The sequence below is a fragment of the Centruroides vittatus genome, unplaced genomic scaffold (genome assembly GCF_030686945.1).
Source record: "Centruroides vittatus isolate TY-2023 unplaced genomic scaffold, ASM3068694v2 contig_954, whole genome shotgun sequence".
In the NCBI taxonomy this organism is placed as follows: domain Eukaryota; kingdom Metazoa; phylum Arthropoda; class Arachnida; order Scorpiones; family Buthidae; genus Centruroides; species Centruroides vittatus.
In genome coordinates this window covers 73,177-217,355 of record NW_027122633.1, presented here as the reverse complement: position 1 = coordinate 217,355, position 144,179 = coordinate 73,177, and the positions used below count along the sequence as shown (strand labels likewise).

Below are 144,179 nucleotides of genomic sequence, written 5' to 3'. Positions count from 1 at the left end.
GATAAAATAAATAAATACAGATACATGAGCTCGTAATTGCAATAAATGAAATCTTTATGAAAATTTTTTTTATATTTTAAAATCTATTTTACCCAATTAAAAAATTAATATACTACTTTTTTGCTTTTTTAATTTTTTACAGTGTCTTTATATACTATATAATGCTGAATCACTTTCAGACTATTTAATTTCTATATCTAATTTGATGGATTTAATATGAATCGTTTATCAATTTAAAAAAAAGTAATTTTAAATTCTTTATGAAAATCTTGTAATATATTTAACCAGAATTTCGAAGAAATATTTTCTGATTTAGAAATTACATAACAGATAATTACACAATTTACTGAGGTTTGCTTTTTAAAATAAACATCTTACAATTTCGTGATTACGAAAATGAAATTACGCGAGATAATTGAAAATTGGAATATTTCTACTTCGTGTAAGAAACCATTAATATAAAAATGTATATTTCTTGATTTAAGCCGATTACCTTTATTGGAAATTTCATTTGCTTATGACAATTTGTTATTGCATGATAAAAGGCAGGGAGGGAGATAGAAAGACGGAAAATTTATGCTAAATTTAGCATTGTAATTATCAGAAAGTTTATTAGCAAGTAAGCAAATCTTTCTACACTTAAGTTAAATGAATATGTGCCTATTTATTGTGCATACAATAGAAGACAGCTGGGAATTCTTTCATTTTACAAAAGGCCAAGAGACATTGTTTCGTAATTTTCTCTATTTCACTAACAAAATTAATTATCTTCTAACTGATAATTGCTTTTCTAATTTGAGATTTTTCGTAGGTTCTTTCAATATTTAAACGAATTGCAAAAGATCAAACTATAATTTAGTCAATTAATAGAAATGAATTTCATCTCTGTTAGACATGACAATAAATGAATGAAAGACAGCAGACTTAGTATTTTCATTAAACTAATTACTTGTCTTAGAATATAAAATAATGGTTGGGAAAAGAGTAAGATGTCTTGTTCTATAAATTGGTAATTTCTGAGAACCAAAGCGCCAAATACTGTTAAGATGGTGTGGTAATCACTATAATGAAGATGAGGGAGTGTGTCGTAAATGCTGTAGATGTAAGACGTAGTCGTCTTCTAATTTCCATTTAAGGAATACCCTCTGTCTATCACTACGATAGCTGTAATTAAAATCAATTAGTAAACCAATTTCGTTCGGTTAATGCTGTCTTCCCATCTTTTAGGCAAGTAAATCGTAAATGAACTCCGCCCATCACATTTGTTCCGAACAATTAACACCCAACTAGAAGAGTGAGAACAAAATAAAACTCTGACTTACAATCGAAAATAAAATTAAATTCGACACGATCGTTTAATATAGTCTAATCTATAATAAATGATCTTCTCATTAACTTATCCCACATCTTTACTTCACTTCCAACTCATACTTTATACAGAAGTTGTCACACACGAAGAGGATCTTATTCTACTTTAAACAAAATTTTCTAAGAGAATATTCTTCCTTTTACACATTTCAATGAATCAATAATGGAATGAAAATACAAATTTCTATTAATGTTATATTGTATAATAAATATTAAATTTACTTTAAGTAATATAATATTTACAAAAAATAAGGCTAATAAATATTATTATTTTTAAATATTTGTAAAGAAAATACTCATTTAAGATAATATATTATTAAATAAAATAATAAGAAGAAGAAAGAAAGAAGTAAATGTGTATTTTAATTTTTTTTAATTTTATATTTTTTTTAGAAGGATAATTATATTCATTTTTATGATTTCCAAAATAAAAAACCAAGATATTTTTTTATAAGACGTTCGGTGATATAACTTTTAATAACATTTATATTACTTTACGTTTAATAAAAGTAGTTTAGGTTAATTTTTTATTATGTTTTACACTGTATAATTATTAATTTTCTTATTAAAAAAAGATTTTAATTAACGTAAAAATTTTTAAAAATTATTAAAAATGTCATTTCGAATTTCACTCAAAATCTTTCGTTTTTTCTCTTCTTGTTTATATTTTTCTTTAATATTTTCGAAATTACAAATGAAAAAACAATTTCATTTTTGCAAATTTTACTTTGTTGGAAAATCGATCACGGGAATTGCGGAAAAAATGGAAATTGATAAATAAAAACTTTGGAATATAGTGAATAGTTTTTTTTCTACTGTTTTTTGTTCCTTCATTTTTCGTTCTTACTTCTCTTACCTCGGGCTAACAGCAAATGCCGGACGTTCTGCTGTTTACTAGCAGTTTTCGACCAAATCGCCTTGATCAATCACTGTTTCCTGTCTGAAGACTGGACTCCCTAATGGACTGTGCCTTGTCCCTAACCGACATTTTTAGGATGCCTTTCATTCAACTGGGTGGGTAAACAATTTATATGCTTCTCTCTTTGGCAACTGGCTATTAGGCGAGAGTTCCTTTCTTTAACTCAAATCACTTTTCTGAAATTGCTTCCTCTCCAACGAAATGATAAAGGTATAATGCTGTCAAAGAGCGTTATCCCTTCTTATAATAGATATTACGTTGTATATAAAACATTATCGAGCCAATATTTGATGCCGAAAGAGTTAATTCATACAAAAAATCTCAAATATATTTGTGTATTTTCAAACGTCTTGAACTGGAAATGCATCAACTTCAGCAAAATCCTCGATTCTTTGAATGTTCGCATTCATAATTAAGTTTTATTTCGAAACAAAAGCAAAATAGTTTTATGAAAAGTATCGTAGAGATTACACAATAGATTAAAAGAGCCACTAAATATCGATCGAAGTTGGGGAACTTTTTAAGAAACTTTAGAAAACAGGAGAAATTTTTAAAAAATAACTGACTCTACTAGCTCCGATTTTGTTTCTAATTTTCTCGATAACGAGATAAAATATAAAATATGATAATTGATAATAGAAAAAAGTTCTCAAAAGCGATATTCTGTGCAACGAAAGCAATTTTTTGGTTAAAAAAATTTCTCAATACGTCCGCAGCACGATATCTCTTCTTTTCTCTAAGCCATTAAAAAGAATTAAACTATTATTGCTGGGGGCGTATTGTAAATGGGATTTTGACTTAGATGAAATCTTACCGTTAAAAACACATTAGGAATATTTTTATGACATGCAGCGAAATTATTAGGAACCGGACATTTTTCAGTCCAACCTTTTCTTAATGGAATCCACCAATAAATTATCCAATCAAAGGAAGCCATTAAAACCGATAAGTATTTTTATTCGGCATTTTTAAGAAGGACGTAATGTGGACAGCAATCATACTAGATATATATTTTCATAAAAATAGCATTAAGAAAGGGGGAAAGAGCAATGACGTCTCATAAACGAATGAAAGATGTGATCAATAAAGATTACTTATCTCTTGTCCATGGTCTAATTAATCACGGTTGCAAAATACATCAAATTATAGAAAAGCAGTTGTTACGAACAAAGTAATAATTCCAGCTTTCAATTTTCTATTTAATTTTCTTGGAAACTAAAGAAAATGCGAAATAAATTAAACACTATTACACTCCCTTGTAAATAGTCAAAGTCGTTGATTAAGGAATTTAATGAAAGTATTTTAATTTTCGAAAGGGTGTTAAGAAAACAATAATTTAATTAATATATCAACTACATTAAAAAGTCATTTTTTTACTCTTTTTTTCCAGTTCTCACTTCTTTTTCGTTATTTTATATTTGAAATTTTAATAAGCACACGTACAGACTATAATACAAATATGTAACAATTAAATTACTTTTCTTTTCCCTTATTTATAAGATTTAATTAAGAAATTTACTAAATTGTTTGAATAATGTTTACTTATTTATTTTAATAAACAAGTAATAGTTTCATTTATCAAGAATTTAATTCGAGGCTCTTAAAATTAATTTTAAGATAAACATCTAAAAAACAATATTAATTTTAAAATAATATATTTAATAGTTGCAGACACTAGAATGTTTCATAAAATAAAAGATTAAATAGTTAAATAAATAAAAATAAAAGATATATTTTTAATATTTTTTAAAAGATATTCAAAGATCAATCAGAAAAAGAGAATAAAATGATGGCTGGCAGTTTTCTTATTGTCAACTTATTTAAAGTCGGCGTTACTCACACACAAAACGCATTTTTATATAATGTATCACAAAAAATCCTCAGGTTTAAGTTGTCGGGAGTAAAAGATTACTATTTCTTTCTATTGTGTTACACCTTTCTTTCTTTTGCACATAAACGTCGACATGAGTCAGATTGACATTCATTTCTGGTGGAAGCAAATGGAAACGCATAGCGTCATCAGTTTTCTAACCACATATTTGAACACGTGTATATCTCGCTACCTCGGGAACAAATATTCGTTAATGTACGTGAATTGCATCCTTCCATACTTAATATTGTTTATCCTATATAAACCTTCTTTTGAGGAAAGCCATTTGATGCCCGATTTCTTTGGTAAATAAAGCGCGTTGTCGTAATTTGCTACGGTGATAGACACGTGTTGTTTCTCAAGCTCAGCCAAGATAATAGAAGAAAAAGGAAAATAGGACAATAAGCATGAAGATGTATAGGGATACTTAACTTCTGGTATTTTGGATCCTAATTGAAACAGTCCTCATTCTGTACACGATTGTCGAAGCATTATAAATTATTCCTTAATGTTCTAATCGTATCAGATAGTTTAGAAATTAGCTTTGTTCGCTGGATAAACAACGTAAACCTTGTATATATCGCTACTATATTTGAATATTGTCAACATTTATATCTCTGTTTTACAAAATAATGATACAAATAACCCAAGCGTATCGATTGCGAGCGTTTTAAAGATTGTTTGAATAATTTAAAACGTGTAATCTCGCACATTTTAAAGCATATTTTATTTTATCTTCTTTTACAAATAAAACGAAACAATTTTATTTTATTTTTTAAATTTATAAATAATATAATTACTTCAAATAATGGAATTCAAACACTTTTCGATATTTAAACATTATACGTTTGTAAAGATTACAGTTTTAACATTTATTCGATTTTTATTGCTAATTAAGAATTAAAAATTTCAAATAATTTAATTTTATTTCATTAGATAAAAAAAGACACTTTTAGTAAGCGCTTTATCAGGAATCTAATTAAAAGAAGGAAACGAGTATCTTAAGAAGAAATCAACTGGAAACAGCATCTAGAAAAAACAAAACCATCGAGATAATCTAGAGTAAAAGAGAAGAATGTTCTTCTGTTTTTTTCTTAATGCTTTCTTTTTACAGAAAGCATTAAGAACAACAAAAATATAAGGAATGCGTTTGTTTAGTAAAATATAACAAAATAATAAAAAAACGCAGTTAGACTCAAATGGTATTTATTACAGACGAGCAATTTTTAATATTCAGAAGGGAAAAATATTGCTATGCAAATTTAATAAACTATATGCGCATTAAGCACAGTCTTATTGAAAAGACATCGTCAGTGTGTTGTGAATAAACAGAAAACATATGCAGTCTCTCCATCTCATTTAAATAAATATCTACTCTTTCGGAACTTTATTCACTCGGTAGAGATGTTGTTAAGGTTTTTTTCTATATCCTTTCAGCTCAAAAACTCGGCTTTGTATATCAAGTTTGTAAGTCTAAATTTTATCCAGTACTACAATGATGCATTTGGGATTTTTTGGATTTTTAAAACTATATACTGTAGAATAATACAAGTGACCCGGAGCGAGTTGTAAATGTTGAGATATGACTTACCTCAGATATCACTCCAAACTTTCCAGATATATATATATAGCTCATCTAGTCGTTACTACTTTTTTTATATTTCCCTCTTGGCCTCCTTTTTTTTCTGTTGAATCTTGTATTAGTTGAATTTGATTTTATTTTATTTATTATTTTATATATATTTATACAGGATGTATATTAAAACTCTCCAAAAAAAACTTGAATAAATAAATGTATATTGATTTGGAAGGAATGATTTGATTAAACTGATAATAATACGTTTTTGAAAATATTAAGTAAATTGAAATATATATTGAATTTTTCTATTCGGAATAAGTTGGGCTGCATTTTTAAATTAATATAAGTAAAAGATATTTTTAATATATAATAATATTTAATTATTTAATCAAATTCTTTATACTACAGCTGTAATATTAGTAATTAGTATAGTCTTCGGTCGGATTGGATGATCCGGGATCGAATTCCGACGAGTGACTTTTTATGATCTGCTTCTAGGGCCCGACCCTCATCACTCAGTCACTCCATTGTGAGCTTGGATAAACCATGATTGGTCTAGAAAAAGGCCCTCTTAATGTCTACATGGCGAAAAGAGTAAAAACAAAACCTTACACATTAATAAGTAATTAATAATATATATAAACAAAAAAGGTAATAATCTTCAGTTTATGGCTGCTATACTGTATATAAATAATATAATTCGAGAAGGTTTGTTCTAGTAGATTATACATGTAATTTTATTTAAATAATCTGAAGAGATTTACTGTTTTTAAATTGAATAACCTAAAACATTTTTAACATTTTAAAAAAATATCCGAAGTATCTATTTATCTGGATCTTTCCCTTCTGTACTTCATTTTAATTCGATTTTTTAACCAAATTATATTAATAGTTATAATTTTTTATTTCTACATAATACAGATATGCGCCGTTTAAAGACGAACCGCATAAACAACTAAAATCCAATGAGATTATAATAGAACTGAAAAGTTCTTTATCACCTGTACGATTTTTATGTTTAGATGTATTCAGTAGATACAACTTATCATTCTACTACTGTATATATAGCCTATACGAGTTGTAGAATATACTATACACATTTGTCTAAGTACACTCTAAGATATTCGCTTGATAATGTATTTCTCAGAACGTATACCTTTCATTAAGCGATGCATACCTGTAATAAATATTTTAAACCATTCTGTTTTTTTCTTTAGGTTTTATAAATTAATGTTTATATATAAATATATATAACTTTTAAATTTATATTTATAATAATATATAGTTAAGAAATACTTTTCTTTTCTATTTTTAATTAATTTTGTATATGCAGACATTAATTTGTAATTAATGTTTGCATATGTGCTTCTACTGCATTACTCTCTTACCAGAGGGAATGTCTTAGCATAATAATTATTATAAAATTAAAAAAATAAAAATATCTATTTTCCAGTTCATATATATATATGTATATATATTTATTTATTTATTTTTAAATATTATGATTTTATCACAGTTTATTTACTTTATATATTCGAGAAAGAGTTGTTGTTTTTTATTTTTGCATTCAATACATGCAAACAAACAGAAAATTGAATTCCGACTTTTCATATTTTTTTTAATAATATCCAGGGACTATTTTTGTTTTTTTTAATTTCGAAAATCGTAAGATAAATATAAAAAAATTATAACTCAAACATCTGTTTAAACTTTATTATTAATTTTATTTTATTTTTGTTATTATTTATTTATTTTTTTGCACTTTAAAAGTGGTGTAAGGTTATAACGGTATCGTTCTACCAAAAGTAATAAAGATGCTTGTTTGATATTTTTTTATCATTACTGTATACTTTATAAGTACTTCATGCAGTAAATAAATACATTTTATTTGATTTACTTCACTCTATTTTAATTTAAAAGTTTGTGGAATGCATTAAATATAAGGCAAAGCCACATATCGATATTCGCTTAATATATTTTAGCTTTAGTAAAGTTTGTAAAGTTTGCAATAAATTCAATCACACGATGCAGGATGTCAAAACAATATGAACTAGGCATAAATGCCAGGTCAAGTAATTAATTTAGTACTTGATTAATGTCCGTTTGAGATGTATATCAATTTATATTAAATTATTATCGAAACAGTTTATCGTACTTATTGCTCGATTATTTTTGCTCATTACTAACCAAGAAGGGAGAGAAATAGTAAATTTCTACAAGTATACAGTCGAAATACTTAATGAATTTTTGTTACCATTTTTGTATTTATTTTTAATAAAAAGTAATATAATTCGCACGATAATATTCAATGTATTTTACAGGGGACAATAGTAAAAAACAAAAAACAGAAAAATACGCTTTTAAGTGCAGCATGGAGAAGTGACATTGATAAATGGAATAGAGATCGCAAATAATGTCATTAGTTCAACCAATGGATGGACCTCTTGTTTAGTATCTACAGTAAAACTAAAGAAAAAAAAAAAAGATTCTAGGCTAAATGTTACTGAGTTTCGAGATTTTATCTAAACGAAAGTTGACAGTGACTAATAGGAAAAGAATTTCCATAAGATTGTTTCGAAGTCATTAATGATTTCCTTTAAAAGAAAATCGTTCGTTTCGATTTGCTATCAAATTGACGAAATTAATTGTTGGCCAGTAGTAAAAAAAAGAAACACGAATTATCTTCTTATTTTAAAAGCGATTAAGATTGAAAAGTAAATGTAACGGTAACTCTTCTTTCATCGATTAACCGGTTAATAACCTTCTCTATTGAAATTAATAGAAAAATAAAAAGAATATATGGCATAAAAATATTAAAATTTAACCTATTTTATAATATTCTTGACATTTTCATCACTATGTTAACATATTTACCATATATATATATATATATATATATATAGTATACTTTTAATATTTTAATATATATGTAAAATATAATCTTTATATATATAATATATTATGATACAATAAATTATTTTTAGAAACTCTTGTAAATTATAGCTTCCATTACATTACCTTTTACACATGACTTTTTTATTATAAGAAAAATTGATATACTAAGCATTACAAAAAGTTACAGTGATTATTAAAACACTCACGAAGCAAAAGTGATTATTATGATGGTGACTAGGTGAAGTCAAAAGCATGATCATTGTTATGGAAATGTAATGATGTAAATCGAAATGCTAGTATTCTCCCCAATTGTCCTTCGAGTAAAACTAATGAAAACAACGATCCGTCTGAAAAGACATTAGAAATAAAGATCACTTCTTCTGGTGAATCTTGCTTTCCAGACTGCTTTTGTCTCCTGAGTGAGCTCTCTCGTTTTCCTTCATTAAATCACCATTTTTGATGTTCTACGTGTGGAAGAAACCCTCGTTAATTTTACCACACAGCAGATCGTTTATCACGTAAGATGGTTAATGTGAGAAGAGGTCATTACAAATGCCGTCACCTTTTCACTATCCTTAATTACACTTGCAAGGACTAATACTCTGTCCGCTGATGAGAATCCTTACAAAGGTAAAGTTGCGTAAGGTGATGGATATCCTACAAGTTACAAATTTCTTTATAAAAATAAATGAATTCAACAACATAAACATCATTAAGCTCTCGCTTGCTAATTTCTTATTACAAAAATTTTAAATGTAATAAAGTCAATAAAGGATATTTTTAGATTCTCTTCTTATAATGATGGTTATTTTTGATTAAACTTATTCCCTGGCACGAATATTTAATGGAATTTTCCCGTGTTTTGCAAGCATATTCACGCAATTAATTGTCCTTTTAACAGTTTACACTCTCAAGAGAATTATAATTTAGAATAACTCGTTATTAAGGTAAACTATATTGTTACTTTCACGTAATTGTTGATAATTAATTATTTCCGTCCCATAGTCCATATATTCCGTTTCATTTATCATGCGTGTATAGTATATGACCGGTTTACCTAGTTTGGAATCAAAATAACAATAGCTTTCCATTAGTAACTTGAGATACAATATAAAAGAGAAAGTCTTTACATCAAGAAATCAGATAATAAAGAAGTTTCTGAGAATAAACTATTCTTCAAATACTTCTCCAGAATGACGTGTTTTGTCGTTTTATCTTTTTCTTCTTTCATTTTTTAGTTATTCTTCCGTGTGCATCATCTTGAAATTGTACACATGGTTGCCTTTATTCGTTATGGAATTTCAGCGGATGAAACGTGTTTTTTTTCTCTATCTTGTTAAACCTTGTCAGTTTTCTTGCTTTGACTATTTGTAACAAGTGCTTCTTTCTCGGAAACTGCCTTTGTGGATTACCAATGGATTTTGAAGGCATTCCTTTCTTCAAACTGCCGTTTTCTATAGAGTATGTTTTTAACGCCTTTTGAATTTCACGCTTTAAGTACGATGATGATGTTAACAGTTATATATGGTTTTCCTATACAGAATTTCACACCAAATTTAATGTGAACGTAATGCCTTATTCGACGAGATTTAACAGAAAGAAATATTTGAAGACGACGATAAAATGAATTAGTGTAATAAAAATTAAATTAGACATTTATTCTTAGATTATAAATTATCAAATTTGAGTAATAACTCCATTAATTTTTGCATCATTTTACTTTTTAAAGATTTATTAGCTTTTTAAAATATATGTTAAAGTAGTAAATTAAAAAATAAATAACAAATAACGTCTCTTGAATGCCTCAATTCATCTATTCTAACTATAATAATTTATACAGCATGAGTTTGAATTATTCATTTTAGAGTAAATATTTAACAATTTTAATGTACAAATATTGATGCCTACCAATTTAAACCTCAATAAAATGATTTTTATCTACTTACCATAATATTAATACGGTTAACTTTACGTAGGCTTTAGATATTACGAATAAGTTTTATTGAAATTGAATTATGTTTCTTGTATCATTAGAAAAATATCCTGGGAGTATAATAGGAAAACTATAGTTATTTAGGAGAAGTTTCACAGATGGCAACATAGAAAGAGACTTAGTAGTTCTTCTAAATAAATATATTTGAGTGGTAAGTGCCGGTAGCACAATAACGATAGTCAAGTAGAGCGCTTTGCTGGCACATGTTGTCGAATCATCTCCCGCAGTCAAAGGGTATTTTATTGCAACTGTGCCACTATTGTCATCGACTTGATATCTCGGTATGCCAGCTGTTTCATTCGTATTGGAAACGGAGCCCTGGGAACAGAACCAAAGTCTCCGGAAACCCATATGTAGCCACAGGACACTCGGCTACTCTTGCAGAGGAAATGTTTGGTGTTTTGTCAGTGGAAGATTGCACATCTGTCTGTCTCCTTTATCTGATCGATATAATACCCTTTATAAATGTTATTAAGATATAAATCGTGTATCATCATCTACACATTATCGAGAAGATGTTCTTCCGTTATCTTGAATAGGTATTATAAACTGTAAGCACTTTAATTAACACACGAAAAGTATCTCTTTTTTAAAAAACTTAACCTTTCATTCTCAATGTAAAATTAACAAATGATCAGAAAATTGATTAAATTACATTAAATTACAGTAATTTTCTGTTAAAAAATACTTCTAATAGCTAAATAAATTGAATCTTGAATATAACAAGTAACTATTAACTATGTAATTCGCATTAAACAAAATTAATTTAATAATTTAGAAACTAATATAATTATTATGATTATTATAAATAAGTACAAGAATTTACCGTATTCAAATATTATCTTAAATCTAACAAATTATCGTAAATCCATAATTATCTAAAATTTATTTATAACATTAATCTAATCTATATTCGTAAATATGAGTAGGTAAATACAACCTAAAAATAAATATATAAATGGCATTTAAAATTTTATAAATTCTATAATATATTATATATAAATTCTTTTAAGAATTTTAAAGAAATTTATGTTTCACAGTTAAATTTTCTGAGATGTTTTCTTCCTTTGTTCCCAAAGGTTGTTTTTCAGTTATAATTTTTGCGAGGACTTGGGAAAATGCCCTCAAGAGAAAAGTTTGAAGATCTAAATGTTTGTTTTTCGCTCAGTTCTCCAAGCTAGAATAGACAGATATTGTTAGAATGGGTGATAAAAATAGGAAAACGGATCGTCAAAGTTAGTTACTGGCCTTATAGAGAATAGTTATCCATGACAGTAAAGATAAAAGATTCGTCAGCCATTATGAACTGTTCATACTAAATGTTAATTTATTATCATACGCTCCTTTACAACAGTCTGAACTATTTATCATTTATTATATAACAGATATTGGAAAAATTCTTACGTTACAACTTCAAATTTATTAATTATCTTTTAACCTAAAAATGTTTGAATAAATGCTATAACATCGTTGAAACTAATAAATTTAGTTCGAAATTTATATTATAAAGAATATAAATTTAAATTTTTTTTTTTTATATTATATTAGCATTTTCTAGTTTGGTATGAAAAAATAAAAATAAAAAAAAGTTATTAACTTTAACATTGACTTAAAATAGAAAATAATGAAACCAATGAAAAGGGTAATCAATTCACAAACATATAATCAAGCCAAAAACTTGTGAAAAAACAAAATGTTACTAAAATGAATCAAATTACTTTTTTTTTCTTTCAGATTCCAATTCAGCATCGATGAGGGTGAAATTACGTGCTAGCCTTTTACTTGCAAGTCTAAATTGTTTCACCATTTTACCGTTTTAAAGAAAAACGAGTGTTGCAGTTGACCCGCATTACAATTGTTCTTTCCAATTCTTCGTAATCCCCGAGTATAAAAATTAATGATTCTTCTTGAAAAGATGTTGATTTACATATTTGATTTAACTTTTAACTAAGGATCGAATAGTAGTGCGCTTTATTAACTTGATTTGTTAACTTTATTTACTAGATTTTTTTCCTGATGATACAAAGAACTTTCTGAGAAGTTTCCTTACTCATCTGCATTGTTTAGCATTCACAAATTTCGTTTACAAGACTCAGTAATCACAAGAATATAAACCAAATTATCAATTCAAATTTTATTCAATTACTAATAACTTTGCAAATCAATTTTAATTACGGTTACTTCAGAAACTAAGTCAACAATATCATTAAAAAGAAATACTTTAAAATGCTATAAAATTAATTTAAAACTTTATTTAATAAGTTTAATTTGATAAAAATGTATAAATTTTTCTTAAGAAATTTAAAATAAATAACTTATATAATTGTAAATGATTTTTTTTTCAGAATTTATTAATAATTCGTTGACACTTTATAGAAAGATATAATGAATTTAATCAATATTATTAAGTTTAAAATACAAAAAAGATTCACGTAACTTTATATTATTCGAATTACTTTTATAAGCTTTTAAATCATCGAATTAATTTTGTATAGTTTTATTTATTTTTATTTTTTAGATGGAAAGTATTTATTGTTATAGATAGCTCACGATATCTCGATGTTAAAGTTCATTTAGGTGACTGAAGAATCCAAAAATAGAAGTTTCACTTACTACAAAAGATAGACGACGAAGGCCTGTCTCCAGGGTTCCTTCTCAGATATTGAAAGCCTCAATTCGGGAATAGTGCACTGTCGACATTTCGTATCTTGAAAGCAGCATCAAAAAAGAAGGTATATTTTGGTACTATTATTTGCACGAACTGTCCGTTTGACGGATTACCGTCTTCATACTCAAAACGGTTTTTCTCTTTTACAATCATCGAGGTTGTTCATATGGAACTAAGCTCTCAAATGCAAACTTTTCTTTTCTAATATGTAAAAATTATTATATAATGCATTCTATATAAAAAAATGTAATTCCTACTTAGTCTATATATTTTCAGATATATGTACTTTTAATGCGATATAATTCTCTTTAATGTTTTATTAAAATTATTTCTAGCGTGAATTTCAAAAAAAAAAAAAAAAATTAAAATCTTATTTGCATTTGAGTTTGTATGATTTACATAATTTGAATTTTTATTTATGAATAAACATTTTTTTTTTTGTTTTAAAAACTTTATGAAGCAATTTCTCATTTAAATCAGCACACTTACACTTGCTGTTAGAGTGATCCCCAGTCTAAACGTATTTTAATGTATTTATTAACTTTTTTTTTGGAAATTAAAAATTTCTAAAAAGATAAATCGAAAATATAATTCTATCCAGATTTCTGGAAATATATTATTAATAATATTCTAATCATTTTAATTGGAGGTAATCTAAACTTTTGTTGTAATTAAGCAGAAAGTTATAACGCGTGAGACTTGCATAAAATCAACTAAGGGATGGTGTAAACTCTAATTTGCTTGCAATTATAACAATTAAGCTAATGGTTCCTGTAACAAAGATTTCATCTGTGTTAATTTTCATCCGTTGCTGAATATTTAAACGATATTATTTACTTTTTAGGTAATTATTTCTCATAATGACACCTCGGTGATAAATAAATGCGGAAAATATTTTTACCTCCAATGACTTAACGCTTTTACTTCGATCCCCATTTCGAAAGCCGTAATAAATTTGTCCGTTATTATAGCTGATCCATTAAGAATACATTATAGGAAAAACGAGGAGTATTTCCATTTTGGCAGGAAACATAGTGGACGTTTAATGCAAAGGATTCCTTCAAAAATGGGAATTTCAAATTCCCGTAGCTTTTGCCATAGATGCACTCGAGTAGTTCTCGGAAACTGTCAAACCATCTATACAGATCTAAATATTAGAATTGCAAATAACTATTTCTTCCAGCGTATAGAGCGACAGTCGAGCGACTTCACATATTCGACCTGTCTGTTCACTCCAGTGAATTCGCTTGCAAATTCCGGATATGAAATGGGCTATCACGCATAATGTGCAATTGCTACACGGCGAATTCATAGTTTGTTTACAAAATATTACAATGAAAGGCGAAAGTTTGATATTTCCTCCTATATCATTTCTGCAATACTTTAATCTATTGCAGATTTATATGAATCGCTTCAGGATAATATCGTTTGCTGTATCATCACAATTAAATTCCTTATTTTTGTATTCAAATTAATTATTTTGTTTATAAAAATTATAAAATATAAGTAAAAAGATTTTTAAATAAATAGAAAAAAAACTTTTAAATGTACAATCGTTTTTATGTATGTGTGATTCAAGAGGGTAATTATTTATATATTTGATAATGTAAGAAAATTACTTATATAAGCATGAATCAATTATTGCACATTGCCACATCATTTCTAACGTGTAGCCTTTTCTAAAATCATTAATCACCGGCTCACAACTGCGTTCATCATCAATCTTCTTATCAATTTTCTCACTCAACTTCCCATAGAAAAAACCCCGAATAAAAACTTTCTTCTATTCAAATATTTCCTATTCATACAGAATAAACATTAAATTCCTTTTATTAATTAATCTACGAATATATAATAACTTTATTTACGTTAATACATCTTATAATTCATATTTATATCTTAATTAAGAATGAATTTACTTTACAAAAATTAAAATCTTTAATTGCATCATTTACTTTAAAATAACTTTTACTTTAACTTTTTAATCATCGTCTTTTCCGGACGAAGTGAATGTATATAAGCCATATTAAAAAAAAAAATTCAGAATTTTTACTAAGATTTTCTTCTAAGATTTGAATTAATGGATAGACGGCCAAGCGCGACTAATAACACCCAACAGATCTGCATATCGCGGGTTATATTTTATCATAAATCCTTCAGATCGGATAGAAATGTATAAAGCCAACTAAGAAAAAAACTCGGTACTAATCTAGAAACCTTCAGATATTTACGTGCTCTTATTATAAGCATTCATCCTGCCTTTATTGCACCCATCTTCGGGTTTAGGTCAAGCATTCCAGATTTTTTAACACGAAGATTCCCATGATCAAGAAAATTTACTATTTGTCTCGTGTCGTAAAATTAATACCCCTTGGCCTCTCGCTATGTTATGCTTTTTTTCTAGTTCCTATATTTTTATCTTTTTAATTCTCTTCGACTTTCTCTACATAATGATCTCATAAAGTGATAGTTTGAAAGCATTCACTATTAACTACACCCAATGGAAAAATGCTTATAGAAATAACGGGAGTTTGGCTCTTAACGTCGATGATTTATGGAATATTCAAGAACTATTAACCGAAAAAATTCTGTCATCTTCATCTGAAGTTTTTGGACAGTCGAGAAACTTTTGTCATGCGATAAAGTATTTTTGAATGGATGATAGGGCGTTGACTATATCTTACACCTTTTCTCCCTTAGGTACTTAAAATATTTTAAATCGCAAAAATAAACTTATTGAGATGCAAAATGCTTTAAAATATTCCTCCTTCATAAGAAAAAAAAAATCACTATATTGTCTGATTACTAAAACATTTTTAAAGATATTTAGGGCAGCTTTGAATATGAAAATCCTCTTTCTTTTTATTAGACTTACACGCAGAATGTAAACATTTCTTGTCGGTTAAGCCGTTTTATAACCTAAAAATATACGTTTATACAGAGAGAAAAACTGTGTAGAAATATATAAAAATTACATAACTGATACTACTAACTTCAAATATTCAAATCTTTACATTATTTAGATATCTAAAAAATGATTTTATATATCCGTAACGCACTTTAGCGATACTTTAATAGCATAGAAAAACGAACAAATATTTTAGAAAAAAATGATATATTATCTATGACATATATTAGAAAATTTTTTTATGATTTTATATATATATATATATATATATATATAATGTTGGAAGAAAAATAATCCTTTGTAAGAGAATTTCGTCGGAACCATAATATCAGGAAATGTTGAAAGATGTCATTGTCAATAAAACGAATGGCGAAAAACAAATAGAGAAAAATTGTTTAACATGAAATCGAATTGACACTAGAAAACCTAAAATGTTGTGATGAATGATTTATTAAAAAGAATCTTCTACTTTACGTTTTTCAGGTTAAAGTAATAGCACAGTGCACAAGTTCCTTTCGTTTTCAAGATGCATAACTCGTGTTTTAAAACTTAGAAAAAACAATTTTAAGAAATATTTATATCATCAACCCAACAGCCTGGCGAATATCATAAGAATATCTTTTATATTTTGAAAGAAACGGTAATTCTTACAGTTTTATGTATTCCATCTTATGTAAATGTTTGATTTGCATGCATAGATCTGTTTAGTTCGAACTTGATTTGCATGACAGTCTTAGTAAACATCATTTCTTCGAATACTGTTTAAAGTTATTTTTATTTTATACTGAAAATTTTATATTACGTAATATTAAATATTATTTTAAATATTAAGAAAAATTGCAATTAATTCTAAAAGTATTTTTGTGTGTGTGTGTGTGTGTGTGTGTGTGTGTGAAAAAATATATTTTGAATTTGTTTGTCTTTGAATAAAATGTAAAAATATGCATAAAACGGAATTATTTTGAATATTTTTTATCTTTAAAATACTTCTATTTACATTATTTATCTTCTTTTAATAATATAGTTTATATATTTTTATATTTTCTCTTATAAACGTTCATAAAAATTTCAAAACTTTAAAATTATTTACAACTTTTCTTTTTAAGAAGTAAAATTTAATTACAAAAATAGCTTAGATTAACTTTAATCTTAGCTTTTAACATTAAAAGTAGAGCCAAAATATGAGAAAATATCAATTTTTTTAAAGTAAAAATTATATTTAATGATTTAAACAATGATCCGTTTGATACATTTATAAAGAATAAAATTAATCATTTTATATATTAGAATTATTATCGATTAAAAAGAATAAAGTTTTATCGTTGTTTATTGTATTATTATTATTTTTTCCTTAGGATAATTTTTACATTTTGCTTCAGTTTTAACGATACTCACATCTTTAAAATCGAGTTAAGAGGTGATATTTCTTTCCCTGTTATGCAGATAAGTTTTGAATTCAGTCATTATGAGAAAATAAATGATGCAATTAAATAGAATACAATCATTTTCTTTAATCTCAGAACAAATAAGCGAGTTACTGACTATAATTCTTTTGTGCGGTGAGAAGAAAGTAATTGGAATATTAATTAATGACTAACATTTCCCTGGCATCAACCGGAAAACACTAATGAAGCGCAAACGAAAGGCAATAATTATTATTCTCTTACGACACAATGACATTAAATTTATAAAGAATAAAAATTTCTCCCTCTTTTCTCTCTTTCTCTGCTTCACAAAATGAATTTCTCTTCAAAGGAAAGATGCATCTTGGGTTCTCTATGATTATAAACTGGCATTAAAATAATTTATTATATATATTTAAACAGAGCATCGAATTAGAGAAGAAATACTTTAAAAAAATCTTTCAAGTTTCTTTAAGAAGAGGCATAAGGAATTATTAATTAAAAAAAAAATAAGGTTCCAAGCTATTTTAGATGTTACCTATTGATAAATTTATCCATTCGGTTAGTAAGCAAATTAGATTATTGTTTTAAAAATTTTATTAAATTATTAATTAAATTTACTAGATTAATCTTGTACAGAACTGTATTCAATTAATTATTTTTTTATCTTAAATAAAAATTTTTTAAATTTTCTATAAACGAATGAAGAAAAATAAACTTACATGCACTCTTTTTTTTTGGATCTTCGTCGCTATTTTCTAAAAATAAAATTCTAAAGAAGACTTTAAAAAATAAAAGAAAAAAATTCCGAGATTTTAGAGATGTAAGCATCAACTCTCAATTTTAAAATGAAAAAAATAAGGATTGTAAAAAGTACTATCAACACTTTTTTTTTATTATACTTTGTATTAAAGAAACTACAAAATTAAACTTGAGTAAAACTTTGGTTTAAGTTCAATACTTTGATTTCATTCAAAATAAAATTCTTTTATAAACATTTTCCTTTTTTGTATAAACAAATTTCCTTTTTTTAAAAATAGAAATGAATTATTTAAGTAAGAAATGCATATTTATATAATTACTTAATTGTTAAGTAATGGTAGGAGTCATTAATATATTCGTCAATAAATAAAAATATTAACACAAAATAAAACATTAATTTAAATTTAAAAAGCGAATAAATTTCCTATATTTTATTATAATTATTAAACATTGTCAAACATTTTTGGCAGAATTACCGAAGAAACGTGTGTTATGCATTTTAATTAATAGAAGATAATACGATTGGTATCGATGATTTATTAAAAATTTTCATTTTAACACTCTTTATTTTCAGTTTTAAATTACTTCGATAATAAATTAGAATTCAGGAACTTATAATTATTTTCTTTATTAGTCGAGGAATACAATCAAAATATTCTTTATTAATTTTATATATATATATTTTTTTTTATTGTGAAGATTTTCGATAAATAGTAAAGGAAAACTTGCGCTTGCTGTCGTAATAAATTAAATTCTAAATTGAGTTTGACAAATAGGTTACATACAATTAGATAAGTGCATTTTAACTGGAAAATTGCGTGATTGTTTCTTGCGTGACGAAGTTTCTGAAGGGGGACTCGAATTAATTAAATAAAAGAGAAAATCTTGTTAATTTCTTAAATAATTGTTTCTGATGCCTTATCCAGTTATTTACGAATTTTCTTCCAACATCTCTCTACTTCTTTCTATCCCGAATGACGCACTTATTTTCTCGCTTATGAAAGTTATTTTCCAAAATTAAACAATTATTTTGCACCTGAGAGGACTTGGGATAAATTTCTGCTTAATTAATAATTTAATTGAAGTAGAGAAAAATTTTTATTGCAGCATTGTTAATGCTTTTTTCCAACGAAATCCGGTAAATTCTTCTAGATAAAAATATTTTCCTAAATTAATTTCATTTTTATCTATTAAAGTTTTAAATTATTATAATTAAACTTTATTATTATTATTATTTTTATTTAATAAAATTATAGTTAAACAAACGTAATAAATCGCTGATAATCTTTATTAAATTGCATTCTATCGTTATTTAAAAATTATATTTTTTTAAAAACAAACAAAAAAAAAGAATGTTAATAATAAATTACTCGTTAAAAAAATTAAAGAATTAATTCTAATAAAATTATACTATAATATTTATTTATTAATATGAACTGTTTAATAAATTAATAACCCTGTAAATAATTAAATAAAACAATAATTTTTTCTCAACTTTAAAATTTTATAATTAGTAAGGAGAATTTTTCCATTTCTTTATGGGGGGGGGAAAAGAAATCTTTAAAGTACACAATCTATAAAAGGATAATGAGTAAAACTATATTTTTTACACATAATTACTAGCCAATCAACAAAACTACTATAGTAAGTAAGTTGAAAGTTAATCATTAGCGAGTACCAACTACTAATTAGCATTTGTTCTAACCTTACACAAGAAAAATACAGAAATCAAGAAAATATCCCTAAACTTACTTTTTAGTTACGTTCTATCTTATAGCATTTAATTAAGCGATTTGTCTAGGGGAGGAATCGCTTTAGGCACTTGAAGCAAGGAAAATTATTGAATCAAATCCAACGAGTTTCGAAAATAGAGAAGTGCGAAGTACACAAAATGAAGCGGGCACGTACTGTGGACACTCGTGTGTCTCTTTTTTTTTTTTTTCCTCCTATACGTGAAGCACCGGCGGCAATGTAAAGTGGTTGCAAGATGGGAGTTATTATCGAATGTACGAGAACAAATAATTATTAAAATATGTAGCTGTAGCTGTATTTCTCGTAGAATTAAAGTAAAGGGGGAGGAAAAAATGCTATAAAAAAGTGGTTGTCGGGCTCTAATGAAGGTGCTTGTAGCTCTTCATGCACTTTGAAGGCGCTGGATCAGTTGTCGACTAATTTCTTTAGAAAGATTTTAGAAATTATGACTAAATAATACCATCAGTAATCATTAATGCGTTGGGAAAAGAACCGAGAGCGAAGAAAAAAATAAAAAAAATGAAAGAAAAAATTGAAAGTGGATGCTGTTGAAGTTATTAGAAACTGTAAAAAACGAACTGTGATGGATTTAAGATTGGACAGATGTCTTTGATATTGCACCTTTCATAAAAAAAATGGAAATTTAAAAAATTCTTCAAATGAATAAATATATGCTTAATAGAGATAATTGAGAGTGAATTCTTATTAAAAATTATATTTGAAACAATTTTATTAATCAAATTTTTATTAGTTACATTTCGTACGATAAATTGGTAATTTTTTACAAGCTTAACACCTGCTCGAAGAGGTTTAAAGAAGAAAAAAAAATTAATTTACGTATCTGATTCTGTTATCAACGTTAACGTTTAAATTACCAATTTTTAATAAATTAAAAATAAAAAAATGTATTTAGAGAGTTCGCTACACGTTTTCTTTTTTAATCTTTAGAAATGTTTTAAATGAAGAAGGATTGACAATTTAAAAATAAATATAAAAGTGTAATTATATTTTAGGAATTTATTAATAATACATCAACACAGTTTAGTATTTAAATCCCATTTTAATTATCTTATTTGAGGAAAGCCAAATAAAATAATTTATAATTAATCTTTTATTTATGAAGATTTATTTATATAATTTAAAATTTTTATACACAATGCAATTTTTAAGAACAGAACATTAAATATTCATATACAGTAAATCTATTTGTATATTTGAATTTATTGTATATGAATGTTTAACGTTTCGTCCTTAAAAATAATTGAACTGTGTATAAAAATTTTAAATTATATAAATAAATCTTCATAAATAAAAGATTAATTATAAATTATTTTATTTGGCTTTCCTCAAATAAGATAATTAAAATGGGATTTAAAATTCTAAAATGTGTTGATATATTATTAATATATATATATATTTATAAAAGTAGGATCTACTTTATGTTAAATACTATATGATTTATTATCAAAATATTCCTTAAATTATCTTAGAATAACATGTAGTTTAAAATTTTGAAAATTATCTACTACATTGATGATTTTATTACTTCTTTATATTATCATAACAACTATTTTAATGTTTGCCAAAAAGAAAAATCTATTAAATATATCCTCTGCGGTTAAGTAAGGATAACATAAAATGTTGAAGTATAACTTATTTTTACTTTAAAACAAGGTTTAAAATATTCAACGAATATTAATATTTATAGTAGAATTATTATTAAAAGTAAATTCTTTGAATTATAATTTACATATTTAATTTCTCATCTAATTCCTTCTCTTCTCTGTATCTTTCTAAACTTTGTTTTAAATTAAAATTAATGTTTCAGGGATGAAAATTAATAAAAAATAATAATTTATTTGATTCAAATAATTCATTTCTAATAAGAAAATAATGTAATTTTTGTACAAGTTATCGATCCATTGATATAAACTTAATCGTAGCAGCAAACAAAGACTAGTTGTCACTGTTCTGTATTAAATTCATACATCTACTTGACATAAATAATGATAAAATATCGTAAGTTATGTTTGTATTTCAAATAAATTCTAAGAAACAAAAAATCATATTTGTTATTAAATATCAAATTTATAACTTCGAATTTACCGTTAAAGGTGATTTACTTCTCCGCAATGTAGCGAGCCATTTTGCTTATGGAAAAGATAAAAATCTGCATTTTACTATCCATAATAACTTTATTTCGTGTAACTTGTTGATTAAAATGTCAATAAGAATGGACAGTTGAATTTTCTATAAATAAATAAATCTATTATTATTTTCATTTTCTGATTTAATTTGATTTTCTTACTCTTTTGTGTTTGTGTGTGAATTTCAATAGAGTTTTTTTTTTTACTGCATTTCAAAGTTATTATTAATAAATAAAACTAATTATAAAATATTAAATTTGATTATATTTAAAATTTTGAATAATTTATTTACTTTTTGTATATATATATAGCCTATATGTTTTACTAACGCACGACCACGTGATTGTATTTCAAATAACGTATAAATTTATAAACAATTAGTTTTTGCTTAAAATTAAATTAAAAAATTATTCACTAATTAACGTTAATTCCAATTAAGAAATTAAAGAACATTTTAAGATTTCCCATTTATCTGAATTTGCATTCCTTTTACACTAAGTTTATTTGAATTCCTAATTGCACTTCGATGTATTCCTGTATTTGGGTATTATTAACAATTCGTTATATCAGATCTAACTTATAATATAGGAAGTATTATAATGATTTCACATTCCTTACACATGACGTGATTATCACGTTGTTTGGTTACTTGATTAGCTGTTACACGTTCGCTCTTCAGACAGATAATACCTACGAATACAACATGCATTACAGATTGTATGTTGTGACTGAATCCGATTTATCCAGGTATAAATAGACTCTAAATATAAGATTATATATAAAATAAATGCAGTCAGATAAGCCATGTTCAGTTAAAATTTATATTAGACACGTTATAATCGAAGAGTATTTTGAAAGCAGAATTTAATTACAAGAGATTTCAATAATTGAAAGCGATTTTAGAATATGTTTAATTGCAATTGTCATATATGTTTAAGTAAATTTATTTATAAACGGGGATAAGAAAATCAAATTAAGCAAAATAAACTTTAAATATTCGAAGTTTCTTACGATAGACTTGTTCGTAAATAATAAAAATTCATTTATTGTTTGGAGGAGTAGATAATCAGAAAAGGTGCTTTTGAAAACGTCCCGGAAAGTTGGTCAAAAGTGATTAGATCTGACAAAACATTGTGCAGTATTTATGTAGTGAGACGGTGAGAAACTCGACAGGATACTTTATCGTCCATCGGGATGGCGAAAAGCCTCATTGAATCGAATACAATATAAGGTACAGTCAGATTTCTGTCCAAATGGCCGTTTCTAACTTGATTACAATCGTCTTATCCCCGGATCTTCCGTTCGGGTACAACTTTCAGTAGAGGATCGTTTCGCTTCACGTAGAACTCAACAGTCGTGGAAGACTCGCTCGAATATCAATGTCAGGAACATGCGGGTCAACAAGATTTCTGTCTTCTCCAGAAGTCTCTGCTGTAAACATTTCTTGCGCCGTAAAGCCCAAAAGGATTAACTATGCTCTCTTCTGTAAGTGACTTGTCAAATGGATATGTTAAAAGTTTAAAATTTCCAAAGGTTCTCTTACCTGCATGCTTTTGTCATTGTACCCGATACTTTGAAAGAAAATTTTCTTTTTTTTTTATATATTAAAAAAATTCACTTTACTATCTAAATCGATCATTTATTTTCCTTGCTGTGCAAAGAATACAAATGCAAACTTACAAATAAAACAGCGCACAACTTTTATAATAGCAGCTAATAAAAAAAGAGTTCGTTTATATCAAAATTTTAACCTTTATTACAGCTATAAAATTATATTTTTCTTAAGAATTTTAGAAATTATTTATAATGCTTTCTATTAGCCACCATTATAAAAGAATTCTTTATATATTTTTAATACTCGAATGATAATTTTGCTCTTCTTTCAAAATTTTAATAAAATTAACCTTTCGCATTTTAATCAACTAATTGTTCTAAATTTATAAAACACGGAAGAAAGAAGCAACATTATCGATTTCTTTTGCTATAAATTAAACTTATCGTAAATATTCAATGGGGAGGTAACAAACAGGCCGTTCTACTTATTAAAAATTTAAACATAACGTGATTTAATCTTCATTTAATTAATTAAAAACCATTTTTATTTAATTAAAATACACGATATCTTGGTAGAGATATCATAGAAAGTATTGAAAATATTTTTCCTTCTACGAAAGTCATCGGTTTAATTTAATTTTCATAGAATGCACTATTCTGTTTACTTAGAAAATAAATGTGTATTTTGTGGATACAATTGTCAGTATTTTGCGTGCTTGTACTTTAATGCAATTCGAAACGTACTGCGTTTTATCACGGTCGGTGACAGACAGCAGAAAATAATGGGGTGACACATTGTAATATGAAACAACTCACGTATTCCCCACTCAGAACTTTTCTTCTTCGTGACTATACTTCAGACAATCTAGTTGCGTGTCTTTTCTTAGGTTTTTTTCTGGACATTCGTTCGCTATGACCCATAATACTGAATTTTCTCTTAATACTAGATTTATTTCGGGGTTATACAATTATAAATCCCATTTCTTCTAAAACTTTTATTATTTGTATGAAAAAAAAATACAGTTCGAAAAATGATATTTTTATAGTTCTCGGTATTTCTACTTTTAGAAAAATTATTCAAAGATGCAATAAGATATTTAAGAAAAAAATTCAAATGATTAATTATTGAAGTATTTTTAAAGTCATTTCTCATTTATTTTAATTTTAATAATTTAAACTCATTACATGGAGTATTGTATATATATATTTCTTTTTCTGGCAAATCACAGTATTTTAAAATGTGAAATTATGAGGTGGAGAAAAGAATAAAGATGTTGATAAATATCGTTAAAAAGAACATTTGGTATGTCGCTATACTTACAGTTGATGCGCAATACGGATCTACAGCTTACAATAACAATAAAAAAAAGCACACACCATCCATCCTACAAACGATTACTAAAAGAAAAAAAGAAACACAGCAACAAGGTGTGCACATTGCAAGCAGTGACGTCTGAGAGTCACCGTAATGGCCGACAACTACACGAAAGAGACAGAGCGGAAAGCCGTTATCTACAGTTTACGTCCCCGTTACCTTTCAGATCTCTATATCCTACCTGTCTACACAAGTCCCACTGCTGACTATCCTGGTCGTCAATTCGATGCGAAATTGTTAAGGATTCCTCATGCGAACAATACATTTTACGCCTTGTCAAACAAACAGCCTTGTGAAAGTATCGCTTCGTACTTACGTAAATCTTGTCACTTTTTGTTAATATTATAGGAATAACTTTTATCGTAGTTTTATTATGAAATTTTTTAAGAGAAAATAAAGATAGGAAGCGATGTTGTTGGCTCTCCTGTATTCTACTAAAGTACGGAAAAAAACACACATTTCGACGTAAGACAGACCCCTTCTTACACGGAAATTAATTAGGTGATTTATAAGGCATTCCCTTATAAGAAAAAAGTTTTAGCTTTTGTTTCTTTGATGTTTATGAATGTAAGAAGACATCAAGTAGCTTCGATAAGAAAATATATAAATGGAAATAAATGGCCTGTATGAGTAAGCTAGATGAACAAATGTTGCTTTTCCATTTATTTTCTATGATGAACTTGGTTGTCGTTTCATCGCTAAGATCTCTCTTTCATCTTCTTCGTCACGACAAGAAAAAGAGACACACAGTCTAGAAGAAAATTGATAAAATATTATTAAAGCTGATTTATGGACAATTTTAAAATAGGCTACTTGTAGATGTTCTTATTTTTCCTTCCATAGCATTTATATATACTGTTAACTAATTTCAAATATCGAAAAGATTAGCAAATAACAATTTAAAAACTAGAAAATATACTTTTTAAAATAAATTTTTATTTAATTTTATGCAAATTTTAATTCAATTTCATACAGTTTTTTTTACGCGAACAAATTAATAATGCAAATTTACGTAATTGTTTATAATTTTTTATGTTATTTTTACGTTTTTTACATTAAAAAATAAAAACGTTAACTAAGTTTTAAAAAAATATTTACTTTTTAAATAATTTTGCAGTAAATTCCAAAAGAGAGAGAGAGAAGAGAAAGGAATAATCATCGATGTTTTCTCATAAAATATGAATTTTAAATAGTTGTAAAGAAAAATCAAAATAAACCAAAAATTCATTAACTGTTCTAGAAAAGCTAATTATTACTTCTGATAAATTTTAATGTTAATTTACGTTATTTAATGAAAAGCTAATATTAAATTCTTTTAATTATGCTAAACGGCAAACTAAGATTCGGTAAGATTTAATTAAAAAAAATGCTTTTTCGGTAAGCAAACATGGAACGATTCCATTGGGATAAGTTTTTGTGAATTTAGTATCATTAGATTGGATACTTTATTCCGGTCATTATAACTCTCCGAGTCAAAATAACAGTAGAAATAAAAGAAGAGATGTAATAATTGACATAGACGATGCACAGAGTGCAGATTCTTTCCTGCTGTACGTTGTGGAATATTAGTCTCTAAGGTATACCGTGCACTCCATAAGTCTATTCATTTGTCCGTAAGTTCTTCACAACACTGCAACTTACTTGTACTTTACTCGGTTCTCTTTCTCTAACCATGCAAAGGTCAGGAGGAAATAATTACCTTTGTCGGCATAAATCAAAGACAGGAGTGGATATACATGTATTCTGTCTCTGATACAGTAAGAAATAAACAGCTTTCACAAATGAATGTCTTCTTACAGATACAAATAATAAATAGTAAAGAATATAATAGTCTGCTTTAATTACTATATTAGAAAAACTGTAAATATTTTGAACTGTATCGAAGTTTATTCTCCTTAAAAAACTCTGATTAATGATTGAAATTATTGTTTAACTTGATTATTTATGGAAATTAAGTTTTCGATTTTATTCTTCGTTAAAGTATTTCCGGATACTGAATTTACCTGTTAATCGTCTTAGGTTAATAAGTAAATCGAGAACGATTCGAGGTACTGAAAGAGGATTAGAGTTGGTAATCATGCTATCGATATTTTTAGAATGAAATTCATTAAAAGTTAAATGTAAGAAAACTTGTTGAAAATAACTGCAAATGGAATTTTAAGTACTTAAGTATTGAATAGAATTATCTTTTGTTCAGTTACACTTGGTTTGAAATCTTGTTTAAAGAAAATAACAGTTTCTCTAACTTTATTTCAGGTTACCTTTAAGAATGTGAAAGAAAACTGCTCGTTCAGGATAAAGCAAAGAAATGACTTCGTGCAGATTTAGCACGTGCGAACAAAAGATTGGTCATTAAGCATCATTAGTACTGGAAAAGGAGACAGCTGCGTCCAGAGTGTTTTTAAGATACTCCGAGAATATCGATAATACTTGAAACTTTGGAAGAAGGTGAGATTTGAAACTGTAACGAGAATGAATAATATGTTTCAATATCCCATCCTTTTATTCACGCCAGTGATTAAAATAACCGCGCTAATCATAGGCAATGTAGAAGAAAATCTTAATTTTCTCTTCTTACTCCCTCTTGTTAAGTCCTATCTTTGATGATGATAAATTGTAAAATAATAATAAAAGTATTAAACGAGATGTTTGTTTCCTGTATACTTCAATAATAAGGCCCGGAATAATTTTATTTTCGTGATAATAATCATAAAATATTGACGAATATGAAATCCGATTTTCTTATTTTTGTAAAAATAACGAATTTCCGCGTTTACATTCGGCTTGAATTGTCACTCTAAATCCAATTATGTGTAGAATGAAGTGAAATAACAAGGTAGACCTGATTATAAATGTTCTTCGGTTGAATTTATGACCAAAATATTTCATCTGTTAACTGCATAACAAATGCAAATTTTCGTATAAAATTCAGATTTATTGATAACTTTAATCAAATTTTGTCTACCTAAAATTTATTTTATAATTTTAATATTTTATAAACCCTTAAGAGAATAATGTTTACGTTTAAATTAAGGAAATCTTTTACAAATTAATTAATTTTTGTATTACTGTTTTAATTCTTTATATATAAAGAAACCGATAGTGAATAATAAACAGATTGGAATTTTTTTAAAAGAAAATAATATAACATTTAATTTAATTTTTCTAGTTCAATAATCTTCTTCCAAATATAATTATTTGGATGTTGTCAAAGCGTTTCAAGTTAAAAAAAAAAAAAAAAAAAAGGAATTTTTCTTACGGATTGTACTTCAATAAATAATGTACACAGTACATTCCGAGACAGAAAAGTAAATTAGATTTTTGTATTAATGCATAGAAGTGACACATCTATCTTTCTTGTTTCTGTAATTGCAAACTTCACTAATTTTGCGGCGATGAAGAGTATTGACTTTACGTCACCATTATGGCCGACATTAGTTGATTCTTTCGCTTCATTTGGTTTTTTCGAAATAATTTGCTCGTCGACTATAGATATAATGTTTTTATTTTCATTATTACAACATCAGCATTGCACAAAGAAACATTTTAAAAATGTTTCCGATAACACAAAAGAGTGGAGAAAACTTTTAAAGGAGTAAAAAAATCAATAAGAACGTAATTTATTGTCAAAGTTCCGTGACAGGAAATGTGAATTTTCTAACATTAGTTTGCAATTTATTTTTAATCAATAGTCTTTCTCAAAAACGACTGGAGTGAATATATAACTATACATGTGTTTACTTAGAATTGCTTTGGTCTAGAAAGATTATACAGAACGATAAGATCGTTTTATACGGTTGTTTCCAATGATAAAAAAAATAATAACAAATTCATTTAAAATCAATATTTGTTTAACACTGTATTAGAATATTTTATTTCCCCTTTTTTAAGAGGTTAAGGCATTGATATATGACAATAACTTTTGTGATTTAAATAGGTAATATCTCTTGATTAAATATTCTAAGAAACTATTTGACTAAAGTGTCTTAGTTTCATTCTCGCTCAACTCTTGGGATTTCTTCGTTTGAACCTCTAATCCTTCTTCTTTGCTGGACTAATACTGATCGAGACTTGTAACATGACTTCCTCAATCAATCTTCGCAAATTAAAGCTTCTGATCTCTCTCTTTCTCTTGATGCAACGGACTCTTTCTTAATTCCTTTCTTTTCTCTAAACAGTAAAAACGATAAATACAATAACTTTTATTCCTTTTTACTTTCTAATGATTAAGAATAATAGAAAAAACTGTCACCTTTCTAATCGTTTAAAATATTATTTTAAATTTTTAAAAGTTTAAAATTATTCTTCAACGTACGAAATTTCTCAATAGACGTTTGATAAATGATTAAATATTAAATTTATTCCCTGTTTTTTACACTAAAAATTAATAAAAAGAATTGTAGTATCGAGTATTTGTTTATAACATTTATCATTAAAGTAAATAGGTTAAAATAATTTTATGAAATGTTTCCCCGGGCATTTTAATAGGTCCGTTTCTTTCTATCAGCTTTTCTATCAAATTACATTTAACAGGAATCAACGGCCGTCATAAATATACTTTATTTGTTTATGACAAATTGAATTTTTAAAAACAATAAAGATTTAATAGCAGATGAAAAATTTTATTGTTATTTTCTTTTTCTTTTTTTTAAAAGTAATTCGAATAAAATCTGTCACGAATTAATAACGTTGAGAAAATTTTCCAATTTTAAAATAAAATATTTATCAACCGATTGTATTTCGTGAGGTAAATTCTTTAAGTGCGATGACAGTTTGATCTGCTTCGCGTGATTGTATAATCCTATAATTTCACGAATAAAATTAAAGAACAAGTTTAGCTAAAAATGCAGACTTAATATTTCAAATGTTCTCTTTTCTCTCTCTCTATTCGTGATTAGTGGGATTTTCTATGAATAAAACCTGTCATCGCCAAAATGTCGTGACGATCAAAGGGCTATTTTCTCAGCAAAATTGGAAGGTTGTCACGAATGTTAGGAAGAAACCACGCGATAGAATGATGATTATATTAATGAGGAAGTTTTACAACAAACAACCGCAGATAACCATAGTACAGTATAGTAAAACTTTTTGTTTTCTGAACAAATAAATTACTATATTTGATCCATACAAGCAATTTATATTCTCACCAATCTTCGTAATGCTTCACATAACAATCCAATATAATTCTTGCTATAACCTAATAATGTGTTGTTGAATTTTCAGACCTATAATACAAAGCTCGAACTAAACTTCAAATTATTTATATAAAGTATGTACATATAAAACTACTTTACGTCAATAAAATCAATTTTTTTAGCTGTTAATATAATTTTAAGGAAAAAAATGATTTGAATTTTAATATATTTAATTAAATTTCATTTTTGTCAAGTGAGAATTTTTTAAAAAAATAATTTAAAATATTCGATAATTTTTTTTATATGTAATTACTTTAATTTTACCTCATAATTACATATTACAATTGTTATAATTATTACTTTACTATAACGGGAGATAACGCGCATTTTACTACATAATTACTGTTTAGTCACATTACCCCTTAATTCATTCTATAATTACTCTATGGATCATCACAGTTTAGTATTTTACTCTGCAATTATTCTATAATGCGCACTAATTTAGCATTTTACTTTAGAATATTCAAAATGAATTTATATTTGTTACATTATTCGTAGTAAACAAGTGGAAAGCATTACCTCGCAACGAAAATGGACTTTAATTATCTGAACAACTGTTAAATTTCAAGAAAGTTTAGACTAAAATTCAACTGAACATTAACTATGCAATTACAATAATTATTATATAGAGTTATAATTATATTTTTCTAAATTTTTATGTATTTAAAATGTGTTTATTTTCATTCTTTACAATATTTTTGTAATTATTATTTATTCTAAAATATTCTTTATATACTTTAAGTACTTCGTTTCATGGAATCAAATTTGCATTAATATATATAATTACATTTAGAATATTTTATACGTTATACAGTAAATACATTAAAAAAAATTACATGAATTTCACTAATACGAAATAAATATCACAGTTTGCAGTAATGCATTTTAATAAATACGTTGTTAATATTCTGCAATATATTAAAGTGAAATCAATATTTTATAATACAGCAGAAATTTCTAATTCCGAACGGATATTAAATATTAAAGGATATAAAACTATAACAATATCAATGTCTTGTGATATACGTTTTTAACATCTGAGTATATAAAACTATTCAATAAATAAATAAATAATAAATAATAATAAAAAAATATATAGATAGATAAAGTTTTAGTCTAAAAAAATTTAAGAATTTATATTTTTAGTCTTTGATATAGTCTCTATAAAATTTATTTTTATGCTTGAGAATTTTTTAGTATACTACACATACAATACTTAAAAATGAACAGGTTAAATTTAAAAATTTTTGTAAAGAAAATAAATCTATGTGATAATTTAATATATTTATGCACGTGCTTTTTCTGCGAAATTTTTCCATAAACTTATCTCTAGTTTTAACATATTTTTATTATTTTTTTTCTTTCTATATTTGTCTAGCTTTGAAAGATACAAGAGAACTAATGCATCTCGAATACTTATTATTTATTAAATCTGAGGGCTACTTCCATAAAATTCGAAATAATATTTTTAACTTTGATATATGTAAAATATTTAACTATTTTTCAAAATATATTGAACATATATATCGAAGTTTAACCGGTTAGTATAGTATTATTTCATTGTTTAACCTTTCTAGTTATTTAAGTTTTGTGATATATTGGAGAGAAATTCATGCCTTTTGTAACAGGATTTATATCCTTATTATAATATGAATTTAAAATTAATTTGATTTAATTTTAAATATTGTAAAAGAGATTGAAAACTCTAAATTAATATAAGACAATATACAGTATCTAAGTTAAGATATACAAATTTAATGAGCACCAGAGAAGAGAAAGAAACAGACCATAACTCTAATTCTAGTGATATTAAATCACAAGGAGACACTCCATTTCCTGTTCTCTGAGAAAATATAAATGATTTTAACTACGTCATTATAAAACTATTCATTGAAGTTTTATTCTCTTTTTTTTCCATTATGCAAATTTATTTGAAATTTATAGCGATTGTTAAATTTCTACGACTTGGTATTTAATGAAACACATATATTGTATTTAGTGAGAAGTTTCTAATTAACATTACAGAGAAAATTATTGGCAATTGAAATTCGAAACAAAACAATTACGGTTAGCCCTATATATATATAAATTTATTCTGAATTAAATTTAATATTATTTTATCATTACACAATTTAAAATAAATAAAAAGAACTGCCTAATTTGAAAAGAAGAAAAACTCATATTAAAAGGGTTAGAAGATTTTATATTTCTAATGGAAAGACTATTCTTAGAATAACGAATAAAAAATACTACGCTACTTTAAATATACAATATGTAATTGTTAGAAAGTTAACTCTCTAACTTCCAAAGGCAGATAAATTAATAAAAGTATGCCAATTTAACAGATGAAAATTTACATTAAAATGGGATTAAAATTAACTTTATCTTCAAAATATTATAATTTTTATATTAAATTTAATGGAAATTTTTCCAATATATACTATACAAAAGCTCTGCCCTGTATAAAACATATAAGAAGCATAAATCCGTGCTTGTAAGCAGGACAAAGAAGGATTGTGAATGCACTCATCTGTTCACATTCTTCTTTGTTTCTTCTTACAGTCACTGGATAAAAACTGGAATAAGAACTGGTTTTTATATTTAATGGTTTTTGAGATGGAAGCAGGTACATCTGCTATTAAAAGTCGCAAGGATCAAGACCAAGTGGAAAAGATCTACAGAAGCAGATTATAGAGACATATTTTTAGTAAAAGTTTTTTATATCTAATAGGATCCATTTAAATACTCATTTAACGAAAATATAAAAATAGTTTTAAATTATTCTGTAATAAATAAAAGAATGATTTAAGGAATCAGAATCAAGAAAACCAGCAAAAATATTAGAAAATTTAGCTTTTTCTACTCTCTCCTCTAGCATCCACAACTTCAAATTACATTAATTATTAGGATAATTTTATGACATTTCATTTCTTAATATTTACTTCTTTTTAAATAATGCAAATTAATTTCAAGTATATTTTGGTTTATTAAGATTTTAATGCAATTAAAAATATATGTTAAAGAAATGTATCTTTCTTAATGAAGAAATATAAATGCATTGAAGTTAAAGCATCCACAATGAAATTATAGAATATCAATACGCGCAAATTAACTTCTCAAGAATAGATGAAGACTTTATATCAGCATTGAAAGAGTCTTCTGGATAAAAAAAGGAATCAAGAAACAAAAATAGCAGCCATCGAAAGTGATTGAATGCATAAAATAATCCAACTTGTGGAAATCGAATGCCTTTGCCAGGGAATTACTAGCAAAGTTCTGTATCCGTGCAGCACAGGCGTTGTGTTCGATTCTGAAAAACACTGATGGGTTGGAACTTGACGTCCTCTAAATTATCGATTTTCGAAGAGATTTTTCTTTAAAAATTACAAGAAATTTTTCTTATATAAAAATCTTAAATTATTGGTAGCTAATTAAACTTTTGCAGCTGAATCATACATCATAATGGCTCTATTATTTTCTAAAAATATCCGGCAATAATGATAAACTTTAATTATTCTTTTTATGATTTGTGTGGATAATTTATGATTTAAATGTAGATATTTCTCTGTAACATAATAATGATGTAATATTGTTCGGCGAAAAACTATTGAATGATATTTTTTTCCAGTAGACTATTTATAATACAGATGATTGATGACTAAAACCTGATATAGTTGTATTCCTACTTGTTTTAAGCTGTAACAAATGATATACATAAAAAATACATTAAGGTAATAAATATTTCTGTACTTTCAAGTGTATATATAATATGATCAATTTTATTAAGTAATTTTGATCTAATTAAAACATGATTATCAATCAAATTTTATAATAATAATAATAATAGTAATAATTTTAATAACGATTTTTTGTAATCTTTGATAAATTTTGTATTAGTTCTTTAATAAGTTATCAATAATGTCTGATATTTTAAAGCAATTCAAATATACATGTCAAGAAAGATTTTTAATGCAAATCAATATTTATATTTGTTTTAAATATATTTTAAAAATTTATTATTGTATAAAGATAGAATTACGTGAAACAAAGTAAGTAATTTGGATTCTTCTGAAATAATAAATCCTTTCTCACGTTTAATGAAGCAATATATTTGTTTTATATTGCACCTTTGGGATGTTATCATATGTTATGTAAGAAGAGAAAATCAAAAACATCTGTAGATTGTGATACGTAATAGAGTGAAGGGAAAGATTGCAGCGTGTGCAACAGAAAAGAACCACTTAAGAAATACGTACTTAATAAGTACATACAAGTACTGTACATGTACAGATATTATATGTATTTAATAATTTCGTAGAATAAGCTGTAACATATAATTTAAATAAATATTTTGATGCAAACATTTATAATTTCATCAAGATTATTTTTATGTTCTAGTTAGGTACTGTACCTAAGATACCATTATATTAATATTTATGGGAATAAAGAACTGGAATCATATTCGTATGAATCTAGAGTTTCTAAATGAAGATATTAGTAATAGTTTTGCTCTTTATCGTTACTCTGAAGAGGCAATAATGTAGAGAGAAATATGAACGATATCTGGTAAGAGCATAACAAAGGCTCATTGGAGACTCACTAGCCTATGGCACAGTGTGAAACTGCACGAAATCCTTTAGGGTATCATCTAAAGAGGAATATTATATAATATCAGGTCGTAGAGGCAATGATATTACTCCTGCATCTCTTGACTATTGAGACATGCGATGGAATGTGCTTGATACCTATATCCTCTAGGGTTGTGTATAACTACATTGGAATATTATACGATTCACCTAAATCTTTGATATTCATTTGGATGATTTAATATCAGAAAGTAATATGAAAAATTACTTCATAAATTTGTTCGGTTTATAACTTAATGGTGTGAAATAAATTTAAAGTAAACATACTCGAAATTAAATTTCTAATCATAATTATTTGAATTTTATCACTTAACATTTTTATATTAAATAGCACAATAATCGTTTTATAGAATTTAATATCAAATATATATTTTTAATTTCCATTTAAAAGTTTCAAAATATTATTTTATTATTAAAATGAAATATTGCATTTGAATAGTCAAATTTATTTTAAAAATATTCTTTCAAATAGTTAAGATGATTTTGGAAAAAAGAAAAGTGCATTTTACATAAATCCCGCGATGAAAAGATTAACCTCTCTTTAAAGTAAAATACAATAGATGTCAAGATTGTCAAGTAGATGTCATGAGACCAATAGAAAGTAAGCCTATAGAGAGTTGAAGAAGGAGATTGCACTTGAAAGAAAAACTAACAAAGAATCATCAGCAACGCTGCAGATAAGATTACATGTAAGTGAAAGAACTTTCATTGATATAAAGAAGATATAAAACAGGAAAAACGAGCTTTGGACAAAGAATTCCAAAGAAAGTAACAACTTCTAAAGTTCTATGAAAGAATAACTGTCGGTGCATATTTCGGAAAAATAGAGACTGTCGAACTGATTCTACTTCGTTGGTCTCTATTTTTATACGCCAGTCTCTATATTGAAACTTTATGAAAAGCTGTTTTGTATTTGAGAAGATGCATTGAAAACAATATAGAATATAAGATAATGTGTCTCGCGAATTCGCTTTTATGTCGAAATGAAAATATAAATAAATTCGAAAAACTACTATTAAAAAAAGTACTTTAATTATATATTTATGTTTATATAGAAATTTTCATTTTTGTGATTTTAGTAAAGATTTTTTTTCTTTTATATTAATGCATTAGAACATTTGAATCATAATAGAATATTGAAAAAAGAATAAACACAACTCAGAAGATAGAAAATATCTTCATTTGCATGAATTCTAAAAAATTATTCGAAATGATAGAAGGTGAGAAATGTAATGGTTTGACCACTTACAAAACTTTGAAATCTTTGCCAGCAGTTGCGGAGATTATAAATCTCAATTGAAAGCTATTATAGTGTGGGGTTTCTTTTCTATGAAAGAGCCTCCTCTTTATGGAAAGATAAAGAATAAAATAAAAAATGATATAATGTCACTTAAAATTTTCTTTACGGTATTTTGAATGCGATCAATGGTAATGAATAGATGGTTCTGGCGCCCGTTTATCCAACTGGAAAAATGATTCTAGAGTATCATTGGATAAGCGGTTAGAAAAGAAGCTTCGGAGCAGCTCAATTTGCTAAAACGATAATAACTTCACAGAACGTTAATGATCTGTATCTTAATAACCGACTCACCCGTAATAAATTGATATAAAAGAGGATGAACAATTTTCTTTTATTACCATTTTCCACATCTTTTCGTCAGTTTTCTTCGGGGTTCTATATCATACTCCTGAGGGTAGAGGAAAAATGAATAAAAACATTCTTTCTTAATTGAATACTTTCTGCGTAGAGTCCGGCAGAACCGCCAACAGCCAACGCCAACCCAATTTGCTAATCAGTGTCATCCCAGGGCAACCTTCGTCATTAAAGTGAGGAATGTACAGTACATCCAAGAAATTGTTACGTCACACTTAAAAAAACAAACACTCAAAAAAAGTTTACTCTTATTCTATCCATCATGCTTAAACTTAAAGATGAAAAACAATTAGAGTCTCGGTTAATAAAATTATGCAAATATATTCTCCCAAGGTGCTTAAAGTCATTCGGTAACATGGTGCATTTAAAAGTTTCGCTCGGCTCGTATGTTCTACAAAAATAACAAAGTAAAATATAACTACGAATGGTAAAGAAGCTTAAAGTGGTTAAAATATTATACTATTCCCATTTTGTCTATCTTTTTATTTGATATTCTGTATTTGAATTTTAATGAGATAAAAGTACTACAATTCCCAAACATACTTATTCCTTGTAACAGCTTAGTTGTTACTGATGAATTTTTACTACTTATTTTCTTTACATGTTTTATAAACTGAAGCTTTTGCGTAAAATATTAAATTCGAAAGCTTAGCTCGTAAAATAATAGAAAGTCAATAAAAACTAAAAGTACTTATCTTCTTATTCAAAAATTTTATTGAAATCCATTTATATGCCAGTTTTGTATTCATTAACAAAATTGTAAGTATTTTCTGTAAAAGAAAAACAGCAAATCGAAATTGTATTTTTACAGTTCAGAATTTATTTTACAAGTTTTACATATTCCAATATTAATATTTTCACCGCAACAAATTACATGGCTCGAAGCGATTTTAGAATTTAATATCAGAATTTAAAATTTTTATGAAGATTGCTCATCTTCTTGAAATATAAACTAAATTGAATACTCCAAACAGGTAAACAATATGTTAAAAAAAGTATTAACGTGGGCAAGTAGAAGTGTCGAATTTCTCTCTGTAAGAATGCAATCTTCTTGAACTCTAGTTCAAATATGTCTTGGAAAAGGATGCCTATGACCTGTTATAAGCTGGAAAGTAAAGATTATATGCACCATTATTGGCAATATCATTCTATATAATAGGGTTGGATCCTCGAGGTATTGAATTGCACTTGTTCGTTTTTAAGAGGTAGATAAATTCACACGCGATATTGCTACCTTACTATTGTTACTACTGGAAATAGTTGGAGATTCGAAAAGAGGACGATGGGAACAAACCAATAAATCGTGACATCTGGAAAATGTTTTCCCTCAGAAACAAGAACTATCTCACTCAGCCGCTGTATATTGACTCATGATGTCCAATATTTTACCGTTTCAGTGTTGGTCTTGACAACGAGGGTGCGAGGGAAATAATCGAAAGTCTATCCCTGTCAATTTTGTAGTAACCCCCTGAGGTTACCAATATGCTACATTCTACGGATATTTTGTCATCTTCGATACACAAGACCAGTTGGCCACCCGAGGTACTTTGTAATAATCAGAAGGAGATATTACCACGACAAGTTGGCAAGTTCTTTAAATTCGACCACCTCTAGATACCATTTTTACCCTCTGGCAAACAGAAAATTTATCATCTGTAGTAATATTTCTTTTAGTAGTTATCTTCGGTTGGTATTTAGAAAGATATTTTCTAAACGTTAAGATATCAAGTGATGAATTAAGAAGCCACGCTCATTTATTACTCCTTTAGAGCAGCCAATTATTTATTAAGTACACAATGTTTGTAAATCTTTTATAGTATTTAATTAGTAAATGTTATAAAACTCAGATATCTATTTTAAGTAAAAAATAGTAAAAAACGGAAGCGAAGTATTTACTTTTGTTAAACGTTGTATTTTTATATTTATTTCTACAATGAGATATTTATGTTTGATTGTTTTTTAAACCTTTTAATTGGTAAAAAAATTAATAAAATTAAAATTTTTTATGATGGTTTCAAGCTAGTCTACAGAGAAAATCCATTAATAAAACTGCAATAGTTTTTAGACATCATTTTTAACGACGATGCGCTGTCATGGAGACAACAATCAAAAAGGATAAATATCTTCTCGGTATTTCCTATATTTCACATAAAATTGCTTTAAATCCAACGATCAAGCCGAAAATAATTCCGCAATGAAAGTGAAATACCCATCGACATAAATTCTGGGATATTAATCGAAGTAAAACTCACCGAAAACTCGAATAAACAGGATTTTCATTTTCAAAAAAAACAAGAATAAAATCAGAATTTTTAATTTTGGTAAAATAATTGCTGTCTAATAAATTTTACGAACGGTTCGTTTATTATAAATTTATAGTCTATGATCAGCGATACGTTATTGCTCTCCAGTGTTGCGTATATGAGGAATGAGAAAAAAAGAAAATAAAGTTTAAATAGGCGCAAGGGAAACAAAACAAAAATTTTTAGATATAGAGAGTGTCGAAGTTGTTTCTGATGATAATAAATTAGAGAGATCAGTATGTAGAAAGCACGCACACTTCGCGCCAACGTCCCCATAGTTGTAATTTCCAACACTTTAATGAGGTATTTTGTCAATTAGAAAAAGAAAATTTTTCCATCAGCGCTCGCCAGTTCCTTAATCCAATGTAATTGACGGGTATTTGTTCTGACTGATTCGGTCCAGTTACGATCTTCTCTAACATTCATCCCTTCTTTTCGCTGCATTCATCAGTCGAGACTGCTTCTTGTATCGATAGTCCGCTTCTCAATAAAGCAGATCATCGTGTAATTACTGAAGGGAGAGAGAAAATTTCCCTGGGAGCCATTTATAAACTTCGTTTAAAGTCCTGTAATGCCTTTAAATAGAAAATTGCCAACTCATAACAAGTGTTACAGACCGTTAAAAAGTGACAGATAATTTAAATAGCACGAAGAATTTCAATCACGGATTACGAGTGGTTGTCTGGACGTTGGAAGTTCTTTCTATAGCAATTAACTAGTCTCCAGAGAATATAAAATTAAAGATGAACAATTTTATTCGTTGAAGAAAACGACGTTAATATCGATGAAGTTTTTTTCCCATTACTTCATATTAATAATTTAATGATGTCATAATTTTGTAACGTTAAATACTTAAAGTCATTAAGAGTTAAATATTTTGCAAGGAGTTCATTATCTCGAAAGAAAGAAATCCAAATTAACTAAATTACGCACGAAAAGATAGAATAATTCCAATTATTTTATTGAAATGTGTTTGTTTTTTTCTTTTATTCGCGAACAAATTTTTACAATTATTTATAAATTGTATTCATTCTATAGAGCTTTAATCGGCGTTTAATCAAAATTTTTAATTCGATTTTCTTGGGGATTTACGGCGTTTATCGGTTTGCAAATTAATATCGTCCGATTTCACCTTCCCTAAAGAATTGTAAAGTGAAAAGGAAAATATTTAATTTATTCTACAATTTAAATGTAAAATATGGTCGTCTCCCTATCCCTCGCTTCTTATACTTTAAGAACGATGGAGATGCTTTACTAATGGTATATTCAGTAAAGAAGTGAAGCTGAATATGTTGGAACGTCTGCAATAGTAGAAAACCGAATGCAGAATGATTTCCGTAAATCAACTGTTCAGAGCAAATACCGTTTTGTAATTATGGAGGGATTTCCGAAAGATGAATGTGATTTCAATAGTTTCCTGTCTTTCCTTTAAAAAAAGAAATTGCTAAACAACATTTGATACTAATGCATGTTATTAAAGAATAAATAGAAAAGAAGATTTTGTTTCCTACCTTGAAACATATTTCTCATTACTCAGTAATAGAATGTTAGAGAATAAAATCACTAAATACAATAAATCGCTTAATCTTTGCAATAAAAGCACAAAATAATTTTACCATATAAATAAAATTTCTACCAAAGTCCAAGAGGAATTTTAATTTACGGATATATAAATATATAAATTCATTCTTAAAATATTCAGTTAGCGAATTTCGTATTTGTTGTTGGCAGTAGGATTCTGTAGAGAATTATTATTACTATTATTTGTTTGCTACTACAACGCTGAAAAATTATTATTAATAAACTAGTATATGTGTTGAAATAGCATTTAGATTAGTTTATGTTTTTTTCGTTTTTTTTTTAGATTAAAATTTTCAGCTGGTGGAATAGTAGAATGTAATGTGTTTGTGTTACACGATCAATCATACAATGCAGAAGTTTCGTGCTTGGTTTCAGCATTATATGCATAAAACAAACGGAACACAATCGCCAACATTGTCATTTCTACGAAAACACGAATGTTGCGCTCTAATGTTTGTTAAATATAAATATTATTCTTCCGTTCAATCTTATAAATTACAAATAACTTATTCATTAAAAATCATATTTATATTCGGTTCTAATAAAATTCTCTCTCATTATGAGATAAACAATAAAAATGAAAATTTTATAGAAGATTAAAAGTAATTACTATCATTTTTCTTTATTGATTGACATTAGTTTTCTATTATCTAAAATTCAATTCTTCCGAACGGAAAATTTTTAAATTAAGTATTAAATTCTTGTTTTATTTCACTTAATTAATATCAAATTTATTGTTTAGTACAGATATTTTCTGTATGGGCCTATTTAAATAAATAAAATCGCTTTTAGATTTGAATTTATTTAATAATATTTTCTACTTTATTTATTTATTATGAATTTCTTCAAACAAAATATTAAACATTAAATTATACATTTTTCATTGTTGTAAACAAAGTTGTAAATTTTAAGAAAAATAAAATTTTTATATAAGGTGCTGTGACATTCTGTAACACGATTTACTATTTGATATAATTTTCCTTTAATCTTAACCTATTTTATTACGAATAAACATGAAAATAAGCGGTTGAAAGCATTCTTTAATAATGTATATTTATTCTTCTGTCTGAAGTAAAATAATTCAATATAAATTTATTATTGTGATTGTTTAATGTATTGTTAAGTCATAATTAAATTAAAACATTTATTCTTGTTATCAACAAAAAACATTTAATTAACTTACAGAAACAATACATTTAAACAATTAATTTCTCGTTATTTAAAGTTTATTATTATTTCTAAAATTATAAATAATAAATAATGTTATATAAACAGTAACTTTTATTTTTATTGTTTTTTAATGGAAATTAATTATAAGCAAAAGAATCAGAAATATTTTGATATTTTCCTCATTATTTAATGAATTACTTGTAAATTTATAAACACTATTTTTCAATAATTATTTATTGTTTTTACTTCTTCGATCTACAAATCCATCCGTTATCTGTCTGTTTTTTCTTTTTTATTTTTATTTACAAACTTATTTCCAAATTCGTTGAAACTGGATGTTTAAGAATTTCAGCAAATGTTTTAATTTGTCAGATTTTATATTAAAAACGAATAATTATTTATTGTGACATAGTCAAAATGCCGTGCTGCGTTTTTGAATCATATTTTTAATTTATTTAATTTAAAATATATGCTCTCCACCTCAAATTACTAGTAGTGGTTTGCCCCTGTACATCATACTTTTCCTTTAACAGTACAGTAATGCCGGTCATCTATCTAACTCTTTTCAAGGAAAAATGTTTGAATTGAGCTAACGTGACTTCCGGTTTGTATTTAAAGTTCTACTATAGTTAATCCGGGCCTCCTACACCTAAACGTTTTATATATAGTCTTATATTTCATTTATCTAACATTGTTCTGAGAAATGACAGACGGACGACAATAGGAATTAATAGAACTACAATTTTTTTTAATTGCAGCCCAATAAACTCTGATAAATTAAAACATTTGACAAAATCTGATAAAATAAAATATAAAATTTATCTTAAAATTGAAGTCATTTTAATTTTTTATTTTCTTTTGAAATTAAAGTTAGAAACTAAACTAAATGGAAAATTTTAAATTCGTATTTTGATTGTCAAAATTTATGTAACTCGTTTTAGAATATTTCAATTTTATTGTATTGAAATGAAATGTCAACAAATTATTTTTAAAATCTGTATTGACATAAATATGAAATTAGAATTGAATTTCATAAAAAGTAATAAAAATGAGTGGTTTAGATTTTATAATTTTGATAGAATTAGAGCAAAATAAAAAGAAAATACCTTTATTGATGTTGCTATATTAATTTCAGTAATTGTATGAAATAAACAAATAAAATAATTTTTAAAATTTTAAAAGATTTATAATTTTTCACTTTAATAAAACAATTATAAAGTATGAATTTTTCTTATTCTTTCCTCCCTGTGGACACTTCTTTTAATCCTACTCATTATGGATCCATCGAGGCTCACAATAGAGACGTATTGGGGTTCGAGATATCAGAAACAAGAGACAGACCTCCCCAAAAATTCTTGTGGGTTTTTCGACTGTCAAGATTCGATCTTGGATCCCTCAGAGCGCTAAGCTAACGCCTTAATCGCCTCTAGCATCCAGCAAGCGAGAAAAAGTAATATTTTATATAAACTTTATTATTACTGTTAAACTCATTACAAATTTAAAAATTATAAAAGTTAAACTGCAGATTTGTATACAATTTATTATTATAGATGACATTTTTGGGTAAGAGTGATACATGACATTGAAAATTTTTAATCTGCTCCATTTATTTATACTCAGACTTAAATATATATAGGCAGAAAAATCAACTTATAAAGTAACATATTTAAACAAAATAGCAATAAGAAGCAACTTTAATTTTATTGTATGTATTTTAACGTAATAATTGTACACATTAATACTTTTCATTAATTATCAGTAGCGTAATTACAACCGATATTATTGGGGGGGCTAAACTAGGATTAATGTTTAAATAAAATTATTTTTTTAAATTTTTGATTATTATTCAGTAAAAAGTGAATTTCTTATTAGCAAATTTTGAAACAGTTACTATCATTATGAGTAAATAAATTTATATAAAGATACTTTACTGTTTATTTTTGCAAGATCGTTTATTATTAAAACATAACTAAACTTTCTAATAAATGTTCTCCCCCCTCACAAGATACATTCTAACATTTAAAGCATAATAACGGCCTTCTTAAATATGTGTATAGTAAATTATAAATTCGAAAAATGTAATGAAATGCGAAAAATGGAAATATAAATTCAGTATTCATTTTAATTTGTTTTAAAATGAGATTATAAAATTCATTTTGAAAACAGCAAATATTTTCCTTTAAATGTAATGAAACTTCGCAGGATGTTTGTGAATCAAATATTCACAAACATCCTGTGAAGGGGCGATAATAATTATTGTTGTAATACTTCCTGAGCATTGAAAATGTCAAAAGAGGAAGTTTAGAGTTGACAATTATTTACTTAAGCTGTTTTAAATGTTTTCTGTTAAATTTAAGAGTAGATAATATATGTAAGCTTTAAATAATAAGGAATAATTGATTTTCTGAAAGTTTATTAACATATTTTTGATTTTCTATGTTTAGGATAATCTCATCAATCTGTATTATTGATCATTTTTATTCATTAAATTGATGTTGTATCGAAACTATACATTTTTCTAATTGGTCTCAAATTGATTCTGTTTTTCTATATTGCCTGAAGGTAGTAAAAATTCCTATTTTTATAAAAAAAAATAGAGAAAAATTTCCTAAATCCACAGAAGATTTTTCCTCGTGGGCCTTTCTAAAGCTGGATAACTTTTAAATAAATTTATTGATGTATTCTACATCTTCCTAATGATGAAAATACACATTTTTTATATGATTTTTAATCGCATTATGTACAATTAAGTTGCAAATAAATATAATTTTATTGGGGATGTTACTATACTTTTAATTATATTAATAAAAAAATAACAATACGTAATAAATATTAAGCAAAATTTAATTATTAAAATTTAATTTAGTAATAAATTTAATGAAATAAATTAATTTTTGTACTTAAAATTATTATATAATATTGAAAAACATAATTGTGACGTGAAAATTTTATTAAAATAAATTAAACGAATAAATATATCGTAAACTATAATTAAAGTGAATAAATATAAGTATATTAAATATAATTAAAGTTAAATGAAAACATTTTATATAGTTTTAAAAACAATTTCAAATTATAACGTTAAATTACATAAAACTTTATCCAGATTTATTATATATATATATATATATCGTTAATTATTAAGTTACAAAAAAAAATTAACTTTATACTTTTTAATACTATATGTGTCATATATATAAACCAGATAAAATTTGTGAATAACTCGAAATTATTTTTTCAAAAAAACCTGATATTTATTGCATTTATTGCAAATTGAAAACTATTTTTTAAAACAATTTTTAAAATAAAAATTTAAAAACACAATTGAAAAATGTGTTTTCATGATTGAATCGAACGTTTTTATATATCATTTTCTATTTAAATACTTACAATATAAAAAAAAGAGAGAGAGAGGAAATAAGATTATTTTATTGCATGTAATTTTTACACAAAAAGAAACAACTGATTTTCAGCATTTTGTAACAACTGAACAAATTTCATGGTTCCGTTTATTGAAGATTCGAAGACCAAAAATGAAAAAAAAAACTTTCATATTTCTTACATTTTTAAAATTATTTTTACTATAAAATATAACTAATAAACGAAAATTAATTATTCAGATTTTTGTTTGCAAAAACTTAAGTTTAATTTAAATAAATTTAAGAATGAAATCTGTGACATAGGCAAGTGATAAATATTTTTAAATGGAAAGTTCACATCCCATTTCATAGCAATTTTATAACGCCTTGTGTTGTTTATGTTTATAATTCAGCATAGAAGAAAATATTCATGTATATCTTTATTTAAAGATAAAAGAAAATAAAATAGTTTTTAGTTTCTTCATTTCAAACGGGAAGAACAACCTGATCCAACGTTGTACCATTTTATTTTATCAGGCCACCACTATAAGCACAAAGGTTACAGGTTATTCACTTCTCCTGAATCTGTCAGAGGAAATAATACTTATTATACAAGGCATAGAACATAATTTATTTATAAAAATGATCTAATAATCGCAATGCTAGTTTAACTAAATTATACTTTTTCTTTATATACTGTAATATAAGTTTAATAATAATATATTATCATAATGTCAGATTGTTAGTTAGGCTATACAGTAAGTACGCATTGAGTAAAAACAAACAAGATGCAAGTCTCTTTATTAATTAATAATTATTAATTTATTCGCACAACATGGCTATTATTAAAAATAATTATAAAAAGTTGTAGGTCTATATGAAGAGAATCTGGCTATTTCAGATCATTGTAATAAATATTATTTTAAATGTAACCTATTGCTAATATTTTATTTTGTTATATATTTACCAACAAACAAGTTGCCTTATTTTCTTAAAAGTTAAAAGATTTATTTAGAAAAGCTTTCTAAATGTTTTTAAATCCAATGTTTCGTCTTCAGAATAGAGTACACTAAAAATATAAAACTTTATGAGAAATGATTGTTAATGTATTGTTAATAATTGCCAATAAAAACTAAAAAATAAATAGTTAATCTTTATAAATAAATTAATAAATAGTTAAATTAAATCAATTTTTAACAAAATTTCCTATTCAGAATTGTATCCACTTGTATTTTTCACATAATTTTTCTCACATCTATATATAAGTTAAATTTCATTTTTATTTTTATTTATTGTACTTTTCTCTTTCATTAATTTTATTTTTGTAAAAAATTTTTATTTTAAAATGTGAATAATTTTACTTCGATAATGAATTAACATGATTTTTGGCACAAAAGCTACAAAGATCGTACTGTACCAAGTCAGAAGATAGAACAAACAAGAAAAGTCTTGTATACAACAAATTAACTTCTACAATAGAATAATGATACTAAATTTCATTTTAAAAGCAAAAAATAATATTTGTATTCTGTACGAAAAACCTGAATTTAATCATGTATTAAAATACACAGCTTATGTTTGCGTGTTACAGAAAAAGTTCAAGTAGAAGTAATCAATTAACAACAGGAATGAACTAAAGTATAAAAATTATGTATTTATTTATCCTTTGTTACTCTGTTATTGTAATGATAAATACTCTATCCATTAATATAGTTATGATACACTATCTGTTATTAGATTTTGATATTATTTTTTTTCTTTTTAATAATGTATTATAAGAGAAAATGAATTTTTATCTAATAAAAATTTATTATTCATGAATGGACGATTCTATGAAGGATAATGTACAATGTAATTAACTTAAGAAATGTTTAAAAATTGATCATGTAGAACTTATTAATTTCACTTCAAACAAAATAATTATATATATATTTAAATACTGAATTTGTTATTATTTTAATTTTTAGAATTTTATTGTTTTAGTTAATTAATAATGATTAATAAATTTTCCATATAAATTTTTTAAAGAACATTATTCAAATGCTTAATTTAGTTGCTCGTTATAATATATAGCGGTGGTATAAGAATTGGTGTTATAATTATGTTTATGTGAGACTGCTTCCTGTGTTGTTACCATGTTACAAGCCACAGTCATGCACATACAAAATTCGTGACACGGGTAACATGAATAATTAGATCACGTTTTAGGGCAAGATCAAAGGTTGATGGTAATGTATGAGTGAAGCCCTCGTATACTTAACTCTTTCATTCATCATTTTGATGGTATCCTTCCAAAATTTTGATTCTATTATCCATAGCGATCAATCTGCACAATTTGGTGAAGACAAAATATCTTTAAAGTTGATTGATAATTACGTGATGATTATAAATAACCTAAAATCATCCTTACATTTTGTATGAAAAGCATTTTCTTGCTAAGTACGTTACTGCATCAATCAAACATTTCATTTTGGAGATTTATATATAGTCTAGTGTAATAATTCGGTTATAATGTGATAATATTGTGTAAGTAAGCAAGCAAATGAGCTTATTAAGATTCTTCGTTTTATCATTGTCTAAGAATAGGTTTAATACTTGACATAATTTTGTTAACTTAATGGGAATATGATGTATGAACAAACTAACTTTAAGAATTGTAATGTCACCCTATTAAGATTCATTTTCCTACCTTACTCTGACTTTACCTACTTCATTTGTGAAGAGTAATAAATGTATCTCTTACTTTACAGAAAATGTTCACCAAACTTCTAATTATCCTACTTAATTTGCTCTTAACTTAAATTGAATTAAATGCAGAAAGATAAAGTAGGCCTACTTTAAAAATAATTAAGACTTTATTACGAAGAGGAATGATTTCTCATTTATGATCCCTTTTGAGCATATCTGATAAACATCCCAAAAGGGACATTTATTTTACAATTAAAGAATCTTCTAGGCAAATTATTTCGTAGAATTTATTAGTTTTAAAGAATTTAAAATGTGATAATGATGAAGAGTAGCTTTATATTTGTTACGGAATTAATTACACTTCCGCGAAAGAATTTTTAAATTCTCATCGTCCTAAAACTTACTTGTTGATCTTTAATTAGTTGAAATTAAAGTACCTGTCTAGCGTTAAAAAGTTCTTTAGTCCCTTTAAGACTAAGTAACTTATAAGCCCATTCGAAATTTTACTTCGGTCACTTTCTCGCGCCTTGAAGCAGCAAAACTCGTTGACAGTTGGGGCACAACACTGTAATATCCTTACGTGATTGGTTGTATGCCGCTATCATCAATCAAGAACTCTCCACCCCTCATACGGTAAACCACAATTCCTATGTGTTGTACTTTCGTGTCAGACTGTGTGGAAACTAAAGTAATTACTTCAGCCACTCCGGAAGAAAGAGTAACTGTTGTAAGTGACAGTTAGCAGACAGCAAATCAGTCTTTTAGTTCCGACTATGTGAGTCAGTTTAATGATTAAATCTCTTTGATGAGCGTGCCGATACAATTGTTAAGTGTCTTTTTAAAGATTTTCTTGAGCAGCATAGAATTTCAGTCAGGAGGAGACAAGCACTTGCTTCAATCTCAGAAACTTTACGACGATCTCCGAAGTACTTAGTTTGTGTAAATAAGTATAATATAGTATTAAGTAAATCCAATTTGTTACCGAAACTCAAGAGATTAGGAATTGTAGAAGCGCTATCAATGCCAACGATAAAAATGAAAATCATAGTTATGTTGCTATGAGATAATGGAATGAGACTATCCAATAGAGAATAACATTTCATTTATAATTACTTCAGATAATTACACAAGTTATTTGGTCATTTCTTGAAAGGGAAATTTTACATTTGTCATTCCAATACATTTTATTGTTAATTTTAAGTTTAAATCGATTCGTGTGAAGAAATTTAAGCACATCTTTCTCTTGTAAACCACAATTACATTTAATTTCGCCAATGTCACGATTATTTTATTATTTTCAATGCTAAAAAAGTCTTTAAAAATACGACTTTATTGAAGAAAATCGTTTTAAAAATAAGCACTTACTTTTTTAAATGTACATTTATATATATATATATATATATAAACACAATGCTTAATAAAACATTCACAATCTGAATTCGTTTAATACATAGAAATTTTTATCTTTTTAACATTTAAAAATTTTTTAAAAAAATGCATTTTTCTCTTTTTCAAACGCAATCAAACAGTGCTTAGTATATTTCTTTTAATGATAATACTCACTTTAAACGTGAATCAAAGCACTGTACAGCTTGAAAGTGTTTTATAATATTATTGTCGTTTCAGACAATAATTATGTCGTTAACATATATTCAGATATTTGGACGAAAACAAAGAAGCGCTACAAATTACAGAAACAGTGTCTCTGTCGGATCCCAACTAAGACATTAGCATTTACGGAGACAAACGGAAGAGAAAAAATGCGACACGTCGCACAATACAGTCCAATTCCATTAGGCAACTCATTTATCATCCAAATGCCAATAAAATATGTTGATATGCATATTCTTTTCAATAGTTTGCCGGAGAAAGTGAACCGATCACTCTCTTCCACTTTCCAGATATTGAATTAAACTTATAGACAATAAGATTATGTTCATTTCGATAATTGGTTGATCTTTTCATAGATTAGCGTTACATTTCTCATTTACACTCCAACGAATTTATGATTTACAAAAGTATTGCTTACGACAGCTTCTGAACACAAAAGTTATAATTTCTAGTCGTATAATTCCGTCGAAACGTGTAATTTTGATGTGTTTATTTAGTTTTGCTAGCGCGTATGTCGTGACATTATATTTACTTTATTGAGAGACGTGCTGATGAAAAAACATTTTCAATTTCGATTAGAATAATCTACAACGTTGTTTTTAATACGTGAATGATTGTTTTACATTCTCACTTTAACCGAAAAAATTATTTTTAACTGTTGAAATTTTGCTAATTTAATTAATAATTAAATTAGCAAAATTTTCAAGAATTTCATCGTTTATTATTAAAACTATTGAATTAAACTTTCTCTGGTTTTAAATTTACACGTATAATATATTAATTAACTAATTAATTAGTTACGTGTATCCATATACAAGAATTTTTTAAATCAGTACTACAGTTTATTTATTCCGTAATTTTAAAATTATGTATAAAAAATATGTGTTAAAAAAAGATTAAAATTAAATTTGAATTCTACTTTATATATATTTTTTATTATTTTTTTTGCGGTGTATCAGAAGAAACATTCTGATAACCATTAAAGTTAACATACGAAGCGATTGAACGAGAAGTGAATTCTTTCATATTTAATTAGGTTCTATCGTTAAACATATAACGATGTTTTATTGCTTGAAATAAAAAATGAAGTAAAAAACATGAAAACGAAATATGTAAACAGAAATATTTCACTCGGGAAATAAATGTCGCTGTTTTTATGTAAATGTCATTTGACTATTGCGTGTGTTGTTTCAAACAATATTACATACCTAGTCCGTACTCTTTGACATTCTTTTGTAAAACGAATGTATTTTATAATAAAAACAGAAACATAGTTTACTTTTAAAGCAAAATTTAAATCCTAGAGGCAAGTTAAGTCTGTTGAAATAAATTGTGTAGCAAAACTGTTCAGTATAGGAAACATGCAGAGTTTATAGTTTTTCTATTTTCTCGAAAAAAATTATATTCTTTTTAAAAAAACAATGTTTGTCATTCATCCTATTATATTTTATCTCGTAAATAAAAAAAATGTTTTTATGCTAGGAAAATGCTAGGAAAATTGAAAAATAAAATGATAAAGTTACTTTAATTATTATTCAAATCCAATTTTTACGAGGATATTTATTATGTAAAGAATATTAAAGTTAGTAAAATTGAAAATAATAATTAACATAAATTTATCGTAAGTCATAAACTATTTTTCAAGTATAAAAGTAAAATATGAACCCTATTCTCATTAACCGAAGATATTCTATGTATCGTCTCCGTTAGGGTATTATTGGAAATAATTGTAAGAGGAAGAAGTTCATCAATCAAGTGATTAGAAAAGAGTCTGGATGGCCTCATGATAATAGCAGCACATTTGTCAGAAATTCATTTCTCCCACCTCTGCTGTTATTCGTCGCTGCAGGAGACAAGCACATCAAAGAACAGCAACCTAGTTGTCCTGCAAACCAATCGTTACTCCAGTTATTACACAGGCATGTGCCCTTGGTCACCTATGACGCTCCGTCTATCATTTATCGTCTAAGTGATCTTGGATGGGAAATAGTACCGCGATACTAAAAGGTGTCTTTCTTTTTTTTTCTTCTTGTCTAAACTACTCTTTCTATCATGGCGATATGAGTTTCTTTCTTTTACGTTTCCATGCCGTGAAAGGACTGATATATCAAGATACAAGCGAGTGATAGCTCTCGCTCTGTGTGTGTGGTCGACAAAAACTGTCCGGTCTGTTCACATCAGTTCTTTTTTTAGTCTTTAGGGATTATTCTCTACTCTCTTGGATGGATCTTAGCGTGAAAGGATACAAACGATCTGTTATCGTGAAATCTTTCTATACCGTTCAATTTTTGCCTTTTTTTTCTCCCTCTTACACAGTGAGGAAGTTGAAATAGTGTCATCTCCGATATAACTTTCTACGAAGAATTATTGCGATATGCCTCTCGCTCTAATTATTATTTCCTGTATGACGTATAAAACTTGAAAGCTTTATTTATTTCTTTTGAAAGTCGTAATTACACTGATACATCATAAGAAGGAAAAAAAGTACTTGATAGAAAAAACTTGCAAACATTGCATACCTAAATTATTCATTACTGCATTATTTACTAATTATTTTTTCATTATTATATTAATATTGATACATTAATCGATCTTATATAAAGGAAAATAATAAATTTATACTAGCCTAGCTAACATACATATTATATTTACGTAAGGTTGATTGGATATTTTAATGTTTTAGCTTATCACCCGCAGTTAAATATACACTAAGAAATCTACTCTATTTTTTTTAGGAAGAAACAATGTGCAAAATGACTTTCTTTTATAAATTTTTACCCGAAAGTTAGTGGTACAGCAATTGTTTAACACCTTACTTAAAATTACCCTTCAACCGAACAAGAATTTTTAAGTTAGACGTTGGTTTTCCACTTTGCATACTAAAAGCGCATTATCGAGAATACTTGCATGAGTTTAATTATGCATCAGAATAAAATAATCGAAAAAAGTGGGAATTAAAACGCTTTTATTCGTTAACTACTCGGCCTACACGTTTGAGAATCTTATTAAAGAGAATTGAATATCAAATTTAAAAAAAAACATGAAAATATCGAAGAATTTCCTTACAAAGAAAAATTTCTATTTGAATGGCTTATGAAAATCTGAAGGGTTCTTAAATATCAATTCATACTTTTTAATTAATATAATATAAAAACATAGTAGGATTAAGAAAACTAATTTAGTTTTTAATTACTGGCGCGGAGAAAAAGTTTTAAAATTTGAAAAGCATATTAGTTTTTTTTTTTCCTCCTACTCGGAAGAAAATAAAATTATTCTGAATATATAGTAAAGCTCCTCATTAAACTTTAAAAATAGTTTACAATTAAATTTAACACTGGCTTGCTCATTTCAGCAAAGGTACTGTACACTCTCTTGCAACTTTAGAGGTAAGGAAAGGAGAAAAAATCAAATACGTGTCTGATTAACTGAAACTTTCCTATGGAATGAATAGTCTTCTTAACTGTATCATTTTTAGAAAAGTTATTCTTAGAGAAAAACTCTTAACAGGGCATAGATGCATACTTCTTCTTCTTCTTCTTCTTTTTTATTTTGAACTATCCACAGTCCAACTGAAGAAATGACAAATAGTTTCCCGAAGCAAGTAGAATATAAATCACAGAAAGTTAGAAGTGAGACACAATAACAAATAAAGAAAAATCTGAATTAAACATGAAACCAAAGAGAACTAGTGTAGTTGCTGAAGAAAAAAGTGGTGACTGAAATCGTGACTTGACCAGTAAAGAACATTCGCCTCGCTATAGATCTTAATTTTGAAATTAAATTTTTCTTTGGATTTAAATCCAATCATTTTGTTTATTTTAAAACATAAAAATAAATTAAGTTATATAAAGAAATAATTAAATTTATGTTTAATTATTCGTAATCATATAGGTTAAATATTTTGACTATTGTAAATTTAAAGCATTTGTAATTGATACAGTTTATTTATTTTGTGGATTATTTAAAATTGACGTTAATTAAACTGCTTGAAACGGTTATAAATAATTATTGGTTGAATGAGGAATTAATAAATCGAGTTGCTTGAAAATTAAATTGATTAATTTGGTTGACAGACATACATAGAAAATTCAAATTAAGCATGCTTTCGAGAAGAAAATTGTAGTAATGGGTGTGAATGTATGCATGTGTAGGTGTATACGTGTGTGTGCGCGCGCGCTTCTGTATTTGAACTCACTTCTATTTTGAATATTTCTTATACTTAAATGTAAATATCTGATTTGAATAATAGAAATTCGATAAAATACAAAATTGTTTAATTCAATATCCTGTTAAGTGAAGTTAATTATTATATATATAGGCCTATATTAAAACAACCGTTAGAACATTTCCTTCTCTTGTGTTTTGCGATACTTTTCCTTAAACAAGAGTACAAAGTCATGCAAACTTAAGGGATAATTCATTTTACAAACTCACACTAACAAATATAAAAATAGAATTTTAGACTTTGAATTGGTTCAGAATTCGAGAGATGGACGATGTGTTATTTTTGATGACGTGTCTCGAACATTTGAAAAATGGTAGCGTGTAGCCGCGTGTTGTCCGGAGCACCAGAAAATTGGTTTTAGAATAGATCAATGTTCATAATCTTTTTTTCCTTCTCGCCTCACTCAGCATACTCAGAACTGAAGTGAGGAAAAAGGACAGCATGTACAATTTTTTCCACGTAGTTTAAAGGGGGTAGGGAGTTACATTTTAGATGGGGAAGTGATTAATGATGACCTGGGTGCTGACATTAATGTACAGTCGTTGAAACGATTGAAAAGGACCGGGACGTTGAGAACGATGGAATTGACGAAACTCATTCTTCTTTGTAAGTAACAGTATTGTCGAATGATGTATAGAGGCGTCAAAATGTGATTATTATACTACCAGAAAATGTCTTGGCTTAGGAAATGTCCCTAATGGAAATGAAAATTAACTTTTATGCACAAATGAATATAATACAAATCTGACAAACAGAATTCTACAGGACTGTAAATCATCTCATTATTTGCAAATAAAATTTAGAACGTCACAAATCCGTAGTTAAAGCTATTCAATCGGATAATACACTCCATAATATTAACATTAATCTTGACTCCTATTGAAGGCTAAACAAATTAAGGCTCTTAAATTTAAATATTATTTGTATTTTTAACAACGGTATCGTACTATTGAATTAGTAAACAAAGCTTAAAAATATGCCCACAACAATAATATTTTTACTTTAAAAGCAAAAAGAACACTGCACGCATCTTATTGAAAAATTGTGTTATAATAGATTTTGAATCACGTTTATAAAAGATTGCATTGTAACAAAATAAGAGATTTCGCGTTCCGGTCGAATAGATAAGTAGAATAAAACAGATGTTTTCAGATGGGGGATGAGCATTATAGCAACATCTGCTTTAAGTACAACCTGCGTTGTGGCTGGAATTCACACAAAGCACACAATGCCATCTGCCAAAGCGAAAGAGTAAAGTGAGTAGGTTGGGAGTCACTCGGAGAAATAGGGCTGCCAACCACTCCCAGTCGAACCGAGAAACTTGAAAGCCGTAATCAAATAAATGACATTTCTTTTTTATCCGGGTCTAGGCGTGAAGTGACGGATGACATGCACAGCCGCCAATGGCCCGTATTCGTGTCTACTTCTATTGACTTCCATGGCTTCTTACCAGTCTGACTAAACATGGCTCTTCATTTGGACTCCTTGATGGCTGACTGACGTTGATGGTGATCACATCTTTTTTTACTTCTCCTAGTCTATAGTAATGGTTTTAAGTGAATCCTACCTTATTGACTCTCTCTATTGAAAAATGCTCTCCTATATAGCTTATCTGATTCCCTCGACAATATTTAAGCGAATTCAATTTTCATATATGATTAATTCTCGTCGATGAATGCCGGGAGATAATATAAACGTTAAAGTAGGAATTGTCAAATTATTCTCCGAAAGGATAGTTTAAATATATTTCAGCTATAATTGATAAATAATCAACAAAATATCAAATCTATAAATTAATCTTAAAATAAAGTTACGAATTTCTGTTTGTATATTAGGAAAATAATTTATTTTTAATTCAAATAACAAAATTTTATCAGCACAATAAGAATATTTATTATATAAATTATTTCTTATTTTATTTTAATATTTCATTTATTTTTTCCTCTTTAATGAGAAAGAAAATGCTTTCAAATTGAATTTTTAATGTAAAAGTTTTGTTTATTATTATTATAATTATTATTTTAGTGTTTTATCAATAAAATTTTCTTTTAATTATTTATATTATTACATTTAATACAGTGAAGTGAATATTAGATGTTCAAATATAATTAATGTTACACATTACAAATAAGGATTTCTGCTTCATAAATTTTTGATTATAACTTTAAATGGGTTTTTTTTCCCTTAAATGTAAATTAGTTTATAATTTCTCAACATAAAGATGAGTTTAATTTATGTAAATATATAAATTTTACACGAATAAAATCGATAACCTTGTAAGTCTCTATGCTAGTTCAATTTTTTTTATTATTATTAAAGTCTGGTTACAGTTAATTTTGTTTGTAAATCTATCATTTATATAAATCAATTTTTTGGTACGGTTTCTAAATAATAAAAATGCTCAAATGATTACTCGTGTGTAATAAATTTCTTTTCAAATATTCTTAAGTTTGCCGACTGAAATTTCAGTTTTTACTTTGATGAAGCGCATTAAAATTCGAAAAGAGAACAAAGGATAGATTCCGTTATCACTGTCAGCATTTTTATTTAAATTATACCCCATTAAATATACTTTTAGAGTTTTTATATATATATTTTTCTTTTCTACACATACATCTAGATCACCTTTTCTATATCATCAGCGAGTAAATTGTTGGAAGAAGCTTCGAAGCGTATCTTGTTTGATGTAATCCACTTTAAAGGTTTTTCCCAATTTCAAAGTCAATATATTATGGTTTCCTTGGCGGATTTTTTTTTAGTTTTTATTTTTTTTTAAATTCCCTGGCGCAATTACTTGTTTGCTTTTATAAAGATGTTTCTTTCTTTTATACAAAGTAATATTCATCATCGGAATATCTCCAGCAACAGCTTTTCTTTGATCTTTTTTAAACAAATTACTCTCAAACCACAGGCGTATTTACTACCAAAGCTGTTTAGCGAAGAAAACTTACATTTAGGAAAATACCCATTAAAAGCTTTACTAAATGTTCTAATCGAAAAAAATAAAATAAAATAAATAAAATTTATAAATTGACTATTGTAGTTAACGTTAAACATATTTTCATTCGTATCATTCATTTCTCAAAATGCCCCCCTCTTCAGAATTTTACACAAATATCAATGAGTGTCCAAGAAACTATAAGCAATAAAATAATATTAAAATTATCTAAAATGTAAATACATAGTAAATACAAATTAATGAAAACGGAACAAAGCAGTTAATTCGATTTCATTAATTCGTGTAACAATGAATGCCGAAATATTATTTATTTAATGTGTTAAATAAATAATAGCAGCAATTATATTAATTAAAGTTGGAATCGACTTTAATGAACTTGTAAAATATAATTAATATAATATATAAAATTGGAATGAAATATTTGATAAAGTCATTTTAGTAAATGTTTTCAATTTGTTTTAATTTATTGATTAATTTCTATTCTATAATTCATAGGAAATGTGTTTAATAAGTGGATATAATACGACGACTTCGTCTTCTACAAAACAAGAATGGCTTACAATAAAGTAGAAGTCTTCATTAAACATTGAAGGAATTCGATATAGAGAAGATTAAAAATAAATTGTCGACAGTTCAATAACATGGAAAGAGTTCAATATCCGGAACGAACTGCATTAAAGTTCAATACGCATTGAACTAAGTCGTATTTTCTATATTTAATTTACCTATACGTAGATATTAAAGATCTTATTTATATTCTAATTTAAAATTCATACGTTTTAATTTAATTATTTATTTAATTTATAATCAAATTTTAAACTAAGTAATAATACTTTTTATATACTGTATTTAATTTTAAGAACTTTATTTTTTAATTTTGAATGTTGTATAGTTCCAAATTTGTTCGTTGGAACGAGAAATAATTTAATTCTTTTAAAGCAATTTATTCTTAACTTAAAAAAAAAGAAAAAAAATTATCGATTCAATTGATTTTATAAGTTTGAACTTTAACTCTCATGAATTTGCAATTTGCTATAAGTAGCTGAGAAAAAATTCCGATTATGAATTAAATATAGAAATGCTCATCCTCAAAAACTTAAATCTATATTGCAAGAAAAAAAAACCATAAAAAGATATAAAAAATTTGAGAAAATATTTTTACTTTTTGACAGAATAATGTATATTTTTGAATGTATTATAACTATTTAAATAATAAAGAAAACTATTTTTAATTTTAACCTTTTGAAAATTTATTATACAAGTAGTAATAATTTAAATTATTTTATTTTCTATTATTGTTAGAAAATTATATAATATTGCATAAATATATTCAAAGAAGAACTTGCCAAAAATTATACGAAATAAACCAAAATATGTGTAATTTTATATAAAAATATATTAATAATTTATATCTACTTTTACACGTTACTAGATACAGTAATATCACATTTCTACATCATTGTCATTTTTTTTATTATTATTTCTTCCATCAATACACGGTTTCTTTTTCTGTATCCAGACAAATATTGAATGTTTTGCACTATCTGCAGAAAAATCGTAAACCTTTGTAATCGTAATGTTTACAACCGACCCGCAGCCAAGTACCCGCATTTCCGGTGAATAATTTTTTAATCAAAATTATTCTCTCTTCGGCATTTGTAGAGAAAAGAATAATCTCTAATGTAAATATTCAGAAATTTCTCATTGGTATAAATTCAATCCGGGATAATTACTTTGACGTAAGAGTGAAACGTGTTGTTTTGGAGAATGAACAACGACGATTTAATCACAACAGAACTTCTACGAAACCAATTCATGCACTTAACTGTGATTTACAATTTGATTAGCTGCATGTTAGGCGCAAGACTATCTGACAGGTACAAGCTATTTGCTAATGATGTCTTCTGATCAAATCTGACCTAACTTATTAAGGTCGACACGCTAACTACTAACCGTATCTTAATGCAACTTTACTATTATCACTCTAACTAGGTTACTATGTGACTTGTATTAAAACAAGAGATACGTGACCTCTACTAATCTCTTTACTCGTCTCTAAGTAGTGTTGATACATTACAAAAAAAAGTATGATAATTACATAAAGTATTATCTGATGTTAAACATAAAAAATGAATAATTAAAAGTTTATTTTTATAAATTACTTTGTAAAACGATTATTGATTAACGAGGAATTATTAGCTTGTTAGTGCTAGTTTTTATTATTTATAATAATTTTAAATTATTAAATGATAAAATGTCAACTTTAACAAGTAAAATTGTTTGTAATTATTCTTTATTTATGCATTAAGTTATTTTAAATATTTAAACAAATTTTGAATAATTTTATATTAAATAAATCGAGTAGAAAGTAAATGTCACAAAAATTCTGTTAAATAAAGATTAAATTTCTTTATTTAACATTCAATAATTTTAGATTAAAAGAATACCTAAATTTTAGATTAAAAGTTTTAATTGTAAATTAAAGGGAAAACCTATTTGATAAGACATAACGGATTGCTGAATATAAGATTTACTTTTTTAAATGATGAATCATCGATGTCTCTAAGGATGATTGGAGATGTTTGCAATTAACCATCAAATAAAATGTTCAATTCAGACATTTTATAATTAAAGTTCATATAAACATCATTTGACTATATGAAAAGTGTTTTCTCATATACACTTTGTAAATATTCATTAGTTGTACTCTCTATAAACTCAAACCGAATAAAATAAATATTTGAGCTACATCTTTCCCATCAGTTTATTTAAAGTACTAAAAGCCACTTAACATTCGCTTTCTGACAATGATTAACCTTAAAGTAACTTTCTTTAAAGGAAAACGATGTAATCGTTAAATTACAAATCTTCTAGTAAAGACTCAATAACGATTGTTTAACTACAAATTATACTATTGATTTCAGTAGCTAAATTCTTGATTTTGGCATAAAAATCGAGACAAACGGGAGTAATTAGCCTATTTTAAAACTTATCAAAAAGTAAATCTAAGAAGACTTTAGAATAAATTTGTATCGTGACTTAATTGTAACTCAATAACATTACTAGAGCCAATGACTCAGTTTGGGTGCCACTAAAAGGGTAATGAAGCACTTACCATATAAAGAGCTGTAATATTCATGATAAGTAAAGATCCGTTGCTTATAGCTAGAGAGAAAGCAAATAACTTAGGAATTTTTGTTTCCTTCTACAAGGCTAGTAAGTTAGAAACCCAGATAACAATCTTGTTAAAATTCTACGATGGTAAAGATATTAGTGTTTTAAATGCCTGACAAAAAACAGCAGTAAAGAAAGAGTCAAATTACGCGATTTTCTGATACAGTTTCTGCATTTATAAACAGGTATACTGTTTTATTTCAGAATTCATGAGTTTTAAAGCTTCAAATTTTATAAGTTTTTATTGTTCTTTCTTTTATAAAGTTCAATATTATTTTTACTCTATAAATTTATTCAGAATCTTCATAAATTACATTACCATAAATATCAACTCAGTTCTTTAACGTGTTGTATATTAAATTATAAGATAGTATAGAATTTATATTAAAAATTCTTAAAATTGTATTGAAAATGTATATGTTTAGAATACGTCAGTTTTATTTTATTTACTTGTAAATTTTCTATTTACAAATTCTTGAATATGTTAATAAATTTTTTAAGATTCTAACGTTGCTACGTTTAACAGTTTTTTTACGTCAAATCAAGTTTAATATAAGAATTTCGACTTAAAATATATAGCTGTTAGATATAGATATAACTTTAAAACATTAGCTGAACTACGTTATTTATCAAAATGTCTCTTCGGGAACACCCGCAAGCATTTTTATTAGAACAATATCTCCTAAATGATTTTTAAGGCCAGCTATGTTGACGTGTTTAAATCAGCCAGAAAAATTATAGAGTAAGCCAATCTATCTTACTTGCAGCCAGGCAAAGAAAAATGATCAAACGTCAATGTTAAAGTCAAAACTAAACTTTTAACTGGTTAAAAGTGAAAAATATTCTTTGCCTATTTAAGTTTTGATTGTAAAAAAAATTGATAAATATGCAGAAATCTTTATTTTATTATATAAAAATCTCCATATTTACGTTAATACTATTACGTTATGATTTACATCTTTTATTTCTTTTAGTAGAGAAAGTAAATTTTGTGACCCGAAACAAACTATTTTCAAATCCTCCAATAATATTTACAGTTTTCTGGAAGAAGGAAATCAAAGAATAGAGGAATGAAATCGTAATATCTTTGTTTTTTTTTATTTATTTATAAAGCTATCGAATGTGGAATAACATTAAAAATTATTGTAGGTTTTACAACTTAAAACGACTTTAAAACTGTAAGGATGAATTGTTGTAAGAAATTTATTTAGTTCTCGATGCACATAAACAATTCGACAGAGCCATTATGCCTTTGCTTTATTATAAAATTTAAACAATAAGATAATATAGAAGAAGATATCGGTGTTTGAAAATTGGTGTGCAATATTCTTTCTTTCCTTTCTCCTCTTTTGTAATTTGATACCTTCTTACCTTAGCCATACGTGATAATGACTGAGAATAGAAACACAAATAACCTAGGGATTCGTAGCAGTTGAGACCGAGCCCTTTTTACCACTTTTATGGATGACAAGCTTGATGGTAATACGATAAGGATAACAACCACTTTCAACCCTCTGTCGTTAAAGTAGCTTTGCTATCTCAGAATTGACATAAACAGTGTTAAAATAAAAAAATACAGTTCATTTTGTCCAGCACTTCTGTCTATTCACTGGAGATAATTCGAATATCTAAGAAATTCACCAACACTACATTGATTTCCGATCGTAGCCTCATATTAAAATAATCCCACAGTGAGCAACTTTTTGTCATTATTGTTATACTTTACAACATTCTATAAATTCTATATTACTTATAGGAAATTATTTAATAAATTATAATTACGGCAAATTAATTATAATTATGAAGAAATAAAATTGAATTAAATATTTTTAACTAATATAATTTTATGTATATGTTTCCATTTTAGATACGCGAAAATACGCTAAAGATTTTTAAAATGCTTTAAGAGTACTTAAGAAATAATAAAATTTATATTAATTTGGCTGATATTTAAAAAATTGTAGACCTATAAATTCTCACTGTCATCTGTCTTTTTTTTAACCTCGAAAACGAAGTTATAGAGGTGGAGAGCGTATATTTAAACTTAAATAAATTTTAAAATATGATTAAAAATTGCAGCCCGGTATTCTGACGATATCACAATAAATAATTGCTCATTTTTCATAATATATTTTTCTAAATTAAAAAAAAAAAGAGAGAGAGATAATTTTAACTAAAATAAAATTTAAATTTTATAATTAATAATAAAAATTTCGTAATTGAATAATTGTAACAGCTCCAAAATGCTCAAAAATATAGGCCTATATACGAGAAGAAAAAAAAAGAAAAAACCTTTCAATTTAAAAATAAATTCGTATAAAATAAAAGAAAACTTATGACATAAAATAAGTAGTTTTTCTGATATCGTCATTTATTCTATCATCAATATTCGGCCTCGATTTAAGGTTAAGTGATATTTTTGACATTGTTTATCCGGAAGATTGGAAAGTGGTGTGTGGAGACTTGTCGTAAAGCAAAGAATGTAAGAAGCAGAGCCACAACTCCGCCCACTTCTGTCTTCGATCAAAGATGGCAAAAGGTTAACAGGCTGATGGCAGTTACTGGGGTGAATGAAAGGATAGTTTCAGATAGCATTGTAAAGGTAAGAGAATGAAACAACAGACAGACTTCTCGACAGGATGAATGACGGCATATCTCTAATTTATGGCAAATCTTCTTTAGTTGTATAAGATTTTTTTTTTTCTTTTTATTCTTACAAATCACAACTGACTTCAACTTTGTCTTCTTGTTAAGCCATTTAGAATTAGCTTCAATTATTTAGTGAGTGGATTAATTATATTTTTCTACTACAACGGAAAAAAATAATAATAATAAAAAGTCTTAAAATTTAATAAAATATTTCTAAGTAATATTTTAATTTTAATTAATATTTATTTTAACAATATTTCAGATGAAAATTTGTTTAAAAAATAGAAGAAAAATTATACGTATAAAAGTTAATCTATAATTTTAACTCTCTTTCTGTTCATATGGCATGAGTTAGTTTAATACATATAAAAAAAAATTATTAAATTTTTCTTTAAAAAAAATTAAAACGTACAAACTTATATTTTCTTTCGTTATTTTACAAAAATCTTGTTTTGATATTTTCTTTTACAAATTCTTAATATGTAATTTTTCGGTTTCAGGAGCCAGTTAATTAGTCTATGTATATTTCTTCCCCCTTCTAATTTTTACTTTTTCTAGCATAAGCAAATGGTTGAAATTTTTAATCATATTTTTGATGTTAATAATAAAGTAACAAAAAAAAACACTTCTTTTTTTAATATTTAAAAATATAAAATTTTTTATCATATAATAAATTTTAATAAAATATAAATTTTTAAAATATTTTATTATATTAAATATTAAAATTGTATACTAAATAAGTTTTTATTTAAACAATATACAAGTAAATCTAACGTAATAAAGGGGGAAAAAAGTAAGTATATTTTATTCTTCTTATCGATTTAGATGATGCCATAAATTAATATTTACTTAGGTTTTTAATATTTAAAGTATTTTTGAAAGAAGTTAAAAGTTTTCTTTAATTGGCAAATGTTAAAATTTATTTTTATTTTTTATTTATTTTTTATTTTTTGTCTTTTTTTTTGTAAGAAAAGAAATATTCTTTCAAATGTCTAAAACGAAGTGTAAATTATATTCGCATTAAGAAGACTGTTAGCCAGAATTCAAGGAATAGCAAGCGGGGAAACACGATTTCTTTTTAATGTTCAGTGATAAATGGCGAATAGCATAAAAATGTAAAAATAATTAGTAGCAGGGAGCGTGCTAATTTGATAAGCATTTCCAGAAAGCGGAAACTAGATATTTTCAAAAGAAAATTCTTTTTAATTAATATATTTTACAATTTTTCATCAACTCTTCCGACCTAGAAAAAACTTAAAAACATAGAAAACATAAATTCACTTTTCGTTCTACTTACTATCGAAGAGAGAAAGTATATTTATTATTTAAAAAAATAATAATAAAAAACTAAAATAAAAAGATTTTGTTTGATATCAGTCTTGTGTGGCATACCACACGTTATTTTAGACATAATCAAACATAAGCTGGCTATTAAATTAAGCGGAGTGTTTAAGTGAGCCAACAGCTGTCCCTTCACACCTTTAATAGTTCGTCTTCACTCTAACCCCTTTCACACTTTACAATCATTCGGGGAATTAACATACAGAACAGACTGTGTAATAAAATTTCAGATTTATAAATCAGGCATTGGCTTAAGAGAAAATTTAAGATATAAAATTTTCTTCTTTATTATTTTTTTAATCAATCTTCCTTTACTCCTATATTTATTGCTTAGGTCTTACTTCCGGAACGACAAAAACCTGATAAGAATATCTGAATGTGATGCACGAATAACTAACTACATGTTGCTGCATTAGGGAGTAATACCTTATTTAGTTTTATAGCGGGTATACTAATTAAAATCCGTTAACAGTACGCATTTATTAATTAATCTATTTAAAAATTAAACTTTGCAGTAAATTCTAACTATTTCTAATTGATTAAATTAATATGCAAAGTTTTAAAGTTTATTAATTAGATATATACTTTTCCTACTTATTACTTCATTCTTTCATGTTATAAATAGGGTTAAACTAAATTATTATTTATTTTAAATCTCTTTAACGAGTTTTACACCATCTCTTCGCTTGTAAAATTAACTGATTTAGATAAATATTGCTAATATATGTTATAATTAAGTTGAATTGATTCATATAATTGAATGTCTAACTGTATATTATAAGCTCTCATAATTGGTGGAGGTTGATACGTTTCCACGTATAAACTCTACCTTATCAATTTATGATTACTATAAGGCAGTTTTACAAATGTTAATTTTGCTGGTATCATATTTATTAGCTTTAAAATTATTAGTCAGTTGCGTGATGCTATTCCTCTCTACGTTAATTCATAATTTATCTTCAGCTTGAAGTGTTTTGCGTGAATTTTAACATTCAAAAGGTAATTTTTCACAAAATTCTGCTTTATAAATTTTCATAAAGTTTTAGTTTTTTTTAAAATATTTTCAAAACTACGTTTAAAAAGATAATTTTGTAAGAATATGTTGGTTTTTGAATATTTTATACGAATAATTTATTAAGTTTTATTTTATAGAAAGCAATCTATGTGAAGCCGAGAAATAAAGTACACTTTTTCGAATAGATCTTAACGTTAATGACAATTGTAATGTCATTTAACAGAATTATGACATCATTATAATTATATTGTCCGCGTTAATAACAAAGATATTGAACTTACGATAGTTTAATGATTTCCAATCATTAAAAATTAATCCGTATTAGACAATTCCGTCAATCATAATGTGACATTGTTGACAGCAATTTAGATATTAGAACACGTTGTTCTCTATTAAATTGATCGTAAATGCTTTCTATCTCAGTTAATCTACATTATGTTGCTGATAACTGGGAATCAGAAAACGTAATTGCCAGGGTGGAGAAGTGTCGTCTCCTGCATTCCTGCTGACACTGTTAATGATACACTGTCGCAGTTTGCTACGTCTCTTCTACTACAACGTGCTGTAGTCTAGGTGGAAGGTCAGTTCCAATGGTAGGCATCTCTATAAATGCTTCTGACAGCTCACAATAAACGGCCTTTCTGGAGACAATAACTGCTCACACGAACAGCAGTTATGGAAGACTTACAAATAATTCTGTATTTTCTCACAAAAGTTGCATCTAGTAATTATTTTTATAACCTGCAAAACAACTTGGAACAGCTGTTACAATTTAGAAAGCTTCTTATTTATATAATAGTTCCATTTACCCAAACAAAGTTTACTTTAAATACAGGAAAAGAAAATTTATATTGCTTAATAATTACAATTGCATTTTTCACATTACTCTTTTCTTTTTATGACTTTTGTAATTATGTAAAATTTTCTTTAAACTGTTTTTATCATAAAAAACCATCAAAATTTTATCAAATTTAATGATGAAAGTTGATTTGAAATATAAAGATGATTACGATAACTTTAAAAAATTTCTCTTCCTTACTGGGATTCATTATTTACAAAAAAAACAAACAAAAAAAGCATAGAAAGTTTAATGTATTGATAAAACTTGATTTGAATTTTTTATTATTACAAAATTTCTAAAAAATAATTTAAAATGATTGTAACTTGAGAAGATCTATTTTTATAAACGTTTCCCATTAGTTTAACAGTCGAGTGTTGTAAATAAAATGTACTGTACATAGAATTGCTTGTAAGAATCTATTTGCCTTAATAAATAATATCATAAATTAATTTAAATATTTTTTAAATAATATAATTAAATTTTCTTATAAGTAATTGATTAATTGTTAAAACAGAAATCAAATTATATTCTTTAATATTGAAATATACTTACAAAGAAATTCCATTATAATTTCATATTTTAATATTATATTACATTTTATTGTGTTTAAGGTTGCATTTTGAAAATTTTATATATTTGAATTATTTAAATTTTACTTAAAATTAAAAAAAAAAAACATTTTATTTAACTTACTCCGTGGAGATTTTTTTATATAAAAGAAATATCCTTTATCTTTCAATAATGTCAAATTTTATAAAGTCAAAAAAATCCATTCTATATTCTTATAAATTTTTAAAAAGTAAACAAAAAAATAATAAAGAATTTTTATTAATATTTTATAGATACTGTATTGATAGAAATTTAAATATTAAATTTATTATTTGAGCAATTCTTTTACGAGGAAAAATTAATTTGTTGAATTTTGTAATAAATTTTTAAAATGGATGCTGGAATTGCTAATTGAAATTCTGAAACCTACTAGTAAAGTATTATAGAAAAAAAAATGAATTACGGCATTCTTTCTCTACGTAATAAATTTTTAGTTTATTTATAAAAAAATAAAACTGCATATAGATATTTGATAATTTACTAGTAGTAGTAGTGCTGTTTGAATGTTTACGAAACGTAGATTAATTATAAAATATTTTAAAACAGAATTTAAAAATTCCATTGCAACGGAGGTTGGACTGTGTAAAACATAGGAACAATAATACAAAATACCATAAATCGAATATTTTTCTTGTGTTATAGATCATGCAATTTCTCAGGATTGAGACACATTGCTGGCAATTGGCGTCATTCCGTTGTCCGAAGTTTTGTCGGACATCAAACAGCTGCTTGATATTTGCTGGACTAGACAAGTTACGCAGATAGTGGCAAACATATCACTGGCCATATACGCAGTAGTTGCATCATCAATCATTCCTCCGAATCTTTAGTGTCAATAACCCAAACTTTTATAACACGAACCGAGTCGGCCAGACTTGAATTCGGTTATCATTAGCCATTCCTAGGAAGCGTGCGGGATGGAGAAATCACCTAACAGGCGCCTCTGCTCCTACATTCGGATAGGTTCAAGCAGGAGGTCAGACGAGTTGCGATCGATTAGAAATATAAGCCACAGAAAGACTTGTCCAATCCGAGCCGAACTCGTAACGATCCGTTGAATGCATTTGTTTTACATAGCTTTATTCATGCACCAAACCGTTAAAAATATTAAAACCTTGCTATTTATTCTCTTAAATATATCTTTTAAAGTAAGAAATGTATGCTACATTTATTTTCTATATATTACAGTAGCAATTTTTAAAGTCTTTTTATTATAAAATCAAGTAAACATCGTATGCATTATAGTCGATTATATATCAGTGAAATGAGATTTAAACATTCAAAGTTATTAATTTTAAATTTAGAATCATCCCATTTTCATCAAATTCTATAAAAATAAAATAGTATAATTTAAATTTTACATCAAGAAATAAATTAAAAAGGCAATTCAATTGATTACACGCATGATTTAAAGCGATAAAAATAAAAGAAATTTTATTACTTTTATAACAAATTTACTAATATATAAATGTTAAACGTGTCTGGAAGGTGAATTTCTAAATGTTTAAACGTAAATAAAATTTTAAAATAGTAAATAGGAAATTTTGTTAACGCATTATCGATATAATTACAGTAGAAGCCGCAATATGTTTTCAAACCACAGTTTGTTAATCAAACTTTCTTCAACCATCTGATTTCATGCATAGGAATTGAATTCTTTGTCTTACCGCTTGAATAGGTGGGTTAAAAAATTAATTAGAAGGATAGAATGTCTTTTCTTCCAATTCACGTCACATGATTTAAAAAAAAAGTATCTTTCCGAGAACTTACATTAGCGATGTGCCATCAAATCCTTGTAAGGATTACTGTGACGGAAGATTGGTTTCCCGTGTTTTCACTAATGTCCCGATCGATGGTAGGTGAGGATAAGTTACATCACCCTGTGGTAACATTGACTATTAGTTATGGTTTAAATCTCACACCTTAATCTCGATGAAGACTTTGTTTTATTTACTATCGAATAACCTGTTCGCGAGAGTCTTTTCTTGTTTTGATTTGCACATGATGAGTATCGATGTTATTAAATGTTAATGTATTTTTTGTTGAAGAATTTAACACTTTCGGTACCGCAATCGATGTTCCCTCTCTCTATAATTGTCTAGCCAGGAAAAAAACCGATTAAAAGCATTGGGAGGGGCTGTCTATCGAATTTTTACTCCCCCGTGCATTTAAATCAGTTCCTTTTTCAGTCTGATTGAGTGTGATTAGTTCATCGATTGAGTCTGCTATGATAATCGATGCCCGATCCTAAGATAGACATTAAGTTTCCTTACAATTGTTTTGATATTATATAAAATATTAGATTCACAGATTATGCGTGTGTATGTATTAATCGTATACAGTTACTTCAGTTTTATGATAAAAAATTATCTCCGTTATGAAAAAAATTTATGGAATTTCAAAAATTTTAAAAGTTTCAGTGATATTTTATTTTGTTTTTTTGTGAAGAAAAATATTTCTACCGAAAGAATAAAAGAAATATTCCATAATGTTTCTTTCCGCAGAAAATTTACCTTTGCTCGTCTCTCTCTTGAACCGGAAAATGTTCCACCGTTCCAAGTAATGAAAAGAACTTTCTCTTTCTATTATTTCATACTCCAGAGATTTTCCTTTTACTAATATCACATTAGGCTTACAAATATTGACCTAAACGTCAGAATAGTCCATCGAAAGTAATCTATATATTGGACTGACACCTTTAAACTAAGGCCTTAAACAGCAGATCCTTTCTGACAGCATCGAAATGACAAATTCCCTGATGGTTTTCTAATCAGTAGAAAGGATATGTCGAGACCCACATTAATCGCTCAGCTCTTCGTAAAGTGAACACAAGCACTTGCAACTAATCAATAACGACAAACGTGACAAATACGTCGTCGTAGAAGGCCGACTTTCTCCATCCCACTGCTGATTTAGTCTGGCGTCAAATAGAGTTTCACACTCCGAACTTCACCTACTGTTACTATTTTCGCAGTTCGCTAGATCTTCCACTTAACTTCTTAATCACACTACCGAATCTATAAATGTCAAGGAGGAATTAATGCTTGAAGTGCGCCGTCACCAACAAGTCTAAGTGTCAGTCTTTTCCGATTTTACATAACAATCTAATTACTAGAGATTTAAGAAAAGACACATTTAAGATAAATGTATTATCGATGGTTAAAAAATTTCCTTAATGATCTTAGACGAATTTATTTAAAGATTCCAATTCGACCAAGACCATTGTTGTTTCTACCGAATTTCTTTTTCACTCCATCGATTTAAAACTCTTAACTTTACGCTTCCAAACCTATAATTAGAAGTTTTTGCAGCGTGCAATTTTTAAAAGAATAAATCTGTCACAAAAATTATACATTTGTAAAAGCCGCATAAATTTCATCGATTTTTAGGTTATCGTGCGAACTACTTTCTGTAACATTTGTAAAAGCAAAGAAAAAAATTCTGCCATATTTTCTTTTCTTATTTTAGAAAATTCACCTTTTATAATATAACAAAACTCACATTATCGAAAATTATACTTTACTTTTATTCTCGAATTCGTTGGGATATATAATTTCCAACTAGTATTAAAAAAAGCTATCCACCATTTCTTTAATATTATTTTTCCGTTTGGCCACATACCGTTACATAAAATATAAAATAAATGAATAAAAAAAAGTAATAATTACTCTTTATTTTAATGTATAAAAATAAAAATTCTACGTTTACTTTGTATTTTTTTTATTATTATTATTATTTTAAAATATAATTAAATAATAGACACTCAGTAAGTTTGACGTTTTCACGTATACTGTATTATTTACAAAGAAGTAACGGCACTCCAGTTGGACAACGACGAGTGATCGATGTACACTTTTAGAAGATTTAATGCAAGGCCAGACTGAATAAATAGTATTTTAAAAAAATGTATGATTATATAATAATTCCTGTATTCAAAATATGAAAAATTCAAATTAAATTTCCACTTAGGTAATACGTCGCTATACACACTTAAGTTTTTTGTATCTAAATAGGTTCTTTAGTCATTTATTTCTAAACGACTATCTCGCTAAATGATATTTTTCTCCTTCTATAAAATATGAACTGCAATGATAAAACTTTATGCCCGGGGTTTAAAGATGTCATTAAATTACTTTTGCATATCTTTATCATTTTGGCAGTTTATTGACAATTTTTCCATTACTTTCTTAATATGCTGGAAAAAAGTCTCCTGGAGTGATTATTAAATCGCTTTATTGTTTTAAAAGCAATTCTTAGAAATTAATTTTTAACGAAAATTTCATCTCATAACCATAATAGTTTTAAACATTATAATTAAAAATTTTAATGTATTAATATTTTTATTACAATATATATATTTTTTAATTTGCTATTAAGCTCGTCTTCTTTAAGTATTTTTCTTGCGTTTTAAAACAATTAAAATATATAAAGAAATTTTTAAAAATTGAATAAGATAGTGTTTATGAAACCGTGCCGGTGCTTATTCTGCAACTTGAACACAACTGAAGAAAACTTAGTGATGAAATTTGCCATGTGTCCGAGAAAATACACCATATAGTTTGTGTTCAAGTTGCAATTGAATAAGATGTTAGAGAAATATACTCATTATGCGTTGAAGGTAATTATTAAATGTAAATATTAGTCAATGTAATGTGATTAAACATGACATCAGGTAAACAAACAAAGCTGGAAATGAAACGCCTGTTTATTTACTCCTTTGAAAATTTTGCAACTGAAGAATATATATATATTTTACTCAACAGATCAGCTCACAATATATCTTCAATATAACTCATTCTAAATGTATTCAACCATTTCGCGTCGATGCTGGATACCAAAGTGAACAGCTGTAGATACACAAACACCGAGGAGGGGCAAAGAGATAGCGCACTTTGAGAAGCAGGGCGGCAATAGGTTAGCTAACCACTGACAACCTGTCACTATTTATGTACAATAATGTTTGATCTGTCACAAAGCGACATCCACCTGAACTCCAGTCGAGCACGGGACACGACCACCGAAAAGAGTTCGTCATCTACTTGGAGAAGGTGAAAAACAACGGAACTGATCGATGTTATCTTCTCATATTTCAGTCTCATAACAATTTTCACGCTTTCCCTTCGATCTTCCATTTAAATAGCATTGGTTCACTTCCTAGTCTACTTTTATAGGAAACTGTCGCGATTTTATATATATAATTTTTTTTCTGTAAAGGGCATTTCTTTCGTTTACAATTTGGTAGGAAACGAGGTCAATGACACTTTCCGCGAATACAATTCGATATTTCGTCTTTGGTTTCGTTTCTTCGAGAGTGATTAGCTGGGCGCGATTTTACAATCAAATTATACCCTGTGTGACAGTTTACTTGGACAATCACCGTTGGGTATGTACACTCACTATTCATTAGCTTGGATGGACCACTTTTCGGGATGAACTTCTGTGAAGTCACCATGAACCAATTTTGTTCCCTGCCAAATAAATTCCTCATCTTTAAAATACATAATTACAGACATTTAGATATATCTGACGTAAATCATCATTTATTACATTAAATTTTAGTTAAAAGATATTATTTTTTATTAATTATAAATATTAATAATATAAAATTGTGGATAATAATAATAATAATAATAATAAAGTATGTAATGTTAAACCTGACTGGGTAAGATGGGTTTTATTGATGTTAGATATCGCGATCTCGACCCATACCTTACAAAGAAGGTAAAGTTTTAAGAATATTTTAAGATACGAAACGAGAGTTTAATGATAGCTTTTAGTATTGGTGTAGAGAGGAAAGCTATCATTAAATATCTACCATCTGAATCTACGTCTTCAATCAAATATTAAATAATTCACCAGATTTTACCTTAACGTACAAAAAGAGTGCTGGTACCGTCTTTCGTCACCGTGTTTGCTCGTGTCATCCAATGTCTTTCCTACCCCTTCTCCCCGCATCCAGACGTCGGTCCGAATTGGATATCCTTCGCTCATGGTACTCACAGTCAACATCTTGAAAAGGTTGAAAGGGATTGGGGAAGGAAAGAGAAGGAAGAATAACCCTCAGTATAACCCTAACGGATGATGTACTGCGTTCGAAGACGCAGTATATTTTTCCTGTCTCTATTAATGAGAGAACATTTGTCACTGTGTAATACTTGGCGAGTATTAATCGATAGAATACGAACCTGTGCCGTTTGCACGAAGCAATGGACTTCCGTCTGGTCTCAGGCCTGACAGCAGAGGAGAAGTTCCCATGGGTGTAACGTCTGCCTCACGGTCTTGCCCTTCGGGACTGCAAACAAAAGGAATCATTCCATTTTGGCACGGATTGTCTCCAACAACATTATATATCTATTCTCTTGTGTCTTGCCAGGGTTATGACTTATTAAAAGATGGTCCTAATCGCATTACTATCGATTATTCCTATAATAGCATCTGTGCTGCTTTGGTTTCCTTAATTTTTCATTAACCCAAGTCGCTTCTGAGTTTTGTTTTACTACATTAAACAAACGTCATGCAAAATTTTTTTTGTGTGTGTGTTTTTGTTTAACAAATAAAAACATTAGTTCGCTTTGTGATTTTAATAAAATTATGTTCTTACAACATCGTTATTAATTATAAATTATTAATTTTTTTATTTCATTTATTCCGAAATTAATAAACCGCAATGACTCGTAGAATATATTTAAGATATCTCTATTTTAAGTTCTGTTTAATATAAATCAATCACTATTAAACGGATTTTAATATTATTGTATATATTTAAATTATAATTCCCTGTAAAATTAATTAATTAGAAGGATTTCCAGCAAAAGATTAAAAAATATATTTAATATTTTCTTTTGAATTACTTTAAAAATTATACAGTTATATAATAGTTGATTTTTTAAAAATGACATTGTTTTCTAAATTTTTTTCTTTACGCTAATGCTTTGAAAAAATAATGTTTTTTTTATAATAACTCAGAAAGAAATAGTGGCATGCAACAGTCCAACGTGGCCATAACTAGAAAGGATGTTTGAAAAAATAATAACTGTAATTATAAGCGGAGACTAAGCACGAGAAATAAGATAAGAGATCAAATAAAAGTTGGGAAAACGTCTGCTTCACAGATATTCCGAGTGTGTCCCTGTGAGATAGAGTTGAGGCAATGAAAGAGAAGGGGAGGAAAGCAACGTAATGAGGTCGTTGCAGAAAATAAAGCATCCAGATATCTGGTCGGACTAACGGCGACTCTTGATTTAGTGCTGTCGTCTGAATTATGAGTCCCATTTCTAGGAGACAGTACGTCGAATCCTTACAATACTGAGTGGATTAGTGTAATACATTCACTTGTTAAAAATCGAAACGATTTAAAAGATCCTCTTATAAAATACAATCGCTCTGATAATGCTGCAGTACGAAGGGGAGGCCATATATAACTCTGTCCAAAATATTATATGCTTATTTCTATCTGAGTAATGACCTTTTCTCATTTGATTATTTTGTGCACTAGCCCTCATAGATCAGATCTAAAAGTTTCGCGCCGAAAGCTATTCCAGCATTTTTCTTCACGACTTTATTGATGTTATTCATTACAAAGTTGACATCTAATTCATTTTTTCCATCTGAATCCATGCAGATGGTAATATACGAGTACTAAAAATTCCTAATTTCATAATTTAGTTGTTTGAAGTTTAAATATGTTCGATTTTACATCAGTTGTCTTCCTTTCCTTTTCTTAAATACATAATAAAAATATATATATCAAACTTTTTCTTGTAATAATGTTTGCAACTCATTAGCACGAGAAAGTTTCACATTAAGAAATTCGAAACACGTTTTTTATTATACAGTAATATAAAATTCGCGTATATTTTTTAAAGGCGAATTTTTTGCATTAAACTGCTTTAAACGTTTTTTATAATTCTCTCCCTCGAGTCTCCTTAGAATCATCTTCATTATTGACATATTTATATCAGAATATGAGGAGTAAATGTCAGTAACATTAAAGAAGAGATCTAGATTACATAAAAAGCAAGATAACAATCGAGCTCTTCTTTAAATTTCTCATTTATAGGTAGGATATCACGCAAGTTTCATCTATAAAATAGTACACGTAAGCTTTATTCTGCTATCTTTAGACAAACTTTAGATTTCTTGTACATTTAATGCAATGTACTTATGCAAATAGCTTGCAAGATTAGTTTTTCAAAGAATTAATTTGAAGTTTATACTCGCATAATGATTTGACTGATTAACATTTTTATGTCTTTTCTACATATAAAAATTTTCTCGAGAATGTTTCCTCTAATTAACTTTACTTACTTATAAATTTTTGATATTAAAAAATATAATAATAAAAAATAATCTTTAATCGTTAAACTCTATATAACGTTTTAAATACATAACGTTATTAATCTAACTTATGCTCTTATTACATCAAAAAACTAAGTTAATTATTAAAAAAATATCAGTAATTTTCTTAACTGTAATATTTTATAAAGCAATCCTTCGATTCAGATCGTCATTTTGATGGAAATTTATTAAGTTCAGTATGTTTATATGTATATAAAGGTACGTATTTAGTTCTTAGTAAAGCGTTTGAAGGAGAATGATTGCAATAAAAACTTACTTTTGTCTTTCTTCCATGTCCTCCTTATCGCTGGCTATAGAAAAGAGAAAGAGTAGAGTACAAGGTGTCAGTCGACAATCGATACCGAATCTCTGCGGACGCGTCAGATCCCGGAACAGAAAATTTTCGACATAAACGATCCATAAAAACCGCAGGGAAAAGTTATAGTCACTTGAATTCAAGAAAATCTACCACAGATAGAAAATCCTTACAATTGTGCAATACATTTGGCTTTTACGCTACTCACCTCTAACTCTTCTCTTTATGACGATGATTACGACAATGATAAGGACGACGACAAGAAGTAAACCGATACCTCCAGCGATGCCTGCCACAATTAGCAAGTTCTCTTCTTGAAGGAGTAGTTGCACCCAGCCGGAAGGTGCTAGAGATAAAAGAGAATTTTGCAATAAGATCGATTATCAACTTTATACCTTTTCTTTTTTTTACAAATGGAAACAATAATATTCTCTATCTAGATTTAGAGAAGTATAGATAAGAGATATCTCGTTTTGAAATTTAATGAGAAAATTTAATTATAAATAGCATGTAAACATTTTCTATTAATTTTAATGCTGTACATATTTTTATATGCGTGTAAAATTCTTGAAATTTAAAAAATGAATTGAAATGTTGTTAAATATTTGTCTTATTTTCTTCAATTTTTGGTATAGAATTCTTTATGGATCCGGGTTCGAATTCCATTTACATTTTTACAAGTTTTTACAAGATAATTCTATGGTAAGAGTCGTTTTCTAACTCCTGCCTCATCCCATTGAAGATTTGCCCATTACTTTTGCCCATTACATGCTACAAAATTGACCAACTGAAAATTATTTTAAAGTAATTTTAGTATTTTTATGTATTGTAAACCAGTCATAAAGAACGAAGAAGTAAGAAAAGAATTTGGCAGTGAAATGCAAACTATAAAAATCAAAAAGTTTCAAACAGGTATATTTATCACGCAAGAATGAGCACTTTTACTACTAAACAAATTATTCATTAAAAAGAATGTGTCATAACTAATTTTAAATTCGTTAGTAATAAAAAAATTTGTAAATTCGATAAGTTGAAGAATCCATAAATCACACAAAGTTTAAGAAACAAAAATAAATAAAATAAAAACGCACTTTTGAGATTGGAAACATACCAAAATTTCTTGTCTGCACGTCAGAACATTTAAGCTGCCGAATAAACAGATAAATAGAAGGAGACATGATAAGCAAAAATTTTGTATACCCTTAAGGATTCTGATCTATTGCTATTCTGACAGAAGTGACAGGTTAGAAGAATAAAAAAATATTGAAGCTCAGAGTTGAAGAGAGAAAGGGATAGAAAACAAGAAAGTGACTGTTTTTATAGGCATATAGAGAATGGCACTTACAAGGAATGGGAGACACGTCTAAGTAGCACGGTTCTGATGCTCCTATCTCGTTGGTAGCAACACAAGAATATCTTCCAGATTCTTCTGAACTTTCTGCAGAATATCTCACTAAACTCTCTACCTCTACTTTATCTACCGTCTGCCCGTATATCGTTACATTATTTCGATACCAAGTAAAATTGAGAACCGGTGGGCTAGCGTAAGCTATACATGTTAACAGCACAGTACCATCGTTTCCAAAATCTTTGTGCAGCATACAATCGGGTCGATCTGTAAATAAATCGAAGAAAAAAATAATTAAAATCTATTTCTTTTAATTTAATCATATATTTTTTAAAGATTAATTTAAAATTATATTGATGATATAGCCTAGATTTTTTCAATTGTATGTAAATAAATTATAAGCCTATAAGAAAACTTCTTTTAATTTTATCAATTTGTTAGATGTTCATTCGACGGCATAAAAAATGAACTGAAAATTATTAATATTAATTTTTTTTCTTAGCTACATCATGGCAAACATTAAATTACCGTTTCGTTTTCGACTGTGATGTAATCTGTTAATCTACTTTAGTGAATGAAAGCAAGGGAAAAAATGAATTAGGAAAAAAGAAGCTGAAAAAATTATCATTGGATTGATTCCCAAAGGCTAATTTTGATATTAATCACTAGAAAAGAAAGATATGTATAACGATAATATTAATTATAACATTCTTTACACGAATTACAAACAACATTACAAATGCAATGCTTGGCAGAATTCTTATTGATTTTATTTTAATTAAAACATCATCTGTCTATAATAGGAAGATTATAGTTGTTTCTCTATGTTAAAATAGCTAAAACTTTACTGTATAATAATGAGAATGGATAAAGAGACATTTGTTCAACATGAGCTGTTCGTGTTAAAATTTCCCGCTTACTGTAAATATACCTGAGTGAGAAGAGTTTCATTAAATTCTCTACAGATAATTTATTACCCACATATACGTGATGGGTCATATACTTAACTTAAACAAGGTCGATAGCATCGCACTAACTTATTTAATTAACCAAAACTCGAATAAGTTTTCATCGGCAGAGCTTGATTATTATAGTTTATCAGTATCAGAAAGAATGCCTTACTCTAAAGATAAAATAACTAAGTTTTGATGAGAACTAATATAATTAATATAAGATTTGCTAAGTAGATATTCATAGTTTTTCGATATTATCGTGTTAATAAACTGTATAAAATGTTAGAAAGTTTAATTAGTTACATTTTAGGATATCTTATCAAGTAATTAAAACTATAGGAATGAAAAAAATGTGATCTATTTAAGGGTGGTTTATAGAGATACTTACGAAGGACGGTTAAAATAGCATCTGCCTTCGCTAGTCCGTGACGGTTTCTAACGATGCAGGTATAATTGCCACCCATATCTCTAGATATAGAAGAATTGAAAGAGAGAATGGGCCCATGCGATATAGTAGTATCTCCATTTTTCCAGATGTAATCACCCAGAGGATGTGCAGAAGCAGAACAGACTAAATCATCTGGCACTTCTCCTTCCATAATCTGCAACTGGATGACGGATATCTGGATATTCTCTGGTGGATCTGCAAAATCGACGGTTAGATGTAGTCAATAGTATTAGTGCTGATAAATATCGACATATGCTACATACGTATCTATATACTATAACCTTAAAAGCATCGAGAATTGGAATATGGAAATGTGAAAAAGGAAGAAATGGAGGATTTCCTAAAGGGATAAATTGCTTCGAATGAGGCTTTCGAATTTAATCTGTATAATCTCTGAAAACTTTCAAACATTATAATGTGTTTTCATACTTTCAAATCAAGATGTTTCCACTATTTTGTTTTTCACAAAAGATTGAAACCAGTTTATATAAAATAACATTAGAGGTTATACTAAAAAGAGATAGAAAAGTGCAGATTTATGTCATATTTGGTCCCAAATGGAATAATACTGATGACAATATTCTCAAAAATCTTTTATAAGACTCGTAAAGTTTCTTCTAAAATCTAAATACCATCAAATTTTAAAGAAGGATTTTAACGAATTAAAATTTAACGAGAGTTTTTATATAAGAAATATACATATATAACATTTATTATTAAGTCATTATATTACTTTAACTTACAAGATCGATGTGTACAACTTTAATGTAACTTCCTATATATGCATATATTTTTTAAAGTACTTAATATTAATATTTTAACTTAAAAATACTGTAATTCTCGAAGAGAATTTTATTCCAATTTCAGTATAGAATTATTATATATGAATAAATTTGAAATAATCAATTTGTTCGTTATTAAAACAAAGCAACGCCTGAAGATATAAATTTATAATTTATATTAAGGATACAGTAATAATTATAAATCTCAGAAATAAAGTGTACAGTAAAAGTTACAGTCAATTAACTTAGCAATTCGAACAAACTTTCCCTCATTTGCCAGTTTCGTCCCAGAGGATCAACTTGGCAGTTTCATCTCTAACTAAGGTGTTGTTTACTCAGGTTTGGAATGGTAAAGAACGGCTCGACGTGACCTGAACGGGTTTGAAGCAAAGGCAACATATCATCTGTCGTCATTTCAGTCTTTTGGGACCTGCGGGCCACAATGGAACCGAAGAGAAGGAGGGGTCTGTCAATTAGTGAGATCGCATTGACCTCCAGGGAAAGTGTGTACGTGAATACATTATTTCAACTTAATATGCCAAATCTATAACAGGTCCTGATTGCAACAGACATTGGTAAAGCCTATTATCATTTAAATGTGGTCTCTTCTCAGACTCCATAATTGATGATACAATACTGTTGAATTTTATCTTGGAAAAGAGCCGTTTTCGTACGGGGTGTGGCTGGTTTACGCTTTTCTTCTTGATTACGAATATAACAACCATTAATCATATTGGATTTCATTTGTTTAATATACTTAATGGTACGCTTGAAAATTTCCTCTTATTTCTCTCTATATATTTTTTCAAATATATCATTATCACTAACTTCTTTTTTATCTCCTCGCTGGATATTAATTAGAATTCTCATCAATAATGTTTTTTATGTAATTAAGTATTTATTCTCTCTAGAGGTGTAGCAATTCTATTGATATTTGTAGTTTTTCTATTATTAAATGCCATGTGGGACCTCCTAAAGATTAAAAATTATTCGAGATAAGAAAATTATCGACATCCGTCTGGTAGAAGCTTAGAACGAAATCAAATACTTTAAATTATTTAAGCAATTACACAGGTTTATTTATATGATATTTGCTTTAATATACAATAAATATAAAATTTACTTGATAAAATTTTGTTTAATTATCTTGTATAAATTACAATTAATAGATTTATTCACTCATAAATAAAGTAATAACTCTAAAACAAATTTCTCAGAAGAGTAATTAAAGTATTGTTGGTTAGTTTTTATAATGTTAGAAGATAAAGTATACAAGATAAAACTTAAAAGAATTCAAAGAAATTGTAATTGATAGAGTAACTTAGTTTAATTGTTTTCAATGGAAACATTCAATTCGGGATTTCATTTGATAGAATTTAGTTAGTGCGACGTATTTAAACTGTAAAGAAATCAGGAGAACAACATCTAGAGGAAAATCTCGCTAGCAGAGTACAATCTGTTAACATTTAAACGTGAGATAGAGAACATTTTGAGTGGTGCTTAAGGCACTCTAAAATCCCTTTGTCGGCACTTCCGACTTTATACAGCATCTCCCTATTACGATCATCATTTATCTTGTACAAAGCAGTATCAGGTTTTCGACGTAATTAAACATTTGCAATCTTCCAAACATCATTTATTCCCCAAAAATAATGATAAAATTCCTAGCGTTTTATTCTGTCGACTAATGCAACCGCAAAGATAGAAAAATCATGGACTTTTGATCTGCCAAATTGATGATGCAGTGCATAAATTCTCTTCTCTTCGGTTTATTTTATTTATTTTTAAATTGCGACCCAACATTATGGAAAATAATTACCGAGGCAAGATGGATGCTCTAAGAGTAAAATATATCTCGTTTAAGCTAAATCATTAATCCAATGTAGAAGGGTAACTTGATGCTAAAAATTGCATCAATTAATCATGTTGCATAATTTATGTTTTGCCATTTATATTTTATTAATAATAAGGAGGGGAAAAAAGGATTATTTTTATCCGTTTATTTTCATTTTTTGAATATAATTCAAATGCATTATTTAAATTTTGAATTTTAATAGAGTAATCAACTGAATTTAATCTTCTTTTAGAGATTATGCGTTACCGAATGAAACATAAATAATGCTTTTGAGTTGAGATTTTTAATGTAAAATTAAACACGTAATTATATTATTTAGTTACAAATATATTCCGATAGATTTAAATCTACATTTTTTAAGGAAGAAGAAGAAGAAGAAGAAAAGAAAAATAAAAAATAAATAGTAAAAAAATCTCCATTGTAGCACTGATATTTGGTAGCAGGGTATAAAACTATCGAAATGAAGCAAGCAGTTTTATGTCCACTAGTTATAGCTATTAGACAAAGCTCTTATCTTTCAGATAATGTTTAAAATTTTCACCGTTCGCTGATTGTGTCACTTCAACGCTTTTACTCGAACAACAGACAAAGTTTTACTCTTAAAATATGATAGCTGTTACAGTGAATATTTACATGTAAATTGCGGAGTTAATACTGTAAGACAAACACGGTTTGCCGTGGTGTTTATAACTACGCTTCTGTATGCACACGTAGCGCTTATCGAGAACCCTTTGACATGACGTATGCGTGCTGTCTAGTGGCGATTATAGTCTGTTCTCGGCATATTTTTACATTAAATGAGGTTGCAGAGTAGGCAAAGATGGGTTACTAATACTGGGATTTTGTTGACGTTGCCAGCTGAATATCTTAAGCTTATATCTTGAAAAACTTTCATTAAATTTTTCTCATACTTTTTTAAAATAGGCAATATGTTCCTTTTCTGGGGATTAAATTATTTTTATAACAGTAAAAAAAGCGGGAGTCATCGCTCCTTTCAATACTAATCAATCGATTGGTAAATAAACATTTCTTTTATCTGTAACGTAATAAAAATGAAGAGAAAAAAATTTTATCGTTATTTTTCTTTTACTTCGCTCGATTTTTATAGCTAAAAATTATGGAAATAAAGAAAAATCTTTATTAATTTTACGTTGTTGCTTCATATAATAAGCTTAAAACTTACAAACTTACAATAAAACACTAAATACTTAGCTATGTGAACATTTTAGGGGTTATTCATTTTAATTAAATATTTTATTAACGCTTATATGAAGTGAGAGTAATTTTAATAACTGAATTAACGCTTATGAATATTTTATCAGGGTAAACACTTTTATTAATAAAATATCATTATATGACGCTTTGTAGACCCACTATTTTCGTCAATAAATAGCCTAATTATTCCGTATTGTGTTATTAATTGTTACTGTAGTTACCTTTAACGGTACTTCCTACGAAGATAATTTTCGTTACAAAATTAAATTGCAAATTGCAATAATGAAATTTGATGTGTACTATATAGTAAATCGTACATTATAATTTAGGTTAATTCAGTACTTCTGTAATGTTTAATCATAATATTAAGCCTAGGTTACATTAACAGTTAAACTTAGAGGAGTTCAAATTATGTGCTATATATTAGTCTATATAAATTAGATTCAATATATTTATATATTATCGTATCTGTAATATTTAATGCGACGATAAAGATCGCTTAGAGAACTAATATACACTACAATGATGCCATTGTGAAGAGGGATGCGGTATCCGTTATTTGTGCTGTAAGCGAGGATAAAAATAAATTTTTATAAGTTGTTAGAATGAATTTTTAACACTTTGTAAATAAATTATTTGACATTCTTTCGAACGTAAAAATATTTACATTAATCACTTTAATATTTTATTTATTGGCTGAATTAGTTAAAAGCCAAAAATGTATATTGGAAAGGAATAAAATAGAATGGAAATAAGTAAACATTGGAATTTTCTGAGAAAAGCTGTTTTCGATAACTCGCAGCATAATCAATTGTGTTGCTGAGGACTATGCAGAAGCAGAATTGTCTTTGTAGGGTATTGTCTTGACAGACTCATGATGGAGGACTGCTACTGTCAGTTTTATATAAAAGACACTCAGAATATTTTCCTTAGCAAGATAAGTCGATGACATGCCTGTTTCCATTTTGATCGTATCCAAAATAATGTTGTTTAGATGAAATCTTATACATGATGGATTGCAAGAAACAGTTATATTCACTATATGCAGTTGTTACATTCAGTGATGTGAAATGCTTTAGAGGCAGACAAAGCGTGTTTGGATAGTCTCGAGATGATAAATGCGGATTACTGTTAGACATTACAATCATACTTCTTTTCGGATTATTATTGAACTTTCTATTTTTAAATTGTATACATTTGTTTTAAAATTTGTAATATAACTTAAATTTTATGTAAAAAGATAAGGAATAATTTAAAATATTCTCTTATTATTTATTTAATTTTTTTTTTATAAATTAAGATTGTTATTTAAATAAAAAGATTTTTAGTTCAACATGTAATTAATTTTTAAAAAATTATTACATATACTGCATAAAAATTTTAATCTTGGTAATTAGTGCATATGCAAAAGCAAAATGTAATAAAGTGGAAAGAATTTTAATCTCTTGTATAATAAACTGTTCTTTTTCTTTATATTCGGAATTATTTTTACTTAAATATCTTCTAACCTCATTAATTTTAAATGTAAAATATTAAAAATTTTCTACTCTATATACATTTTAAAAATAACGTTTATCATTGACGACAAAAGCAAGAATACCTCCTTACATTCTACCCTGAACAGCAAAGTACTGCTGACCGGTGGTCCCGCTATATTCGAGGTACTTCTACAAGTAAAACTGTTGTAATCAAAACTGCTGGCCGGAAGATGGCTCATATTCCACGTCAAAACACTGGTGATGGAAGTAAAGATATTTTTCTTCGGATCCTCTGGGTGTTTGATTAATTTTTCATGGAAAAACTTTGACGATTTGACACTTTCGTTATTCCTCAGCCATTCTATTTGGCAAATTGGTTGACACTCCACCCGGCAGGCAAGGGTTACAGTGGTGGCATTTCTGGGTACCCCTCCGGTATCTGGCAGTTTTTGAACGAACGCAGGTGGTGCTGTAAAGAAAATGATTCAATTAAAACGTCTCATCTTAACGGTAAAGAAAGACATTTTCGTTTTTCTCACTAAAAAAGAAAAAAAACACTATCGACCTGCCAGGTAAGTTAATAAAAACTTTTAAACTTTTTATCTCGAAAAGTATATGTAATTATTTTAAACTATTGATTTCAGGTTACTTATGTTTGAAAGAAAAAAAAAGGACAGTTAGAATAATTCAAACGCTTTTACCCTTGTTATAATCATCGATATTCTTGAAAACAATTTATAAATATTATAAACGATGTTTTTCACATTTAGAAAATTTGATGACGGGCTTATAATTTTTGGTTTTGAGGAGGAAATACGTTAACAAAATTGAATTACAAACAGAATAAATTCGAAATGCATTTGATAAAATTCAATTTACCTTCACTCAAATAACAAAATATAATATTAAAATATGATAAAATCAACTTTAAATCTATTATTTTAATTTTATTATAGATATAAAATGAACTAAAATTTCATTATAGTCAAAAATTTTCCTAAAATTATATTATTTAGATAGATTTATTATTATTATTATTTTTTATTTTCGCTAAACACTGAAAGTAATTTACACGGTGTCACTTAATATATAAAACGATAACAAAACACAATATATATATTTATATATTAATATTGCGAGAATTTTAATTTCCTGAATGCGCTAGAAATATATAATAATATTAGAAAGATCTCACTGTAAAATGTAGTTGGCTCTTGTAGTAACTACAAAAGAAATTATGTTTCAATTTATCGTGACGGAAATGTTGAAAGCACTCTCATAAATTGATTATTAGAAGAATATTCAGAAAGAAAGAACTAACTAAAACACAACGGAGATGAATATTCTCTAGAGATAGGAAGAGAGAGAATGCCTAGCTAACGATATGTTTCCTGTTACTAACAAATATTCGTTAGCTACTTCTCCACTGCTGTAACTTAATTGTTATTACTAGAAGAATAAAAATAAGAGCAGCATTTTATTAACTGTTTTCCTGTCAATCAGTGACGTTGATGTCCAGAGCGTGCCTGTACCAGAAAGGAATTACACAATAATGAAAACTGCACAGTGTGAGTCACATAAAAATGGTCAAGGTTGATTAGATTTTCTTCGAATTTACAGGAGGTCTTCGTATAAATATATTTTCAATCTATTCTTTCTACAAAAGGTTAAAGACACGATTTATTTTGAAATTTTCTATCAGAATCTTTTAAATAAATTCTTTTCAATCGAAATGTTTTTTAGTTCATGCAAAAAAAAAGGAAAATATTCATTGTAACAATTCCTTTCAGATATTTTTTTTATTCTGGTTATTTTTAAGTTGTCTTGTTCGAAACAACTTGAAAATTTTCTATCTAAAAGATCCTTATCGCTTTTTAAAAATGCCTTTTTTTTCCCCTACTATTAACGTTTCTATAGCCTTCTAGAATTGAAAAATTGAAATTTTATTATCATTATTATCATTTTTTCCCCTCCTCTCTAAACGATTTCTTCTTTGAATATTTCTTTTGTAAAACATAATAAATATACTTTAATAAAATTGCTAAAAATAGTATATTTACTATTAAAAAAATCGATATATAATTTTCATTCAAAGGAAAAAAAATCAGACTGAATATGACCAATACATTTTTGTAAACATTATACGGTTTTATAAGCAAAGATAACAGTAAAATTCATTTTTGCAGAAAACAATTTTTATTCCTCGCTTTTCTAATACCTCCTAGAATTAATCATGCAGACTTTTTAATGCAAAATAGAATTATTCGAAAAAAAAAACAGATTAAATATATCTGATTTTCATATAGATATGATATTATTTCAAGAACAGAAGTAGGGAAAAAATTTATATATAAAAGCTATAAAAATTGTTTCATATTTTATTCATGCTGCAATTTAAAAACAGAAAAATTTTCAATTTTGATTATTTTTTCAGTAAATATACGTTATTTTTACGGCATTCTAACTTTAATTTCTCTGTATTTAAATCTGGAATATAATTGCAATAGGCTACTAACAAGTGGAATCATTAGAAAAAAAAAAAAAAAAACTATAAAGAATCATATTTTACTAATTAAAATATAAATATGTAAGATTAATTAAGAATTATATAATCAAAACAGGTATAATATCGATTTAGTATTGACTGCAATGTTGATTAAAGATGTATCCATTAAATAATTAGAAATTTTTCTTTGACGTTAATGTATTAATGAAGTAAAAGAATTAAAAGCATTTCGCCTATTGCAGGCGAAATGTGTACACAAACCTACGGCCTTCAGAGGGAACGTAGTGGATAGTCCCGTGCCTACATCGTTTACTGCAGCACAAGAATAGATTCCTTGAGTTACAACACGAATTGGTTCTGTGACGAGTACGTGGCTCGATGCATTCAGCAATTTTCCATCTTTTCCCCAACGATATATGGTTGCTGTGGGGTAACCAAAATCTTCCACTCTGCACTCTAAGGTTATAGGAGTCCCCTTCACTGCCAGTTCTTCCACTTGATTGATAACTGCAACACCCGGAGGATCTAGGACAAAATTTTCTTCAATATTATTTCAGCTTATTTTCTCTTTCTCTACAATTTTTAAAGTTAGTTTTTTCAACATTTAAAGTTTTTTTTTTATTTTTAAACTGAGTAAATAAATTTTATTTTCGAATAAAAAAGTTTTTTCAAACTTTGGAATATAAGATTTATGTACTGTATATGTTCTTTATATTAAACTCAAAAACATTAATGTTTTTTTAAATAAACATTTTGTTTTTAATTAAAATATATCAGAATCTACATACTTTTTAATTAAGAAAAAAACGGATTTGTTAATTAAAAATTGTTATATAAAAAGATTTTTTATAATTAATTCGCGTTTTGAGAGCTAAAATAAATTTAATAATTTACAAGAGCTACTCAATTTTTTATTTTCTCATAAAAAATTTGTTTTGAAAAACACTTTAAAAGGCTCTCGAGGATTGAAAAGAAACGTGGAAAATCCAATGACAAATTTGAAAAAGTTGGAAGAAAGACTTACATTGGACAACCAATTCTTTAGTAGGAGAAGGATCGCTCCATCCCACAGAATTCAGTCCTTCGCAATGATATAAGCCAGTGTTCTCTCTGACTATGTCATCTAAGAAGAATATGGGCTTAGATGTTTCATTGATTAATTTGCTATTTTGATACCACTTAACAGAAGTAAACTCTCGAGGGTTGCCATCCAGCGCAATACATTCCACCACAACTCTTGTTTTTTCAGCTTCGGATACAACTTTTGACGATAACTTTATATCAATAATTTGTGGATCTGTTTTAAAACAATTTTAATTATTTATTTAACATATTAAACTGTAATTGTATTCATTAAAAAGTAATGATTTAATTTACAGTTAAAATTTATTGAACATATTTCTTTAAAAGATTTTCGAAAGTTTATATCGTAAGTTTCTAAAATCCAGTTAACTAATTATTTAATGTAGAAATAAAATAAAAAGTTGTCAAAAGGAAAGCTTACAAAGAACATCCAACATCAAAGCATTTGTCGAATTTCCTCGTCCAAAGGCGTTTCTTACATGACAGCTATAAGTACCAGTTTCGTGACGAGAAACATTGTAAATTGTCAACACGGTACTTGGACGATGTTCCGTATTTCTTCTCAGAATGTTTCCATCCTTATACCAAACAATTTCTGTCACGTCCTTGGGATTAGCATCGTAGTCGCATGTGATGTTTGTCGTGTCGTCTTCTTGGACTGTAACCACACCCCCAGGAGACACCAAGGCTGCAGGTGGATCTGAGAGAGGAGGGAACAAAAAAGAAAAAAGAAAGAAGTCAGACAGACTTACTTGCCACGTCACGGTCACTATAAAGTCGCATATACTTTGTGCTAGTAGTTATTTGCGAAAAGATTGAGTTTTGGATGGTGAATAGTCAGTTGAAATTTTAGTCTTTCTATACCAAGAATGTAAAATGTTCAATCATGGTCACTTAGAATTCTTCGATAGTGGAAGCAATGGAGTTTCTGGAAAATTTTGTCTTCAGGTGGCAAGGTTGAACTGAATACTAATAATCTCTTCTCATTGCTTTAGATATATAACATATGATTGTTTGAATAAAACTGTATTAAAACTTAAACTTATTATGTACATAATGTTAGGTAAGCACATTATCTTTAAAAATGCATGTTAAATTTTTCAAAAAACTACTTTGTTCGTGCCGAGTTAAACATTTAAAGTAGACATTTATGTCATTTTTGTAGCAGAATTTCTAGCGTATAATTTGACAACATTCTAAAAATAGTTGTACAATATCCTGTAAAAATCGTGTTTAGAATAATAATATTCAGTTTTAAGAGATGTAAAACGATAAAAATTAAAAACAAATTTTAAATATAAATATTTAAATTCAACTTTTAAAAATTAAATTTTTAAAGTTAAAAAACAAATAGTAATTAAACGAAACGTAATTAATTTAACACTAATATTTATTAATTCTAGTCATACAATAAGTTGTTGTTAAAGCTAAAATTGTATTATATTGAAAGATTTTTATCTTCTGACTAAAAATTCAGAAAAATATTGAAATACTTAACACAATATTTTTCAAATAAATAAAATTCAATTTAAGTGTAAATAAAACAAAATGATATACGTATATTGATTTCAACTTTTATTCAATTGTGTGTACTTTTTTATGGTTGAATCGAATTGTCAAACGGAATAAGACAATGGCTGGAATGCTGATAAACCTTGTCATAAATCACCAGATGGTTTTTGCTCTTAGTAGAAGAGTTGTATTTATCGAGAACGAATATAACTGAAGGATTTTTTTCTTCCTTCTTCTAACTCCTACCCCCTTTTTTAAACAATCGCGATCGATATCAAAATATTATTTATGCATCTTCGTGAAAGAAATAAGAACTTTCTGATTTACATATAGCCTATATATATATTTTTTTTTAAATTATATTTTACCAAATTGTACTGATTAAAAATTTAATAAATTTTGAGGAAATGATTTTAAGAATTCTTATGTAAAATATCTGTGGTATATTTATTTTTGTGTTGGAAGTAACTTTTCTAACACGCGAACATGCAATCCCTCAAGTATGATTAGTCAGTCACTTAAAATATACAGGCATTATTTCACTTCGAACATAAATATTACATAGAATACAGGAAGCACTTTTAAAGGGGTTTATTGTCTTCTTATCAAAATGAAAATGTGATTTGTCAAGCTTTCAAAATGAAAGATAATCTCCTTGGTGAATATCCCCTTCACGGGTTTTTATCCTCCTCACTTGTCAATAAAGCTTGGTCGAAGAGTCAAACAAAAATTCGTTAATATGTATTTTATGATTAGAATAGAGCATATTTTGTAATAATTAAATTGACATTTGCATAAATTATAAGTTTGCCATTCTTTAAATCGAAAATTTTTCAAACGAAAGTGTTATAACTGCATTTTATTTTAGAAAATAAAACTGTATTTTGTAATATTATTCCTTTATTTTTAGAGAGAAAAATTTACGTAATAATAAAAATAAATATAATTAAAAGGTCTACGAGTTCGAACTTTTTGCATTTATTTTAAACATAAACATAGGGAAATCTAATTATAAACACTTACGACACACACGTACTTTTTTAGAGATTTATTATGATTTTATTTAAAGTTTGTAAAATAATTTATACTTAAAAACGAAATTTTTAATCTAATTTTTTAGTTCCAAATGTGACATTTTAATGACAATAACAAGGCTAATTCTTATTTTCCAAATCTTATATGCAGACGTAATTTTTAAATTAAATGCATTATAATCAAATTCTAAACAAGTATTCAACGTTCGAATCTAAAAAAAAAGTTAAAGACAAAATGAAAGATTACACTCGCTTCTGATCTTAATTGAAGCTGAAAGACCTCATATATCCAATATAATGTTCAATATTATGGTTTTTGTGAGTTGTTGCACTGTTCGTTGGGTTTTTTGCCAGATAAAATTCTTTTCTTGACTTAATATCTACTTATTTCTGGTCCAAATATAAACCTTTGTTTGAATAATTCATAATTCTAGTTAAAGTTCTATATATATATATTTTATTGAATGTTTTTCTTTATTAACATGGACATATCATAAAGTAGAATAATTACTTAAAAGTAAATTTTTACTACGACTCGACTAATTTGCAATATAAATTTAATATCTTTATGTAAAAATAAAAATAAAAAATCGAAAATAAATTAAATAACAATGGAAGGTAAATTAAATATGCTTACCCAGAAAATTAAAAGTTTTATAAAGAGAACTTAAAACGTTAAATTAGTTTGGAAGAAGCTACTACCGGTCATAACTGATATATAGAATTTGACATAGAGTGGACCCACTATCAACTGTATACAACATTGTACGGTTATGGCTACTAAACTTTTATGATATTTAGGATTGTCCAGTTGGAAAGAATAACCACTAAACTACTCCATAAAACCGAAATTGGATATATTTATTGCCTCTTTAAAAAGACCTTTTAGTTCAAATAACTGAGAATTCAAAAATAAAATGAAGAAATTAAATTGTTATTCTAACATTAATCAACATTTATTCTTTTACTAATGCATCATTATCATCATTATCATTATTATTATTATTATTATTATTATTATTATAGATCAGAATGTTAATAACTAAATCTAAGTTAATTCAATCAGGGTAACAGTCTTATGATAATTAGCTGAGGTATACTAATCAGAAATGTTATTAGTGTTTATAGTAGCAGTGCATAAACACCAACTTAAACAGTAACAGCAAATTATTAACATTAATTATATCAGTATATTAATCTTACTAATTTTGTGAAAGATCGATAATAACCGAATTTTAATCAATATAAGTTCTATATGCTAAACAAAGGGTATATAAATAAAGTTTAAACAGTAAAATTTAATTTCATATTCGATAATGAAGTTAACAAGTTTTGAGCAAAAATAAAGAATCTTCTTACTTAAAGAAGATATGTCAAAATTATGATTTAATTCGTACAATAAGTCACAAAATAAATATAATCAGAAGTTAGAAATTTTTATAATGGAATGCTGTAATAAATAAAGAATACAAGGGCTTTAACAAATAAAGTTGGAGAAGGGATTTATGACGACAGCAGATAAACGTTGACGTAATTCTGTCAAGATACATTGCAAATGGCAGACCTACAGTACGTACAGAGATTTATAGTGAACTACTTACTATATACAACCTGTTGTAGAATTTCTTATTCTAGAAAATAATAAATATCTTAATACCATTTGGCATAGGTGTATTATCTACTAGAATGTTTGTAAGATACATTGAAATTTTTAGATTTCTCAATAGAAGCGATTTCTGAAAAATTCTGAACCATAAAAACTATTTTATGTCTTTTTTTTATGCTGGTCACAATTTTAAATTTTCAACAAATCTGCTCTTGTTTTAAAATGAAAATAAACTTCCATTTTTCTATATTACCAAGCGTATAAAATATTCAAATATAATATTTCATAATTAGAATAACAAGAAATTTCTCTCCAAAATTAATCGTTAATTAATTTGAAACGATTTTAAATTATCATTAAATAAATACATTTAAACACAATTAATCATTACGAATTTAACACGAAATTGTTTGATTAAAATGCTCGGAAACAACTCCAAAAATTTCAACTTATGTTTTTTTTTTTTTTTTTTTTTTTTTATCGTTCAGACAAACGAACGAACAAATTGAATGTATGAATTCTATTCTTTAAATTGATAAAAATATTATTATTAAAAATGTATTTTGAAAATTTGTTTAAAAATAAAAGTTCAAATAGAAATATATAAATAGAAGTACGTATAAATAAATAATACATTATTCTAAAAAGTGAATTTCGTTTATATCGATAAATAAATCGACTTTTTGTAAATAAAAAAAAAGTTTTTTTTTGGTTATCCATATTTATTATATAAAAATCTTTTTGCAATTTTCGTTGAAAGGTATATACGATATTTTATATAAGATAAAACAATATGTAAATAATAGAAAAAAATATATTCTATTCAATATATCTCTCCATTTATAAATATATATATATATATATACGAATTTATTAAGATAAATTTTTATTTTTATAAATATATCTCTATAAAACTTTCTAGATAAAGTTTACTTTCTAGAATGAAGTAAAGTTTCAAAAATAATAAATCATTTTCTAGTAATTCTACTTTTATAAAATGCTAAACTTGACTTTAAGAAGTTAGTTTTTTGTTATAAATTAGTTAATTTTTATCTTCGAATTGTTTATTAATTAAAGATGAAGAGCGGGCATTTTTGTAATTTCAAACTTTAAAATGCTTTCCAAGATTTATTAATTTTAAAATAAACATATTTACGCAGGAAATAAAATAATTTTTATGAATTAAAAATGACTAAAGTCAACCGACAAAAGTCAACCGACAAAAGTCGTTTTAAAATAATTAAATTTAAGAATTATAATAAAATTTACAAAATGCTTGATGTTGGGAATGTTGTTTTATTAATTCTTGTAAACAGCAGACAATTAGTGAAGTATAATTAAAGTCAGGTACGGATTTTATTCTTTTACTGCTGCATCTCGTTAATTACTGTCATGTACATTACTTTAATTATACAATTACGATTTTATCATATACTTACAGAGAACTTCCAGAGTTGTTGCTTGAAGTAGAGGAGCTTCGAGTCTCTTCGCTAACACCTCATTAGTTCCTTTACAAAAATATTCCCCATGGTGATCGTGTCTGGACGCCACAAACACCAGGGTGCTTGTTGTCCTATAGGTTCCATCACTCATCAAGTCCTTAGTGATAGTCGGCTGGGGCTTAATCACCTCTGATCTATTGTACCATGTGATGTTTGCGGCAGGTCTCGCACCTTCTACAGTACATGTGAGTGAGACCATCTCACCTGCCACTACAGGTGTAAGTGGTCCTCTGACATTCATTGCGGCTGGACGTACTGAAAAGAATAAATGGGTACTCGTCAAGGAAAATTTGCTATGTTTTGTTCGAACTTCTAATTGCGTGGATACCTTAGAGTATTCGAGGATGAAAAGATTTTTGAAGGTTACAAGTAACCAGGGATTAACTAATGGCGTCTTTTATAAATAGTGCGTGAAGATTTTCGAAAGAATTAACACTTTGTTAAGTAACTCGACACACACTTAATTATAACTTTAAATCCGAGCCTTATTTTTCCAAGATTATAAATTTAATACATCCAAACAACAAGAAGAATGTTAATTATAAATTCTTAAATTATAAACTTCACAAAATAGCTATTAATTTATCGATAACACAAAGTAATGTTCTTTAAAACACCCCTTAAGAATTATAAATATATATATATATATATATATATATATTACAATTTCTAAACATAAATTTAAATGATTTACATCTTCTTCAAGCTAAAAATATGTTCTAAATAGCAGCAATTTCATTATTGTAATTAAAATGGCAGTGGAAAAAAAAAGAAATGTTGCAGTCATTTCACGTAAGAACATCCTAAGCTACTAAATATTACGTTAAGATTTACAGTTGATGGAGTAAATTAAACCTAAATTATAGTCGATCTCAATTATCTTTTAACCACATTTCGTGCAAGGTTTCTAAAAACAAATTCATGTTTCGAGTTAAATATTTCGTAGCAGTAAAGAATGCTTAAGACTATTAAATTTTTCATACGCCTGATTAATTCAATTAGAATAATAATATCTCACTCAACGTAATTAATTGAATATTTGATATCCGGAAGAAAAATTTAAATCAGTCTTTTATTTCTGGAAGAAATAAACATTTTATAAAAATCTATTAAATTTATTTAAACTAATTTTCATAATTATTATTGATTTAATTCCTAATAAATATTGATTAAAAATAAAAAATAATAATTGGGCGTATTGAATTAAATTAAGCATTATTTTAAAATTATTTTAATCGATTTTATAAGAATAATATTTTTTCTTATTAAGTAACCAAGTATAATGTCAATTTTTACTAATTGTTAGGAAGCTTAGTAAAATAAATGTGTAAGCTATACACGAGGGAAAGATTACAGAAAGAAACAAAATGACTTACCGTGTATGTCTAACTTGACCCATTTAATAAAAGGTCTAGTGGTAGCGTTACTCTCAACATGACACTCTAATCTTGCACCTAAGTCCCATCGGGAGAGCACAAAACGAGCTAACGAGATGACAGTGCTAGTCCCGTGTTTTTCAGGAATTTCTGTTACTTTGATAGGTAGAGTTTTAGTTCCGTTCCACCACGTTACCTGAGGTGGTGGCCTTCCACCCGAGGATTTACATTCGAGAGCGAATGTCGATCCTTCTGTGTATGGTCCCACTGTTGATCCGTTTCTTAACGCTCTTCCTTCCAATTCTAAAAATGGTTCCGAGGGAACAACTGGAATAAATAATATACATCGTTAAAAAACGATTGGAAGAAACTTGAAAATAAAATAAAAAAAATATATTGTTTTTCTCTTTGGAATGTTTTTTATTGTAAATACTAGTACGTATCTTGTTTTATTTTACACTTTATATGCCCAATACACACATATATATCTTATATCGCTTATAAGGCCTTATATTGCTTAATTTCTACTCAGTTTATTAACTTAATAAAGATAATATAAAGAAAGAAAAAAGACTTTCACGTAAAAATTACGTTGCATGAAAAAAACAATATAGTTTTTAACGACAGTGTTGACATGCGAGATTATTCTCCTGTCTTTTAAAAGCAATTAAATAATTTTAACAAAGTCATTCTAGAAGAAATTATTAATATTAATTTTAATTAAGTTTTAAGAAACAAATTTAAATAAAATATTTTTGATATAAAAATAAAGAAAAAAGTTATAATCAAACATGCGATTTAATTTAAAACAAAATTAAGAAGTAAAGACAACTATTTGAAATCTCAATTTAAATGTGATTAAACTCCAGCAATTAAATTAAGCCGTACATGATATTTCACTTCATTATAATATATATATATATATATAAGGAGTTTGCCCGGAAATCTCTTTAAATTATACGCTTAATATTGGATAATGTGTTAAATACAATTGGATATTTATAATAAATATATCACGCGAAATTTTACTAACAATTTATGTATCAAATTACATTTAACACTATCAGACAATAAATATAAACAATTAATGATGAATAATTATGATAAATATTATAATAATAAGCTAAATTTTTAATTAAGTAAACGCGAAATATTATATATATACTAATTAAAATACCGAACGGAATAAATAAGTTAATTACACTTATGAATTAATTTTTTTTTCTTTAAAGGAATAATTGGTTATTGTATTGATCACCGAATAAAACATTCTTCTGCCTCCTTCGCATTCTTCTCGAATAAATCTAGTTTTCCTCTGATGTTCATATTAATTGGAATTCCAAAGATCAACTTCTCCTTTTGTATGTAGTAAATTACTCTGCCATCTTTATACAAATTAAACATTCAGCCACTTTTGTTCTTTGCAGATGAAAACGAAGATATAGAACGAAAGATAGTAATGTTAATTGCTTTAAAATATTTTCTAAAAAAAAAAAATTGTTTTTGATATCGAAAGAATCTACCGATTCTTGATTGAATTTTTAAAAAAATTTTTATTACATATATTTTAATCGGGCGTTTGGAATAAAATGATGATAATGAGTTATAAGAAGGTTCTGAATGTCTTTTATGTAAAATTTAATTAAATAGACAATATGGCCATTGTTTCGTAGCATTTTATTCTTTTCTGGCTGCAAGAATCAGAAGTTTTTAGCTGTTAGAATACACACTTCTGTTTTTTGGTAAGAGAAAAATTAGCTATTGTGCTTTCAGTGTTTTAAGAATGCTGCTGCTGATGATCGATATTATCTTTTGTTCTATATTCAACACAAAACAATTCTCTAAAGCTTTACCTTTTTTTAACGTGCAATATTTGCAGATTTCCTAGAAAACCTCTTAACCTCTATTCAGAAACTGCAACTGGATCAGAGCCAATTTATCGGTTTTTAATTTTATCCATTTGAATTACTGACTAAAGAAGTAAATTTACTATAGGTTTTCATCTCACTTCACAAACAAGAAGAGAACTTTTTAATCGATGTTATAGATTTTTTAATGAATTTAATACTGTGCATTTATTTTTATAAAACTTTACGCTATTTTAAATATTGATAATAATGCCATTTCATATCAAATTTTTAATAATATCAGCGTATCTTTTTTGATGAAAATATTAATTTCTGTATTAAAATAGCATTCGTATTATATTTAATATCACTACATTCATAAAAGAAATTCTTTTCGAAGCGTTGAAATATTAAAATTTTAAGCTAATTCTTTAATTTTTACAACAGTAATTCAAGATTAACACATTTACTTTAGGTCTAGACAATGTTTAAAATTAATCTTGATTTCCATAAATTGTCATGTCAACTTAATATATTTACAGGAAGATCGTATACTCTTTTACTAAAAATATAATAAATTATTTAAACGAATTTTCTTTTATCTTTAAACTTTAATAATTAATTAGTTTACTTAACTTTATATACGTTATAAAATACTCTATATTTTATCTAGTTTACATAACAATATTTTAAACTTTTCATGTAAATTACAGCTTAAAATACTTTATTTTAGAAAAGGTAATTTAAATAATAATTTAGTTTTATTTTCATTATAAAAGAAATTTCGAATTAAAACTGAGAATTCCATAATTAAACGTCTACACAAAACAGAGACAATTATTCCTTTTTCAGAATTTCAATTGCATTTCGTTCTGTTTAGATACACATCGTGCATTGTACAAGTAATTTGTCTTTGTTGTCACCTGGTCATCTGCTTGGACTTTACTCTTGACAATATTAAATGACTGGAATGTTAGAAATTAATCAGCGATAGTAAGCATTCCACATTCCAAACCATGTTGTATTCTCTAAATTTAATGAATTATAAGGAAAAATTATTTAGGACCTTTAAAGTATGTTAGAGTGTGATATCTAATTTAGGAATTACTACGATATAAAAAGTAGAAAAAAATACAGAGATATAAATTTTTCAACTATTTTCATTATTTATTTGATAAATTATAAAGGAAAATTCCACATAAACTTAAACGTAACTAAATGGGATTTATATTTTTATAATAAATTTCTTCAAGATAAAGAATAAAATTCAAATTTAAAAAAAAAAAAAATTTATTTTAAAGAATTTTTCGAGTAAATTTTTAAATGAAAATAGTTTTTATAATTCAATTAAATTTAATACGTTTTAATGCTTTACATAATTTGACAACATAAAATATAATAAATTTAAATATTTTAAATAATATTCTATTAAAAATAGTTGAAGTGAATATATTTAGTGGTAAAGTAATTATATTTGGCTGTTTAAAAAAATATTAAAAATAACAAAGTTATTTAATATTTAGAAGGGACATAAAATGTTATAAAGGTATTGTTTACTATAAGTTAATTATGCTTTACGATTATAATAATAAAGTTTAAATTCTTGACAACATAAAGAATGAGTGTATTAAGTAATAATAATTGTGAACGTGGCAACACGAACAATAAAAGAATTCAATTACATTAAATCATCATGAACACATCATGTATTCAAACTGCATAATAAAATAAATCATTCATTAAAAATGATCATAAAATTCCCACCGAAAAAAATTACATTATTATAAATAGATATGAAGTAGACAATTCGAAATTAAAATATGCAAATTGTATTAGTACGTTAGGATTTAACAAACAACAATTCCCTGTGAAATTACATTACATAAATTAAACACAACACCCATTTGAGAAAATCCAAAAAAAAAAGCTATTGATATTCTACTTCAGGAAGTATGAAATGTGAGGTATGATATATGTTATAGGTATAAAATCCTGTGGGTTTTATAAAATAGAGAAAAATTATCAGAGATTTACCAGATTTATGTAAATAAAGAAAATTTGTAGCGAATAAATAAAATGATTAAGTTCCAATAATCTTTCACGCTTACGACATCATCTATCCTATAGAATACTAAATCGAAGATTACAATAGTAAGAATATTTACATTCAATTATAGAAGATAGAAATTTTAAACATTTACAATATATAGGATATGTATATTCAAACATTTGCTTAAACATCGTCATCAAACACAATACATTCGCTACATCTCTATATCATACAATAGCCCTATCTTTTCCTAACTTCGATTGTTAGTTTCCACGTATCAATAAGTACTAATGCTTTAACTATTATAGAAGTTTATTATGTCTAAAAGATACATTATCGTCCTGTATTACAATACAGTTATATCAATATTTTGTAATAAACAAATACAACATTAAAATATAATTAAAGATTTTTTAGTATTTTAAATTCTGTACACAGTAAAACCTATGTAAACCGGACTCGTACGGTACCGAATATTTTTTCCGGTTTGGCAGGTTTCCGTTTTATTAAGGTTCCGTTTTGAACATAAAATTGTACGTTGCATCGTGTAAGTTTATAAATATTTTTAAAAAAATTCAATTTATTAAATGTTTTAAGCTAACACATTGTTACAGAATACTAAAATAATTACATTTATCATCAATTATTTTGAATATGTATTAAGAATAATGATTATTCTCATTATAGGAAGAAAGATCAATATCATAATACAAATATAATAAAAAATTTATTATAATATTTTTATTTGTAATAATGCATTCGTAACAATTTTCTAAAATATTAAATTACTAACAACATAAACGTTCAGTTTATTTTTATATGTATTAATTAATAACCGTATAAGATAATAAATTGCTTTATTTATTTAAAAAATAGAAATAAAAAAATATATTTATTAATTAAAAATTAAATGAAACTAATTAAAAATAATACTTATATATTTTTAATAAAATATACTAATTTTATTATTATTTCAAATATATAAAAATAATTGATTATTAGTGAAATAGAATTATATTTTTATAAACAATATATTTCTTTATTTTAATGAATTTTTCCTTATTATAGACTTCAAGTTTATAAGAGAAGACTTCGATTTATAATATCTTCTTTCTCAAAATACATTATAACGATTGTTACTGGATATATATAACCAAATACGTTGTAACAAATATAATATTATGCACATCCATTATACTTATGCCATTACTTTAACCAGTAGTTTTTAATGTGTTTAGACTAGTGGCAGTGGCGCACTCACAATTTTTGGTAGCACTTTAATGAGCTGGTGTCGTATCAAAGACCTCTTTACTTACATATATGAACAGTGACGTTGAAGTTGTGTATTCTTATACAAAAATATATAAATAATATTAAAAATTAGCATTTTAAAGGTTATTTTTGTAAATTTGTCGTCCCTATTACACGGCACACCACTTAAAAACTATTGACCTGAACTATTAACGTATTTATAGTAAATTTAGTAAAATTGTGTAAATGATGTAAATAAGATATTATATTTATATTATATTTATATTTATATAAGATTAAGGATACATAAATATAATTAATTTAAACGCTATTTTATAATTATATTATTCATGATATTTTATAAGTCATTAATTTTATATGTTTATTTAATTAATATTTATTGTAAAAGTTTCTTCTGTTAATGGAAACAAATATTGTAAATTCATTGTTAAATTAATGAAATAAGCTTTAAAAAATCAACGTGTATGAGTTTATATGTAGTTTTCCAGTTTTAAATCATTTTTAACTGCTTAAATTATTTTAAATTAAAATTAAGTTTATAAACGCATTTAATTTTAGAAAATTTAATGTATATAAATGAATAAATCTTCAAAATGTTTAAAATTCATTTACTTACTAATATTAACTTTAAAACAAGATAATTAAATATTATATACTGAGTAATATTTTTATATTTTATTTATATTAATTTTTATTTATTGTAATATTTAAATAATTTCTGTTTACACATGTTTTCTTTTCAAATTTCGAAGAAAAATTTTATATATTTTTATAACAACTGTAAATGCATAAAATTATATATTTTTTCCTTAATTTAAATTTCTATTTTATTTATTTATTTTCATAATTATCTAAAAATCCATTAAAAACGCATTGAGTTCTTCCCGATTTTCCATTATTATCACGTGATATTTCATTTCTCTTGGATTGGCTAATTTTAAATGGATAATTTTTTTCCCCAAAATTTTAAACTACTTCTAGAATAAAAAAGGATTACAAAATGTAAATTAATGTTTTTAGTATGCAACAGTTTATACATTTAAATAAATTTTTTAACTGTGTTAAAATGAATAAACAATAAACACATTAAGAGGATTTAATTCCTAAAAAAGTCGCTTTTTCAGGTATTAATTAATTAATTTGCTTTATATTTATTAATTAGAGCAAAAGTAACAAAATATAATGACAATTTTTTATACAATGTTAATTAAATTTAACATAATATCTTGGTATAATTTTTTTATATATATAATAATTGACTGAGATTGACACTAATCAAATTTTCGTCCACATTTTATTAGATAATCAATTTTGCTATTGAAAACCTCAAGATTATCGTTCAATTATAAACCAATTTATGATTTTTCAATCGAATGTATTAATTTGAAACTAATATTAAAAATTTTAATTAACATTTTTTTAATATAAGATAAGATTTATAATCCAATAAACATCAGCCTACAGAATAATACAATATTAGTTAAGTGGATAGGGCATTGCACTTCTTGGATGGTTGCATTTAAAGTGGTTCACATCTAATGGCTAGAATCTGTGATGATTTATTATTTTAAGTTAGTATATTGCAATTTAATAACTTTCAGCTTTTTAGTATGATTTATTATAGCAGGGAGGAAACTATTCCCAAATTTTTAGAGATTGAAAATTTTAAAATACTTTATCTTTAACCTTTAGGTGTATATATTTATTCTCAGATGTACGATTAAGTTCCTTTGAATATTTTAGTGATAAAATGTAATATATTTATGAACATTTTTCTCCCTTAAGCCATTTTTGATAAACTGAGATGGTGTCATTTTATTTGATAACAATTACGAAAATTTTATTCAAGTGTAAATTTTTTTTAATATATATTTTTTATTTAAGTGTAGCAACCGGAGAATAAATAGAATAGAATCTTTTAAATAAAATCGAATGATTTATTCAGTTTTTCTCCATTTGGAATATATTTTCCACGTGTTGCTACTCCTTGAATGTAACTTTATATTAAAGATGTGTTTATAAGTTATAGGATATTTTCAAGCCATATCTCCCTTAAGTTATATATCTTCTACGAAACTTCTATCTCTCCTTTATGGAAGCACATGGTGTTTGCACAATAATACATGATGTATTTTCAACTTTAAGATATCTCGTGGCATCCACCTTGGTCAAACTCTCGCAAGGGCATACTATACATATCACATAAATTTAAACTTATGATATTTAACCGAGTTTCTCATAATGGAATTTTTACAATAAAATAACATTTTTACCTTATAAAAGTAGTATTATTTTATAATTCATTAAAATATATATTTGAATTTATATATAATTTATATAAATATTTGAGGTCACAAATTATAAAAAAATAAAATAAAATTTATTTTATCAATTTAAAAAAGTGTATTATTTTCAAAAATTGAAATCTTTTCTGAAATTGTTTCAAAACGAAATCAAATAGACAAACTTTATTGTAATTTTTTTCTTTCCTTTTACATTTATATTATTTTCTTTTTATATAAAAATAAAAATTGCTTATCGTAAAACTATTCTTTATACAGTTTTTCTAAAACTTCTTTCGAATCTGTAAAGCTATCGTAAAATAAAATAAATAAATAATAAGATTATAGTAACAACAAAGATAAAGATAAATTTTTCTAGTAAACAATTCACGTTTTAACATTTTTTAAATATTTATTAAATCAACTAAAATTATTAAAAATAATTTTACATGACATTTATAATATAAACGAATTATATATTTTTATACAAAAATAATTATACGTGCAAAAAGCAAAAATTACAATTTAATTTTAAAAATATTTTATCGTAAAAAATTATCAATTTTAAAAAAAAATAGGAATATTAAAAAAATATTATTAGCAAATCGAAATAAATTATTTTAAATCAGGCGTTTTCTTTGTTTATCGACTTCCATTCCAAAATTAGATTGAATTGGCTGATTTGTTTCTATTCTGGTACTTAAAATAAAGAATAAATTTCAAAAAGAATAAAATAAAAATCAAATAAAAAAAATAATAATATTTTAAAATTTTAAAATTATATATTTCATGCTCGAATTTTACGATATGTCAACTATTACTATTTTATAATCAAATTTTTTCGTCAAGTCTCAGATAATTTATCGATTAATTTATCGATTGCCTAGATAAATAATTTAGAAAATTATTCTTTACGAATGATCTTGTAAAAGAATTTACGTTAAAAATTAAATATTTACGGTATATTTAGAAAACATTGGCAAAAGTTTGTTTAAAAAAAGGACCATTTTTAATCATTTTACTAGCTGGCAGCTTTTTATACTAACAACTAAGAATTTTATATTATGTTAGCTTCGATTATATACAAAGACGAATTAAAAAACTTTTGGAAAGTAATGAAACGTTATGTGAGATGTTGAAGAACTCGCCACATTCCAATTTGGAAGTAATTCAGAATCTATTTCAGAAAATTGAAACCAAATATCAAATATCAAAAGAAGAATCTCTAGTTAAATCAATCTATGGGGAGGAAACTTATAAAAATAATCTTGTAAATAGTATATTTATTGAATTATTTTGAATTAGTGTATCTCGAATTAGTGTCTTTAGTTTTACAGCAGAACTGAAAGAAAAAAAATTAAAAGATATATTTCTTATTGTGCAGCAGTAAAAGATATATCTTACAATTTTTTTCCTCTTGTAAAACATAAGATTACTTTATATCAGATGAAACTTTTATTTTATACGTAAATTTAATAGATACAAACGTCTATATAATATATAAATATTTTATTATTTCAGATAAATCAACTTGGAAGTTTATGCTTTGTGTATATTTTAAATAAGTTATTAAATTCATTTTCTTCGTGCAAATATCCACGATTTATTTATATGTTTGAAACGTATGAAATTTTTGAAAAATTTAATAAAAAATGTTACTTAATCTTTAATTATATATCATTCAAACATTGAAGAAGATATCTACAAATAATTGGTGATTCAAAATTAACCAGCAATAGAAGAAATACAAGAAAAATTAATATAGTAAGATCCTGAAGATAAACAGTTTTATAATCTTTCTAGATTTAGAAAAAATAAATATAACAAGCAATTATTTATTATAACGTCAGAATGCCGGGCTGCAATTTTTTTTATCATATTTTTAATTTATTTAATTTAAAATATATGCTCTCCATCTCAAATTCGTAGTGACTTGCCCCTGTACATCATACTTTTTCTATTAACAATAGAGCCGTGCCGGTAATCTATTAACTGCTTTCAGGGGAAAATTTTTAAATTAGAAATAACGTAATATAGTTAATCGGTGCTTCCTGACCCTAAGGTTTTCAAATCTGCTCTCTTTCATTTATCTATATCTGTTCTCGAGATTAAAGAAAGACAGTGGGAATTTATATGTATACAATTCTTTAAAAAGTGCAGCCCAATTATTAAATATAATTATTAGTTTAATAAAATATTCATCACTATATCAACTATATGCTAATACAACGTAATTAATATTATTATTTTATTATAAAATTTAATAATATAGAAATAAAAAAATTAAATAAATATTTTATTATGTAAAAGTTGAAAGAAGATTTATTATATATAATAGAGACTGCACATGAAAATGAAAACTGCAATATGTCAGATCGTATGAATTCAATAATCCGAAGAACATAATTCGACTATAATGGATCTTTCCATTTTACTCTTGCAAATCACAAGTATCTAATGCAAGTTTGTTCCTTTTAGAGTGATAATCTTTCCATCAGACAGATGACAAGTTTATATGTATTGATTAATATTCGTTGAAGGATCAAGAACAGTTTTGAATCTCATATAATATAGAAATTTGGAGTTATGACATGAATAAATTTGCATGAAGAATTGATAGAAGATATAAATCCTTGGAAAAAAACAGTTCAGTTTTTTAATAAGACAATAAACAAATTTTTAGATATTTGTTATTAAAAATTCATAATATTTAAATTCTTGAATACTATTTTTGCATTTTTGCAAGTACGAGCGAAAGAATTAATAAAAATAAAAAAATTTTATGAGAAACTTTAAATTTATAATAAAGTAACGTATGTGTATATTTGGCTCACAATTGAAGCATTGAAAAATTAATCAGAATAAAATTTATTATAAATAAACACACATTAAATTATTGGGGAACAAACTGGAAAAACTTTTATTTTCAAATGTTATCAGTCATGTAAATTTAAATACTGTAAAAGGTGACATTCCAGAAAATTTTAATTTATTTATGAGACACATTCGCTACAATAATATTTTCATTTTTAATATTTTTAAAAAGACAAATCAAGTTATTGTTGAGAAAGAAACTAGGAAAAAACTCTTAGTACAATACATGGATCCGAATAGATGTAGTTTCTTCGGACATTCCATCTGATGATGCCATACAGATATTAAACATTTACAATGTATTTCCATCTTGTTAACGTTTTTTCTCCTTTCTAACTTTACACGTTACTTCTTCTTTACTTTTCTATAACACTTATGTCATTTTTCTATCTGTTTATTTCATTTATATAAGTTATTTAATATTAGTTATGGTACAATACACACAACTTTATACACATATAATGTAATTTATTTTCATGTGTAACTGGTATTTACTTTATGGAAGTATTAATAAATTCCTTTCCACAGGGGTTGTAGTTTATAAAAACTGACTATATAATAACTTAAATAAATATTTATTAAAAAAATTTAAGTAAAAATATTCATATTTAAGCTATTACACGAGTGACTTTATCGTCAATAAATGTTAAGAAAGAGTAAAATAATAAAATATATTTTTGTTTTTTTCTCATCTAATTCTTAAGTAATATTTATTTGTTAAAAACGTATTTATATATTAATTTATTTTATAATTTCTATTTAGAAATAAAATAAATATTTAGTCAAATTTATTACTTAAATGGGGTTTTATTAATTATTTTATTTATCTTTAACAAAATTTCTATGAAAAATAGCTCTTTTGCTGCAAAAATATTTACATTAGTAAAATTAGAAATATTTTCTATTTAATGAAATGTTAAAAACATTAGTTTGATTTACGTTTTTCAATTAAATGTAAAGTAATTAATGATTTTCGTCGGGTTAATTTAATGTAAATATATTTTCTAATTTAAAGAATTAATTGTTTTATATTTACTATTTTCTAAAATTAAAATTTAAATAAATACTAATATTTAAATTACTAACTTTTACGACAAATGAATAAATAATATAATACACAAAATGACACCTTTTACTTATAGCTGAGATAACTTTAATTAGAAAACTAACGTTTTCGGCTTACTCAATTAGATTACTAACTTTTACGACAAATGAATAAATAATAATCAGCTGATATATAAACATGCATTAGTTATTATTTTCCTATTACGAATTTCTTTTTAACTGCTTATTTTAATTTTTAAAAGACTTTGAAAGTATTTATTAAATTAAATCTTATTTCAGTATCAAAATAAGTAATTTTGTTTATTTATTTTAAATTTATAATATAGAAACATAAAGTTATGAATTTCTGAAGCTATGCTATCAATGGGAAACTATCATAGGTCAATTAATTAGAATTATTTATTTTATATCAAAATTTGTACAAATTTATGTACAATTTTGTACATATTTTTGTATTTTTATATACAAAATCTACATTAACTGTAAAACAATAAAAATAATATTATACAAGGACAAAAATTGGATAAAAGTAAAGAATTTTGACTTATAAAAAATGGAAGAAAGAATAAAAATCTGCATAAAGTTTTCCATTTGAGAAGCCGACAAGCAGCAATCTTTCTTAAAATAATTGGATAATGTTATAATAAATAAAAATAAATTGCATTAATTTAAACTTTACACACATTTCGTAAATAATAAACGCTTAAAAGGTTTACTTCTGCAAGCAAGCAGACATATTTTTGTTTAAAATATTGAAATGCATTTAATATAAAATCTGTTAAATATACATAAAAAAAAATACTTTTGCAAATATAAAATCGACAAAAAATAAATCTGTGAGATTATTTTCGTAAAATAAACCTCACAAATTTATTTTTATTGGTTTTTCTAAATAGTTTTCTTTAAATATAATCTTAATTTATTGATAACAAATTTCATATACTTAATTTATTGTTTAGACAATTGTTTGCTTTGTATTATTTCATACTTATTAATTAAACTCCTTATGAATTGTTGAAATGTGTGTTTTCTAATAATAGTCAAAAGAAAGTTTCTTAGAAATTAAAACTTTCTTCAGCAATGCACAAATACAAACACAATTATATAACTATAGTAAATTACAAGTTAATTGTAATTATTCTTTTGTTATCTTCCACGTGAATAATTAAGTATAATGCTTTATATTCAGATCAAAGATTTTACAATGAATAGAGCAGATCAAAGTAATTTTCATACACTTTAGAAATTAATAAATATTAATTAAATAATTTTTTTCGTAAATTACAATTGAGTTGATTTTAATTACGTATTTAATTTATTATAATTCTTTTATATCAATTATTTATCTTTACGTTTGAAATTTCTATGTTATTTACAGTCCTTTTCGTTTCGAAGGCATTGTAAGTGACAAAATATATTCAGATTTTATTAAAATTTATTGAATTACATAAATAATATTTTATTTTTTAATTAAAATTAATTAAAAGATATAATATTACATACAATTAATTAGTTGTGTGTAATATTATATTTACATTTTCTAATTATTTTAAAATAAATATGCAACGAAATTCATTTATATTATAAATTTTAAAGAATATTGTCTTGAATTAATTAGTTTTCAATACTTTTTACGATGAAAGGAGAGTAAAATCGCCATTTTAAAATTGTTTAACACTTAAAGCAATTATTGAAATAGCTAAATAAATCTTTCTAAGTGACAATTATTAATTATAATTTGACTTTTATATAATTCCCTTTATAATTTGTATTAAATTCTTTGCACCAATGTTAATGAATATTTTTCAATTAGAATAATCAGTATTATAAATTATTTTCTTTGATCTCAGCACATTCATCTTGCATTTGTTGTATTCTGTCTGTTGTTAAATTCTATTATTTTATGTATTTGACGTTAATGTTTACTGAAAATTTTGTTTCTGTAATTTTCTATGAAATTACTCTGTAACCTTCACTAGAGGTTATGGCCCTATGTAGCAATAATCATTAAATAACTAAATATTTCTAAATTTTAAAGAATTAATTGATTAAGGAGTAAACAAAATGGAAATTCGTTCTATTGTTTATTCATTTTTATTCATTAAACATGTATTTCTGAGCTTTATGATAAACAATATCTAAGACATAGATACGTCAAACATTTGACATAAAAATTTTTATTTTATAAATATGTAAATTTAATTTATCGTTGATATAATTTACGTTAAAAGTCAATCATAGTTAGATCTAACGAATGATTATTTAAAAATTATTTTATAGTTTATGTAGGAATAATCTCAATAACCAATCAGATAAAAATGCTCTTATTTTCATCCTAAACTCAAGGGATTCATTTATTAATTAAATATCTTATTAATGTAAAATTTTGTAAACAAGATATGAATATATCAAGACTATAAAATTACAAACTAATTAAGTTCCTTTCTGTAATTTATGTAATAATAATTTCACTCTCCATAACAACCCTATCTTGATGTTCGATTGTCATAAATAAGATAAACTGCATCGATATATGGAAGTTCGATGGTACTTCAAATTTTTACAACTCGCACTCTCTCTCTCTACCTGCATTATGACGTAAGTCATCCAGTGAAAATCCTATACACTCAGCTTAATTTAGATTGTTTAAATTGTTAGCTAAGTTTAGATTGGTCTATTCATGTAATAGAGAACATCTAATTACCCTGTACAGAATATCCATGAAACATGCTCATTTTGTTCACTGAATAATAAAAATAAACACTTTATGAACAGCTGTTTTGATACTTGAACCGTTAATGGAGGAAAATTTTAGTTCTTAAATTTGCTTCTAAACGTAGCGTTAATACTTTAATTAGCATAATTATGAAATGGATTAATTATTGATCATTTATTAAACTTACAATTTGCAAAATAAGTTTATATCTAATTATTTTAATATTTTAATAATAAAAATATTTTAATTTTTATTTTTCTTGGTTTTTTCCTCTCCCTCCATCTTCGTGTTTAGTTAGGATTAATGCATTAACTTGATGCATAAAAGATAAGGATTTAAAAATATTTTGAATCACTTTCTGCATGCAATAATTCGTTTAAAAATTAAAATTGATTTATGAGATAATATAATATGTAATTCGATTGTCCACTTCAAAAAATATGCAAAATTTCACACAATATGTAAATTATATATATTTCACAGAAAGATGACTTATGTTGCTTTTATTAATACATTATGTGATTAATGATTAATTTGCCGAAAGTAGTCTCTGGAGTATTTAAAATGTAATAAACTAAAACATATTTATTATTAACTACACAATAAAGTACATCTTTGTGTACAAAAAAATATAGAAAATTCTGATCTTATCAGTTATTTTGAGTACTTTAACGTTACGTTAGGTTATTGACATCAGAAATAATTACATTGAAATATTATAATATTCAATTCAAGCGAAACAGTTTAATAAGTTCGTGAGGAATTGAGATAGTAATTTATCAATTAATTAAATATTTTAAAAATTATAAATATTAAATTATAAAAAGTATATTGCATATTATTCAACGAAGCATCATCTCAAACAAGGAATTTCTAATAATATTTTTATGTATTTAATTGTTTATTAGTAAATAAAGAACTTAGTTATACAAATTATTTTTAAGGAAAATGTTGTAGATATTTAATTAATTAAAAATTGCAGTATAAAAATTAAGCCATGATAATTTATTATTTATAAAAATATAGGCTATATATTCTTATACTTTCAAAAGATTTTCTCACTCAATTAAAAGGAAAGTTATTGTTTATTTATATTAAAATAAAATATTAGATTTAATTTTCAATATTCATAAAGATTGCTTTTCTACTTCAAATTTTAATAAAATAAATTAATTTTATTGAGCTATTATTTATATTATTTACAGTTAATTTAATCTAAACTGTAATTAAACGAAAAAATATTTTAAATAATAATTGAAACAAAGTTTTAATTTTAAACTACAAATGTTAGTATTCAACAACTGGAATTGCCGTAGAATTTATTAATTAGAACAACATTGATTTTGTCTTGTTCAGATTATAATCAGCAAATTTATCGGTCTCATGGTTGATATTAAGAATAAAATTTTATGTCTCAACAATTATATCTAGAAGTAGAGAATTCATGTTAAATAGTTTAGTTGTTTCAAGTTCTTTCCATTGGTTTAGTCGTTAATACAACTGAGATCGGTCACAAGAGGATTCTTAGTAAAGAGAATAGTTGATGTAATCAGCCGCTTATTTTCTGTTCGGTTGAAGCACCAATCTTCCAAATGGCTACTACAAACCCTATAGCACAACGTTAATAGATTATCGTAGGGCAAAGTGTTTCTTGAGACATATAAACTTTTAAATCTAGAAAACCATTGCTTTTTCTCTTAAAGCAACTATAAAAAACATTCAAATTACTAAATGCAATTTCGTTCGAAATTCTTCCGTTTACAAATAAAACCAAGATGGCGGATAGAAAATCTAAACTATTACATGATTTAGCACTGTACTGAAAAAAAAAATTTAACGTCAATACGCATTTTGAAACATTAAACAGAGTAAATCTAGTAAAAGTATTCATTCAATATTGCTAAACTTATAGTCTAAACAACTTTTATTTAATATTTGGAATACCAGATTTTATCTTTATATGGCCTGTTCTATTTATCTAGTATTACATTAAATATATTTTTTATTTACTGTTTTATAATATTTTACTTAATGCAATTTGTTTGGAGTAAAAATTCCTTAACTTGCTAGAAGAAAAAATTGAGTAATATTTTTTTGTTGTTTGTTTGTATAATACTTTTCCTCACGTACAAAAATCGTATGCCTCATACACTTTTCTCAATTTTAAATTATTTTTTTCTTGCAGCGTAATTAAAATTTCTTTTCATTCATTATTAATCGCAGAATTTTCTGTTTCTCCCTTGTGTATGAACTTAACCTTATGTATAAGTTTATATTAATTAGATTGACATTACTTTAAAGTCGAATAAAAGTCTATATTGTAAAACATATAAAAGAATTTCTACTGCGGTGAAATATAGTAGAGTATCTGTTTTCTGGAACATCAATTTTTCTGTTGGTGATCTGAAATCTAGGAAAGTGTTTGCAGAAGTTCAAAAAATCGACCATTTTGAAAAACCAACATTATCAATAAAAAATACTGGTTTATTGAACTGTAAAACTTTAGAATAGATTTTCGTATTGGAATTATCGATTTTATTTCTAAATTATATGAAAGAAACTTAAGTTATCGACAAAATTATTGTGATTAAAAAAAATCATTTTTATTCATATTTTTGAAGGATTATTAATTCAAAAAATACATCTTTTTTAAAGCTATAACTTAATAAAATTGATTATATTTATCTTAAACTTTATAATCTTGATTTAATGTTTAAAAAATACTATTAAGTAATTCCTTTTACTGCATTAATAAATAATTTTAAATCAAATCAATTTAAAATTTTATATCATTAACTGATTTAAAATTAAATATTTTTTTCTTTAATTTTAAATCAGTTAATGATATAAATAAAATAAAATTTTAAATATAAATATATATAACTTTTATATCATTTGAGCAGAGTACATTTTTAAATGATGGAATATCTAAATATAACTTTAAAAATCGTAATATTTATATATTATGACTTTAAAGTTATATTTAAAATAAACTTTAAGCATATTTTTCTCTTTTCTGACGTATAATATAACTAAAAATATGTTTAAATTTTTAAAATTTTCGTTTAATGTTTCCTGAAATCATTAGGAATTAAAATATCTAAATCTTTTAATCGTGGAGTGTAAATATTCCCATTGAGATTATGATGCAAAACGATTTGATCAATAAGTAATGTCTTTTATATAAATATATTCTATAATATTAAAATGTAGTAACCATATTTTAAATGTATATATATATATATAATAATTTAAATATTTACCATTTACTCGAACATATATTTTGCAATTTTTAAAGGCAACCTCCCAAAAATTTGATTTCTTTCAAATACTCGCAATTATTACATAATTATTTTTTCGAATAACTTTATTTTTTTCTCCCTTTAACAAATTAAATACTTTCAATAGCAATTTTCCTTTCCTTAATTGCTACGGATGTTTAACCAACTAAATGAACGTAATAAATAACCAACGAAACAATTTATTGTGTTTAATTAAGAAATAGCAATTACTCTATATTTAATAAGATTTTTACTACAGTCGAGATATTCGAATAAAATTAAAGTTTATGGACCGATGATGAAATCAAATTGTATTTTTACTCCCTTTCTTAATTTTTTGTAATTATTCGTAAAAAATATTTTAAGAAAAGAAAAAATAAATAAAATTATTTTCTAAAATTGGTCCAATTTAACTAGCGAATCTATTATAAACAAATATTATTTGTGCATTACATAATTGTGGTATGTAAATATTAATGTAATGCTGTTATATCTGAAGAAAAAAATGAATATATTAAAATTTTTCTAAGTTTTGGCCATTCTAACTATTAAGAATAGGTAGAATTATTTAGTTAAATGTTGAAATAAAATGAAAAGATACAGTGAGAATACGTTTCCATTTAAATGCAATGCAATTTCTACTACGGCTACACTCGTGAAAAGAATTTTAGCTTATTTAATTAAGCGTTAATTTGTATAATTAAAATATTAATTTTCCGAAAGAAACTACTTTCATTATTTAATTTCGTCTATTTTGTTTGTATTTTCGAATTTTTCTGGTTTACGTTTAATTATTATCTTTACGTTTATAATGATATGAATTATGAATAATGTATTTTGTGTTTTTAACAAATATTTTAAAGTTTAAATTATTTAAATAAAGAATTTTTACGAAAGCATATATATATATAATTGTTCAAATGATTAAAATTAATTTAGTTAAGTAAATATACAAATTTTCAACATTAAGTTTTGACAAGAAACTTTATAGAAATAGCCTAAAGATTTTAGAATAATTAACATTTAATATATAAAAACAATTTATTTAGCCAAGCAATTAGATATTTACGTCATAAATTAAACTTTGTACAGAATATAAACTGCATATTTATAGAAAAATAGTTAAAAACATTTGAAGCGATAATGGATAGGTAAAGTATGAAATCATTACGTATTTGAATAATTGGTATAATTTAAGTTATTGATACATAATCACCATAATATAAATAAAAATCGATTATTAAATATTAAAGAAACACCAGATATAGGTAAGCTACAAAGACAAAAAATCAATACATTATCAATGATTGATTTCTTCAACCAATTCCAGAAGAAATTACATATACAATACATATACAAACGTCTGTCTACAGGCTACTAAGACATTTTTAATAACAAGTAAAACAAACATTGGAGATTACATACAGGCCTATATAATGTTCGAACATAACTCAATCTATATTTTCTATTCAAATAGTAACGTTAGAAAGAAAGACGAGAAATAAAGCCGAGTGAACTAATCTTTCTCAGTGCTGATGGTCAAGTTACCAAACCCACGGACATCAAGACAAGGAAATGTGTCCGGTACCAATATAAGAACTACGTTCATCTCAATCCAAATCAATACTTTCATTCCCAAAGCTATTTACACTGCATTCCTTTCTAGAATAAAATAATAAAGATGAAGGATTTCTTCTCTTCCACCTCAACAGTTCGATACTTTTATTAATCTATAACTTTCAGACAGAAAAACCGTTCCTCTTTTAATAAATTTAGTTGAGTTACCAGCTTCACTTTTTAGATAAGTAAACTTTCCAGGCATTTCTGATATTCTTTTTTTTTAATTATTTCCCTTCTTATTCATTTTTTTCCATTTTTGTTGCTTATTTTAAATTATTTTTAGAGCTTAAGAAATTCATCCACTTTTCTGCTATATAATAAAAGGTAGTGTATATAATAGTAAAATTTTATTGGATTTTATTTCGTTATTTGTGTTTTTTTACTGTTTGTTAAATGCGTTTTAATTTATTTAAACATTTCATGTGTTTTATTAATTTTTATATATTTAATAATAGAATATATTTGGATTCCTATTAAGTTATATATATATACATATTGTTCTTGTATTTCACGATCAATAAAGTCTTCGAAAAGACATTGACTTATTTAATGATTATCAATCTCGAAATAAAATTGAAAAATTTCCTGTTGAAAAGTGATGGAGAGATAGTAATTTGGCAATATTTCTTCGCTGATATTTCTATTTTGTTCAATATATCAAAGATATATCATTAGTTTTTCTATAATTTATCAACAAATTGGCACATTATTACGTTTTATGTTACAATTACAGGTGCTTGTTTTAAACGTAATAAATCCTTAATTGAAAAATAAACTGTTATTATTACATTTATACAATCCACACGACAAGCATTAAATTAATTTTAAGATTTTAAATATAAATATTATTATTATTATTTTAAAATTATATTTATGTCATTTTAGAGGTCACGAGTCAAGTTTTAATTTATTAAAAATTTGATTTTATTCATCATACATTCTCTTATACATAATAATCCTTCAATATATCTCATAAAATTTCCTATAGTAGGATAATATTCCTATAGTAAAACAAGCAATTATTTATTGTGGCATGATCGCAATGCCGGGCTGCAATTTTTAATCATATTTTTAATTAATTTAATTTAAAACATATGCTCTCCACCTTAAAATTAATAGCGGCTTATCCCTGTACATCGTACTTTTCCTTTAACAGTAGAATCATATTGGTCATCTATCTAACACCTTTCAGAGGAAAATTTTTAAATTGAAATAACCTGACTTCCGATGTCTTCGGAAGTTCATGTATAGTTAATTAGGATCTTCTAACCCTCAGGTTTCCATATCTGCTCTCGTCATTCACATATCTATCTCCGTTCTCGAGATTAAGGAAAGACAGATGGACGGACGGACAGACAGAATACAGTGAGAATTTTTTCAAATTGTAGCTCAATAATATTCTGTGAAGAATTATTTAATGATAAAATTTTAACTAACTTACTGATTTGTACGAATAACTAAGGGATTTACGACATTGTTTTAACTCAATGACAATACAAGAGCAATATAAGATAAATCATTAACAATTAAAAAATAATTTAATGTATAATTATATAAATTTTTTTGTTTTCTTTGATTAAAGTAATTATTAATAGGATTAAAGAGCAAAACAGAAGCATAAATTTGACGTTCTAACTCATTATTTATCTGTATTATACTAATCATAAGTCAAGTTTGATGATGCATTTGGGGCTTGAAAATTCAATATATTACTACAAAAAATCCTATATTTTTATCATTATTTAGATACTGTGTTTTGAATAGAATATCCAATAAATTAGTAAAGCTTTGCGTTTATTTTATTATTATTATTATTATCTTTTTGAATGAGATGACGCATAATAAATTGTTCCATGTGCCTTTAAATCCATCAAAATAAATATAGAAATCTGGAATATATCATAGAAGTAGCAAGAAAAAGAATTTTTTAATATTTGATTTCGATTTTATTATAAAATAAATAAATTTATTTTGAATCTCTACATTCTTATTATAAACAATGAATTTTTGGTAGAAGTAGAAGAACAGTAAACTATAAATCTTAGAGGTTTTTTTTTTTTTCCTTCCTTATTGATTTGTTTTTCAAATGCAACAAGATGGTATAAACGTAAAAATGTTACGACTATTATATTGCGATTTAATGACGTGCGAATTACCCCTAACTGATTATTTATCTGTATTACACTAAAGTCAACCTTTATCATTAATAGGGTTTTGTGTGGTTGAGAAAAAAATTCTGATCTCTTTATTGTTCAAAATTTTATACCCCGTTTTTTAGACGTAAAAAAAGAGCAGAATATTTCTTTTATTAAACGAATTTTAAATTTTTATTTAAAGAAAAATACCGTTAAACTTATGAAAGGAACGAAAAGTTAAAGTCTAAAATAAGGAAAAGAAGTGACAGAATTGTCACGCAATGCAGTAAAATAATTAAAAAGTATTCAAATTTAATAGTATTAAAGTAAATTCCTAATCGCGTTAAAGTGCTGAATACAGTTTTCTTTTTAAATTCGCAACTTGACAGAATGTAAAGCTATATATATATGAAAAAGAATCATTAAGAATAGAATTCTCGAGACAGAACTGGCACACGGTCGTAAATTAGCAAAGAAAAAAATGAAGTTTTCTACAGAAAAGAAAGAAAAAACAAAATAAAATAAAATATATTTAAATAAAACTGTTATTTACTTAATAATTTATTTTATTCTACACATAATTATTTTAAAATAAAATTTTACATTTTTTCTTATACGTTATTAATATACCGAGTGATCTAAATTTAAGAATAGTTCTATTATGTAGATTAAGAGATTAAATCATCACAAAATACGAAAACGTTTTATAGAAAATTATATTAAAAAGGTTACTTAAATCCAGATTAAATATAACTTTTACTCTGGTTGTATTTAATTATAAGAGAGATCGAATTCATATAATTTTTTCCCCTTGTTTAACAAGCCGCTGGGCGATAGCAGTAGTATATTTACTGTTATCGCTATTCAATCGATAAAATGAGATTACTTCCACCATCTTACCAGTAGTTATAGTTCAATATATTGTGCTGGAGAGGAAATTTTATGTTATAATTAAGCCGATGATAAAAAAAATGAAAAATACTCATACTCGAAACAATATATCAAAATATTAAAGATAACAGATAGTTATGCTTGATATTACTAAAATAAACTTTACATATCCCAATTTTTTTTCTCTCTCTCTATCTGCTTAATAGAAACTGGATGAGGGTGATATCGTTGTAATATCCTCTAATAGATAAGACAAACGATAAATTTCTCTTTTCTTTAACATCTTACATAACTTTACACTAAAAACTTATCTTATTTTCTTAATTTTTAATAGTTTTTAATGCGATTATAAACATATTATTATTATATTTTAAAATATTGTTATTTAATTTTATTACTTTTTAAGTATCGTTTACAGATAATAATACCAAGAAGCAGATTTAAATTTCATTACGTGTGTTATTTTCGAAGTAACGATTAAAGCGTAGAAGGAAAATTAATCTTATTAAATAATTTAAACGATACAAAAAAATTTCCTAAGAATTATATTAAATAAGATTTAGGTTTAAGAGAAAATTGTCTGATAAATAAATTAAAATTGTATTATTTTTACAACTATATTTAACGTATAAAGTTGAGTTAGTGGAAAGTAATACTTTAATTTTAAATTAACTTAAATGTTATTTTTATATTTTACAAATAAAATATAATAGGTAAAATTATTTCTCTTATTATAAATAAAAGAAGTTTTTATTGTGTACACGAAAAGGCCATTTTTACGTTCCATTTAAAATACGTTTATAATGGATAGTTTACTCGAATTTATTATATCAATGTAACCAAACTATTGTACTAGATACAAATTATAACTATGATTCATCTGTTACTGCGTCACTTTTTACTTTTGCAATATCTGCAAGTGTTATTGTTATTATTTTTAATGTTACGTCACATGGAGATAGTTCTTATCGCCTGGGTAATAATGCGTTAATATTTTCGTTTCATAAATTATTCCTTAAAAAAAAACAAACGTAACAATATCGTATAAAATTAGAAAAAAATTCTTATTTTTAATCCGTGCGTAAGTTTCAAATCGTTTGATAAATTCATTCTGTTTTTGCCAAACTAACTCTAGGGAGATTTGCAAAGAATAACTTCGTTATAGCGCATAAGCAATGACCACAAACAAATTGAAGAGATAAATCTTTAGTAGAAAATCTGACAAGTTGTTCGAGTTATTAATGTTCTGTCATTGCTGATAACGTGTTACTTCGTTTTAACAACAAGTTAGAGAAAATTGGAGGTTCTGCTTCTTATTATACAGAATGATAACATCCTTATGAACTTTATAGAATATATTTTTCTGTTAGGACAATATAAGGTTGTTATATGGGTAAGTGTATAATTTAAGTAACATTTTTTACGTTATAGGATGATTTAGCTGTAGAAATCATCCCAGAAATTGGCTAAAGGAGATAAATTATCGAATGGCGTGCAGTTATTGGTTGGTAGGAAGCCTACGTATTATTACTAAGTAACAATCCGTTCTCACTTTACATCGATTTTTCTCGATTCAAAAAAAAATCCTATTTGTCATAATATAATTCTGCTATTTTAAAAAGTAAATTAAAACGACACATTTGTTATATCTGAAATTAAAAAAAACGCAAAAAGTTTCTATTCTTATTGCTGAAGAAACCAAATTTTTGAGTAAACATCCATTTCTAGCAAACCAAATTACTGCTTAGATAAGTTTTTCCCCTCTTTGTCCCTACAGAAGGGAATGATCGATATTTTCCAGCAATCTCGGCAAACTTTACGTACAACAGACAATATTGCGTGACCCGCTGTCTTGAAGAAAACGGTGAAGTGAAAAGAAACTTTCCTCCGTCGATTGCTTGAAGACAGAAATGTGGAAGAAACCATAGACTTTTCTTTTACATAAACTTCCCCATTGACTGGAGGAAAGAGAAAAGAAGAATAAAAAAATATTCTCCCGCTTATAAAGCATATCAAAAGAACTTTCTGGTCGTATGCATTATATATATATATATATCTATATTTCTTATATTAAAATAAAGTAGTGGTTATTATGTCCAAAATATACCATTTATTCAAATGGTCTTTTTTCAATACCGAAAATGGTATTTTATAAAAGAAATTTCAATTTAACTCAAAAGTTTTTGTTACAGAAAAACTTCCCATTTTATTACTCGAAATCTTCTATTCATTTTTATTTTTCCTTTTAATAAAATCTACTTATTAAATGACTAATTACATAATTTAAAATTTAAATAATTCATGCATAATTTATATTTTATCGGTTTAAAGACGTGGAGTATTAAAAATAAACGTTTGAAAACAAGGAAAATGGAAAAGCGTAAACGGATCGATTATAGAAATAATAAAATGAAAACAACAATTTAAATTGAATAAGAATTATTTTTTAAAAAATACAAAATTATTTTATTGAATAATTAAATTTCGAAGAAAAAACAAAAAAGTACAAAGAAGTGTATTTATTATTAAACAGGAAACAAAGAGCAATATCATAAATATAGCATTAAATGGACATATCATCGATTGTTTTATTATTTATGTAGTAACACACATTACCTTAATTTATCTTTTATTTATTCCAAATAAATACTCAACTAGTGTCCATGATTATCAATCAACTATTATGCCTGTACTTTATATGGAGGTCCAACTCTCTCTGTTTAGTATTCCGATCAAACACTGGCCTGCATCACATTCTGTGTACATACTCGTCCTGAGCTTCATGAAATATTTTTAGCTAACACCAAGACGTCACGAGAATTATTCTATGAGTTTTATTTTCTTAATGAAAATCTACCACAGCCTTTATTCATTATCGAACTTCTAATTGAAATTACATAAATAAATATGCTACACGAATATGAATAAAGATATCGATTTTTATAATCTTTTGCTACTTCCGTATCGAAGATGAAAAAAGAAAAAAAAATTGTTTTGAGTTTTTATTAATTGTTTCTATTAAAATTTCTTTAAGAAACGAATGGATTCTTTAAAAAAATACTTTTAATTAAAGGAAAAAGCTTCAGTTTTAAGTTTTGGATAATACAAAAGCAACAATAATTTATAATTCCTAATTATGTGTATGATTTGTTTATTAAAATAGATACTACGTAAGTGCTTAATCTTCAAAAAATAAAATGGATAGTCTCCAGAGAAAAGAATATATCCTCTTAATGAGATTTTAAATGTAATGAAGAATTCTCTTGAGTAACTTTGTTTTTCCGATACAAAAATGCTATCTTTTCTGATAAAGAATTTCATGACATCGTTTAATATTTAATATTATAATTAATAAAGTTAATCCTCAGTTTACCTTCGATATTTCCTTCTAACTTTTTATAAGAGATAAGTTAAGAAACATATTTTATTTCCAATTATTTTCTATTATGAACTCAGTTAATTACAGTAATTAAGCACAGTATTAATTTCTCTTTAGTTATAACAAAAATCTCTAATGTGAACACAATGTAAAGATAACGCATAATCATGATTAAAAAAAAAAGAAGTTAAATCATATTTGTAACAGACTCGCTCCACCCAATAATGATTAATCATATCACGATAACAGAATCGGTTTGAGCGGAGAAGATGAGAGAAATATATATGAAAAATATCTTCTACTCCTCTTTAGTATAAATATTTATTAATATTTCATTTACATTATAAAACATCAACAATAGTTTGAAACCATTCTCATTTGCATAACAAAATTACATGAAATTTAACTATCTCTGAAATTTAATCATTAATATTAAATTATGAAAATGGAAAGAAGTTATGATTTTCAAAAATTTGAAAGAATGAAAAAATATCTATCATATTTCTTTTTTTTTTTACTTTTTTTTTAAAACTGCATTACCAATGAACGTCGTCTTCAGTCTGAAGTTTCATCTTTCAAATGGAAACTTATGTATTATTTCATGTAATTTCATATAATACAGCAAAAGTAATAGAAAAAATATATAAATTTATTCCATAATTAATTACTCTTACATCTATTAAGTGAATAAATTATTTATATACTTATACAATTCGATTAAAGACTGAAGTCGCAGCATACAAATGGAGGTGTTTCCATGTATAAGATAATTTATATATATATATATATATATAAAGAAGAATTCAATGTATTTTTATTGGTTTAGGAACGCATTAATCATTGTATTGAATCTGTAAGGGCAGTAGAACAAGATATCGTGTGTAGGTCTACATAAAAATGTTACAAAAACATGTATCCAAATTTTAGCACACGCATCGTTCATACATAAGGATGGCTATATTTTCACAGTAAAGCAATTTATGAATAATTTAAATATTGTTCTACTATAGGCATTTATTAGAATGTAGACATAAAATATTATTATTTTTTTAAAATTATTTTTATATCCTACTCTATTTTATCTATTTTCGGCATTCTTTTCACGAAATCTAAGCAATACATATAGTTCTTATGATTGTAAACTCTGAAGGATTTTTCAAAAAATCTTACTTTGTTTATTTTCCTTCTAAAAAAAAAGATATTTTATTCACTACAGACCTATATAAATTTTAAATCTATTCTAGTCTTCTCACGTTTGAAATTCTTGCCGCATATTGAAAAAAATCCTTGACGTATATCTAAAAAGAAGCTCTCTTATCAGTAACCTGTCTATTACTGATTCACTTCGTTTCTTTATTCTTACTTTTTAGATCTAATATTTTCTCGGTTAAATTCCTATTGAAAATTTCAATTTTTAAAATAATCTTTCTTCTTAAATTTTCTCAGTTTTGTTTATAAATATTATCATTATTTTTTCTTTCAAATAAAAATATTTATTTACGCATTATTTAGTAGAGGAATTATTGAATTTTTGTGTCAAAAATAAAAAATTAAAGCACCCAGTTATGGTTTAACTCTATTTCTCTATCTCATAGAATACGTTTTTTTTTGTTTGTTTTTTTAAATCACGTTGTTTGAATTCCGCGTAATATTATTATTACTTAATTCGATTTTCGATACTAAACTCATTATTAGGTGAGAGATTTTTCTCAACCATGTATCTATTTAATTAAAGAAAGCCTAGAATTGTTCACCATACCACACAAATACTTTTTTGATTTAGGGCATTACCTAATTTATTTAATTGTACGAGTTCCTTTGGTTTGGAATTTAAATTCCTTAGGAGAAACTTCGAAGTGATCCAATCACCCATCAAAGTAAAAAAGAAATTTTCAGCCTCCAATCATTCAGCAACAATAGGCAATAGTAAATCTTAATTGGATGGCAAAGGAGTAGTGCTTCGGGATTCGTGATTGTCCAAGAGCGGGATCTTCAGTAAAGCCTCAAAGATTGTGTGAAGTTTGCCGGTCGAAGTAATCTTCGAAAAGTGTCGAACTTTTACTGTGATCAAGAATATCGTTAGCCAAATAATCGAGAAAAATCTAAAAGAGGTTTGGTTGAAAGGCGCCAGAGGCAAGAACCAATAAGAGAACATTACTTCTAGTAAGTAGAGAACTTGGATTTATTGACAGTTCCTGACTATAACAGTACCAATAATAATAATATTTCACTATCGATAATAGAAATCGAAATTCCTGAATAATTGTTTAACTTTGAATAATAATAAAGAAAAACGTATTCAGTAATCATCCAATAATGCTACAGAAAAAGCATCTTATATGCATTAACTACAGACATTCTGGGCGCTAATAGAGAGATAGTAGTGACTGTTGCTAGGTTCTCACGGCCACTTACATCGATTTTCGTGAAAAGGAACGATATTCGATTAGTTCTTGGTCTTGTGCCCACGAAATAGAAATGAATTGAAGAATCAATATAATAAGAAATCATGGAGAATAAAAAAACTGTAATTCTACTGTATTTCAATAACAACTAAACGTCGAAATTATTATGGTTTCCACAAGTCTCTAAGCCCAGCTGTTGATTTCAGAGAATGAACTAGTACTAATTTTTCCTCTTAGCTTCTCCGCTATGATTTTCCTTAAAGTCGTTTAAGTAAACAATCGATCGGAGAGGAGATAAAAAAAAACTAAGAAGAAAACCAACGAAAAATCCTCGTTTGATAAAAGTAGTTTCTAACGAATTTTGTACTAGGTTGCAGTGATGAACAGTTCTACCCTATACAAACTGAAATGAGCCTTTACTCTATCGATTGTGGCAAGGTAAAGAATTACTACTCTATCGGCATTGATCAAATTGTGTAATTGGCTAAAATAAACTACTCATACGTAAGATAAAATCATATCTAAAACTAAAAGTTCAACAAGTTTGCAAACGAACTAAAACAAGACAAAGGAAAAAAAACAAGGCAGGAAAACATTATATATACAGTATTTATATTTTATTTCGCTGTATTCTTAAACATTATACAACTCGATAATCTATTTTAAATTCGTATATTCGAAGTTATTTAATATTTTAGCACAGTGAAGCACGAGAGAAAAAAAGATTTCTTAAGAAAGTCCATTATCCATTATAGGAAGCAGGCTCCTTACCCAAGTTAGCAAACATATTTATTTTTTGACACGCTTTCGAGTTTTGTGAAAATTCTGCTACAGAAAGAAGAGGATAAGAAAAATGTCGGCATAGAGAAGTGCAAAGAGAAATATGCACTTAGAAGCTGTTATGCAAACATAAGCAGAGTTGCTGGAGTGATGAATAGAGAAGGTTTCATGAAAGATGGAAAGACGTGAATTGAAGTAGTGAAGAATCTTATATATATTCTACTTTTTATCTTAGTGAAGAATTTTTTTATTTTTTTAAGTTTGCATTAAAAAATATATAAAACTTTTATTTATATTATTATTAGAGAATATATAAATATCAATTTTATTAATAAACATTTTTTATCTTAAAATTTAATGTATTGATTAAGCAATTATCTATTTATCAATCGATAATTTATTCTTTTATATTTATTTTTATTATTTTTATATAGACAAAATATTAATTTAAATAGACTTAAATTTTTCCTAACGAAATCTTTATTCTTCTATAAGTAATAGCAAAGTTTAAGCAGTTTAAAATTAAAAAATAACAATATTAAATGTCTATTTAATTTATTATTAAAAATTTTTAAACGTAAGAAAATTCTGATTTTTCAGTTATATATTTTTAATATTGTCCCCCATTTTTACGCCTTAATTTTACATATTTTCTGTAATTTTAAGTAATTATTTGTATAGACGAATGAGGAAAAATAAGTATAAAAGATTAAAAATTATAATTTAATTTACATAAAAATAATTTTAAAAATTCTTAAATTTTACTCGAAAATATTTAAAAGGACTGTTTAAAAATAAAACTTTCAATATTTGTCTTAATTTCATAATAAAATAATTGCTTATTTTATAAAATTTGCTTCATTTCATCAATAAAAATATTAAGTCTTTTCACAAAAATTAAATTATTTCCTAAATGAATCCGTTAATGCAATTATATATATATATATATATATTTCTTTTTATTAATAGGGATGATATATATACACGTACAAATTCTAAATTTATTATATATAATTTTATTTTTATATAAAAAGTATCGAGAAAGCGAGGGGAAGAAAATATCGAGAATGAAAGTAAAGAATCTTTATATATTGAATTAATTACATTTTTAAAACGAAACCTGAAGTGTTTGTTTAAGTTTGATAGAAAATTTTTTAATTTTCTATTAGTAACGTAAATAATCTAACTTGATTAAATACAAGTTAAAGATGTGAATTTTAAAAAAGAATCAGCATTAAATCCATCGAAATTAAGATGATGATTTTGGAACACTTCAATTTTTAATTATAGGATAAGTTTTATGAAGCTTTTTTTGTGTTTAAAAAGAGAAAGAAACGGAAAATTAAGATAATAAAAAAGACAAATAATCGATCCTCAATTTAAATTGAGATCCGGGGAAGTACCTATTGTCATCTCTCAAGAGAAATGAAATGATCAAAGTTTCAAGTTCGATTCGTTTATTTTTATTTTATTTATTTTCAAATTATCCGAAAATTTATTTATGTATATTTTTAAAAATATAATTAAATATTCTGTAATAAATAAATTTTTCAATGTAGAAAAGATTATTTTAATTTATAGAAAAATCTATAGATGTGTAAGTGAGAGGACGAATATGTTTTTTGATTTAGGTTAATCATTCCAAATATAGATTACTCAGGAAAGAGTTTCTTACTAGCTTTTATCGTAATATCCGTCCCAAAACTGTTGGCTGATCGATTCTAGCTAAATGTATTTATTTAGGGGACATTTATATTAGTAATTGCAATTTTATGACCTTTGTCGGTTATACATATGCAAACAAATTGTTTTCTAATGCAACATTTACTGTAACTGAAGCTTTCATATGGGTTATTACAAGCAATGAGAGCGAGTGGCTCTTTACTATCCCATCTTGACAACTATGAAGTCTAATGGTACATCATATTAAATAGAAATAAATAAATATATTAACAGAGATGAAACGATAGGAAATGTAAAATGTTATTTTTCTTATCCAAACAATCTCAAAGGGATGACATATTAATCATTTTTCTGATGTCTAGCTGTGTATAACTTTAATCGTATAATTTTTCAATAAAAAAAGTAAGAAAATTTTGATGTTAATCTTCATTTACGATTCTTTATTGTGTTATATTATTCATATTTTTATAACTGGAGAATTTTCATTAGTAATAAATCATTCCTGAAAGAAAAATTAGATTTGCGTATAAATGTAATTTTTGTATGGATAAAGAATACGTTAACATTTTTCAAAGAAATATTTTAAAGTAACATTCTTATCAACTTCTCTTTCAGAAATTCAAAGTATATTTTCTTCTAAAAATAATAAAAAAGTTTTTGCCTTTCTATATTTTCCAGATTTTCTATACAATCGGGATGAAAGCATGGAACTCGTCATTCTCGGTCACTGCAAACACCCATCAGTCTCTGTATGAACAGTTCTTTACCTCGAGGTAACTTCAAATCCACAATAGCCAAACCTAGTACGTAACTATTATAGCAGATGGTTATTCTTAAAAACATTTTACATGTTTCAATAGCAAAATGGCAAGTATTTGAATGTAAGATGCTAGATATGAAGACGATGCAAGTCTAATTCAAAATTGTCGACATGAAACAGCGGTGTATCAATTTGGTTTTCATTTTGATTTTCAAAATAGAAAATAGATTTTTTCTTGTCTAGGAGGAAACTATTTAAAATAACAGATACAGAATTCGCATTTAAATTTAAAAGAAACTTACTTTCCGAATCTTAGAACGTCTTACAATCGTTACAAAGATCGAGTTAAATATAAGAAACCCATGAGAATTTACTTCGTAATTATTTCTAACGGACATAAATTATAGTTTAATGATTTGAAAACATCAATGACATCTTTATGTAGCTTTTAAAGGAGGAACTAGTAGCAAGAGTACGGAAGTCTTTCATTCTATTCATGAAGAAAACTAAACAAGGAGTCTTTTAGTTAAAACAACTATTTGCCCTCATTTTCGTGTTTGATAATGTTAATGTTTCGCCGTTGTAAAGGATTTCTTAATTTACCAAAATGAATGCATTTCTATATCATCAAAGAAAACTTTAAAATATATTTTAAAATAATTTCCTGAGGAAATAGAATTCTTAATGCAAAATGAATGAATGAACCCAACAAAACTACAGAGTCTTCATATTAATATAAGCACATAAAAGATTCTTTTATAAAATAATTGCCGCATTTTAAACATGTTTATATTAATATTGAATTTTTATGTAATTTAATGGGAACGAAACTTTTCAATTTAAAAACTATCATTTTTCTAAAGATGAATATCGTCTGAATTTTTTTATTAACATTTTCCACATTCGAGTACAAAAATAGAAACGTTATGACGTCACGATCTACGTTCATTATTATGAAACCTGCCTATTTAATATGAGCTTTCCAGCTTAATAATATTTAGAGGGCAAAAATGAAGTTCATAATTTATCGACGAACATGTAACGCTGTAAAGTAAAGCTTTTTATACATTAATGCTGTAATGAGATAAGACTTTGATGACTAATAATCTGAGATTTTGTGGAAGACATTCATTAACTGTAAATGTTTATATACTGTTAAAAGCTAGAAGATTGTCACGGTTACTTAATAAACTTCCCAATATACTACGCTTCTTTAGAACATATTTTAAGAAGGGTTGCTTTAATAACAGTTAAATGAGTGCGGGAGGTATACGAAACGATTATAGATTAAAATCATAAAAAATAATTTTTTAAATATATTTTTACTTTATTTTAATTATAAACACCTTATATCATCACAGAATTACACATCTTGCTGATTTTATATGTAATTAATATGATATATTATGGATATTCAAAAGCTGAAGATAATAAAACATTTATACAGTAGATTTTTATGATATGTTTATAAAAATGAAAAATAAACAAAATTTCTATTATGTTATCTACAAAATATATATTCTAGATAGATTTATAAAAGAATTTCGATATTTTTTAGATATATAAAATATAAACTTGACTCTTATAGAATAAAAGATTCCCAATCCTGACCCTGAGACCATGTTCTTGATACTATAGATTCAGTCAGAAAATGGAGAAAGATTTTCTTTCCAGATATAGTTATAAAAAATTTTGAAAAAATATATATATATTATAATAATAAGTGTATATACTTATTTATTATAAATAATTCCTTAATAAAAATAAATTATAATAAATTTATTTTAATCTGTTTACTTCGTTTAAACATTCTTTCAATCGATAGATTTTTCAAGATACTCAAGAAAAATAAAAATAAAAAATTGATAACAATAAATAATATATATTTATATAGTTTTTTTTATTTTTCTAGAACTTTCGAGATTGTCTTCTTATCATCAATCATTCCTTTAAATTTTCTGTATTACTTTGTTTCTAGAATTTATATCAAAGGAAAAGAATTAAAAATTTTTATTTTGTCATTTCATTTTTTTTTTACAATTAATAAATTTTAAAACGTTTTCTTAAAATAAAACTATAGTTTTAGTATCGACAAAAAACATTTCAGTAGAAAACGTTGAAGCTGAAAATGGAATTTGAAGTTAACTTTTAACACAGCGTAGTAAGTTATTGTAAGAACATCCTGACAATCCCTGACAGATGACCTTATAACGTAGGATCCAAGCTAACGATATCCTAAGCTTACATAAAAGTTGGCTAGTTATGACTTATCCGCCGAACACAACTGACTGAATCAATAAAATATCGGCGACAAAATTTTTACAGCATCCCGGAATCTTCCATTACAACGCGAGAAAGGAAAAGAAGAAGAAAAATAAAAAATAAAAAATAAAATCGACTGAAACCATGAAATACGATTCTCGAGAAATAAATTTTATATGTTGTTATAGTTATTCGCTCTCTTCCTAAATTACTATAGAATAAAGTTTTTCTATCGAATCACAATTTTTCTGATTTATAAAAATCGAAACTTTAAAAAAGTTAATTTTTAAAATAATTTTAAATATATATATATATATTACTCACCGAGAGTATGCAGTTTTATAAAAGAAAGAGACGGACATTTTCCCTGCACGTATGTGACGTCACATTTATATGTCCCTTCGTCACTGACGCTGAGGGAATCAAGAAGAAGATGCGCCGAAGTGTTGGACAAGTGAAATGTTGCTCTGTCTGGACTGGCAAAGTCTCCCATTGCTCTTTTAACTCCATCGCTGTACAGATATTCCCTCTTCCATTCATGAGACACATTCTTGGTCCACGTAATGAAATAAACGCGTCCACAGGATAAAAGATCTACATCACAAGGTAGAAGGGCGGTGGCACCAACGAATCCCGAAACAACGTGTTCCCTTCCTAAAAATAAAATTATTGTTATTAATTTCTAATATATTAAAATCTATAAACGTAACGCATAGTTATGATCTTTATATAGAATCTTATTTAATGAAGATATTGTTGATAGTTTTTATATTATAAAAAGGGAGTAATTTAGCATATACTTATATATTAGTATTGTAATTTTAAGAGAATTATTCGAACTTTTATTAATTCGTTTTTTTATAAAAAAGTAAAATCGTATAATAAAAAGTGCGAACGTTTCTTTTAGAACGAATGAATCATATATTTTTTATATATAAATAAAAAAAATTGGTCAAATCTTTTACTGAAAGGAAAGATGTTAATCTTTTGCTTTTTTTCAAAGAAAATATATATAAAAAAATTGTAGTATTTTAGTTTATCCGAAATTGTTTATTTTCCTTGCTTTTATTACTCGTAACTTTTCACTTAATAGAACAAATGAAAGAATGTCAGACTTTTTCCACAATAACTTAGGTATTTTCTTATAAGAGGTTTATTGTGTGAAATCAGAAAATTGGAAAATTCTTGAAGCAAATTTTTGTTTGATATTTGTATTCTACCTTCGTTTGATCTGTGCAAGTTTCGATTGATAAATTCAGATATTTTGACATTTTCGACTGTATATAAATTGCATATACACGCTTATAAATTATATAGGCCCTAAAGATTAGATTAGATACATTCGTATCGTGTAAACTTGGATTCTTTTATATATATAATTATAAAAAAACAGGAGTAATATTATTATAAATTATGCTTTTAGTATGCTTGTTCTATAATAATGTTATATGCCTGTATATATAATACACTAATATACTATTTATGATATTGAAAATATTTTTGCTATTTGCTATTTGTATTGAAAACATGAACATGTGAGTCGTTATATTCATGTTTTCAAAGAAAATATCTATTTTTATATAGAATTATGTATATATTCGTATATAAAATAGTTTGACATTAAAAAAAACTATTTCTATAAATGCATTTCTTCAGATATTCTTGTATACTTGTATATATGATATGTGTATATATATATAAATTATGCACATGAATGTGCCTTTATATTATTTATTAATCTAGTAAAAATCGAATATAAAACTGAAAGGAATACATTAAATAAAAATAAAGAAATAAACAAAAGCTTTGTACTTTTTTTTTATATTAATGTCGATGGTTTATCTTTACGTTCATAATTTAACAAGGAGAGGACTTTCTTACACGAATAGGATTTATCATCATTGTGAATTATTTAGTGTGACGAAAAGTTATTTACTATGAAGAAGAAATTATCATCGTGTGTATTATTTAACCTATTGCCGAATTCTTCTATTGGTGCTCATTTTTATTATATTTTAATAAAGTTCTACGTCTCCTAAAGTGTACGCCAGACAACATTTATGTAACTTCCTGAAGGCAGATTTAATCCTGTTTAGTATAAAATAAGACACAATTTGTAATTATCGTAATAAAATACTCGTATCTTGAATACTATTTTCACATTAAACTGTATTTATAAATACTTTTATAAGTAATTTTATTCAATTAAAGATTTGGCGGTCGAAGCAATTACTTGCGCTTATCATTATATTACAATTATTGCTGCAATTTTAATAATGAAACAATTAATTATCATTAAGTGAAATTTAGTGATGTTTAACATCAAAGAGAAAACTATAAACATAACACAGAAAATCCATTTTAGTAAATGGATGATATTAAAATTAACAAATTTGGGTATCATTCATTTACTATAGAGAAAGATCAAAGTCTTAAATGTTAATAGCTGTATTATTGCATCTTCAGAAATGTTGAAGGGATGTGTTTATATATTGGCATAAATGACGACAACATAATAACCTGAAAGATTGATTGGTGCAATTTATATATTATGGACTCAAATTCATATAATATTGATGCATCACTTGATATCACCCGAAATCATGTAATCATTTACATATTCGATGTTATAAATTTATTAAACGGCCGTATACTTTTATGATTACTATATTGCATCGATGTTAAGTAATTTAACATCTTTAATAATTACACAAACTATGCAGAAAATCTGATATTTCTACAATAGAATTTAATCTTAAAATATTTTCTAATAAATATTCCAAGTAATATTTTAGGAAGATAACTCTCTCTTGATAAATATTCTACTTAAATAGCCGGTAGAAAAACAAAATTTTACAGTCTCAAACATGAATTTATCCCATAGGAATGGAAACTGTATTTATCGACTTTCATTTTTCATTGCCTTAGAGTTAAGTTGTCAACTTCAGATGAAATTTTTTATATATATTTTTTGTTGTCATTTTTAATTAGTTTATTAATTTTGTAACAATTTACTTCTAAATATAGAAGTAATTTACTTTAAAATGATAATTTAACAAACTAATTTTTAAAGTTTTAATAACGAACTTCGATATTTATTCCTTTGGAAAATTACTAATCTTATAAGAGAAATTTTTTATTTTGATAAATTTTTAAATGTTTTTCCACAACTTATTAATTATATAATTGTCATAAATAAAGAATAAAATATCAAATTTTCAATTTTTTGTAAATAGAACCCAATTTTTTGATATTACAAACAATTACATTTAATCAAACATTTCTTTTTCACCTTTTAAATATAAACAAAAACAACAATTTATAATCATTTTCTCTGTTTAAAACAATTTTTTTTACAATTTTCTTTTTCTCTCGCGTTAATAAATAATCAAATTTATTATAAATGGATTTCACAAGCAAACAAAATACTTTTTCTAGTAAAAATTTTACTTTTAGAAAATGAAAAAATTATTATTTTATATTATTTTTATAGGATTTTGATAATTTTTAAATGAAGTAATGCATTATTACTGCTTTTTTTCGGTATTTATTATTATATATTTTTTTCTTCCTTTTATGTAAGCATATTTTGGACTTTATCCAAAAATTTCCGTTGTTATTTCTCGAATAAATTGTTTATCCTAAATTCTTGCATAAATTATATGATATTGTTATGGAGTATGTTATTAATAATTTTGGTGTATTTCCAAATGATCATCTTTTACTTGGTTCTAATATTTTACAGTTTTTTTCCTCCGAAATTTCTATGCATAATTAAGATCTATATTTTAAAGTTAAATATAGAATCTGTTAGATTTTCGGTTTAATAATTTAAATATGAGACATTTTAATAGATTGTTCTTTTTTATACTTAACAATCTTCCTTATTATGAAACTCTTATATCAACATTGTAAAAGTTCTTTTCAATTTGGTTCTGTTATTAACTACTTTGGCAAAATATTTGTAAAAATTTGATGCAAACGAATGACATATTAATAGAAAGATCTCTTTAAAAACTGTGAAAATTGACTACCTTCTCTGTTTTCTAGAGAATCCAATGATGATAAATGATGACTAATTATTCTATATCAGACATATTTGTTCGTTTGTAACTGGAGGAAAGAAATGCTGTCGGAAATGAGAGAAACGAAACTAGACATTTTTCTCGCTTCACGAAAAAATGGTAAAAAAAAAAGAAAAAAATTAGAAGGAGAATCATCAATCTCAGACGTTATGGTTCAGCAAGCAACGTTCCAAAGCAGCAAGCAATGTTTCGGTTATCCTCTGCTTGACACTATCTGCAGCAGATGCGTTTTTAATCGATGTATCTTACATAAATTCTTCTTTTACAACATAAATTTACTTACTTTCAGCTAACGAAACTTTAGAAATTACCGATACAAAAAGATACAAGGCTCATCATCAATAACCGATATGATTAATGCGTGTGGGATTAGTTTCGAGTTAAGGATAAACAAGACAATTCGATAACCGTATAAAATCTCACTATTTTTTTCTTTTTTATCCAACAAAATATTTTCGAGTAAGGTAACGTCTTGCATAATTCAATAGATTTTGAAGATTTACTATCAACTATTGGCTCTTCGTTGGGAATGGCAATCAAAACAAGGTAAGGAATAATCCCTGGGGTTCTTTGCTATCGAATTTACGATTGTTTGAGTTTAACAATGCATCTCTACAGTTTGAACTTTTATATCTTTAATTTAGTAATGGCCGAAAATCTTCAATAAATACAAATTTACTATAAGGGTCTCTTAAGCCGTTTTATGTAAAGAAAATTCAATATTTTTGATTACATTTTTTTCGATTTGATACATATACTCGACGAGTATAAAGGTGTATTTGGATAGCAAAGTTTTTATTCACTTAAGTGCAAATTATTTATTCGATAAGAAGGAAATTTATTTAGAATACACGTATGACTGTTTGTAGATCCATATCGCAGTAGAATTGAAAAATTATACTTTTATTTATCTGAATGGCTTTTCTTAAGAACCGACTAAACACGAATCTATTGTATTCCATATGAAGCCATCGACATTACTTAAATATTGATCATTCGCCCCTTCTTCACCTTACCTATAGTAAGTTGAACTAATAAATATAACAACAAAGGTTATTTTATCGGGTTAATAAATATAAATTTTTACTTAAGGTTATAAAAATGTTATAAATAAATATAATTTTGGATTTCTCAAATTGCCTGAAATAATTCTAAGATCTATATTGTTTACAGTTAATAAAAGAAAGTGAGAATAAAAGTCTTTTTATTGTTTTCTTGACAAAAAGTCGAGATTGGGTATAATATATATCACAGAACATAACATTAAAGCCTAATATTTTATTAGCTTGCTGTTATATATATTGGGGCTATATATATAAATATATATCATTTTTATTAGACGTTTAGCAATATATTAATGATAAATAACTGAAGCTAAAATTTTTTCCTCCCCCTTGTTTTTTTTGATTAATTAAATACAAGAAATTATAATGTTAAGTAATTAAGATATGTTTAATTAGTTTAAATGGCGACAGTTAATAACTTGTGAACGACAAATAAGCTTAATTTAATATTTAATTTTGATTTCAAAATATAATTATATGAAATTTATATAATTTTAATTTAAATGTTTTGATAAAAGTTTATAGAAAAATTCATTGTGTAATATTTTTTTGAATATTATAATAAAAACACCTTATTGTTGGGGTATTTAAATTTCTTTACTAAACGTTTTTCGCTCTATTTATGAGCTCCCGTCAGGTAAATTTCGAATTCGAACACAATTTACCTGACGATATCTCATAAATAGATCCGAAAAACGTTTAGTAAAGAAATTTAAATACACCAGTGGTAAGGTGTATTCTTATCTTTAGTTAAAATAGGAACTAACCTAACCTAAACTATTATAAGAGCTATAGCCACAATATGAACTTATATAATTTATAATAAATGTTATAATATATGTAAAAAACAAATTTTCGAGTTATAAAAAATTTTAATCAATATTATTAAAAAATAATTTATAACTTTTTAATGGTTATTCATTTTAATTAGATAACATTGATGCGGCTGAATTTATTTATAAGTTGAATACAATGCATTAGATAGGATAGGGTAGGTGTGTGTTATGTTTATGTGTGTGTCTATATATATGGTATCTACAAGTTCTTTGTGGATAGTAAAATTTGACAGTGAAATACAGTTCAGATATGGTCACTACAAGTATATCTAACCTACTAGCTTGCCATAATGCAATGCTTCAAGCGCTATAGTCAGTTGTGTGATTGTAACGTCACCGGGGAATCAGGTATTTGAGACACGCCGCAAGTCACTTATAACATAAATATATATTTAAAAAGAATCTTATAGTTATATTTATATAAATATTATATTTCTATTTTTATAATAAATAGTTTCAGAAATTTTTATTTTATTTTATTACTGTACAAGAAAAATTCTGGTAAATATATTATTTTAAAATTATCTCCTATTAAAGAAAAAAATATAGCGAAGTTTATAATACCCATCTTATTTTTATATTATTAATATTTTAATAACAATAATATGTTAGTCAAAGCTGATATAAATTATTAATTGTATTTTAATAATGTTTGCAATTATCAAAAAATTTTACTATATTAAAATCTTATTATTTATTCAGCAATAATACAAAAAAATGAAAAACAAGCAGGTTTTTTTAAAGAGGAAAAATCTATATTTATCTTACGAAGCATCTTTCTACTCTACGAAAAAAGTTATTAAATTCTAATATTAACTAGATGTTCCTTTTTATGTTAGTTATATCATTTTACTTCGAAAAAACAATAAAATTTTATTATTAATGAAGAACCCAAACATTTTCTTCCGTTTTAGAACAACAAAAAATCATCTCATTCTATCAGAGAATAGGTATTCCATTAGCTGTTCTTTCAGCATCCCTCATTGACTGAGCCTTACATGATAAACAAGAGCAACCCGAACTCATCTCTTAGTGGAAGTTAGTAATGGTGCCATCTACAGAACCGATTTGCGGTCTGCAATCAATATCGGAGAAGGTATCTACTAGTAAGCAAGATAAATGCTTAATGAAAACATTCTTTCTTATATTTTACATGTACTTTATACTTAAAAAGTGCCGCAGTGTACTTTTATTAACTCTTGTATATTTATTTTTAAGACGAGTGTGGATGCTTTGTAAATAGGTTGTTTAGTATAAAACAACGACACTTCTAAAGCATTGTAAATTACTTGCAGTACAGCTTTCCGTTTCAAACTACTCATAAAACTAAGTAATAAAAGCTAAGGTAGTGTTATAAGGAAGATGCCCGACCTTCGTTTTGATGTAACATTTACTCGAGATGTGATAGTTTACGCTTTTCGCACTTCATTAAGAAGACTGACTGTTTAGATAGAGTTAGTGGACGAAGTAATGGAGACTATATAACCTTGATTTTCAGAATGAAATTTTCCAGCGATTATACCTGTTGTCATTAAGGAGGACCGTAATACTGATAAAATGTAACGTTACTTTTAGAAGTAAGTGATATAATTACAGTCAAATACGCTCAAAGTTTCTTTGTAATGGAAGTTTATGAAGTTGTAACGGTCTGTAATTCCTATATAATAACGGTTTTTATCAATTTATACGGTAAATGGCTTCATTAAACATTAATCATGTTTGCTGATGATCTGTAATCTTTTTTATTTTTCCCACTTTATTTTTAAACGTGAAAATATGAAGTTTAATTATTTATAAACTTCGATTAAAGTTTCTAAAAATATTTTTTATCGTTTAAAATTAATAAAGTTTCATTTAAGAGACAAACAAAAATTTACTTTAGAAGAAACTACAAATAGAAGTAAACTATTTATTTTCTTCCTTCATCCTGATATTCGAAGCTAGAGTAAAGTATGTCGAATCCCATTTCGATACACTATATGCTGTTTATTTTAAATTTAAAATTTTATTTCTGTGATATTTTAAATTCATGAGTGGAAAGAAATTATATTAAAGATATAAAAATTTATATACTCATCTAAGTCAAATGTTTGTAATAATACATTTTACATAAAATTCTAATATATTCAAAAGCACTAATTAACATAAATTTGCTAGCAAAAATAATAATAAATATATATATATATATATTTATTATATATATATATTTTTTTTATTTAAAAAGAATCTTTCAAAATATAAACTAATTTCAGAGAAAAAAAAATGCTTATCAAACATTATAAATGTCATATTAAATTTTCCTGGTAAATTTTTAAGTTAAAAGTTTGAAGTATTCTCAAGATATCAGCATAAAGTATTTTTATATAACATATTCAGGAAAAAACTAATTTAAATTTATACTATATCAATTGATATAGAGTCTAAAAATAAGAAAAGTTTCAGTTAAAAAAAAAATAATAATAATAATAAAAATCTAAGTGTTTCTGCAGATTCAATAAGAGAAGTTGGCTTTGTAAGAAGAATAAATAATAATTTGAGTAAGAAAAATTTGGTGGATGAGAGTTAGCTTTATCGATGAACCGAAGTTCAAAGTTTAGTGAACTACGGTTTGTAAGTCTAAAGTGTTTTGGCGCCGGCCATGTTAGTCCTAATGAAGCTAGTAACGTATCGATTATGTCTCCAAATTACTACCTCCCACGCTATCTTCTCGAGAAAATTAATTCAAATTTATAGTTAAATTAAAGATTTCTAACCGGCACGATCAGAAAATTTTAGTGAAAATTTTGCATTTATAATAACAGATATCGATTTTTTTTTAAATCTGAAATATTTTGCTCTACACGCTATAAAAATATATTATTTAATCAAATAAAAGTAATCATTTTTAAGGGAATTTTTAATTTTTAATTTTGTATAAGAGAGAGGAGTTTTTTAACAATGAGAATGGAAATTTCATTTTATACTCTTAGAAAAATATAAATGTATTTTTATATTAACGAATCGTTTAAAATAACTTCTAAAATCGCACGTTTCAGTGAAAAGATTCTCGAACGATTAAATCTTTCATAAAGTAAAATAAAACAAAACGGAAACAGAATTGTAATTTTATATAGCAAACTACTTTTATGTAATATAATATAACGTTACGCTTTGATATATTTTCATGGAAATATATTTTTATATTTTTTCCCTCTCTTTAATAGCGTATATTTAAAAAAAATGTAACAATTCTTAAAAATAATATTTCTCGACTTTTACACAACACAGAATTCGATGAAGCCACTTTAAAATTAGCGAAAACAGAGAAAAAATTAGATAACGTTCTCCTTTTTTTTATTTGTAGTTAAAATTGGACTTTCTTCCATTAAAAATCGTTTGTTTAAATGCACATTTAAGTAGAATTATATAATTTTAACTATAGAAATGTTTTCTTTTATATAATCAATTGTTTAAATTCGTGTTTAGCATTTTAAATATTACAAATGAAAAATTTCTCATTTGTGAATTAGTAATGATGTAAATTGGATAGAAAATAATCGAAACGATGTATTCAAAATTTATTGAATGTTTGTTACAAACTTAATTTTTTTTCCTTCATTATTTTCATTCAATCATTATTAACTTAATGAACAATTGAAATGAATATAAACGAGTCATAATATTTTAATCAAGTATAAATGATGCATTTAGATTTCTTTCTCTCTCTGTCTCCTCTTAAATGCAATTTTCTGTCTAGTCGTAGAAATGATATAAAACATTATTTTAAACTCAATGTATTATTTCAAACTTTTATTTTCCTTTTAAAAGTCTAAGTAAACTTTACTAAGCTTGGATCATATTACGTTTTCGATAGAATGTTTCTAAACTAATTGAAATTGGAGTTTCAGAATATGATACTGCCTCTATTCAATGGTATATATATGAAACACATTACAACTTGGAACTCCATGCTATAGTTTCTCTTATTTACTTAGCATCATTGAAAGAAGAAGCCTCAATAACATTTTTAGTTTGGTCATTACTGTAAATTTTATTTATTTATCTCTCTTTTTCTTCGCGCCGGATTTGATCATAATAAGTAAACGCGTAATCGAGAACAGACAAAAAAAAATCACACGTAGTAAAAAATGTTTTCTTCTCCTTTATGTTCATAAATTATTATTCAATAAACAATCTTGTTTGATGTAAATAGCTTATTAAGTAAACACGTGTTATGCGATCGTATCTAAATGCAAATATTGATTAATAAATACTCACCAAGCACTTTCAAGTGTTTACTGCAGTGAGTAAGCAACGCTTATTAACCACTTTTATTTGCTTCTATCATAAATATTTTTACAGGAAAGGATTTTATTGTTAATGCATTAAGATTCGCTAAACAAATCTCTGCAATACGTAGAGAAAGAGATACAATTTTCTTAATTGCGACCACATGTTAATTGAACATTGTGTTGTGAGCTAGACACTTCGATTTCGCTGCAACAGCAAAGGCAAACGAGGTCACAGTGAGAATGGAGATGGCATACAGTGGGAGGAAATCCATCGCAAAGGGTGGAGCGACATAAATTTGTCAAACTGTTTCTTTTGTGTTGGGATCCCTTTTACTCGAAGGGTATCACGTATCGTGACTGCGCGATGCTTCTATTCAATCCAGCATGTCACACGAAAAGCGAGTAATTATCTTCCTCTTTTCAGTTCGTAATGTCGAGTTGTTTGGCAAATATAGTTTCTATTTTTAAAAGTACATTTTCGAATAGCGAAGCCGTCGCCCTTATCAAGCGACACCACTACATAAAATATAGCGAGATATAAAAACTTGATACTGGTTAGAAAAATATATATATCTGTATATAATACGATATTCATTTTACTAGATTTAAAGCTATAAACTTTAATAATGAAAAAAAATATATGTATATAGAAAGAAAATTTCATTATACTAATGAACTAAATAATAGGTATAATTTAAATAGGACGTATATTTTATTCATTAAAAATTCACTAAATTAATTAAAAACATGACGCGTATTTAATTATTATCAAAAAATAAAAAAATAAAATAGAATGATTTTATTTTTAAAAAATTCTGCAACTTTAATGAACGTATTTAAATTAAATATCTGAAAGAATTGTATTGTAAATTATTCAATTGGAATAAATTTTCAAGTAAACAACGAAAACAAACTGCTTTGTAATGAATAGTATTTTATAGAAGAAGTTATCTGCAGACTGGACAGATTTATGCGCTCTTATCCTTTTATTTCATTGGCAGCTATAATAGTGTTACTTGGAGATGTTGCCATAGAGAAACTAACCGAAATTAACACTGTCAACGGACAGAAGACGGACTGCGTGATCCACTTTAATTATATGCGGCAGAACGAGGACATTGCTTTCAACCTCAGGAATGAACATCGTTTCATTCGAACGACTTCAACAACAAAGCAATTTCTAGCTTCTGCTCAGAACTCTACCCGCAAATGTTCTCGTCAACGCTAACATTCACGTAACCTATATGAATTTCTGCTTAATGTTTATTTAAATTTAATAATTAATACGCGCTATCAACGTTTTCTGGCTTTTATATAATAAATAACGATCGCTTCTTGTCCTTAGCGATCTTATTAAAGTGCATTCCGTGTCATTATTTTTATATTATAGATATAAAAATGAGCGCAGGGAACTTAAATACCGTTCGAGGTAATTCTGCGAGTTAATATTGGTCAACGAGGGATTCTAACTTTCAAGAAAGTTTACGACTATGGACATTAATTAACTGTGGTCAAGCCACAATTGACGTTACAATAAAGTAAATACCAGCTTGAGAAATTTATGTCTGTCATTACAGAGAATGGCCCGAACTTCGTTGTCTCTGTTGGCCAATCGAGGGTCATCTCTTCTCTTTTCAATCCCGGCACAACGTAGCTTGTTAGATATCTTTGGTTTTACTTAAGATCACAGTCGTGATCTTCCCCGAAATAAGACAAAAAAAGCAGGGAAAAAATCAAGAAAATATATATCTATATATTTATAAAATCCGGATATACTTCCTTAAAAGAAGAAAATTTTAGATAGAGGATAAGAAACAAAAAGATATCAGTTCCAAAATAGCCTATTTAGTTCGTCAATGCGTGGTCAGAATATCGAAAGCTTACTAGAACCTTCAGCGTGTGTTTATTCAGTGCAAATAGGTCCTGTCAAATACAGGCAAAACAAAACCGAATAAAGCACTCTACTAGAAGAAAAAGTAAATAACTTACCGGGCATAATGTCTTCTCCACCGACAGTAGACATAAGAATCCATAAAAGTAATGCCATCCAGAATGTATTTACAAACGTTCTAGTGTACCACGTTTGCTGTGTATCGGCCAAAGAGACCACCTCCGATTCCGACGACCAGAAATCTTTTCTCTCCCACATGCCCACTCTGGTCGACATTAGTAAATAACGTTGTCCATATTTTACTTATTCCAATATAAATTTAACGATTAAAACAGGTTCATAAAGCCTCGTAAAGTACGAAGTTCGAAACATTCGAATGTCTAACAACAAGATAGCCATACAGAAGAAATCACAATCGCGTATATGCCAGTCCCGCTAAGTATCATGCCCAGTCATAGATTGTAGTCGGAGTCTTCCACCTCACTTCTAGGTGGCTAGGCAGCGACTGATGACTGACTGCTCGCGAAAGCCACGATTATACACGACGGTCGACCAGATCAGTCCCGTCTAGAGCGCCCTCTATATGTATTAAGCTCGTCCGTGTGGCGTGTGCAGCAGAACTGCCAGTGATGTTCTCTACTCGATACTGGAAGGTCTCGTAGCTATAGGCCCTCTCCGCTTCGTGCGTCAATTTTATTTCCTAGCAACTCTCTCTAGCTATTTCTTTATTGTCGTAGACAAGAGAAGTACTACAGACTATCCAACAATTGCATTCAACGTTTATCTTGCTTTCTATGAGCAGTGTTCGCTCTTATATACAAGGATTTTCCTCGCTTCTACATTTTTATTGGCCTTTGAATATCTAATACCGAAAGAAAGGGAAATAAACAAATATAAAAAAGGAAAACAAACTTATAACCTTTATCATTATTGTTATTATTATTATTATTTGACTTGTATTTTCAGTGATAAAGATGCGACTTACGTTATTTTTCCATACTCAAAATCTTATTTTAGTTCAGAAACAAAAGAAAAATAAATGTAAACTGTACGTATACATTCGAGGAAGAAGATGAAGAAGAAAAATTTAATAAAATATTTTTAAAATAAACATAAATGCAACTTGAAAATATAACATTTAGGCCTATGTTAAAAAAAATTAAATTTTATTTTTATTAATAATACTTACAAAAGGGACTCTTATATACATACATATATAATTTAATTAACATTAAATTATTTTTATAATTTGTAAAATTAGATCTTTACTCTTTACTTAAAAAGCAATCAAGATCTAATTTTATTGATTTACGTAGGAGTGATTTGTTGTTGTTTAAAAGAATTAATTATTAACTATTTATAGTTGAATTTCTTAATAATATTTAAATGAATTTGATCAAACTTATTAAAAATTTTATCGAATAATTTATATCATTTTCTAACTTTTGCAGATGATAAATTATCATGGAAATTGATATTGCAAATTCTGAAAAAAATAAGTAAATAAAAAATAAACGTTTGATTATAAAAAATCTTTTAACGATTAGAAAAAAAAAGAGTTTCAGCCATGAAACAAGTTTAATTCGATTTTTATTTTATTCATTTTCAAGATCCTTTGGGAGAACTGTTAAGCATTTAACTATCATTACCCATGCCCTGGTGTAACATTGTTAGAAAAATACCGAAATTGTTGCTATTTTTTACAGAAAATTTCAAATTACACTTATATTATTTTCATTATTATTTTTGGCAGGAATTTGCATGAATATTCTCTATTTTTTCCCCATAAAATGTAATTTAGTAATATGTATTTTTAAATTTTCATTGATTCTAATTTTAATGTTTTTGTTTTTTATTCTGACATTCTCAAGATTAATTATACAAAAAAAAAACAGTTTTTAAGAGAAAATTACGGAAAATTTATCATAATTAAGAGTAAAAAAATTGAAATTAATTATTTTTATGGCAAAATCTTAGTTGTGTACATATATATTTAACATTTAGGAATTATATAGATGCATTTCGTATGTTAGTCTATATAAATCCAACTGGGTTTGATTTTATCAGTCTAGATTTAAAAATCTAGGAAGTTCATGAATAATGTATGAGATCCTATACATAATAAAGGTTATAAGAAGAAAAAAGATCTTGAGCTAATATAATATTCTTAAATTATCTACGAAATGAAAGAACTTTGGTCTTTCCTATCCGAAATTTCCCAGCATCTGCATGATCATCAATCTTTTGTTATTTACCGAAGCTTTTATAATTTTCCAATAAAATATTTAAAAGGCTATTACATTAATCATATATTGAAATACATAAAATAAAAATTATATAAGCATTTATTATTAATAATTGTTTCTCCAATAAAATTGATCTTATTTGGTCGTTGAATTATTCAAGAATGGATAAGATCAATGTTTTACTCAAGTCGAAACTGACTGAGATGTTGGAAAAAAGTTATTTTGTCGCCTATAGAAACTCATTAATAGTACGAAATTATAAAATATACTTATTTTTTATTTGCCGAATGTAATCAATTTTGTAAAGAAATTGTTTTTATTGAATGTTCCTTCGACGATTACTGTTCTACAGAAGAATGCCTTTAGCTTCATAACCAATTCCATGAAAAATAAAATACTTTCCTGATCCATACTGCTGAAGACACTTGTTTTAGATTGCAGCCATTAGCAAATAACAGGCCTTCCCTATTGGTCATTACATCGATTTGTACGTTGGGCCTATAATTATAGGTGTGTATTTTTCTTCGCCTTTCTGTAAATGGCGGAGACTTCCTTTGTCCTTTAACTCATCCCTGAAAATAAATAATGGAAATCTATCTAATCAATCAAACAAGCTGAAGGACGATGGAAATAGCTACTTCAGCGACAAATTGCAGTTACTTACAATAAGATTAATTACAGCACGTTTGTTCTTTGTTTTTTCACTCCTTCTATTTCTTCTCTTAAAAGCTTTTCATTCGCTACTTAATCTATGCTTTACGAAAATATTTCGAGTGTAGCCTGCTCCGAAATAGTTCCAATAGCGCCTTTATTAATTTACAAAACATTCTAAATGATGATTAATGATAGAAAAATAACGAACAAAGTACTTCTCCTTCTGCCAATATTGAAAGAGTGTTAGATGCTCTCCATATCGAACAAAGTCAAAACTTTTTCTTACAAGAGCTCAAGAACTGGAAGAGTGATGAACCACATAAATGATACATTTAAAAAAAAAACTGAATTTATTTCGTATTAAATTATAACGATTCGTAAATCAAATTATTCATAAACTTTTCATATTAATAATTGGAGTAAAGTTTAAAGAGTTAAACAAAATTTTATAGTTTAGAAATTGAACACCGAATGTCTAATTATTAATGCATATTCTAATTCCGTTTAGTCAGCTATTATAAATTAAAACATCCTTTAATTTCCTTCTTCTCATTTGACATTTATATTTTAATTAAGTGAAGCTTTTACATATTTATATTTTAAAATTTCGTTATTATATTAATGCAAATTTAAATGCCGAAATGTCATGACTTTTGAAATTTACTGGAAAAGACTAGTAAATTTTAGTAGAAATACTTGTAGCATCTTTGTAAAAATCTGTTTTGTACGTCTTAAGTAGATTTGAGATAATTTTCCTCTGTGCATGGAAATTACATTGAAGATAATGTTATCTTGTTTCCTTTAATTTGTTATCATCAAAAGCAATAAAATTAGTCGAAATTTCGTATCCAATTAATAAAATTCAAATTTAAGTAAACTAACTTTTAAGAATTTTTAAATTCTTATTTTATATTCAGCAAAATCATTTTAAAAACTTATTAATAAATTTCATCTTTATCTAAAAAGTTAGCAAAAGAATATTTTAAGCATAATATATTAATTTAATAAAAAATATTTCATTTTAAGATCTTATCGTACTCTCCCGTATTTTATTTATTTTATTTATATATATTTTTTCCCTATATGAATTTTATAAATAAAAAGCTAAAAGAGGTTTCATAAAATTTCCTGTGGTATTCTGTTGCTTTACAATTTCATTCGTTGTTCAATGGACTACTTGAATCAACTATCAATGCTACTACAGCACCCAAATCAATTGTATCTCTAATGTAGTCCATTTACTACATCCTCTATTGAATTTTCTACACTCCACTATATAAGATATTTATAATACTATAAAAGATAGCATAAAATTTAAAAATATACATAAATAACAATCTTTCTTCGATTCTGTAAGTGATATTTTATTTTATGTAATTTTATAATGCAAAATTTTCATTTTATATTAATAAAATATTTTTATTTCTTAAAGAAAATACATGCATTCACTGTTAATATTATTTTACTACATACAATTTACGTTTTAACGTTAAAAATATAAAATGTTTTTATCTTTATTTTCCTTTTTGTAAAATTGTTACAACTTCAATGATTTAATATATATATAATATAATATTATATATATATGTAAATATACAAATACGTGTAAAATATCTATGTTTTCTAAACTGTAAATATTTAAAATAATAATATTCTTAAAAACATAATATATAAATATATTTTACTATTATATTTAATACATAGACCTATTACCTTGTACAGGTCATTCACATCCATCTTTCTCTACGGGATTATTGGAGATTATTCTTGTATTTTTATCTTATTTCTTCTACTTATAGAAGAAAAAAAAATTATATATAACATAAAGAAAAGGAAACGAAGAAATGATTCCTAATTTTTTTTTATATTTTTTTCTATTTTTTCTATATTTTTTTTCAAGAGAAAAGTAACACATTATAAATGTTTCATGTTTTTTTTAATGTGAAAGCATTAAAGAGTTATCGATCTTAAAAATAATTATAATAATGTTCGAGTTAAATAAAATATTATGCTACTAATTAAACATTGCTTAGTGTATAATATATTTTATAAAAAGAGATATAATTAATTAAATTTTATTAATCATTTTTCGCGTGATATTCTCTTATTTGTTGTATGTTTAAATGTTAATTTAACATAATGCGTGTTTTTAATAGAAGAATAATTAAAATAAAAAATTTGTTTACTTTTCTTAATTAGTAAAAGCTTATATATAAGATTCTATTTTTTTATTTTTGCATATTTTATTATTTTTTATCTATTTTTA

The 144,179-nt window shown here is 26.0% G+C and overlaps 1 protein-coding gene across 10 annotated transcripts; it reads right to left on the bottom strand.

The window, feature by feature from the left end:
* Positions 1–70,900: 70,900 nt before the first annotated feature.
* On the bottom strand, positions 70,901–139,518 carry LOC136985146 (B-cell receptor CD22-like). Of its 10 annotated transcripts, none has more exons than XM_067282345.1 (15): positions 139,112–139,518; positions 127,191–127,520; positions 93,565–93,891; positions 92,126–92,443; positions 86,956–87,234; positions 86,476–86,748; positions 85,713–85,976; positions 83,076–83,414; positions 77,556–77,810; positions 76,212–76,481; positions 75,075–75,212; positions 74,828–74,861; positions 72,399–72,505; positions 72,080–72,333; positions 71,555–71,681 (listed from the first exon to the last, which is right to left on the bottom strand). In XM_067282345.1, exons 1-14 carry the CDS (start codon positions 139,287–139,289, stop codon positions 72,134–72,136), a joined length of 3,312 nt encoding a protein of 1,103 aa, XP_067138446.1. In that variant the 5' UTR covers positions 139,290–139,518; the 3' UTR covers positions 71,555–71,681; positions 72,080–72,133. The 10 variants fall into 10 exon arrangements, with proteins under 10 accessions (XP_067138447.1, XP_067138450.1, XP_067138446.1 ...); XM_067282347.1 differs by having other exon boundaries at positions 72,080–72,222; XM_067282349.1 differs by lacking the exon at positions 72,080–72,333 and having other exon boundaries at positions 71,512–71,681.
* Between the last annotated feature and the right edge of the window lie 4,661 nt (positions 139,519–144,179).

Coding starts and splice junctions, on each gene's coding strand:
- LOC136985146 (XM_067282345.1), bottom strand. CDS start 139,289: ATGTCGACCAGAGTGGGCATGTGGGAGAGAAAAGATTTCTGGTCGTCG. Junction 86,749..86,955: donor TTTGATGTTGGATGTTCTTT/GTAAGCTTTCCT, acceptor GTTTTAAAACAG/ATCCACAAATTATTGATATA. Junction 72,334..72,398: donor GCTTCGTGCAAACGGCACAG/GTTCGTATTCTA, acceptor TCTCATTAATAG/AGACAGGAAAAATATACTGC.